Genomic DNA, 144,179 nt, shown 5'->3' with positions numbered 1-144,179 from the left:
CCTATAGCTGCCCTAGAGTGCTATAGGGCTTAATTTTCCTACTTTACTTGGTAGATATATTTTTTATGAGTAATGTTTTATATAAGCCAAATTCTCTCAGACTGATTCATTAATTTACCCCCAATTTCCACTAAAATGCTCAGAATATTAGGTATCATTGTACTTATTCAAGATTTCATTTTACAATTGAAAGACATTGGGCCACTTTTGACATCTCTGCCTTTATCTTAGTAGGTATAGAAAGTTAAGATGCTTGAAAGAAGTCACACTGTGCCTGGGCTGAATCTTAGCTCTGGTAGTTAGTCATGAGAGGTTTGGGGTAAGTTCTTTATTCTTCAAAGCCTTGATGTTCTCATCTGTAAATAGGACCAATACTAACATCTCTTTTATAAAGTGGTGGTGAGCCTTATGTGATATTAGGTATATAAAAAGGTCCTTAGGAGAGAAGTTATTGCAGGACAAAATCAATAAATTGCTGAGATAATGGTGATGCTGATGATGGTGGTGATGACAAAAGTTAAGAGAGTAAGAGAACTGACGGGAACTGGGAGGAAAACTCCATAGAGTACCTAGGAATTTAGAAAGAAGTAGAATCTCAGATACATTAAAAAAAGGGCTTTGCAACTTATTCACAGTTTGAACTAAACTCCCTTGAAATCCCACTGAGTCAGTACAATGTAGAATGATATCTCATTCTGGTGAATAGCCACGCTGTAAAATCTTTCACAAATGTAAATACAGTAGAATGAAGGAAACAGATCAGAAAAGAGAGTAACAACAGTTGCAACAGCAGGGGAGGCAAACACACATTGAGGTCTGTGTATAATTCTGACACAATATGGGTCAACATCTAATAATATTCCAAAGAGGAGGAGAGGTAACCTTGACAACCCAGATGATGCAGGCATGGAAGGAATAAGAGACTCATAGATGGAAACAGGAGAAAATCAGGGCCATTTTCTTGGTTCACCTGTTTTATAGATTTTGCTTGTAACTTGTAACCCTGAGTCTTCTCTTACTTAATCAATGAACATTAATACCTGCAGTATGTCAAGACAGTGGGAATATAAAGATATTCCCAACCCACAGGAAGCCTCTCGGGGGGGACATCTCCACTGCAGCCAACTAGGGGACAGCTCAAACAATGCAGCCATCCCATCAGCTCTGTTCTCACTGGCAGCAATGAATGGAGAGTGATCAATTTTGATTGGGATAATGTTAACAGGAACAATGGCAATAATGATAATAATAAATAGGCTAGGTTTTGCTGCAGTAGTAATCCATCTCTGAATCTTGGTGTTTCCATATAATAAAATTTTATATCTCGATCATGTGTCATGTCTACGTAGGTTTGTAGGGAAACCAGCCTCACAGACCACTGAACACCAGCATCTAGAAGATGCCACCTCTTGGCTGCTGGGGCAGAAAAGAGCACATGGAGGATTGAGTGCTGCCTTTTAAGTGTCACAGCTGTAGCTCACTAGCCAAACATTGTCACATGGCCTGACTTCATTTTGGGACTAGCATGAGGGGAGTCAAGTGCCCAGAGTATGAAATCTTAGGAGGCCCTCACTCTTGAGGAAGTGCAGTTTTAGGGTTGGTCTTTGAATGACTCCTTTTAAGAACAAGTGGCTTCTATATTATTCACTTAGGCACCTCACAGGTCTCACCCCCTACCCTACTAAAAGAGAGTGAGGAAATGCAGTGTTTCTTGTGCTTAGGAAAAAGAAGTCAGTTGGATATTGGACAGCAGTAGAAATGTCTACGAACTCAGGCTGGAAACCTCAACCTCACCTGTGTCTCTTCTATTCCTTTTCTCCCCACCTTTTTGACCTAGGTAGTCACCAAAGGAATTTAGCCAAACAACGAACATGAGAACACATTGGAGGCTGTTTTAGTCAGCATTTTTATTGTTGTGACTTCAAGACTTGACAAGAACAATTTTAGAGGAGGAAAAGTTTGTTTTGGGGCTCATTGCTTCAAGGTGTTGGTCCATAGACAATAGGCAATAGGCTCTATTCTTCGAGGCTTGAGGCAGAACATCATGGCAGAAGAGTGTGGTGGAGGACAGTTGCTCAGGAATGACCCCAGGAAGCAGAGAGAGAGAGAGAGAGAGAGAGAGAGAGAGAGAGACAGAGAGAGAGCTCTGCTCAACAAGGACAAAATATACACCCCAAAGACATATCCCCGGGAACCCACCTCCTCCAGCCACATACTACCTGCCTGCAGTTACCACCTAGTTAGTCCCTACCAAGGGATTAAGGCACTGATTAGGTCCAACCTCTTATAACACAGTCATTTCACCTCTAAGCCTTCTGACATTGTCTCACATCAGATGTTCTGGTGGACATCTGATCTAAACAGAAGAGGGGCTGACTGCCAAGTCTTGCCCTGAACATGCTTATGCTCATCAACTCCCTCATTTATTCCTCACAGCGGCCCTGTGAGGCAACACCCATTACTATTCCAAGTTTTAAAAGGAGAAAAATCAAGTAACTTGCCCAAGGTAATTGTTTATAGAGGCAAAGTTGGGATTTGAACTCTTGTCTGTTTATAGTGCCACTCACCTTTGTGGGAACTCACACTCATTTTATATTCCAAATTTAATAAATCAGCCCAACCTATGAGATAGTTGGGACAAAGTATTCTGGCTTGGAACTTGGAGTAAGTATATATAAGAATCATTGTTAGTGATTTCAAGTCTACATCACTGATAAGAGGTGATTTTTGTTGTTGTTGTTGTTGTTTTGGGTTTTCACATTAGAGGAAGATACCACCTGTAATTAGTAGATATGTAGGATATAGAATAGAGGTCAAGAAGTTTCCACTACTCAGAATATAAACAGACAATAACTGTCTGCTAATACTAATGCAAATTTATTGTAAAGTTACCAATACTGAGCCATAAAATCATCCTTTAATCAGACAAAAGTGCAAGGTTAGTTGGAGAATTTAGCAAGAGTGTCACATATAAATTTGGCAGTGATTGAATTTTCTTTGGTCAAAATTTCAAAGTGCTTATTTTGGGTTTATTGTGCAGAAAATATTGAATGGTGTGAATAAACCCAAAAGTGACCCCTACTGAGGCCATAAAGGGCTGCAATACTGAGAGACTGTGAAGACTCAGACCTAGATGCTTCTCACAAAGGAACTGGGGAAAAAATGGATCAATTTAATGAAGGAGGAGGAGGAGCATTTTTGAAGCAGTCATTAAAGATGAGGTCATGTTAACCAGTACACACAAAAAACTTTGCCTTTACATTTTTTTGTGGAAACATCTGGAAAAAACATGTTGAGAAAAGAAAACTTTTTCTGTTTTGTGCAGTGGGATCTTGCTGTGAAAAGATGAAAACTTGGGCTAATTACAGGATGTCTGCAAAAAGAAAGGGCTAGCTTTATATTTTAGATCCATTTTTCTCCCTACAGCATAGAATGTCTAATATAAAAGCAATGGTATGCTGTGGGAAATAAGTATGGGGTAGGGAACAATGAATTGTATCTAATATATAATACTGTACCATAAGGGTTATTAAAATAGAATTCAATTTATACTTGCTTTTATAAATGTGCCAAGAGAAAAACAGACAACTCTGAAATTTGTATGATAAAGACCACAAAGCTGTACTTTTTCTTGTGTGTAAAATGTTGCAGAAATTTTTTATTAAAAAAAAAAGTCCCAGGGCTGGGGTTGTGGCTCAGTGGTAGAGGACTCGCCTAGCAAGTGTGAGGTATGGATTCAATCTTTAGCACCACATAAATATAAATAAATAGGGCTGGAGTTGTAACTCAATGGTAGAGCACTTGCCTTGCAAGTGTGAGGCACTGGGTTCAATCCTAGCATCACATAAAAACAAATAAAGGCATTGAGTAAAAAAAATTAAATAAATACATAAATAAAATAAAGGTATTGTGTCCATCTGCAATGAAATATATATATATATATATATATATGTATATATATATAAATGTCCCAGCTATTCTTGAAGAAAATAATGCTCATTTTGGAATTTTGATTTACATTTATGGTCTTAGACTGCAATATCCCCAAACTCTCAAATTTTCCTTTCTTAGTGTTCCTTCAGCCCCTTTGACCTTTCCCTACAATCCTATATTTCTTCCATCCCTTTCCCAGGGTTCTATAGATTCTTCTGCTCCAAAAAAGCTGAAGAACAGAAAAGCAAAAACAAAAAAAATTTGGGTGCACTCTGGCCTTAACCTCTTTTGGAGCATCACATGTGACCCTTCTGCTAATGGCACCAGATGTTAAAAGACAGGCCGATAGGCATCTATAGGTTAAGACCATCCCCATCCAGTTAGCAAGTCCTCCAGACAGTGAAGCATTCTAAAAGTACTCGAATTCAACGGAGGCAGAGTTGTGCATAATCCCAGTGGCTTCTTCTTAGAGGAACAAAATGCTTAAAATAACTTGGGAGAATCTTTGGTCTTTTGGAGCTGATTAGATGAATTTAATCTTTAGAATTCATGTGACCATTTTATAATTTTTTCAAAAAATAAAGAGCTAGGCCAGTCACATCTACTTCCTACTTTTGTGACATCTCTTACATTGTCATGTATCCAATTGGATGAACCTCATGGGTTCAGGGACTAGGAGAATCTGGTTCCTATAGCCTGGTCTCCTTAGGACCATATGCTGTCTCCCTTGCAAGAGCCCACCATCCTTGTCCATCGCAAGTACAGCACTGTCAGAAATCAGTTCTCTGACAGAGTTAGGAATTGCAAAATTATTTGGAGAATGTCTCCTTTATTGTTCAATAGTGGCACTTTCCCTAGCTCTCCACACTTCCCATCCTCTCTCCAAAACTAAACCCATCTCATCTGTTATTTACTACCATTCTGACAATGATTATTTTCTTAAAGTTGAGAACTATTGCTCTATCACCATGTGTCTACCATTAGTGAAAAAATTAAAAAGACTGAAAACGTTGTGTGGATTTTCTGACATTTGCCTGTTTCCTGTGAGTTTCTAATTTACATGATTTGCAATAGAACTATAAGTTTCTCAAAGCCATGACTGTCTGTTTTTGCTCACCAATGCTTCTGCCACCAGAGCCAAAAACTGTTTCTGGCACAGAGTATATACTTAATAATTTTACCTGTCATTTATAGGAATAAGTGTCCCTACTTTGGCCATGCACTGTGCTAGGTGCTTTGAATATAAATGTGAATGAGACAGAGTTCTTGCTGTTGAAGCCTGGAGGAAGGGCTGATCTTACATTAGGGCTGCCAGTGCTGTTGCCTTTAAGCAAAGCAATAGAAGTGGAAGCTCCCATTAAGGATCTGGCTTAGGGATCCTAAAGGAAACTCTGCTCCCAAATGTCCTCCCATTAACCTGACAATACAAGGCATTTATTAACAATGATAACAGCAACAACAAGCATAATTATGGGTACTTACTCTATGTTGGAGACTGTACAGAGTGCCTTGCATATATTTTATAATATCTTAATAATTATATATATCATACAAAATTCTATAATCTCATATATAAGATTATATAGGAGTATAATCTTAGATCCCTATATAAGAGGTAGTATATAATTTTATTCATGAACAGAGAGAAACCCAGAGATTATGTACCCTCATTGGTTTACTCCTTTCATGGCTGGTAAGAGGAGATAATTGCTTTGAGCCCAGTCTATCAGAGTTCAAAAACCAGACCTCTAGCTATGCTGCTGTTTTTTCTTCTACTTCTTCCTTAAGGATCAGGTCATTTTGTCAAGAAAAGGCAGCATATTAATTTAGTATCCCTGATCTGATTCTGTCCTTTATGAGAAACAAAATTTGGTACATTTTGATTTATTTTTTCCAACTATTCACTGTCATAACAGGTCAAGTATTATATCCCTATTGTAAAAATGAGGAGCTTGGGACACCTGGCAGGTCACAGAGGTGATGAGGAACAAACTGCTGGTGTGACTGGATCTCAAACCGTACTCTCTCCACTGCATGGGGAGTGAAGCCTCTAAGGATTAAAGAAAGACATTTTTCTGGTTCTATGTTTTCACCAAGGGATGGGAATCCATATAGTGTCCATACCCTCCCTCCCCAAAATCTGATCCAAAGTGGTTTAAGGAGACCACACTGGTGACCGGAAAAATGTATGACCAAGAAGACCAATGATGGTCTTGCCTCATCTAGGTCTACTTTTCCTGAGGGGGGAGGAGATGATCTCTGCCTTCTAGCCTCTGCTTCCCTTAAAACCACGGTTCTCAACAACAGGTGGTCTCTCCACCAGAGATATTTAGCAATGGCTTGAGACACTTTTTATGGTTATATCTGGGGCTGGGTGGCTGCTTTTGGCATCAAGAGAGAGGCCAGGGATGCTTCTCACCATCTTAGCATGCACTTGACAGCTGACTGCAATGAAGTTGCTGGTCCATGAAACTGCTTTAAGCAATGTTCTGTCAATCTCATGAAAAAAGTTGTTATTTCTCCAAAAAGTATAGAAACACTACATGGTTCAGCAGACAGGATGTCTTAATTGACCACATATAGAAGATGTGTAGGACCATTCAAGAGAAAGGAGATGTTCTGTTCATCTTATTGAACACTATGTTATTAAAAAAACTATTTCTCCCACTTGCAAAGGTGGAGTATCCTGAGTAAAAAAAAAATCTCTTAAGTATTTTGAAAATAAATTATACCATCAGTAACAAAATATCAATTGGAGTTCTTCCACACAAATAACCAGAATGATACAGTGAGACTTTAAGACAATCAGTGAAGTAGGCATCACACAGATGGGCATGGAAAATTAAAATAATTTCCTATAAACAAAAAGAAATAGGAAGTGGGATTAATATAAACTTTTAATTCACTGTTACCTTTCTGAGGCTTCGAGAAGCTTTGCATACAGAATTCTGCTTACATGGTACATAGTTTGTGCCTCTTTCTCTTTGCTATTTGTTTTGGAGATGCAGGCAGGTAACCAAGAATTCATCAGTTTTGTTCTTTAGTATCCTGCAACACACTTGGGGACAGCAGAGACATGCCACTGCTCAGAGCTTTGGGCCTAATTGAGTGTGGGGTTCTTCACACAGAAATGGAGTGTTACTCTAGGGCCATTGGTGCCAGCAGACTCCCTTCTTTACCTCAGTATTCTCCCCAAGCCCATGTTCTCATCAGAATAAAGGCTTCTTCTAATTAAACCATTCAAGAATCACTTATCTATTTTTTCAACAGGACCAGGGACTAGGAGTATGTACAGTCATGAATGGGGTAGGCAGTCTCTGTCTTTGAGGAGCTTACAGTATGGCAGGGGGCAGAGAGGCAATACTCTTATAATTGAGTATTTAATTATCACAGTGGTAATTATGATAGAGGAAATAACTGAGGATCTGATGAGGGCACATGACAGGGGACACTGCCTGACCACCTGAAGTGCCGGTGAGGGTGAGGCTGGCCAGGGATGTGACCTGTAAATGGATGTGTAGGATCAATGAGCTGTTCAAGGAAAGTGTTTTCCAGGCATCACAGGCCACCTCGTGGCTTCTGCAGCTCAAGTGTAAATGTACTTTATATGGTGGCCTTTGTGCCTTTTGGCTCCTTCTACTTCTGGTTACAGTCTTATTCTCTGATATTTCCTCCTTCTCATTTGTAAGGGAAGGAAGGTGATTAGGTCAGTTTATTTTTCACCTTTGGCTTGTATGACTTTTGAGTTATTCCTGTTTCTGGAACTAGAGTCAAATGCATTCTTGGGCAGGAGCCAGAGCCCTCAGATGGCCTTGCCATGCATGCTCTGGAAGGCTTCCTGACCATCACCATGTGGTGATCCCTGTTTCTTACGGGAAAATATGGAGTCTTGGACTGCATGGTAATGCAACACTTGGGCTATTCCACTAGCCTGAATCATTTTGGCCTAGTTACTATAAGAGGAGGAAAGAAAAGCATGAGACATTCTCATCATTTTATATTGCCCTATCTCAGTCACTTTGGGCGTACAAGAGAGGCACACTACTCTTCCTTGTGCTGTCTGCCTGCCACCTCCACTGAGCAGAGCTGTAGATGGGTCTCTCTTTCTGTGCTTCCTGAAATCAGGTGGTCTTGTTTGGATATCTGAAAAATTTAAGGAATGAAATCTTCTAAGTAGAAGGTTGAGAAATGGTGTGGATACCATACTATTATTTCTTAATATTATCCTGAGTAGAAAATAAAAGGGATTTTAGGACTGGGGTCGTGGCTCAGTGGTAGGATGCTTGCATTGCACATGTGTGGCATTGTGTTTGATCCGCAGTACCACATAAAACAAACAAGCAAATAAATGAAGGTATTGTGTCCATCTACCACTAAAAAAAGTATTCTCAAAGGGATTTTATTGAAAAACACTTTTGTGCAATTCCTACCTTTTCAGAATTTTATACACACATTTTTAAAAAAGAACTAGTTACTTAATTTAGCATTAGCAAAGAAAAGGGTATCTTTTACTTCAGATCACAGGTCACTCTTAAACCCACAGGGATGGCGCTGGGCTTCCTTTGTGTTCACCACAGTGTGCAACGGAGGCTGAGCAAGAGGTGGTGCCTAAGAAGTCTGTGCCACCAGTGTTGTTGAGGAAAACCAGGAATTCTTAACTGTAGCTCTTTGAATTCCCACTGCCTTCCTCCCTGGCACTTTTTTTTTTTTAACACATCTGTTGTGACACTTATCACATTACCTGTCATCAATATTATTGTCATTTTCATCATCATCATCATCATCATCATCATCACTGACTGATGAGCTGTTATCAAAGGTGGCTTTGGCAAACTTTTAGAAGCTTGATGGTATGGGTAAATCACTTGTCTCTCCATCCATCTACCCATCCAATCATCCATCCATCCCACTGAATAAGAGTGACTATAGTAGCACCATTGTAACCACAGCCAACTTTTTGGTGACTTGAGTTCTCAAACGACATACAAATGGAATAATGATGGTGGAATGAGAATGGTGGGGGAAAGGTAAGGGAGAGGAATGGAGGAGAGGGAGAATGCACAGATGTGAGAACACATAGTAGCAAGGAGGTACAGATTGATTTAGCAGCTATTAAACTATTTTAGAAAGCCCAAGATCTTGAATAAGGATCTTTTGTGAGAAGTCACAAATAAAACCCACCCATTTAATGAGAGCATGCCTGAAGTGGAGAAACAAATTCAAGCGAAAAACAGAAATAAGAAAGACCCTTCATGAAGAGGAAGGAGGGTGGTAAAGGGACAGCAAGCAAGACCTGTCTTTCCTGAACAGATCAACAGGAATTTCTCACCTCTCTGCCAAGCATAGTCTCAGGCACTGAAGCAGAAAGTGAGAGTCCGGGAGGAGGACGGACCCTGACACGTATTCTAAAGGATTCTTTGCAGTTCTCCAGGCTTCCCACCCCTACCCCACCCACCACGGACAGCACTGACTGTTCTCACTGCTCTGTGAAGCCCTCCTCGATTTCCCAAGGCAGTGCAAGGCGAAATCTCATTTCTGTACAGACACCTTTCCCCCACTGGTCCTTCTACTAAGAATTGTCTTATTATGAGCTATTTATCTATGTGGGTTCCTAACTTGACTGTTGTTACAGTTTGGATGTTAGGTGTCCCCCAAAAGCTCATGCATGAGACAATGCAAGGTTTAGAGGAAAACTCATTGGGTTATGAACCTTAACCCAATCAGTGAATTAAGTACCTGATGGGATTAATTGAGTGGCAACTGAAGGTAGGTGGGATGTGCCTGGAGGAGGTGGGGCATTGGGGGTGTGGCTTTGGGGTATATATTTGTATCTGGAGCATGGAATCTCTCTCAATCTGCTTCCTTATCATCATATGAGCTGCTTCTCTCCACCACACTCTTCCATGATGTTCTGCCTCACCTCAAGCCCTGAGGAATGGAGTTTCTGCTGTCTATGGACTGAGACCTCCGCAACCATGAGCATCCTAATACATACTTTTTCCTCTACAGTTGTTCTGGTTAGATCTTTTAGTCCCAGCAGTGAAAAAGCTAACTAATTCAGCTGTGGACTTGTGGGAAGCAGTTTTGTCTTGGTCCCCTTTCAACGTTTAAGGCATACCATAGATGCTTGCTTATATTTAATAACATTTGAGAAATGGAGGAGGAATAATAAAAGTGTAATTCAGTAACTCTACTAGATTCCCTAGATAGAAACATACATTCAGTGAGTGGAACTTTAGACATTTATTCATTCAACCAACATGTAAATCACTGTGATATTACAAAGTCCCAATCTTTGAGGTTTTAATCCCTTGAGACTGGTCAATAGACTAGTAAAATGAAGTGTGCTACAAAGAGGTTGACAGTGGTGATGGTTGCACAACAATGTGAATATAATTAATGTCCTTGAATTGTATATTTAATAATGGTCAAAATGGCATATTTTATGTTATGTATATTTTAACACATAAAGATTTCAAAACTAAGACCGCTGACTGCATGTTGCACTTACATGAAGTCCAGTGATGGGCAGACTGATCCATATGCTGGAGACTGAGACCTGTGCTTGAGACTGTATTGGAGAGGGGCTGGGAAACTTAATGGGAAAAGGAAATGTTTTATGTGTTGTTTGGGTTGCTGATTATCTGGGCATATACAACTGTCACTACTCATTGAACTGAATGTTTAAGATCTGTGTTTTTAACTGTATGTGAGTTATTTCTCAATAGAAAGTGAAATTTTTTAAAAAAGAGGTAGAAGAATTTATGTGAGCAACAGGAAGGGCACCAAATCTCATTTAGGGAAGCACAGGGAGGCTTCTCCCAGGACCTGAGCCTGTGCAATGTCAAGGATACACTGACACATTTGAAAGAGGGGAAAGGAGACCCACAGGCAGGAAGTGATGTGTCTACACCAACACTGCACTTGCCTCTTGAATGCCTTCTCTTATTCCACAATTTTCCACTTAAAAGAGACACATAAAGCAACCAGACTAGTCCTTTTGAAAAGTCAATCAGATAATTTCTCTTACTTGCTTAAAATTCTACTTTGGTTTCCTCCTGCAGTTGGAATGAAGTTCAAGACCTTACCATGACCTAAAAGGTCCAGAACTGTCTGATTACTGTGGGTGTTGTGCTCCGCTGCCCACTCTCCCCTCTAGGACCGAAGGACTTATTTCCCTACTGTAGTGAGTATTGCTGCCTGACAGCCAGTACCAGCCTGCACCGGCTGTTGGAGAGCAGCCCACGTCCAGTGAATGTTCCAGGTGTGATGAGGAAGGCTGTGCCCCTTGTCTCAACTTGGAACAAAGCTGAAGGCCAGCCTAGGTCAGCACTCCCTGCAGGACTAACCAAGGGTCTGCTGAGTCCATAGCACAGCTCAGCTTCTTCCTCTGCCCAATCTTACTCCTCTCTTCTCCCCATAGTTGGTCATCCCAAGAGCAGGGAACCCAGCTGGCATCAATCCCTATGTAATTTTATGCCACTGTCCTCCTGCAACCCGGGCACGTCACACTCCTTTACTTCCTATGCTGTCCTGTGCTCCTCGCAGCCTCAGGGTTGTTATTGTTCATTCCCTCTGTGAAGAAGGCTCTTTCTGCTCTCTGCCTGGCTAGTTCCTACCCATCCCTTAGAGTTTAGTTCAAAAGTAACTTCCTCAGGGAATTTGCCCCCGACCTGGGACTATGCCCAGGTCCCTGCTCTGCACTCATAACACCAAATACCTTTTCCTGGTACTCACCTGTAATCATTAATACCTTACTTACATAACTAGGTGTTTAAGGTCTGTGTTTCCTGTTAGAATATCTGTTTCAGGAAGCTAGTGGTTTTGTCAGCTTTTCTTTCACCATCTCTGCCTTATGTATACTAGATGCTTAATAAATACGCTTGTTGGATGAATCAATGAATGATTAAATTCATTCATCTTGTCCGCTAGTGATCAGCAGAAAAAGATAATTATAAGGGTCCCTAAGTAATTGTGGCTAACAGCAACTTGTTTTTTCTATTTGTAAGAAAATGAAACAAAACACCAACTAGGAAAGAAACAAAAATATCACCTTAAGGAAAAAAACGTATCTGAACAGTCTAGAGTCAGACACAGGCATACCTCCTGGGAGGCTCACTGGCTGAGACTCCTTGATAGACACTTGAGCCTGGGGATGGAGAGAGGAAAACAACCCTGGAGAGGCTAGAAAGACTCCTCTGTGTCCAGCTTGGAGTCCAGAGTTTTTCCAAGCACTCAAAATGTGTCAATTAAATTAGATTCAATTCTAGACACATCTGTCTTTTAATACTCCTGAGGTTTCAATTTTTATATTGAAATTTTCCATTCTTTTGGAATGTGACCTGCTCTGTAATGTAACAGACCACCTTTTTTTTTAAATCATAGGAAGCCCCTTTTAACTATGACCAAAATCTAGAAGCCATAAAAGATTATTAAAGTATATAAAATTCAAACAATTTTGCATACATGGCAAAAATACCACAAGTAGAGAGGAAGTACAAATGACACCTGGAAAATACTGTAATTCTTATTACAAAGTATTCATTTCTCTCATTTGTAAGTGTGTTGGTCAGCTTTTCATTGCTGTGACCAAAATATCTGATGAGAACAATTTAGGGGAAGAAAAGTGTATGTTGGGCTCACTATTTCAAAGGTTCAGTCCATAGTTGGCTGACTCCATTGTCCTGGGCCTGAGGTGAGGTAGAACATTATGGTGCAAGGACCTGGCTGAGGGAAGCTCATGGTGGCTGGGAAACAGAGAGAGATGGCAGAGGATGTGGGGGGGCACTCATACAAGGAGCCAAGGACAAGATATAATCCCCAAGGGCATGTCCCCTGTGACTTACTTCCTCTAGCCATGCCCACCTGCCTGTAGTTACCCCATAGTGGTTTATTCAAATTATTAATGCATCAAATAAATTAATCCATTGATGAGGTTCCAGCTCCAATAATCTAATCATTTCACCTCTGAACATTCTTTTTTTGTGTGTGGTGCTGGGGATTGAACCCAGGGCCTTGTGTATGTAAGGCATACACTCTACCAACTGAGCCATATCCCCAGCCTCTCACCTCTGAATGTTCTTAAATTGCCTAACACGTGAACTCTTTGAGGAATGTTTTCAGATCCAAACTATAACAATAAAGAATACCTTAGAACTGATAGGAAGAGACTAACACCTTAGTAGAAAACGGGTAACAAAGAGGTATAGACAATTCATAGTGGAAGCAAAACAGATGTCATCCAAGCATAAAATTCTCAGCCTAACTCTTCAAGAAAAAAAACTACACTGAGATGCTATTTTTAATGTTTTATGTCACTCATGCATTGGTGAGGATGTTAAGAAATAAGGAATATAATTCACTACATATGGATATATAAATTGGTAAACTCTTAGAAAGGATTCTTTGATCATTGCCAGCAATTTCACCTTTAAGATTTTATCCTACATTTTGCATTGGTACATGTGTGAAGAGCTTGTGTAAAAAATATTCATTATAGCATTGTTTATAACAGCAAAAGATTGAAAATCGCCTATAATCCATTAATCAATGGAAAATTCTGATTTCTAAGCAGTGATTTGCAAAGTTCGAGGTGTACTAATAGTTGATAAAATGCACAAGAGTATTTGGTAGCTACCTTTATGTAATAGACACAGGGAATACAGTTGTCTATAGGGGAGGGGCCAAGTGGGGGGTGACATGTGAGAGCCAGGTAGAACAAAGGGATATTGGGAGAAGACTCTCCCTTTTACAGTTTTTTCCTTCCTTCCTTCCTTCCTTCCTTCCTTCCTTCCTTCCTTCCTTCCTTCCTTTCTCTATCTTTCTTTCTTTCTTGCTTTTGAGCAATGTCTGACTTATAATTGAATAAGGAATATTCAGTTATAATTTTGTATCACCTGTCTGCAAATTAAATAATACTGCAGAGAAGCATCTATGAATACTACCTGGGGCTCCCATTTTCCTGGACCTTGGAAAAGGTAAAAACAGCTTTTATCTCCAGGAACTTGCAATCTACTGCAGACATATTAAAAACGGGGGTGGGGGTGGGGTGGGGAAGAAAGTGCTAGAAATATAATGACTGTATCAAAATGTGAGGTGAAGGATTCAAGTGCTGAGAAAGAAAGGATTAGGAACAAACCAGTAAGGACTAGAGGTAAGAAGTGTAGTTCATGGAAAAGATACAGAGAACTAGGTAGGTCAAGAGCTAGTCAATTTGGGAAGAGATACCTTGTAGGGGGCAGGTTCCTAATTCTCCTAACAAGCATAATGAAATGGATATTATTATCATCTCCTTTTAGAGCTGGGTATAGACTCTGGGAGTAAGGTGAACCACCATGCTCATCCCATCATGTCTAGAGGACATGCTGTCAGCTTGGCTATCACTGTTGGTGTCAGCCTTGACCATCTAACTGAATAAGTATTTACCAGGTTTCCATTGTCAAGTTCCTCTTCTTCTTCTAAATATTGTTTTTAATGTAGGTGAACACAATACCTTTATTTTACTTTTATGTGGTGCTGAGGATCGAACCCAGTGCCTCACGCACACCAGGTAAGTGCTCTATCACTGAGCTACAGCCTCAAGTTCCTCTTCTTTCTCTTTTCTGTACTGTAGTCTTTGGAAGGAAGTCACAGCCCACATTTAGATGGTGGGAGTTAGGCTCCTGTTGAGTATCTAATTTTTTTTCTTCTGTAGAGGGACCCAACACCTTTATTTTATTTATTTTTATGTGGTGCTGAGGATTAAATCCAGTGCCTTGCATGTGCTAGGCAAGCACTCTACCACTGAGCTCCAATCCCAACCTTTTAAATTATTTTTAATTCCTTTGTACAAAAGATTTGTCTGTTGTCCTCCACTTATTTATTCATTTCATCATTTATTTACATCAATAGGGTCTATTGGGTAATTTATTTTATAATTTGCATCATAGTTCAGTAGTACTTTCTTTCCTATTATTTATGCCTTTTCTTTCTTTCTGTTGCTGGGTTGCACTGGCTAGCACCTCCAGTACAATGTTGAATAGAAGAGGAGGTAGAGGACATTGTTGCTTTGTTGCTGAACTTTGGGGAAAAAGAGTATGCATCTAGTTGTAAGTTTTGTAGGTCCCCTGTATCAGGCTGAGGAAATTCCTTCTTTTCCAAGCATCCTGAGAGTTTTTATTATAAGTACTGACTCTTGAAAACACCTTTTTTTCTGCATCTACTAAAATACACATATGATTCTTCTCTTTTGGTTTTTTAACATGGCAAGTTGCATTTATTGACTTTCAAACACTAAACCAATTTTAAATTCCTGCCATTTACATGCCACTTGATCATGATGTACAATATATTATAAAATGGCATCAAGTAATATCTTATTGTATACAACTTGCTAACATTTTCTAATTTTAACAACTCAGGATAATGGAGATTCATTATATACAGCAAAATTTGCTCTTTTTAAGGTAATATTTTAGACTGATGACAAACATACAGTTGCAGGACCATTACTTCATTAAGCTGTAGAATAAATCAATCACCCAAAAACATTCTTTCGAGACCTTTTGTAGACAATCCCCTATGGCCAAACCCAGCCTCTATAAATCACTAATTTGATTTCTATTCCATTATATTTTCCTTATGTCTTAAGAATGAAATAGGACTTTCTTTAACCTTACCCAGTAGCTGCCAGATTAGTTTATATTTTTTGTATGTATCAGTACTTTATTTCTTCTTATTATTTTTTCATTCTCCTCAATTTTATTCTCTGGAATTAATTCCAAGGAACATACATCTACAGAAAGTTTATCCTCCGTACCTGTACTGTTCAATACGGTGGCAGCCCCTGGACATACCAGGACTGCTTGAAATATTGTAACTGCAAAAAAATGTAGAATAATGTTTTAAATTTTACTTATTTTTTTCCTTTTTTCTATTTTTAAAAATTTATTCTAATTGGTTATATATGACAACAGAATGCATTACAATTTATACTAGAACACAATTTTTCATATTTCTGGTTGTACACAAAGTAGAGTCACACAATTCATGACTTCATATATGTACTTAGGGTAATGATGTCCATATCATTTTACTGAATTTTATGAATCTAAATTTTAAATGGAAATGGTGTAAAACATGCTTTTGTTAGTTACAACCATATTGTTTGGGCAAATACTGCATTTTCTTTTAACTTTTGTGTTGTATGTAAGATTTTTTAAGTTAAATTTTATTTTTTTTTTTTTTACTTTTTTAGTGTAGCTACTAGGCAATTTGAAATGATATGCAGTTTATGGGACACATTTTGTTTCTATTGGACAATGCTATTCCAGAGAAAGTAGAGCGAAGATCCCATGTCAGACAGCATAGGATCAAAGCTGTACTTGAGATGCTGATGAACTCAGTGAGACCCCATCTCTAAATAAAATACAAAATAGGGCTGGGGATGTGACTCAGTAGTTGAGTGCCCCTGAGTTCAACCCCTGGTACCAAAAACAAACAAACACACAAACAAACAAACAAAGTTGTACTTGTTTGGCCATGGGAAATTTACTGTACTGTTCCTTGGCTTTCTTGTCTGTAAAATGGGCATGATAATACAAATACATACCTCATAGGGTTATGAAGATTAAATGCATTCAGGTTTGCTAGGTGCTTAAAATAGTGTCTGTAGTAAGCATTGTAGGTGTACTTAGTCTTTAGTTGCATGGATATATCATAATTTGCTTATGCATTCACCAGTTGGTAGACATTTGGGTTGTTATGATTTTGGAGATTATGAATAATATCATTATGAACATTTGCATATAAGCTTTTACATGGACATATATTTTAATTTCTCTTGGCTAAATACCTAGGGGTGATAAATTTGGGTCATATATTTAAGTGTTAATAAGAAACATGTTGGAGGGTTCCAGCTGAGCCAAATTCTTGTTGACATCTGGATTGTTGGTTGAAAACTTTTTTCATTCTAACAGATAGTTATATCTCATTGTATTCATATTTGTATTCTATAGTGAATAATGGTATTATTTTTCATGTGATTGTTTACCATCCAATTTACTAATATTTTTGGGGGGGATTTTTGTTTTTTCAAAGATATTAGTACATAGTTTTCTTGAAAATGTTTTCAGATTTGGCCATCAGGATTTGCCTTGTGAAATAAATTCAGAAAGAGTTGATTTAGTGTTAGTATTACTTCTTCAATATTATATAGAATTTATCAAAGAAACCATCTGGCCTTGGAGTTTTCCTTGTACAAGTTTTGATAATGAATTTGATTCCTTTAAGTTATGGTAGGGTGTGTGTATTGTGTGTGTGTGTGTGTGTGTGTACACTTATAATATTTTGGTGTATTTTGATTATATCTGATTGATAGAATATATTCACAATAAGGTTTAGTCTGATTTTCTATTTCTTCCCATGTTAGTTTTCATAAGGTATATTTTTCAAAAAAATTGTGCAACTAACATAAGATGTTAAATTTCATTGGCAGAAGGTTGTTTATATTTCCTTATTGTCATTTTGATGGAAAGACCTGTAGTGGCATGTCCTCTTTCATACTTATTTTTTATTTTTAATAATTTGTGTAATTAGTTACATGTGACAGTAGAATGTATTTTGACATATATTACACAAATGGAGCATAACTTTTCATTCCTCTGGCTGTACATGGTGCTGAGTCACACAAGTAATCATACATGTTGATAGGTTAATAATGTCTTTCTCTAGATTCTACTGTCATTTCCATCCCTACCACCCCACCCCTCCCTTTACTCCCCTCTGCACAACCCAAAGTTTCTTCATTCTTCCCTACCACTCCCTCAACAATGGATCAGCATCCACTTATCAGAAAAAACATTTGACCTTTGGTGTTTTGGGATTGGCTTATTTCACTTAGCACAATATTCTCTAGCTCCATCTATTTACCTACAAATGCCATCATTTCATTATTCTTTAAGGCTGAGTAATATTTCATTGTGTGTATAAACCACAGTTTCTTTTTCCATTCATCTGTTGAAGAGCATCTAGATGGCTCCCATAGTTTAGCTATTGTAAATTGAGCTGCTATAAACATTGATGTGGCTGCATTACTATAGTATGCTGATTTTAAGTCTTTTGGGTATGAACTGAGGAGTGGGATAGCTAGGTCAAGTGGTGGTTTCATTCCAAGTTTTCTAAGGAATCTCCATACTGCTTTCCATAGTGGTTGCACCAATTTGTAGTCCCACCAGCAATGTATGAGTGTGCCTTTTTCCCTACATCCTCATCAACACTTATTATTGCTTATAATCTTGATGATTGTCTTTCTAACTGGAGTTGATGAAATCTTAGAGTAGCTTTGATTTGCATTTCTATGATTGCTAGAGACAATGAACATTATTAATATGTATGTTGATTTATTGTATTTCTTTCATGAAGTTTCTCTTAAGTTCCTTAGCCCATTTGTTGATTGGGCTATTATTATTATTATTATTATTATTATTATTATTATTATTATTTGTTAAGTTGTGTGAATTCTTTATGTATCCTGGAGATTAGTGCTCTATCTGAGGTGTATTTGGTTAAGATTTTCTCCCATTTTGCAGGCTCTCTCTTCATGTTATTGTTTCCTTTGCTGAGAAAAGGCTTTTTAGTTTGAGTCCATCCCATTTATTGATTCTTAATGTTACTTCTTGCACTTTAAGAGTCTTGTTAAGAAAGTCAGGTGCTAAACCGACACGATGAAGATTTGAATTACTTTTTCTTCTAGGCACAGGGTCTCTGTTCTAGTGCTTATATCTTTGATCCACTTTGAGTTGAGTTTTGTGCAGGGTAAGAGACAGAAGTTTAATTTCATTTTGTTACATATGGATTTCCAGTTTTCCCAGCACCATTTGTTGAACAGGCTCCTCTTTCATTCTTAATATTGGTAATTTGTGTTCTTTTCATTTCTTCCTTAACTGGTCTTTACAAAGGTTATCAATTTTGTGAATTTTTTCAAAGAAGCCTTTGCTTTGTTAAAATTTCCTATTGCTTATTTTCCATTTCATTTAATTAAATTGTGTTCTAACATTCATCATTTTCTTCCTTCTATTTACTTTGGTATTAATATGCTGTCCATGTTTTGTATTCTTTTTAAAAAATAAATAATTAATTTTAATTAGGTATATATGACAACAGAATGCATTTTGATTCATTGTACACAATTGCAGCACAACTTTACATTCCTATGGTTTTACCCAATGTAGTTTCACACCAGATGTGCAGTCACATGTGTAATGATATCCATATCATTCTACCATCTTTTCTGCCCCCATGAACCCTCTCTCCTTTCCCTCCCCTTTGCCCAAACAAAGTTGCTCCATTTTCCCCATGCCTCCCTCCTCCCATTATGAAGCAGCATCCACTTATCAGAGAGAACACTTGGCCTTTGGTTTTTTGGGGATTGGCTTACTTCGCTTAGCATGATATTCTCCAACTTCATCAATGTACCTGCAAATGCCACAATTTTCTTTGCTTTTAATGCTGAGTAATATTCCATTGCGTATATATACCACAGTTTCTTTATCCATTCATCTATTGAAGGGCATCTAGGTTGCTTCCATAGTTTAGCTATTGTGAATTGAGCTGCTATAAACATTGATGTGGCTGCATTACTATAGTATGCTGATTTTAAGTACTTTAGGTATATACTGAGGAGTGGGATAGCTGGGTCAAATGGTGGTTCCATTCCAAGTTTTCTAAGGAATCTCCATACTGCTTTTCAGAGTGGTTGTAACAATTTGCAGTGCCACCAGCAATGTATGAGTGTACCTTTTCCCCCACATTCTCACCAACATTTATTGTTGTCTGTATTCTTAATAATTGCCATTCTGACTGGTGTAAGATGAAATCTTAGAGTAGTTTTGATTTGCATTTTTCTACTACTAGAGATGTTGAACATTTTTTCATATACTTGTTGATTGATTATGTATCTTCTTCTGAGAAGTGTCTGTTCAGCTCCTTAGCCCATTTATTGATTTTTTTTTGATATTAAGGTTTTTGAGTTCTTTATATGTCCTGAAGGTTAGTGCTGTATCTGACATGTGTGTGGCAAAAATTTGCTCCCAAAATGTAGGATCTCTGTTCACTTCATTGATTGTTTCTTTTGCTGAGAAGAAGCTTTTTAGTTTGAATCTATCCCATTTATTAATTCTTGGTTTTATTTCTTGTGCTTTAGGAGTCTTGTTGAGGAAGTCGGAGCCTAATTCAACATGACAAAGATTTGGGCCTACTTTTCCTCTATTAAGTGCAGGGTCTCTGTACTAATTCCTAGGTCCTTGATCCACTTTGAGTTGAGTTTTATGCATGGTGAGACATAGGGGTTTATTTTCATTTTGCTGCATATGGATAATCCAGTTCTCCCAAAACAATTTGTTGAAGAGGCTATCTTTTCTCCACTGTATGTTTTTGGCATCTTTGTCTAGAATGAGATTACTGTATTTATGCATCTTTCTGTTTCTTCCATTCTGTACCATTTGTCTACATGTCTATTTTGGAGTCAATACCATGCTGTTTTTGTTTCTATAGCTTTATAGGATAGTTTAAGGTCTGGTATTGTGATGCCTCCTGCTTCACTCTTCTTGCTAAGGATTTCTTTGGCTATTCTGGATATCTTATTTTTGAACTGAATTTCATGATTGCTTTTCCTATTTCTACAATAAATGACATTGGGATTTAATTGGAATTGCATTGAATCTGTAAAGCACTTTGGGTAGTATGGCCCTTTTGACAATATTAATTTTGCCTATCCAAGAGCATGGGAGATCGTTCCATCTTCTAAGGTCTTCTTCAATTTTTTTCTTTAGTTTTCTGTAGTTTTCATTGGAGAGGTCTTTCACCTCTTTTGTTAAGTTGATTCCCAAGTATTTTATTTATTTATTTATTTTTGAGGTTACTGTGAATGGGGTAGTTTTCCTAATTTCTCTTTCAGAGGATTCATCACTGATGTATAGAAATGCATTGATTTGTAGGTATTGATTTTATATTCTGCTACTTTGCTGACTTTCTTTATTAATTCTAGAAATTTTCTTGTGGATTTTTTTTTAACTCCTCTAAGTGTAGAATCAAGTCATCAGCAAATAATGATAGTTGGAGTTCTTCTTTTCCTATTTGTATTTTTTTAATTTCTTTCGTCTGTCTAATTGCTCTGGCTAGAGTTTCAAGGACTATGTTGAATAGAAGTGGAGAAAGAGGGCATCCCTGTCTTGTTCCCGTTTTAAGGGACATGCTTCCAATTTTTCTCCATTTAGAATGGTGTTGGCCTTGGGTTTAGCATAGATGGCTTCTATAATATTGAGATGTGTTTCTACTATCCCTAGTTTTTCTAGTGTTTTGAACATGAACGGGTGCTGTATTTTGTCAAACGCCTTCTCTGCGTCAATTGATATAATCATATCATTCTTTAAGTCTATTTAATATAATTATATTTATATGAATTATATTTATTGATTTCCATATGTTGAACCAACCTTGCATCCCTGGAATGAACCCCTCTAGATCATGGTGTACTATTTTTTAAATATGTTTTTAATGCAATTTTCCAGAATTTTATTGAGAATTTTTGCATCAATGCTCATTAGTTATATAGGTCTGAAATTTTCTTTCCTTGCTGTGTCTCTGTCTGGTTTTGGTTATCAGGATGACACTAGCTTTGTAGAATGAGTTCAGAAAGGCTCCTTCTTTTTCTATTTCACGGAAAAACTTGAGGAGTATTCATATTAATTCTTCTTTGTAGATTTTGTAGAACTCAGCTGTGAATCCATCTGGTCTCGGGCATTTCTGGATTCTTAAGGTGGAGATACAGATCTGTGATCTACCACAGAGCCACAACCCCAGCTCCTCCTCTTGGCTTTTTGTCTTTTTTCTGATTATTTAAATATGCACTATTTATTAATAGCAGTCTGTTTAGAATTAATATTTCACAATTTTATATAAAATACATAGAGTACTAAGTATTACCTCTATGTCTTTGATGCTATTCTTGTCACATATTTTTCCTCTGGCACATAATGGGAACATGACAAAATTTATTCAATGTATGGATGACAGGTCGAGGTGAAATAGATTATCTAAGAGAAGGGAAGTGCCACATTATAACTGTGACTGCAGTTAGTCTTGCTGTGTTCCCTAACTCCAAGGTTAGTGATATTTCCATGGCTTTGTTAAGGTTGTCATTGTAATTAAGTGTTTACTCAATATCTAGGAGGTACAGTTGTGGCAGAGTACAAAGGACAGTGAACTGAGAGTCAGGACTCTGTTGCAAGATACAGAAACACAAGTCAAACTGGGTTAAGCTAAAAATAAAGGATAAGGACTGAAGTTCAGGCATTTTGTATTCAAGGGCCCAAATAACCTTTGTTCTTTCACTTTCCTCCCACCTGTTTGTCTGTGTTGGTTTCATTCTCTTTTCCAGGGTCAGACTTTCCCCACATAGCAGGAGAGAAGTTTTCTGAAAACTCCAGGCTTCTATTTTTTTAAGCTCAGCAAAACCACAGGATTCAGATTGGTTTAACATGATCTTTCTGAGCTAATCATTATATACCAGGGAATGTTGTACTGTGATTGACAAAGCCTGAGTCATGGGTTCTCTTGCTGGCTCTTGAGGGAGTCACTGACATTCCCAACAGGATCTTGTGGAACAAGAGGAGTTCCTCCAAGGAGTCTGAGAAAAGATAAGGGACAACTGGCCCCTCCCAGCTACCATAATGTCTTTCAAAGTCCCAGCTCCACTATATTTTATATGACTTTAGTCAATTCAATTTCCATCTTCAGCTTGACCTTCTCATCTGCATGATGATCTCTGATTTTTCCAACACTGGAATCAACAAAAATCTTTCTCAAAAATAAAATGATTAATTAGAGAATATTTATAAAATATAAATATAACAGAGTAGTTATAATGGACTAACTGAAGCTACCTATTTTAAAATAAATCTCAAAAACATAGTGTTGACCAAAAACACATTTTGAAAAGAGCTATTATGCACAGTATTATTTTAGAACACAAAATAAAAAATATAAAAGCATGGTCACACAAAATTTGGAACTGTAGCCCCCTGCTAGGTAGGACTGGAATGTGGGGAGGGTACACAGGACTTCAATTACCTAAAATATTTTGCTTCTTAAAAATATGCAAAATATGGTGTATCTGTCAACTTTGCCTCACTGTGACTAAAATACCTAACAAGAGCAACTTAGAGGAAGGAAAGTTTATTTTGGCTGATGTTTTCATAGGCACAGTCCATGGTGGGCAGACTTCATTGCTCTGAGCCCAAGGTGAGGCAGAACATCATGGTGGAAGTGTATGCCAGAGGAAAGCTGCTCAGGACATGGCAGCCAGGAAGCAGAAAGAGAGAGAGGAGGAGGAAGGCACCACAGGGAGAGTGAACCCTTTCAGGACATGCCTTAGTGACCCACCCACTCCAGCCATGACCCACCTGCCTATAGTCACCACTTAGTCCATTCAAAATAAGGTGAACTGATCAGGTTATAGCTCTCATAATCTAATCCCTGCACCTCTTACAATTCCTACATTAACATAGGAGCTTTTGGGGAACATCTCATATCCAAACCATGACAGATGGCTATATGTTTTTATTTGACACTCACTGTCAGTGTTTTGGCTATTTGTTACTTTATATGCTAAATGTTTCCATATGAATAATATATTTCAAAATAACAACTGCTATAGCTATTACAATAATACTATTTACCACATTCTAGGGGCATATCTAATAACTATCCACGCTGAAATCAGCTCACTTAATCTGTACTAATTATCTCTTGGGCTTAGTTCCTTGCCATGTGGGCCTGACCATAGGGTTGCATGGGTGTTCTCAAACAGGGAGCTGACCGAATGGAATAATTGATCCAAGAGAAGGAGGAAGTGGAAGGCACACACTGTCATTTCAGTTACAGCCAGTGAGCACAGCCCACTCTCAAAGGGAGGAGAAAAGAATTCATGTACTTATTTTAAAATAAGTACAGGTGTGTGGCCAGGTGTGGTGGCAAACATTTGTAGTCCCAGTGGCTTGGAAGGCTGAGACAGGAGGATAGCAAGTTCAAAGGCAGCCTCAGCAAAAGTGAGGTGCTAAGCCACTGAGTGAGACCCTGTCTCTAAATCAAATACAAAATAGGACTATGGTTGTGTCTCAGAGGTTAAGTGCCCCTGAGCTCAATCCCTCTGGTCCCCCTTTCCACGCCACCAAAAAAATTATCACAATGTGCATTTTGTTTAAGATCTTATTTTTTAGAGCATTGTTAGATTTATAGGTCAAATGAGAGGAAGGTACAGAAATATCCTATATACCACTGGGTCCTACACATGTCTAAACCCACCTGTAGGCATCTGTTATCAAAGTGGTATATTTGTTACAAGTGATGAACCAACAGAGGTATTCTATATACCACTGGGTCCTACACATGTCCAAACCCACCTGTAAGCATCTGTTATAAAGTGGTATATTTGTAACAATTGATGAACCAAATTGACACTTCATAATCACCCAGAGTCCACAGCATATATTAGAGTTCACTCTTGCTGTTGTGAATTCTATGTGTTTGGAAAAACATATAATGATATGGAGTCACAATTATAGTACCATGCAGAGTATTTTTATAGCCCTATAAATCCTCTGTGCTCTGCTTATTTATCCCTCCCTACCCCAACCCCTGGCAGCCACTGATGTTTTGACTGTCTCTGTAGTTTTATTTTTTCCAGAATGTCCTATATCTGAAAACATACAGAAAGCAGCCTCTTCAGGTTGGCTTCTTTTGATGAGTAATATTCACGCAAGTTTCCTTCCTTGTGCATTTTCAGGTTGCATTATCTGTATTTTAGTAATGAAGAAATTAAAGACAGAGGTAACTTGCTCAAGTTCAGAGCTAGGAAGTGGCAGGGCTTGGATTCAACCCCAGATAATCTGATTTTGGAATCTTTGTTCTTAACCACCATTTTACTGCCTCTCTACTATATAATAAATTGAAGATATAATTGGATAACTACGGAATCAGATGCTAGGAAAGTATGCAGAGAGCTATTATAGGATTTAAGACCAAGAAGACTTCCCTTCACAGTGAAGTGATATGGTCGAGTTCAGTGGAGGAGAAACAGGGATCTAAATAGAAGGTGGAGAATGGCAGGGAGTCCTGTGAGGCCAGGAGAAGGAATATATGAGCAAAAGGGAATAGACCTAGAACCCAGGATGTGGTGTAACAATAGAGGCCAAGAATGCCAGCCCATGCTGAGGAAGCCCAGAATGTCTCAAGGAAGAGAGTGACACATCAAAGTTGAGACTTAGGAAGAACAAGAGCAAACTGGCAGATCAGAGGAAGGAGACTGATTAGAACAAGAACAAGAGCAAACTGGCAGATCAGAGGAAGGGAACTAGCCCTGAGACTGTCCGCAGGAGAGAGGGAATGAGTGCCCTGCTGAGAGGCAGACAGGTGCAGAGGGTCCGAAGGTGTAGTAGCACTGGGCAGAGAGCTTTGATGCTTGCCATCTTTTGTGCTCCTCACCATGGCACTACAGGGCACTGCAATGCCCATTTTGCAGCTGAAGAACCAGTCCCTCTTGTCTCCTCTCTGGGACCCTGTTCCTGGTGGTGAATCTCTTTGCTTTGAAAGGAAAAAAAAAATTCATGACAGACACCTTCTCTTGATTCTCCCAACCTGTACAATTTTGAGAACTTCCCTGCAATGACCTAAAAAAAAAAAACCAAAAAACCCAGAAACCTTCTTTGCTTCTAAATATAGACCAGTGAAATTACTCATTATTAGATAGTTCTTGCCTTTAAAAAAAATCTCCAGATTCCTGGAATGGTGGAGTAGGGGAGAAAATATCTTCATTTCTTTTAAAAATAAATGAAGCTGTTAGAGGTGCCTATTGCATTCAAGTTTTCCACAGAGAGTTAACTCCAGGTGAAGCTGTGGAGCCAATAGCTTGGCCTGGTTGTGCTATGCCTCTACTCAGGGGCTCCTAGGAAAATGGGTGGTGCTTCCTAGAGGTGTTTCCTGTAGTGATTACCACCAACAACCTCTAGTGAGGACCAGCTGGAGGCCAAGCCTGAGAGCAGGTGTGTGGACTGGAGCCTGCACTCAAGCTGCCCACAGCCTAGGATGAAATCCGCAGGGCACAGAAAACCTTCATGATTTATGCCCACAATGTTAAATTATTGCCAATTTGCCTGTCAATGTATCACAGGAAATAGCTGCATAGAAGTTGATGAAATGTGGAGGCTATATTTGGGATAATTTGACATAAAAGTAGGAGTGCCCAGAAATTAACTTTGGAAGATGTTTCAAATAGATGGGTAATGGCCCTCCAGTGCAGCTGAATCAAGTAGAACCAGTCCAGGGGATTGCCAACTGGGAGAAACTGTCAGAATATCATTAAAAGTGCCTAATGCTCACTGAGTATTTTCTGTATACTAAGATGAAGTAAATGGAGAACAGAAACAGTGGTTTTATACATGAGCTGCTGGAGAAAAGTCACTGTGGGTAGATGTTTCCAACTGTCGACATTTAACCAGCAAAGATCTAGTGTTTTTCATCTGAGCACATATGTGGAGTGCTCTAGGGTGAGTAGCAGCAGAAATTCATCCATTTCACTATGCTTAATAATTCTCCCAGGCCATGTCAAGAAGCTTCATTATCTCTAGTACCACCTTTTAACAAATAGCTACCATTTGCCATCTGCTTCTGTGTGCTAGGCAGTGAGCTCTGTGCTCTTGTACTAATGATCATGTTTGTTCTTCAAAACAACCTAATGATACCTAATATATATAGAAGGAAACTGAGGCTGGACAATTACCCACTAACTTGTGCTAGGCTGCTATGACAAAGATAAAAACCTGCTCAAACTCAAAGTAGGTGAGTTTGGGGATGACAGAAGACTTCTGTGTGACTTGTGTGTCTGTAAGATATTTAATGAGGTATAAAAATTTACGAATAGTCAATTAATGAATATCTTCATTGAAAGTATTAAAATGATATCAAATTTGCATTGTCTCAGAACATCTGGGTTGCAGAGTTACAGGTCTCAGGTAGAAGGGGAAAAATTCTTATTAGCAGGTTTTGTCACTTGATCCCTCCCTGTACCCCCTTGCCCTTCTGGGGCATCTCCTTCCTTTCTATACCATCTTCCTTGGAAGGAAGTCGCATGCACAGCCCACACTGAAGAGTGGGGATTGCTGCTCCGCTTCCTTGATAGCATCTGCATAAATTCTTTGGAACTCTTCTGCATGAAGCATTGTCTCTTTTTCCCTATTTGTTTATTTATGTCATGGAGATTAAATTTATGCCTTGGGCTATAATTGAGTACTTCTCAAACTGTTCCAGCTTTGGCCATTGGGAGATCTTTCATTTGGTTTGTGTTCTTTTGACAGGCTCATCTTGAATATCCTCTGTCCCAGTCGTAGGGTCAGTCGTAGGTCATTGCTTCTTTTGTTGGAGAACAGCATTGGCCACCTAAGTCTAGGCACTGAATGGTATCATTACTGGGATGTGATTGCCCCAAGTCCTCTCCACTAAAAAACTGATTATTCCTATTTTGTGTTGAGAATAGTGAGGTTCCTGGAGATCTTTTACCACTTTTGTGAAGATGATGAAAGCTTCCAAAAGTCTCATTATCTTTGAACACCCCTTCCTCAATCCTCTGTGTGGTGAAGGAGCTTCTGTGTTTCCTCCTGTGAGTTTGCTCTTCTGAAATATCCTCTCCTCACTCCCATCAAAATTAATATTTCCTCCCCCTCTTCCCCCTGCACTTTGTGATGCCGCCAGGAAACCCGCATCACAGCAGGGCAGGTTAGACTTGGTTAACATCTTGGCAAGGATGTTGGACCAAAGGTACACTAATACACTGCTGGTAGGACTGCAGATTGGTGCATCTAATATGGAAAGCAGTATGGAGATTCCTCAGAAAACCTGGAATAGTTCCACCGTGTGACCCAGTTATCCCGCTCCTCAGCATATATCCAAAGAACTTAAAATCAATATACTATAGTGATGAGGCCACATCAATGTTTATAGCAGGTCAGGTCACAATAGCAAAACTACGAAACCAACCTAGGTGCCTTTCAACAGATAAATGGATAAAGAAAATGTGGCATATACACAATGGGTTAATAGTCAGCCATAAGGAAGATGAAATAATGGAATTTTCTGGTAAATGGATGGAACTGGAGAATATTATGCTAAGTAAGAATATCATGCTAAATAAGCCAATCCTCAAAAACCAAGGGCAGAATGTTCTCTCTGATATGTGGATGCTAAACCACAACAAGAAATTCATTGGATTAGACAAAATGGAATGTAGGAAAGTAAGGAGGGATGGGACTAGGAAAGACAGTAGAATAAATTGTATATAACTTTCCTATGTTTATATATGAATGTATGACCAGTGTAACTTGACATCATGTACAACCACAGTGTAAGTTGACATCATGAGTTCTAATTAGAATAAGTTATACTACATGTATGTATAATATGTCAAAATACAAGAAAAATCTAAAAAGATACTAAATCATCTAAAATTACACTCTACTCTCATCTAAAAAAGATACTCTACTGTCATCTACTATATATCTAAAAAGAACAAATAAAAATTAAAGAAAAAAAAGACTTGTTAACATCTGACTGTTCTTCTGCCTTAGGTTGCTCATTTAGCACATCTAGTAGGAACTCAATGCATATTGGCTGAACTGTTATCACATGTACAGACAATGTTTGAGCTGGAATGTGAAGAATGAATGGAGATAGGAAAGGGATGCTTGTAGTACCTGGCATCTCCCCACATCTACCCCCCTTGCCTCTCCTGTGGAGTCCTTCCTCTTGGTTAGGATTCATGGCATTGGGCACAGAAGACAGAGATGTGGGGTCCTGGAGGTCATCTAGGAAAGGGTTCCTAAACATGACTGTATAGTAGTCTCACTAGAGTCTTATTAGAGAAACTTTCAGAGATTTCTCAGTGCTATACCTTAAAACCCTCTATACAAGATTAAACTGGGCCAAGCCAAGTTTAAAAGTGACAGTGTAGAGTTTGATAACCAGGCAGTCCATCTGGTCTTAATGCTCAAGATTTATTTGAAGCTCCCTCATCCTGTGCTGAGGTTTGAGAAACACACTGAGATCAAAGGGTTCAGTTAACAGGGTATGAACCAACAGCCAGTCATTGCGGTAGTTCCAAATTTGCTTAGTAATGCTGCCTGGTTCATCTTCCATAAGCAAGGTTCTTCTACAGGAAACCTGTTTTCCAGTAACCATCTCTCCATATTTGTGAAAGACTTTTCTTCTTTTTTTCTGCCTTTTTTCTCTTCCCCCTCCTTTTCCTTTCATCCTTTTTTTCTGCCTCTTTCCCTTCCTCCCTTTCTTGTTCCTTTTCCTTCCTTTATTTCCACTGGATTCAATCTGCAACACTGAAAAAAAAAAGTTTTTCCCTTCTCTTCTATAGTCATAAAACTCATTTATTGGAAATAAGTGCATTGGTTGAACAGACTAAAACTTGAATTTTAGATTGTATTAAAAAGAATTGTAGGCTGGGCATGGAGGTATTTGTCTATAATCCCAGCAGTTCTAGAGGCTGAGGCAGGAGGTTCAAAGCCAGTCTCAGCAAATTGGCAACACTGTAAGCAACTTAGTGAGACTCTGTTTCAAAATAGAAAATAAAAAGGGCTGGGAATGTGGCTCAGTGGTTAAATTCCCCTGAGCTTAATCCCTGGTACAAAAAAAATGTAGTTTATGGCTTATTGACACACATAAAGCTAAAACCATGTTGACATAAATGTTGATAGGATGAGGTCATTCAAAGTTAAGGACTGGAGAAGACAAACTTTCAATCACTTTGAGTGCCTTGCTTGTGTCTATTGCCAATATCTTTTAAATTCTTTTTCATTATAAAAATATACCCTCCCCCACATCCTTATTTATTTGATTATTTTACTTACCAGGGTGAACTATTTTTTTTTTCCCATAGGAAAGGTAAACGTGTTCATCTTGCCCCCAAAATGCCCACATAGCATATTAATATCTGTGATGATGGTGATGACAATAAAATGTCAATGTTTTTGAGTGCTTGCCAAATGCCAATCACTTTACATGCATTATCTTATCCCACCCTCACATCAACCACTTTACATGCACTATGTATCCAACCCTCACATCAACCCTAGGAAATTCATAGATATCATTATTATTCTCAGAGAGGCTACATTAACTTGCCTAAAGTCAACTGATAATAAGTGAAGACTTGTTTTAACTCTAAGGAACAACAGACTGTGCTTTGACGGTTACTCTATTGCATCTCCAAAGACTCCTGCAGGTGCTGGGTACATGCTGTCGCTGCCGCTGTGATGATAATAGAAAAACATTTCTAGGAGGAAGAGGAAATACAAACTGTCTAAGGTTATTCCAGTCTTCAATACTACTTTTGTGAATTGAAAAAAGTCTTTATAGTTTTGGTGACTCTTTTTTTTTTTTTTTTGTGTACAGGGGCAGGATTGAACTCAGGGTCACTCAACCACTGAGCCACATCCCCAACTCTGTTTTGTATTCTATGTAGAGACAAGGTCTCACAGAGTGCTTAGTGCCTCACTTTGGCTGAGGCTGGCTTTGAACTCAGAGATCCTTTAACAAAACTGTTTATCCTCTTATTTTTTCTTCCATATTAGGCTAACTTAGAGTCACATCAGCAAGGATATAACTAATTTTGAAGAAAACTATTGTTCCTCACAAACCTACTATTTTTAACCAATCAGAATTCTGGCACCAATTTCCCTTAAGTATGAAACTTTCCATTCTGTGAAACATTTTTTCTTCCCAAGTTCTAGTTTCAACATACTTTTGAGGGTTCAAAAAATTTGGAACTCCAGAAATGGCATGACCTTTTGTGGAACCCTGATGACTCAATGGGAAGAGAGACAGGAATGAGCCACACCTAGAACTCCTATGCATTACTGTCTCATCTCCACACCACGTTCTTCTCTAAGGGACACTTTGGAGCATCCCCTCACTGGGGTCACTTTGCAGAAGGTTGTTTTACCATGGTTGGTTTTTGATGTTTCCAATGAAAACTATTTCTATCATTCATTTGCCTTCTTGATATAAGTACATTTGTCTTAATTTTACACTCAAGAATCATGTGGGGAAAAAGCTATAGTCTAATAACACCATTTCATCAATCTTCTTTTGTAGGTGAGAGAGCATGTTTACCAGTAAGGAGCTATTCTGAACACCACCTGGTTATGGGACTATTTTGAGAACATTCCTTTTTCTACCTCTCCTATCACCACCACCTAGGCTTTTATCTAGTTGGCCAGCTTATATTTCTGGTATAATTACTATCAGGTGAATGAAATAGTCAATATCCTTGCCTATATGAAGTTTATTTTCTATCACAGAAGGTTTAAAAACAAAGCAATTTTATTTCATTTCCTTCACTGACACATGTCATGAGTTTTTCTATATAAAGTAAGTGGTTAGATGAATATTGTGGGGCTCTTGTAAGGAGGAAAGCCGTGGTCCCCATATCAGTCTGGGATAGTTGATTTCACTGTTTTTCCCTGGTTATGGAAATAGATTTCTCATTTACCAAACCTTCTGCAAAATACATTTTATTGATCACAAGGGGTCTGAGTAGCAGAATATAGATGGATGAATCCACACTTCTCCTGACTCTGAGACCAAGAAGTCAAAGTATGTGTCATAAGAGAGATGGATAAAGCATCCAAGATGACACATCCATCATCAGCTGCTACTGGATTGCCTCTTTATCATGCCTCCTCAACACTTGCTAATAAAACAGAATTAAGCATAAATTAAACATGGAGAAATACATCATCTCTCTATGTCTTTGGAATTAAGTCCCATGCAGAGCTCAAAGTGAAAAGTCTATTTTCACATTAGAGAATGAAAAGTCTTAGTTTGGTTATTAACATAATTCCAGTCCTATAATGTAACTAGAGAGACTAAATATTCATTTACTCATTCATTCCATACACAAGCATTTGTTACCTGCCTTTGGTAAGCCAAGAACATAACTTCAGGATCTTGCAAAGGAGGAGACGGAGGCAATCACTGAAGACAGGGTGCAATTCACATGTTACAGGGTGTGATTTGCATGTTACATGCACAGGGCTGGGAGCCTGTCCAGGGGCCTGATGTTTAGACAAGGCCTCGCTATAACTGAGTTTTGAAAGAGGAGTATACTTTTTCCAGGCAGAGTGAGGGGATTAGGGGAAAGCCTTTCAGACTCAGGGAACAGCAGCAGCATGTTCTGGAGAGATTGTGAGCAGCTCAGCAGGGCTGCTGCATGTGTGAGGGTGATTAGTAGGAAGGGTGGCCAGGGAGGAGCTGGAGTCCAGAGGGCCTCAGATCACATATCAGAATGGAGGGTTTTGTGAGCTGCTGTCTAAAGGAACATTGCTTGTTGGAGAGGAGGAAGTTTGTAAAAGGAAACTCCTATTATTTTTTCTGTTTGCATTAATGTCAGGCTGCTTGGTTCGTTTTGTTTTCACTTGCACAAACTTTCTCCTACATCACGTTGCAATCTCATTGCAGTAGGTTTAAGTTCTTGATTGTAACCTTTCCAAACAGGTCAGAAGTACTATAGCAGGAAGGAAAACTTACGCAGTCCAGGAACTTTGTACCTCAGATCAGAGAGAAAATTCAGAACAGAACTGCCAAACTGGCTGTGTTCCTGGTGCTGAAATCAGTGTGAATTTGTCAAACTTAAAAAAAAAAAAAAAAATTATGTAACTTGTCTTAGAGAAATACTTTTCTCCTTTTGGTGTTAGGCTTTTCTCTGCCCAGTGTCCTGGAAATGTGACCACCTAAAATCAGACCAGGATAGGCCTCACCTGGTAGAATTTTGTCATTGATCACCACCCTCTTCCTTGAGGAATCCAGATATACCAATGAAAGATTCAGGCAGCTTTTACCACCCAGTAGTAGAAGAAACCTCTATGTCTCTGGTCTTAGCATGATTTACATATGTAATTAAAAATTTTCTAGTAGCCACTGTAAAAACTAAGAAGGGACAATGAAATTACTTTTAATGACATGTTTTATTTAACCAAATAGAAATAAAAATTAAAATGTTGCCATTGCAACATGGAATCAATATAAAAATCAGTGAGATATTATGTGTTTTCATACTTTGAAATTTGGTGTGCATTTATACACTTATAGTACATCTTAATTCTCACTAATTACATATCGGGTGTGTCAGAGCCACATGGGGACAGGTTGGGTTTAGACTTTACCTCAGGTTTCACTGGTGCAGCTTAAGGAATGGGCTCAGAAAATCCTCTTCTTCCTTTGGCAGCCAAGTCCGTCGCCCTGTGTGCACACTTACTATGGAGGCAAGTTGGGTGAGACTGAAGAAAGTCCACTGTCAGGCTGCTTCACCATGCAGCATGTGCTGGGGCTGCAGATCTCTACTCTCTGAAGTACAGACATCTTCAAACTGGCACTTGACAGAATCCACAGGTGTTATCACATATTTCCTATGGATATTGTAGCGTAAACATGTGCTATCAATGTGAAAAAAATTTCTCTTAATGCACCTTTTGCTTTAAGAGTAATTTAAAGTTAGATACCACAAAAAGATGAAAAACAGAATATTGGGATTTAGAGAAGATATTTAGTAGAGATCAAAGACTCCAAAATGTTTGAGCTGGAAAAGACTTACAGGTAAATTTTATGCATTTGGAAACCGAGACTCACAAAATTTAAGGACCTTTACCAGCCACAGAGCTGAGAAGAGGCAATGTCAGTTCTAAAACTTTGTTCTCCCAAATCCTAATCCAGATTCCTTGGTCTTATGTCACCAGGCCAAACAACACTATCAGAGGAATGTACACACTTAAGTTTAAGGCTGCAACTGCATATTTAGAGTAGAGACCTAGATACCATGGTCCTAATGTCATCTACGGGGAAAAAATAGATTGTTAACATAATTCTGCTTTTGGAGAGTGGGGTGGAGGAGGGGATAGTCTCCCTTCCTCAAATATGCTTGTCTATCCTGTTCAATCACCAGGCCACACTGATTTTACTTATTTATTTATTTTTTATGGGGGAGAGAAAAAGGGACAGAAAGAGAAACGAGGATGAATATTTGGATAGATCAGGCCAAATAAAATTGTCATGTGAGAGTGGGGTTGAATCATTGTAGCCAGATAGCAGCCCCTGTTACCGCCTCCAATTTGGTAGACTTTACAACTTGAGGGTTCCCTTTGACCTTAGGAGCCCAAGGGTCTAAGATTTCTTTGACATTGCCTAAAAGAACTACAGAGAAAAAGGTTTCTGGCTCTGAGTGATTTTTAAATGAGAACAAATATAAGCAGATGATTTAATTACCAGCCCTTGAACTGAATTATTTTCAGCAGCAACAACAAAATCACACCAACCAGTGACACAAGTCAAGTGATTACTCTTAAATGTGAGAGATGAAGAGGAGAGAAAGAAAAATGCTCTGATTTTGTATTATGGCTTTAAGCCCAACAACAAAGAAGGAATCTGCGAAATTCAAGGTCTTTGAGTCTATTATTCTTCTTTGCAATTATTTCTGAAATAAGACCTGGACAAAATCAATTCAGGTTCAGAAAGAATATTACTTTAATTTTCTACATAAAATTGTTAGGAAGTCTGAGTTAGAAGAGGGGACAAGACAGATGACTATCACCCAAGCAGAAATTAAATGAAGCAAAATACATTTATATTATCAAAACTCTCATCATGAGACAAAACACATCTTTTGGCACAAATGCACAGGGGTTGGAAAAAACAAAACTGGCAACACAAGAGATGAGGTAATGCCCCTGAAATAAACTCCCCTGCAAGTCTTAGGAAATCAATGCTGGATCGATCACAGAGAATTAATTTATTTGGATGTAAATGCATCCTGAAAACTCTTAATTAGACTTCATCCTAAAATATGTGATTTTCATAAAAACTTAATTTGTATTCCTCACTCCTCAAGTAACTGACATACAATTTTTGAAAAATGGGGATGCTCTTGGGAAAGTCAATCTGCCTGAGTGTGATAAAATACTGATGTTTTTGTCCTACTTGCTGTGTGTGATTTCCACTAACCATCAATTCAATCTGTCTGTGACGCAATCTCTAGCAGATGTTAGAAGAGCAGCAAAAGAGTCCAAAGAAGTTGGTGATAACAATTACAGGAGTGAGTCTCCCCTGCAGATATTCTAGAGGTTCCCAGGCTGGTAGGACTATTTCTCTGCTAATAGGTTTTTGCCAATTTATTCATCATGTGTTTGCTCTTCCCTCTTGGTTATTAAAAGTTCTTTCAGAGGCTTTTCAATGCTGAATTGTTAATGGGGAGAATTGGTCAGCATAGTCTATGGCTCTTTGGTTGATTTTTGACAGAGGTTTTCTTGACTCTCCCCTTTCCAGGTAAATGCCAGTGGAGAAGCAGATGAAGTGGGTTTGGGGCATTTGATTCAACACCACTGGTATGTCCTTATTGAATGGTCAGTGTATACTAGACATTGTGTCTGTTTCTCACCACCTTTTTTTTTTTTAAATTTTTATTGTTGGTTGTTCAAAACATTACATAGTTCTTGATATATCATATTTCACACTTTGATTCAAGTGGGTTATGAATTCCCATTTTTACCCTGTATACAGATTGCAGAATCACATCGGTTACACATCCATTGATTTACATATTGCCATACTAGTGTCTGTTGTATTCTGCTGCCTTTCCTATCCTCTACTATCACCCCTCCCCTCCCCTTCCCTCCCCTCCCCTCTTCTCTCTCTACCCCATCTACTGTAATTCATTTCTCCCCCTTGTTTTTTTTCCCTTTCCCCTCACTTCCTCTTGTATGTAATTTTGTATACCCCTGAGGGTCTCCTTCCATTTCCATGCAATTTCCCTTCTCTCTCCCTTTCCCTCCCACCTCTCATCCCTGTTTAATGTTAATCTTCTTCTCATGCTCTTCGTCCCTACTCTGTTCTTAGTTACTCTCCTTATATCAAAGAAGACATTTGGCATTTGTTTTTAAGGGATTTCACCACCTTTTTTGACATATGCTAACCTTACTCCATCCTGAGTATAAAGTATTTATGGGTTGGTCCAGATTGGCCTTGGATATCTTCCCTTGCCAGGGATTATTCTGAATTTCTACTCCCAAATCAAAATTTCCTTTCTCCTGTTTAATTCCCTCTTGACATTGCTCTCTAGTGACTAGAGTGGGTTTGATCCATGACTTTCTAGAACTGGAAGAAATCTCATAGCTCATGTAGTTTGGTGGTTTCATTTTAAATACGGGGAACTGAGTCCTAAGATATTTTAGTTCTATAAACATTTAATGAAAATCTACTTGGGACCAGGGTGTGTGCCAGCAGCTATCATTTGAGACCATATCATTAAGACACAATATCATTAAGACATGAATCGCCATGGTTATTTTGTGGGAATGTAATTACACAGAGCTAATTAGGATATTTTAAGTGCAGACACAGAGGTATGCTTAGGGTATTATAGAGCTCATGGAGGTTTACAACCCAGGCAAGGGTGGGGCTGGGACAAAGAAAGGGGCTTCTTGGAGATTATATCTTGCCATGCTGTAAAGGATGAAATGGAATTAGCAAGTTAAAAAAGTGGGTGTGGAATGGAAATGGGCTCTCCAAGGAAAGGCAAGAGCAAAGACCTGAAGAATGTGCTCAGCTTGGTGCATGTGTTCTAGGGGGAATTATGGCCAGCCCAGTAGCTCAGAGTTGTTGGGATGACAGTTGTGAGGCAGGAAAGCATGCAGAGGGCCTTGCATGCCACGTAGGGGCCTTGGATTTGGTCCTGCAGGTCCTGGGTGTGGGTGGAAAGGCAGCTGGGTGCAATGAAGAATTCCAATATGAGACATGGTTAGTTCTGCGTGTTGGCTGGATCACTATGGGAACACTGTGGAAAACAGATATGAGAATAGACCAAAGGTAGAAGAACTAAAGACTCTAGAACCCTGGTCTTTCCTTATGAGCCCAGTATCCTACTTACTATGTCATATGGTTTCCATAGACCCAACTGGAAGCAAATGCCCTGAGAAGACCCTAAAGAAATTCCCTTACTTTGTGGATATCTGCGATCTCTGCCTGGTGGGCATCTGTGCCTTTATCTCATGGTAATACCACTTCTATTTCCTTTTTGGGAACCATTCCTATTCTACCTTTAATCTGAACTTTCAGGGAAGGCTAATCCCTTTTTCAGTTTCAAGGCATGGTGCCTGACCCAGACCTAGATAATTTAAACATTCTGTCCTTTTAGGAAAATGGCTATTCAGTGATGAACATGTGACCCAGTCCAGGCCAATGAGACCCAGTCCTGCCCTGGATTTTTCAGTTATGTGAATATTTCTTTTTTTCTCTTAAGCTGGTTTCATCAGCTATGGAAAGATTCTTAACAAACATATCAAGAAACATTTCTGAGTGCTTCCTAAGCCATAGTCATGGTTTTAGGTTATGCTTTACATGGAGATTTCAAATGCTACAGTGGGTATGTGAACCAGGATATTTGGAGACATGTATTTAAAGGATGATTGTTTTCTTCTTTGGTTAACCACCAAACTCAGCCCTGATCTTCAGATCCAATAGACTTTGGTAATATAAACTTATCAGATGGTTAGCCTTGCAAAATGACACGATTTTTTTTTTTTTTTTTAGAGAGAGAGAGAGAGAGAATTTTTTTAATATTTATTTATTTTTTTAGTTCTTGGCAGACACAACATCTTTGTTTGTATGTGGTGCTGAGAATCGAACTCAGGCCGCACGCAAGCTAGGCGAGCACGCTACCACTTGAGCCACATCCCCAGCCCCAAATGACACAATTTTTAAGCCAGACTGCAAAACATGAGAGTAAGGTTTAGGGAACCTCAGTGACTTCTGTGGATGGTGACCCATTTCTCTCTTCTTACCTGAACCACAACACTTAGTCTGTAAGAGCCATGTGATAATTACTGGTTGACAGAAGGGATGACTGAATAAGCTCCTCCGGGGTCCCTCTATGCTCTACTTTGGGATCCCATGGAGCAGAGCAGTTGTCCAAGAAGAAACAAGTCCGTAGGGGCTGAATTTTTTTTGTTCAGATCTCCCCAGGCAGAATTTATGCTGAGCAAGGGTGTATGGAAATGGAGAAAGGAGGTTGGGAAAGACCAGTACTGGGCCAGATCTGGAGGAAGGTGACTGAAGCTATCTTCTTTCCCACTCACCAACTGTTTACTAGAGAAAAAAAAAAATGAAAACCCAGCAAGGCAGAAAGAAGAAAAAAACTGTTAGCAGTTTTTTTTTGTATCAGCCTCATGCACACACACTCATGCCTACCTACCAGTGCACAAACACGTAGAGAACCTGGGCACTAGAATCCATCTCTCCTGCTCTGTCCTGTGCTTTTCCCACTGAAGAGTGGATCTTGGGCATTTCCCCCATAAGCATATCATCCTCAAGTAAGCTAGTTTAACCTCCAAATAGCTCCACGATGCCCTCATCTGACTCCTATATTTCTAAGCGTGTGCCAGCTGCCTGAGAGCAGTTTTCTCTTGGCCACTGTTGCAGGGAACATCTGCGGGCTGCTTCTTTCTCCTCCTTTGGCAGTGGCCAAGTAATCCATTGACCCCAGAGAAAAAGCAGAGCCAGGGTCACAGACCAACCCTAGGGCTGAGAGGATGGAGCATGTTTTTTCTGACTCTTAACACACAGATGATGTTAGCCTCTATACTATTTGTACCGTTGTTGAGGATGATTCAAATAGAAATTTGATCTCACTGTCTACTGCAGTTTGTCCCCTGGAGACATCCCTCATGTCATCTCCCCTGTCTGCCTTTCTTCTTTGCTCCTAGCACTGGTGGACTAAGCTTTAGAGTCTCTCTTTTGTTGTTTTCTGTCTTCCCAACCTTCCCTGACTATCAAGTTCCTACGCATCCTATAGCCCCGTGTCTTTGTATACTCCTCTGAGAAGTCACCCTTGGTTCTAGACAGAGTCCCCTGGGTTTTGTCCCTTGCTCTTGCCCTTGATTGCACTCTTCATACTTGCAAAGGTACATCCCTGTGAGTGATTGCTCACTCTCTCCCACTGGACTTCAAGCTTCGTGAGGGTGGGGATAGATTTGGGCCTGTTCATTGGGTTGGTGATGAATCTGTTGTTAAGGTCTCGGTAAATAAATGAAGGAAATAATGATGTCATAACTGTTATTCAGGTTTGATGGGAGAGGAAAGGAAGAACAGAGAGATAAATCAACTCCTTTTCTTGTCCTTTTTGCTTCTTGTCCTTTTCCTACTACCAACTTGGTTGACCTTTCCAGCAGTCCCAGTCCCCCCCGCCCCTACAGCAAAACCCCAGAAGGAATCCCAAACCTCTTTATTTTGCTTTCCTCCTCTATTTGTCTGATAAAGACTGAGTAGGAGAAAGAGGGATCAGGGCCGTAGCACTTCTAAAACACACAGATGTGAATCCTTGGCCCAATGCCTGGAGAGGCATGAGTCTGCCAGAGCAAGCAGAGACTTTGCCTTTATACAATTAACCCGGGTTGTGGAGACAGAAAAAGACCATGGCTCCGCTGTGGGAATACTGTGGCTGAACTCCTTGGACCTGGTGTGGCTCATCCTTATGTAACTCACTGAGGCAGAAGTTACAGGAGAAGAGCAGACACTGTTTTCCCACTTTCTGCCTGGAGGCTCTGCTTTTCTCCTCTTCCTCTTGGATGGCTATTACTATGACAATAACAACTCCAAGTAGCGCCTCCCCCAAGGCTCTCCCATTCATGAGCTCACAGGATGGTGTGACCCATCTGCCTGCTCAAAAGTGTGTTTTTGTCCTTTGCTGCTAAATCTCGGCTGGAATTTGTGTTTCTGCAGTGTGTCCCCACCTAGTTACCAAGAGGGATCACCTCTCCCATAACTACCAAGTGTCTCTCGTGGGTTTACACAGTCACTTAGTCTCGGGAAGCCACAGATGACTCTTTTGTTGGAGTGGAAAATCCAGGTTCTTTGCCAGACATGCAAAGCCCTTCTGGCCTGGGCTTCCTCTCCTATGTCCCCTTCCAAAAGGTGACTGTGTAGGAAATTTCTGCTCTGACACACATGGTTCCCTGGCCATTGCTGTGTGGTATGGGCTTTAGGTAGTGCTGCCCTGCTCCCAGCAGCCCTAACCCGCTTCACATCTCAACCCATCCTCCACCCCTTTCCTCTGGGTCCGCTTGAGGCCTAACTTCCCCAAGTCTTTTTCAGCCACCTTGAGCAAAGGCCAGCAGCCTGTCCCCATCTGTGTGGCCTCTGGGTTTGCTCAACCCTGTTGTTGACTTCTCTCCCTTTTCTCAGCAGAACCCACCTGCCCCTTTCTACCTCCTTTGTGGATATATCTTTTCCTACCCAGTCATTCAAGGCTGACATTTCTGAAGCACTCTTGGCTCTCTCTCTCTCTCTCATTTCTCACCTATGTGCGAAGAACTCACAGATTTGTATCTCCATCCTAGCCATCTCCTCTAAAGTCTGTTGTCCAACTCTTGGATTGTCAGTAGTGTCTCATTCCAAGTATGCCCAAGACAAATTCATGCTCTTTCCCTGTGTTCCCCTCCTTCCATCTTGCCCTCTGCAGTGTTTCTAGGTACATGGCCTTGCCATCCAGCTAAGCATGCAAACCAGAAGGCTTGCTGGGAGTTGCCCTAGGCCCTCTTGTTGCAGAGATACTTTTGGATGCCTACTATGTGCCAAACTCTGGATTTCAGACATGTGTGTCAAATTGTCTCAGTTCTTTAAATACACATGACCTCTCTCTTCAATAAGATTGCAAGTTCCTAGAAAGCAGAGGCCCCATCTCTTGCACAGCACGCCAGGCCCTCACTTTGGCATAGTGTCACATTCCTAGCAGGCACTCAATACATGTTTGCTGACTGATTAAGTAGCCATAGAGCAACCTGCGATGTACAAACAAGATAGATACCCAGAAGGTAAAAGAGGACTGCTCTTCAATTCTTTAGTGCTGCGTGATTTAGATCACTGTAAAGGATTTTAAGGTGTCTTCATACTTTTAAATATATGATCCTAGGAGAATGCATACATTTTAAAAAAAACAACAACAATAACAGAGAACCCAATTCCAAACACGAAGCTTTTAAGTTTTCAAATGCACATTTGATAATGAAAGGACTGGGCTCAGAATAATGATTTCATTCCTCACAGAGAGCGTTGGGAGAGGAAGCAACATTTTCTTTGTTTTTTCCAAGTATTATGGAGCAACACATGAGGTCATCTGCACAAAGTCAGGTTGCGTCCACTCTGTCATAATGTGAAGGGCTGTGTGAGGTTGCAGGCCAAAGGGGAAATGACTTACGAAACTAACCACAGAATAAGAAAGGGTCAGATTTATGGCATTTGGTGAGATATTACAAGCATTTTGAATGTGAAAATTATTAGATGGACAGATGTGACTTTTATAGCAAATTATGAGGGACTTTTAAACAGTGGGAACTTAAGTTATATTAAACAACACTTTCCATTTTATTAGAGTCCAGAAACAGAGGAGGACTTCATTAGTCCAACCCTTTATTTAATGCTCTGTTCCCAACAGCAGACCTGTGGGGAAGTCAGGATGGCTGTTCTGGATACCCCCAGCAAAGAGGTGCCCACCATTCCCTCTCTGAACACATCTGCAGCAGGGAAGCTTTTGCTGTGTTTGAGCCTAAGTCTTTCCATGTAGCTTCTACTTGTTTATTTTCACTTTGCATCCTAGAGCGATCAGAATAAGTTGGAGAACTTGCTCATGCAAAGATTGCAGAGGACAGATCTCAGGTCTCTCAGAATTGTGTTTATTTCTGTTCATTCATTCAACAGATCTCTTTAGGTGCTAGACATAGTTAAAAAAAAAAAACCTTAAAGACATAATAACTTCTCCAAGACCCTTGCTTTGTATGTCTAGCCTTGCCACACTGTCTGGCAAATACCAGACATTCAATAAATATTAATTGAATGAATGGTGAAGGCTTTGATTCTTGGTTAGAGATGTCTGCATTCTGGTTGGGGGAATCAGACATAGAAAGATAGGAATGATAAGGAAAAGATAATAAATCCATTAGAAAATGGGCAAAGGATATCAGCAGGATATTAATGAAAGAAAAAAGTCAAATGGCCAAAAACACCTGACACAGTGCTCAATCTCACTAGTCGTGAAGGAAATGTGAATTAAGATGACAATGAGATATCTCTTTATACTTATGAAATTGGCAGAAACTGAAAGGTCTGAAGTAATTAGAACAAAAACACACTGAGATGGTTGGGAAATTGATAAACCAGTTTGAAGAGGCATTTGGCAAAGTTTTGGAAAATTGAAAAGTACAGAATGTTTGATTTAACCATTTCATCTCTGGGTATATGCTTTAAGAAATGATTTCACATATACAGAAAAGGATATATACAAAAAACTCATTGCAACATTATTTTTTTTTATTGTTGGTTGTTCAAAACATTACATAGTTCTTGATATATCATATTTCACACTTTGATTCAAGTGGGTTATGAACTCCCATTTTTACCCCGTATACAAATTGCAGAATCACATCAGTTACACTTCCATTGATTTATATATTGCCATACTAGGGTCTGTTGTATTCTGCTGCCTTTCCTATCCTTTACTATCCCCCTCCCCTCCCCTCCCCTCCCCTCTTCTCTCTCTACCCCCTCTACTGCAGTTCATATCTCCCCCTTGTATTATTTTTCCCTTTCCCCTCGCTACCTCTTGTATGTAATTTTGTATAACCCTGAGGGTCTCCTTCCATTTCCATGCAATTTCCCTTCTCCCTCCCTTTCCCTCCCACCTCTCGTCCCTGTTTAATGTTAATCTTCTTCTCATGCTCTTCGTCCCTACTCTGTTCTTAGTTACTCTCCTTATATCAAAGAAGACATTTGGCATTTGTTTTTTAGGGATTGGCTGGCTTCGCTTAGCATAATCTGCTCTAATGCCATCCATTTTCCTCCAAATTCTATGATTTTGTCATTTCTTAATGCAGAGTAATACTCCATTGTGTATAAATGCCACATTTTTTTTATCCATTCGTCTATTGAAGGGCATCTAGGTTGGTTCCACAGTCTATTGCAACATTATTTTAATAACAAAGAACTACAGAGCTCATGTAAAAAAATAAATTAAAAAAAAGAACTATAGAAAATCCAAATTCTCATCCGTTAAAGAATGGATAAGCAAACTGTTGTAACTATCAAGGCAATATTCACACAACAGAGAAATGGAATGAATTATATCAAACATGAATCTTTCTAAAAAATCACAATTTGATTACAAAAGCAAATTGAAGAAGGCTAAGGAGGATACTATTTAGACAAAATTTTAAAATCACATAAGCAATATTATGAAAACAATAATATATAATAAAAATATGTGTGGGAAGAAGAGATGTCAAATTCAGGATAGTAATTGGCTATGGGGTCATGGTAAGCAAGTAAAAGACCGAGATGTCGGCTGGATTTGCAATGTTTTAGCTTTTAGATGCGTGTGTCAGACGGGTGCACATTATAAAAACTTTTGATAGTAATGAGTCTTTTGAGCCATGTTTGTATCTGATTGGTTTGGGGTGAGTGGACATCTGATTAAGCTAAACCAATCAGATTCTCTCACATATCTGAAATGTTCCCTTTTCAAAAAAGGGAAGGAAAATAACAATAGTTGTGGTAGACCCTTTGGCTGAAATGTAACAATTAAAAATCTTCTTCCTTGCCACCTTCTGCTCAATATCCATCTTCCTAGTCTCAGTGGCAGTTAAAGATGACCATGAAATAGAGGTCTAATGAATGAGATGTAAGCAAAAGTCTCCTTGGAGATTTTTCAGAGACACTTTTCTTTCCTCTGATAATAAAGACAGATCAAGCTAGTACCACCCCTCCTCCTTTTCCTGCTTTGATTATGAATGACATGTCTAGAGCTTTGATGGCCATCAAAGACTTCTGTGACTTGTATGGCTTTGGTGAAAGTAATTTAAGCCTTCATGAGCCCCTGCTTATCTGTAATGAATTATACTCCCTACTTACTATAAGGAACATCAATTTATAAACTCAAAACTGGAAAAGGTCATAGCTGGATGCAGTTGCCTGTAATCCCATTCACACAGGAGGCTGAGGCAAGAGGATAGAAAGTGTGACGCCAGTCTCAGCAACTTAGCAGGATCCTGTCTCAAAATAAAGGGGATTGGGTTTGTAACTTAGTGGTACAGTACCCTAGGTTCAATTTCTAGAAAAGGAAGGAAGGAAGGAAGGAAGGAAGGAAGGAAGGGAGAAAGGGAGGAAGAAAAGGAAGGAAGGAAGGAAAGGTTAATAAGAATCACAGAGATGCCAACCTTGACATCACTGGGCCCAATATCAGAAACTACTTGCCTCTAGATGCCTCGCTCTGTAAAAACAAACAAACAAACAAACAAACAAACAAATAAATAAATTTCCAACCACTTAAAATCCTGTGGATTAGAGTTTTAAAAGCTATTCTAATTGTTCTGATGATATGTTGTAAAGAGGTATTATTTCCATTTGTTTCAGTTTGCCACAGCCTCTTTTGGTGAGGTAACTTGAATTGAAGGCTCTACTCCAGGAGAGCCAGATTTTGATTCAACAGAATAAGGTTGTCACCTTCCTATTTTAATGCATGTATTTTATATTATTATGACCCAAGATAAAATTTGCCTTTATGAGAGCCTCCTCACACTGGTGATTCATTTTAAATTTTCTGTAAACTCAGGTGTCAGCAACATTGACCAACAGTTTTGGGTTTATAAATTAATGCTCCTTATAGTAAGTAGGGAGTATAATTCATTACAGATAAGCAGGAGCTCATCGAGGCTTAAATTACTTTCACCAAAGCCATACAAGTCACAGAATTCTTTGACTGATCTTTCCTCTGCAAACTTCCCTTCAGGCTGCCCCAGGGTGGTTCACATACCCACACTTGCATTCTTGATTCTGATTGGCTCTGGTGTGGAAACCTGTCTGCAGCTGGGTTAATCAAATTAAGTCTCTGTAGTGCTTTTAGGGTTGTAAACTACTCTGATTTTTAAAGAATTCATTGCAATGGATATAGAATGAGACAGTCTAAATATTATTTCAGGGATCCCTTAGTCTTGTAGAGCTGGTATGCATAGATCATTAGAGGGTGAGAGTGGAAAATGCCTCTTGCAGAAATGGGTGTCCCCTGCCCACTGTGCAGCCACTTCACCTGACCTCTCCTGGCTCAGCACCTCTGTGGATTCAGTGCTCCACGCATTGAAGTATCTTCTCAGTTTTTGTTTATCTACATTCAACTTAACATTCTTTTTTCTTTTTTCATTGGAGGGATTGTGTACTACTATATCTCTTATCACAGGGCAAGAAATTAGACACATTTTTGTTATGTATCTGCTTCTCTATAGTAAGATTTACAAAAAGAAAGCAACGGGAAGAAAACACTGTTAATCCTAAGGCAGGGAAAAATTTAACAAATTGACTAAAAATTGACTCTATTTTTCTTTCTGTGGCTCTCAGGGGTTTTAAGGCAGCAGTCATGAATGCTACCATCTACGTCAGAGAGAAAGAACTTAGGACAAGGTCTTCTCTGGTGACACAGGAATGGTATCTAGGGGTTGGCTCTCTCTGTGTTTGCATGGGGTTAGCCTTGAGCATTTGATTTATGCAATAACCTGGGAAAATTTTGTACTTTCATTCCTGAAGAGTGCAAACCTGTTTTCTTCTGAGAAAGCCTACAGTTGAGTGACATGTTTTAGATCTCAAGAGCCCTCAAATTACAATTTTAATTAGTAAAAATGATCTGACATTTTGTTTTTTGGTATAGAAGCTTTAAAGAGTAATGGTCATTCTTCGTTGCTGGAAAAGTCTTCAAGAAAAACAAAACAGGTAATGCAATTTCCATAAAGACTCCAGTTCATGTCAATAATCCCTGTTGATAATTAATCCCATTTAGAGAGATGGGTATGGAATTTAACTAACATCTTGTTTCTCTGCAGGAAATATTTAAATATAACCCATGTTGCACACTGTCACTTGGGACTAGGAAAATTTTAGAATGTTAAGGGAAGACAGGACAGACTTCTCAGAAGCCTATAAAACAACCTATTAGGTCAAAATGATCATACAGGGAGTCCCTGTGGGCTTTGCATTAAGCATGACCCTATAGCAAATACAGATTGAGGCAATTAGCCACTTCAACTTTATGCAAGCAGTAGCAATGGGAAGCGCGCCAAGAGGGATGATTAAGGATTAAACAACAGCATGGGAACTTGATCAGAAGCTCCCAAACTTTATTGCCAGCACCTGACATTTCCACATCACCACCTCCTTGATTGTGAAAGGCGGGGGCCCTTCTCCTAGACCCCACCCCTTAGTCTTGCACAGCTAAAGGGAAAGTTGAGGAAGAGAAGGATTCTGTCTCCACCAGCTTCTAATAGGGAACACCGCCAAGAAAGGCAGGAAGAAGCATGCTCATTTCCAACCTTTTTGGCAAGCTTAAGCAGGAGCAAAAGCCATTGCCAATTCTATTTTTTAATACAGATCTTAAAAAGGTTGTGTCTATACATGCAAAGGGAAGTGCGCGGTGCACTGTGTTAATTTAAGTAGCAGAACATTATTTTGTTTCATTAAGGAAAAAATAAAAGCCTCAAACTTTGCCTGGTTAACCAGGTACTTGTTTTACATGTGGTAGGTCCAAAGTAGGACAGGAGAATGAAAGTGCAGCACCCACTTCTGTAGTTATGTGTGTGCTCTGCAGCCCAGCTCTCATGAGACAAGCCATGAGAGTCTGTTTGCAGGGATTCCTAGATTATTTGAGAACAGGGACCATGACTATTTTGTTTAGCCTATGTAATTTCCCTATAGGTAGGTATTATTATTACTACTATCTTTTTTTAAGACCGTGAGAGCATAAAACTTGCCTAAGGTTGTCAGATAGTTGGTGGTAAAACTGGGATTGAAATACAGGCCCATGTGACTGCAAAGCTGGTCAGTTCTGCTATTACCATAGTATCTAGCCAGAAGAGATGGGACTAGTGTTCTGTATCCATGCAAGAGAAAAAAGAGAGAACAAAGGAAGAGTCTTTGCATCTTGCAGAACCTTTTAGCAATACCCATCTACCCACCTACTTATCCATGTACACAGCTGTGTGCATTTACTGAATGTTCACTCTGTGCTAAGATTTTTATCTCATTTGATCTTCACTTCAACCTACATAATGAATAACATTACCCCATTTCATGGATAAGGAAACATTTTCAAAGATCACACCGTGCATTATTGATTGACCCAGGATTTGACCATGGGTTTGTTGGACTCCAGAGTCATTACTGCACTGTTCCCTGCCCTTCTGTTCTGAGATGGATTTCTAAAAGAACCCCAATTCTTGCTCCCATAGCCAGTGAATATTTCCCACAGCCCAATTCCCCCAAATTAATTAAAAAGTGAAATTTCCCATAAAACTTGTACTGAAACAATCATATAGAAACTGTCATTTATTTAGTGTTAAATCTAACAACTTTTTGTATACAAGTTTTTTTTTTTTTGTGTGTGTGTGTGTGTGAAAAAGTAATTAAATCATTCAAACTAAAATAGTCAAAAAAGACAATTAGCAACACAAATCTCTCCTGTGCAGGGTACCTAGTACCCCTCTTCTGAGCCCACTGCTGTTAAGTTTCTTGTAATTCTTCCTGAGATCACACATGTATGTATAACTCTGGTTTTGGTGCCTTATTTTTATTATTGTTCCAGAATTGGGGATCTCATATATATCAGCACATATTGCTCTTGTTTACCAGCAGGATGTTTAACAGAAACTTTGGTGTGATCCACTCTACCTTATTTACAGAGTCCCTAGTTGATGGGCATTTTGGTTTCTTACACTGCATGTTGCAATGAGCATTCTTATACCTATGTCTTTATATGTTTGTTGAGGTCAAGTTCTTGGAGATGAAACTCTTGGTTCCAAGGGCATTTTTGTCTATGTTGAGGATTCCACAAAGCTCAGCATTGCTCAGCTGAGCAAGGAACCTATAGAACGTGCTAAACAAAAGGCAGTTTTCATGGTGGCTGGAGTATCAACTCTGTGATCAGCCAGTCCCAGATCTGTAACTCATGGCCTGTGCAACCTGGGGGTGTTATTTAACTTTTCCAATTCAGAATTTACCATAGATTTAGTGCAGCAATACTTTAGAACTATTTTATTGAACTAGCCATGTCCTAGGTACTACTGTCTTCAATGATAAACTCTTGACAATTTTATGATGTAGGTTCTATTAGTGTAGACCCTCTTATGTAAGAGGAAACTAGGCATAGAGTGGTTATATACTTGGCCATAGGCCACCCAGCTGGCAAGTGGTAGGGCCAGGATTTCCTATCTGTCCCCCTCTCAACCCCAGTCTGGTTGTAGTGCCCACTTTGGATCACTTCCTCATGGAGATGTTACATGGATAAAATGAGAAGAGAGGTAGATGGGGAGAGAGGTAGGGGGGCTGGGAGGGAGGAAAAAAGGGAAAGTAGAGAGAGGGAGAATGAAAATGTACGTGGGGTGTGGCCCTCAGTTCACATGTGTGGCCACAGCTGAGCTGTGATCCCATCAATTGTTCCTCCCATGCACATCTGTCAAGCTGGCCTGATGGACTTCCTTAAGATTTCATTTCTGTGAAGAGGAAGGCTGAGGACAGAGGGTCATGTGACTGCAGATCTGTTACATTTCTCAATCCAGAAATCAAGAGAACCATGGGAAGATGTATCTTTCTGATTCAGGAAGCAGTGATGAGTCTGAAAAATTAGCCTTATCTGAGGAAAACGAAACAGGGGGTGGAGCTAGTTGTGGAACATGACCTTGGCTATGAACAAGGGACTCAGGCCAGACCCTCGGGGATTCTTCCCATAAAGGGTGATATTCCAGAGGGGTAGGCTGATTATCCCTGGTTCAGTGCTTTGCATGCCTGGCCTCATTTAATCCCCTCAACAGCTGTGTATGAGGGGATTATTGTCCATGCTTAACCAGTGGGGAAACTGAGGCACAAAGGGGTAAGGTTGCTTGCCCAGGAGTCTGTATTCTCATCCATTGCATTTAGCATGAAGACGCGGTGGACGTTTCTCCTAGAGAGAGCACAGTCAAGATGACAGAGACTTGGGGCTGTGTCCTGTGACTACCACGAGGAAGGGAAAACTTGAGCAGCAGACCTCATTGCTCCAAGCCTCTTTGTTCTCATCTGTATGATAGGTTAGAAGTGGTATTGAACTTACAGATGGAGGGTGAGATAAGAGTTCATATAAAACACTGAGCACAGAGACGGGCACATGGTCAGCACTCAAGAATTACAATAAGGGGGCTGAGGTTGTGGCTCAGTGGTAGTGCACTTGCCTAGCATGTTTGAGGCACTGGGTTCGATTCTCAGCACCACATACACATAAATAAAATAAAATAAAAAAATTTTTTTTAAAAAGGATTTCACTAAGAACTAGAAAACACACATATGCACACATTTTAAACTGGCATCAAAAATCACAATGTGTAAGATTAGTCCCCTTATGTCTAGATCATAAATATTTTATAGAGTAATGAATATCAAAGTGCCTCTGGCCCAGGAAGTGGAATAAATATAGCTTAGACCATATATCATTTGCTCCAGTGAAACCAAGATGACTATAAGGCATGGGTTACTTTTCACTGACAATTGCTTGACTCCTTGTGACTTCTGACTCGTCCTCTGTGGGACTAAACCGTGCTGTCAGTGAAGGAAGGATCCAGTGGTGAAATGTACATCATTAATACATAACATTAATCTGAGAAATACGAGGGAAAAATGTAAAAATCACCCTAGCACATAAAATAAATCCTTGGTTGGTCCTAATTGATAGAAGAGTTTTGTCCTAGTGGTAAAAAATCTGAGTTACAGATTTTTTTTTTTTTTTTAAAAAAAAGAGAAACAGTGTCTCATCATAAAGTGATGACAATAGTTACTATTTATGAGCCCTAGCTATGACTCAGGCAAAGCCATCCACCACACACACTTTTACTTCTTTCAGCAGTCCTGGGAGGTTGATAATGTTACCATTTGGGGAGTGGGGGTTGGGTACTGGGGATTGAACCCAGGGGTGCTTTACCACTGAGCTGCACAGAAAGAAATCTTCAGAGAGAAGAATGACTGGGATATATTAGTTTATCTGTCATCCTCTTTTCCCAAACTGTGGCAATAACATAAATAAATATTATACAGTCCCTGTAAATAGCTGGATTAAACAGCCAAGAAAGTCTTAAAATTGATTAGTTAAAATTATTCTACATATAGCTATAGTTTTTATTGTATGACATGATGACATGTGGTAAGTAGTTTCCTGGCTTAGTTCAAATCACAGACTTTCTCAATTATGTGCTATAATGAGCTTTAAAAATGTGATCCTTTTGAAATCCTGAAGCAACAAGGACGAGAAAATGAATTTGATGATTTCCTGGCCCTACCAGGCAAGGTTCCCTCCAGGGAGAAGCTGGCCCAGGGCCATTCTCCCCTCCAGCAGCCTCAGCAAGACTCTGTCCATAGGGCCCCTTTGCTGCAGTAAGGCTGGCAAGACAGTGTTCAGCTTCCTGCCTGTGGGAGTGGGGAGGAGCCCAAGGAAACTGCTGTGCTTGAGCAGTTAGTAGAGGAAGCACTTGGGAAAAGACTAGCTTGCAACTCTTAGAACCTTAGAGTGATTCCCAAGTCAAATTCAGCAGGTTTCAGAGAAGCAGACTTGGCCAGAGACTTGAAGCATGAGCTGCACTCAGGACAGGCCTGATATAAATAGAAAACGGAAGGGGGTGGAGCCAGGCTCTCTGTGGGGCTGTCCCTGGTGGACCCTCTCCAATCTGAGGTGGCAGACTGTGGAGCCAAAGCTAGCCTCACCGGGGCAAAAGGCCACCTCTGGAAGTCACATCAGTCACTTTGGCCTTAAATGGGTCTCACTTATGTACAAGTAGACACACAATTTCCAGTTTCCTCCCTCACATGTCCTTCAGTACTCCAGGCTCTTCCTGTCCAAAAGCTCCTTGGCAGGCTTGTTGGGAGGATCCCTTTCCCCTCAGCTCCTTGTATCCAGGTCTTGCCTCCTCAGAGTTCCTCCTTGGCCATCTCCCCTGAGCACATTCTTTCCTGGTTCTCCCTCCCCTCACCTGATCTGCTCCCTTCAGCACATGCAGTGTGAGTTTAACTACAAGTCCTTTTGTTTGTGTACCTGTTGACTCTCTGTTGCTGTTATCAGTCTGTAATGCCCAGATGCAAGTGTTTGACTCTCAGCGGCTAGAACACAGTTGAGGACAGAATAAGTGTTCAATAAATGTTCACCAACTCAACGAAAGAAGGACTATAACTCCCAACCAAGCCTTGGGTGATGTCATTGGAATTGAGCTTGGGCTGTGACAGTGATAGCACAGAGTTCTAGCCTCTGGACCACCAGGGCTGTCTCTAGGCAATGCATTTGGAAAAACATTTCAATACACCCATGGAATGAGAAATTATTAAAGGCCTTTGAAAAGAGGTTAATTCAATTTTTAAAACATCCTTGGAGAAGAATCCCAGGAGAAAAAGAAACATAAATAGGTTGGTTTGCGGTATTTCCTGGAAATGTCTAATGAGATCGCCCATCTGACATCCACAAACTGTGGGAATATTGTCCTTTTTATATTCTGTCCTTTCCCAGTTGCATTTCAAACAGGATTATGATGATAAAAGCATGAAGAAACATCAGAAGAAGTAGATTTTCAATTATCATAAGATTACACTTGTGGATTTTAAAGAGCAGTCATGGCAGTGCTGACGTCTTGGCCACCTTATTACTCTTCAATGTGGAAAAATCAGTATGAATATTTATTAACAGCTCTGATAAAGATGTGGGAAGAGGGGATATAAAAGTTATTGATTGGCCAGACTGAAGTTTAAAGTATAATAAATTTTATTTACTTAAGGGATTCCTATACTCCATGATGATAGTCTAAGATTGGGAGTATCTGAATCATAAACACAAATCCAGATTGGGACAGTAGTGATGATCATGACCAGCTGGGGCTGGGCCTGAGTTGGGTGGAACCAATTGTAAGTGGCCACATCAACTTGCTGGCTGAGGAGCTTAGGGCTGTGGAATGATTCTGAGCACAGAGCAGGTCTATTCCTTGGGATATGGGCCAGGCAGGCATCCAAGGGGGAGAGACTGTGGCAAATTGCAGTAGTCAGGGAGAAAGAAAATACCCCGCTTTAGTTAGGATATTTAATATAGGTGAAACCCACTTAGAATTCATTCCTTCATTCACTCACTCGCCTAAACCTGAAATCATACCCTTGTGAGTACATGTAGCACCCAACTGCAATGTAGCAGGCATATGCTTGATGCTTAATATATAGGCAGTCTTCACTTTTCATAGTGGTTTGGGACCTTAAAAAATTACTGTGCAAGCTGCAACTGTGCGAAGTGATCATTGTAGTCTATGAGAAAATCACAAATGCGCCGTGATTTTTTTAAAGCTCTCTTACTGTCAACTATAAAGTATTGGGAAATGAAAAATAGAGTAAAACTATTGTTTATTTAGTATATGGTAATTTAAGACATTAAAAATACTGAGCATTAATATAGAACACTTATGTAGAGTGGTTTGAACAGTGTTTGCCTTTTCATCTTAAACTGTCAACACAGAGCAAATGTCTTTTCTATCTCGGCAAATGGGCCCACTCCTAAATTTGGATCAGCTTCTGACATTTTTTTCCTTAGCTCCCTGTCAATGTCAGTTATCTCTGAGAGTTCCCTTAATGTGAAATGGTTTGCTAGCTTACTTCCTATGGGACATCTTTATCCTTTTTGATCATGATCACTTTGCTCATTTATGCCACCAAGTTTGCCCTCACTAACTGTGCCTGGTTGCATATCTACAGAGTACTCAATGGTGAAAGATGTCCTCATTCTATGGTCAGCTATTTCACCACTAACTCCATTTACATTTGACTTTATTTATTTATTTTTGTAGTGGGGATTGAACCCAGGGGTGCTTAACCACTGAGCTCCATCCCCAGCCTTTTTTTTAATATACTATTTAGAGAAAGGGCCTTGCTAAGTTGGTGAAGCTGGCTTCGAACTCGAAATCCTCCTGTCTCAACCTCCTGAGCCTCTGGGATTACAGGTGCTTGTCAGCGCACCGAGCCCTGACTTTAATTTTACTTCCAGGCTAATCACTTTTCATTCTTTTGCTGCACTTTTATATTTTGGGGCAGATTTTTTCTTTTGATTATCTATATTGGTAAAATGTCACTCTGGGAGACTCTCTCTCCTTGTCTGTGTCTCTGTGTGTGAAATGAATAACAAAGGCACAGTGACAAATCACCAATAGACTTTGGAAGAAGTAATGAGATGGGTTACAGATCATGATGTCTATCTATTATTTATGAAGTGATTTTTAGGCCCCCAAAGCAAGAAGCTCATGGCTTTTGCAATTACTCAAAGTTCATATATTATGGCAATTGAAACTTGAACTGCCTTGTTGGAGGAGGGGTGTTATTATTTATTTATTTTGTGGTAGTAGGGATTGAACTCAGGGCCTTGTGCATGGTAGGCAAGGCTGGCCTGAAACGGATTCTCCTGCTTCTGCCTCCTGAGTAGCTGGAATTACAGGCATGAGCCACTATGCCCAGCAGGACTGGTATTATATAGCCAAATAATGGCAACTGAAGTTCACTCATACTGAAGCTGTAAAGCAAGGACGGCCCACCTTTGATAGGGATAATTTGAGAACACATAGGAATATACAACAGAGATTCTGACCCAGTTGTGGGGTCAGAGATTTCTTGGAGCAGGTGACACAAAAGCTGATATTGATGGGTAGGGATTAATTTGTGAAGTGGGAGGGTGAGTGTAGGGAAGAGTGTATATATAAAGCCCCAAATGCAAAAGAGAACACGGATGAGGTTTGGGTAGGGGCCAGCTATTCCAGATTGATGGTGGGTAACCTTCCATTAACTTGACTTCCCCAGTCACACAGGCTGTTGCTTGTGGTTACCACGCAGCTCTGGCTGCTGTGGTTGGAAACCTCACATGCTCTGCTTTGGGATATTCACCTGAAGTGGGTATTGAAGGACAGCCTACTGCCTCCTCCAGACCAAGTGCCCACTCACTCCTGTCTGCTAGGAAAATTTACCAAGAAAAATGAAACCAAATCAAACAAAATGGGTTTTGATGCCAGTTTGTATACATAACATAGGAGATACTAATGATTCAGATGTGAACATTCTTAGTATAAGTGGCATAAGGCACAAAGAAAATCCCTTTCACAGTTCCAGTTCAGAAGGTTGGTGCAAATTTTTAAATGATAAAACATTATTTCTAATCAAGGTATACAGGGTATAGTACTTTCTTTGTCTAAAATCTGAATGGTTACTATGATCCACCCAATCTCAACTGAGATTGAAAATAATTTCTGTTCAACCTCATAACACCCTATGGTGTAACTATTACTACCCCCCATTTTACTGATGAAGAAGTTAAGGTTAAGTCACCATAGGGTCACAGGACTTGGATTCAAACCTAGGATTTATTCCAAAGCCTGTGTCTTTACCTACTATATCACCAGTACATTTAATCATAGTGAATAAAGATAAATGTTAAATGCAAGTGATTACTTTTATGCTGTTGATAAGATAAACAGACTAAAAATAGGGTTTAGTGAAGAATAAAGAATAGGGCAAGAATGTTCCATCCTTATGCAAACACTGGGACACAGGGACTGGTCGAAAAATAGCAGTTTTAAGAAAAGTTTGGTGAAGCCAAATGGAATTCCAGTCATGAGCAATCAATTCAAGATTCTATTAAGAAAGCAAAACAATGAGATTATCTCAATTACTGAGTTAACAATGAGATTTTGCCATCCACATTCGAGCCATGAGTAAGACATTTATTTGAATTAGATAAGAAGATATAATGTCATTGAATGAGGCCCAGTAAATTTAATAACAGAGATAAATGAAACCGACAATGATCTCACACTTTATAAATCTAAACATGGGACCAAGGTTAGACACAGGTCCTTGTGGTTGACAAATGAGCTTGAATGCTGCCTTTTACACTATTGGAGACTGAACATAATTCTTGTGTTTACATCTTCTAAACATGGAGATTGAGAAATAATTAATCCAATTCTATTTGAACCAAAGTGCAGAAGCAAGAAACAACCTTGAACCTTCCCTTCTCAAATAGTAGCTATGCTGGTAATTTAATCACTAACTGAGTTGCGTAACTTGCCTATGACAAATAGTAAAATACCTACAAAGTGGAAATCTGCCCAAGTCATTCCTTCATAGGAATGGAGGTGAAGCCTTAGCTGGCTCATGCACGCTCTATCTTCCTGCCCTCAATTGCTGAAGTTACTTCTGTGTTAGGATAGAACATGGGGCTAATTCTGCTCTTGAAGTGTGAAGTCACTGGAAGGTTTTAGGAAACTCTGCTGCCTCCACTCTCCTCCCCACCCCTCCTGGTACTGGCCAGCATGTAGCAGCACACTTCCACGTAAGGTGCTCAATCAGATCAAAACCACAGTGTGTAATGAATAGCAGATCCTGTATCAATCTGGCTCCTCTCCTTGTGTCTTTCTCCCTTGCTTGCTCCAGTGTGCAGTTTTAGATATGGGAATTCTGGCTAAGGTCAGTCTGGCTGTTCTTTCCTGATGACCTCAACTTTTCATTCTTTAGTGTCAGCTAAAAGGGCATTTTTCTCTTGGAAGCTTTCCTAGGTCATCTGAATGACGCAAGGTTCCCTTATCCCATGCTTTCACAGCTCCTGTGCTTCCTGACATGAAACGTCTTCTTCATCTTCTCTGCTAGCTCAGAGTGTCTGTGAGGACAGGTACAGAGTGCCGTCTTCACCACTATATTCCAATACCTGGCACAGTACTGGGTCCTTTGTGTTTGCAGAATGAATAGTTGCCTTTTTCATTTTCTTTTGTAAAAAAAGTTATTGTAAATTATTTAATGTATACACAGAGCTGAAGATGTAGCTCAGTGATAGAGTGCTTGCCTAGCAGGTGCAAGGCCCTGGGTTTAATCTCCAATATTGCAAAAATAAAAAATAATCTTTAAGCATATACACACATGTGTAAAGAAAAAATTACAAACCCCCATGTATCAACTACAGGATAAGAAATGAAAACAATACCAACACAAGTTTAGGTTCCTGCTTACCACTCTGTTCGCATTTTGTTCTCTGGAGGCAACTAGTTTAGTAGTCCCTTTTTACAGGCACTTTCAGCTACCTATGGCCAGCCACAGTCCAAAAATGTTAATATCTGTCTTAACTCTTTTTCAAGAGGCAGAGAGACCATATTCACATATCTTTTATTACAGCAAGTTGCTATAATTGTTCTTATTAGTTATTGTTAATCTCTTACTGTGCCCAATTCATAATTTATCATCAATGTACATGGATAGAAAAAAGCAGAGTGTTACAAGTGCTTGGTACTAGTCCTGGTTTTAGGGGATCCACTGGAGATATTAGAATGTACCTGCCATGAATAAGGAGAGATATTATAGTTTGAACTTAGTGACTACTACTTCCATTCGTTTCTTAATATTTTTGTTATCCTATGTGCAAACTTAGAGTAGTTTTGCTTATTTTTATAATTTATATACAACACTTATAAAAATATTATACAAATTATACCTTTTTGTAATTGTCTTATTTTTTTCAACCTTCCTGTGATTCATTCATGCTATTGTGTTTAGCAAGAGACCATTTTCACTGCTTTATAGTATTTCATTGTATGGTTACTTTACTACTACTAAGTTTACTTATAAATGTGTTATTTCATAAATTTTTGGTGTTACAAAATACCATAAATGTCCTTGTACCCAAAAAGCATTTCTTCTGGTAGATTCTGTCATGGTATCCATTATACTGGCACTTCCCACTGATTTGGTTGTCAAACCAATGGACTCTAGGAGCCACTCATCTACTCAGAAGTCTTACAGTGGGAACACAAAGCCTCAGTTTTCATTCTGTAAAATTGGAATAGTCGTCTCCCATCTGTCTACCTCGGAAGGTTGTTCCAACCATCAAAGGAAATGATGTTGCTGAAAAGATTTTGAAACCTGATGTATTAAGCAACATCCGAACATCAACAACCAAAATGTATTACCCAAGTGTAATACTGCAAAAGAGTCAAACAAAACATCAATATAATTAATATCTTTTGTTATCACCTCCCCCACTAAACGTGTTAGTGCCTATAACTTGGTGTGCTTTATCTACATTTAATTGGAGATATTCTAGAAATACCTTACTCCTATCAGCTAGATTAGGGGAAGATCAGGTTCTTGAGAGATATGCGTTTGGACCTGTGGGTTTCTACCACTTGTAAAATCCTGAGATTGTTGAAATGAGCTGAATTGGTTTTGAAAACATATTTGCTGCACAGGTTTTGTCTTTATGCTGAGATGTAAAGGTGAGAGCATTGTCATAGCTAAAATGGGGATTTTATGGAGTCAAAGACCTGGTCCACATCTTGGCTCTACTTTCCTGTCTTTACCAGGCATAAGCAGAATCTCTAAGAGGACTGTTGGGAAATTTGAATGAGCCAATGTAAATAAAGAGGCATACTTGCCCCTTTGAGTATGTGGCTAAAAACCAGGCTTCGTGGAGATTTCTCAGCAGGAAAGGTAAGTTGGCTAGGCTTTTGTTCCTCTCACCTGATCTCAGTCACCTCAGTTTATTTAACTCTTCCTCACTTTTTTGAAGCATTGGTGTAGCCATTATGTGGGGACCTGCAGCTGCCACATATCTATGGACACTTTGGAATAAATGACCCTGGCAGCTATGTCATTGAACAAAGTATGCCATCACTACTGAAAAGTTTTGTGCCAAATTCTTTGGATCTGCAAGTATTGACTTCTGGTTTGGAAACTAAGAAAGAGAAGCCTGGATAATCCATCTAATCAGTTAGCAAGGAACCAAAGAGAGGGTTTTAAAGTAGCTAGTTAATTCCAATTTTAATCATGTGATCTTGGTCTCAAGTAAGAGCTAACAACAGATAAGATTAAAACCTAGTGTCAGAGCTATAGGTTCCAAAATAGTTCTTCCTGCAGAATGTTTGCTGTCCATATATGCTTTATCAGAATCCTCCAGTTTTATTCTTATGGTCACAATGAGTCAAAAGCTAGATTTACCTTGTACATTTGCACATGGATGTCTGGGTTCCTGGGAACTGGCTTGCTTTACACGTTTCTCTCCATAAACATATTCTAGAGAAAGGTCCCTCTGCATCTAGGAGGTGAAAAAAAGCAGGGAGGAGGGAGGACAGAACAATGTCCTTTCTATTCTCATAATCTTGGAAGGCTTCCTAGAGGGCAAATGGCTGGAAAAGATGGGTGGAGATGAGTACATGGAATTTTGCTGTCATGGATTTCTTTCATTGTTCTATATCCTCAACTTGTTCATTCAAAGAGGTTATTAAGCTCCTGCTACCAGGAATCATAACAGGTTGGCTTGGGAACCAGACTCCAGTTCTGCCATCTTGGACAAATTTCTTAAGTTCTCATTATCTCAATGTCTTCATCTATAAAATAGGGATAATAACAATACATGTTTCACAGGGTCATTGTGGGGACTAAGTAAGTTATCTATCTCTATCTCTATCTATATATTTTGAAACAGTGACTGGCCCATTATATGTGTTCAATAAACATTAGTTATTATTATTCCTAGCTAGAAATTACTAAAAACTAGTAGTCCAAATAGGAAAAACGCTGATGAATAGAGCTTTCTGGATAAGTTTATCCATCTTCTGGGTTAAGAAGAGTCTTAAAAACAAAACAAAAACATTGAAGCTATAATGTCAGCCACGACATACAGTTCAAACTTGCTAGGTTGATGCCTAGAACTGGTTTGGGGGGGCAAACACACCACACTCCTTCTGATGGTAAAGAAAATAAATGCTATTATGTACCTGCTAAATAAGCCACCCTTTCCAAATGGAAAACATCACAGTCATTTCAGTTTGCCACAGAGTTCATCCAATGTTGTTGGAGCAGCACAAATTGAACATAATATAAAAGTATACACATAATGTACTGTTCTAAATTCGAAAAGTGCATTTCTCTTACATGGCTATTCCCCGAAATTTTCAGAGAGATGATGCATAGAATGAGGTGGTTATTAAGCTGAAAATGAACCACAGTAAAACAGAGGAGGAATTGCAAGGGCTGACAGAACTGAAGGGAAACCATTAAATATTATAGGTAATAGGAAAGGAGGGGGATTATAAGAAATCTCGTTAGCCCTCTTGCTTTATGGGAAGACTAAGTCTATCATAGTTAGGAGTTCACAGATAAGAATCTTTAGAGACACTTAAAAAAAAAGAAAAAAGATGTTCACAGATGGAAAAGTTACATGTTTGCTCAATAGTCCATTGTTCAGTGCTGCTCCTAAGAAAATGACTTTTGTGTAACATAAATTCCTCACACTGCAGCTAAATCCTGCCTCAATGATGGGGCTGCAACTACAGGGAAAACTACATAACTGGGATTCTTGGGGGATGGGTTGCTTTTACCATTGCTGCCTTTGTTGCTCTACTGAGCTTGGAGTAAGAAGAAATTTTATTTCCAACTTTCTGTCCATAGACCTGTTTTTTAGGGGGACGGTGGGTATAGTGGGAGGACTTGGAAATGCCATAGAAGGAAAATATTTGAGTCTTGGAATGATTCAGGACCATTAAGGGCTTCAAGGCTCATTAGGAGGAAAATGATTACGACTGGACAGGCCTGTAGATATAGAGTTGAGAAGATGTGGCTTCAGCTTTGTTCACACTACGCGCAACTTGTGAATAGTGCTTTTAATGGGATGAGGGTGGAAAGACATTCAGTATCAAATGCCTTAGCTTAGGAGAATGAAAACTGAAAAAAAAAAAAAAGCCCTACCAAAAACCAGTGCAGTTCCAGAAAATGTGAGAGTTGGGGCACTAGTTCTAGTTCTTATATATATTTTTAATACCTTTATTGTGTTACATACTATAAAAGTCACTCTTTTTAAGGGTACAATTTGATTAAGATTTTCAGTGTATTCACAGGACTGGGCAACCATCACCGTAATTTATCTTAAAACATTTTCATTACCCCATTAAGAAGCCCTGGCCTGGGTAGAGGCCACTCCCATTGCTGGCCTCCCTCCCACTCTAACCTGAGAGAACTACCAATCTACTTTCTACACCTTTGGATCTGCCTACTCTGGACAGTTCATGAAAGCAGAATCATACCAAATGTGCTCTTCTGTGACTGGCCTTTGATAGTAAAATGTTTGTAAGTTTCGTCAGTAGTTGAAGGGGTATCAGGACTTCATTTCTGTTATCTACGAGTAATATTTCTTCAGATGAATATACCACATCTTGCTCACCCACTTATCTGTTGATGACATTTAGTTTTGTTCCCCCAGTTTTTGGCTATTATAAATAATACTGCTATGAACATTCATGTGCAAGTTTTTGTGTGGATGTGTTTTTATTTGGTAAGTAGGCACTGAGGAGTGGATCAGTGCACCATGTGGCACCTCTGCATTCACTGTTGTGAGGAATTGTCTATTGCTCCCCAAGATGGTGGCACCCATCTTATGTGCCAGAGCCTTCAAATGTGCTGCTCCCCTCTATCTGCAACACCTTTCCCTTTTCCTCTCCTCCAGTTCACTCTTACACACTTGGTCCATCACTTCTAAGGAAAGATATCCTAATTCCAGGTGGTCATTCAATTAAACATACGCAGAGGGCCCTTGACTTCAACTGTGAAAGGTTGGTTTTCCATCGAGGTAACAAAACACACGAATGGGGTGGTTAGTAGCTTAATGTAACCTCCACTGATGGTGTGATGGTATCTTCAGAGCAGGTACAATGCCTAACTTTTCCTGCTCACTATTGCTTATTCTTGAGAGAGCAGCCTCCAGAGTCAATAGATAAGCCTGATGAGAGTCCCTGCCAACCCTATCTACTTTGAATCTGTCCCCATCTATAAAGTGTCTCTCAAGGCTTCGTGAGCACAGCCTGGTGCTCGTCATGTGGCAGTCAGCTGATTAAAAGCTATAGAGTGAACAAATGCATCAGTCCTGTGGGACGATCTACCACACCCCATGGAAGTGGCCAATGTACATTCTCATGGAGGCCAGGAGAGAAGGTTGAGTGATGAGGGAGCACAATGACTCCTACTGACATTCCTGAATCTCAGGCATTCATCCAACATGCTGGGTGGAGTCAAGATAAGGGAGGGATGATGTTTTGGGGGGCATTGTCTATGAAACCTCTGAAACCAATAAGCCAAACTACCCTTTTTCATTTCCACACCAAGCAGCTGTTTTGGTTGATTTAAAGGAAGAGATTCTTGTGCCCAGATCTATAGCTTAGTGTTGAACACAGTGTTTAAGAGAAGACCTGCTGAAGTACAGTTTCCTGGGTTCCAATTCTAGCTTCGCTGGTTGTGACCAAAATACCTGACACAAGCAACATAATGAGGGAAGGCTTACTTTGGCTCATGGTTTCAGTCCATAGTTGATTGACTCCAAGGGAGAAGCATCATGGTGGAGGACAGTTGCTCAGGTCGACAGCTGGGAAGGAGAGAGAGATGAGGAGAGATTGAGAGGGAGATTGAGTGAGAGATTCAGAGAGAGAGGTTTAGAGAGAGGGGGGAGGGGAAAAGAGAGGAAGGAAGGTGGGGGGGTGGAGAAGAAGAGGCTGGGGGCCACGATATAGTTTTCCAGTGACCTACTTCCTCCAACCATGTCTCACCTGCCTAGACTTTCTGCCTCTTAGCACTCCATTCAAATTATTAATCCACTAATGAGGTCAAAGCTCTCAAGATCCAATCACTTCCCAAAGTCTCACCTCTGGAGATTGCTGCATTGGGGGCCAAATTATCATCTTGTAAGTTTTGGAGGGACATTCAAGATCCAAACCATAATATTTTCCTACCGTTTAGGCAAGTTCCATAACCAGTTAAGTCTCAGTTCAATAGAAATACTAATCATCCCTTTAGTGTAGGGTTGCTGAGAGGATTCCAGGGGGCAATGCACATACAACACAGCCTCGTGCATAGCACATCCCACTGGCTCAAAGATCCTGAGTGACTCAGCTGTTAGCTTTGGGGAGGCTTTGGTTTCTAGTTATGAGAGATCTAAATCCCAAAGTATTAGTTTCATTAAACTCTTGACAGTCTTCCAAGGATAATGAGAAACAAAGGGCATGTAAAACACCCACTTAGTGCTATTTTATTGTAAGCTACAGTTAATCAGATTTCTGAATTTTCCATTCACTCCCAAGAAGCCATAATTGAGAAAACAAGCACTGTGTGTGTGTGTATGTGTGTATATGTATGTGTGTGTGTGTGTGTGTGTGTGTGTGTGTGTGTGTGTTGTTTGGGGGTGATTAAAATTCAACCAACTTCTTTTTGTCTGAGTTTGTAGAACACAAAACAAATCAACCTCTTGAGTATTTCTATGGTTTCAAATGAAAGTTAAAAAGTCAGTTTCCATTCACAATATTCCTGATCTTCAGAGAAATTTCTTGTTTTAGGTCTTCCACAGTCATTCTATCTTCTATGGCATAAGAAGGCTGGGTTCTGGAGTTCTGCCCTTTTCTTTCCTTCTTCCCATTTTTTGCTCACTCTTTCTCTCTCCCTTCACCTTCTTTCCTCTCTTCCTCCCTCCCTTCCCCTCTTTCTCTGTAAAGTGACAGCCTTATATATCTGTGTCAAATGGGATAGTTAGGATATTTACTTTTTAGGGCCAATGGGTAAATGAAATGAGACATTGATTTCTAATGCAGAACAGGCATGTGGTAAACACTCAGGATGTGTTCGTTATGATTATTACCACTATTAGGAAAAGGGAAGATTCTTTATCTCACTCCTTTCCTCTGATTCTTCTGATTTTGGCTTTGCAGATTAAAAATCTCAGGAACCATTTGCCTGTATTTCTTTCTTGAGCCTGGCTCACAGCTGTCAGTCATGGGAGAGTGTCTGAGTTGCTAATAAATGATTTACATATGAGACTCCTTAGGAGCCAGGCGTCAGTTACTTAGGTGAGGATGGATTCTGGGCTGGGATGTGCTCACAGGTTTGGCTAGTATCTGGTTAGGTCTTGGCTGCTGTTTTCCAGCTGTAACCATCCCAAGGGTGCATGGGGGGTGGCCTTCACCATGCTGCAGACGTGTAAAGCCAGACTTAGAAGCAAGAAGCTGTTTCCATAGGGACAAATCAGTACTCCCAGGGTCAATCATGAGTGCCTGCAGCCTTGTGTCCTCTATTAAGTGGCATCGTAGGATCTCTGAGGTTCAGTGTTCTAAATCAATATGTAGATTGTCAGTTGGCCTGCATGCTGGGGTGGGGGTTTCCCTGTGGTCCACCTCTCTGGCCTTGAGAAAAGTAGGAAAGATATTTGTTACGGTTTGGATAGGAAGTGTTCCCAGAAAAGCTCAGAGGTGAAATGTTCAGAGATGAAATGATGATATTATGAGAGCTGTAACCTTATCAGTAGATTAACCCATTTGATGGATTAATAATTTGAATGGACTACTGGGTGATAACTACCAGCAGGTGGGGTGAGGCTGGGGAAAGTAGGGCACTGGAGGTGTGGCCTCAGACTATATCTTGACCCTGGCTCCTTGCTTTCTCTGCTTCCTAGCTGACCTGGGATGAACAGTTTTCCTCTACCACACCCTCCCACCATGATATTCTGCCTACCTTAAGCTCAGAATGATGGCGCTGGTGGGCCATGGATTGAATCTCTGAAACCATGAACTTAAAATAAACTTTTCCTCTTCTAAATTGTTTTTGTCGGGTCTTTGGTCACAGCAACATAAAATTGACTAACACAACAATGATGTTCTCCTTTTCCGATTCTTCCTCTGTGTCCTACCAGAGAGAGCAGTAGCTTCACTGCAGAGGGCATGTGGTTTGCCTTGTGAAATGCAGATGCTCAGTAGAGACTCAGACTCAGTAAGTCGAGGGTAGAGATTAGCAAATGTATGTTTAGAAGCACCTCAAGTCTAGACTTTAATTCTAATAATTTCCTTATTTGTGGCCTGTTTTCCTCCTCTCTACCAGCATGAAGGTGGGGGCCTTGCCATATCTGTTCACCACTTCAGACTTGTGGCCTTGCCTTTAAAGGCAGGGAAATGCAGCATCTTTCAAACGTCATTATGCCCTTTAATCACCCAGGGTCTTGTTAAAATGCAGTTTCTCATTCTCTGTGTCTAGAGCAGGGTCCAAGAATCTATGTTTCTAACCGTCTTCCAAGGAATGCTGCTGAAGTTTGCCTCTTGGTGTAGTAAGGGTAGAGTCTTCGAGGATGCCACTTTGAATCATGCCACCTTTGCTAGTGGGGAGCCCTGGGCATGCATCTTCCCCTATAAATGGGGTCCTACACAAAGGTTCCTTCTGAGGCACCCATAAGATAAGTATTTAGCCTAGAATATGATGAGTACTCAGTAAATGGTCATTATTTTAATTATTATGACTAATGTTAGAAGTTAATTCTCAGATACCATTTAAGCAATGCTAGCATGGTCAATGTACAGTTTTTTATCAGACTGCCTGGGCTTATCTCCTGTGTCTACCACTTACTTATTTTATGGATGTGGGCAAATTTCTCAACTTCTTCGTGCCACAGTTTCATCATCCATAAAATGGGAATATGACTGCAACCTCCCTCCTATTGTCATTGAGAAGATTGAACAAGATAATACATCCAAAGTTCTCATTCCAATATCTGGAGTCTTGGGGCTCTGTTTATGTTATAACCATTATTGATCAACTATTGTGTGAGATTGTATGTGATGGGACCTCTGGTCTTCCTAATCCAAACTACCAGTCAGTTCTACTAAATAGCCTTGACAGGTCATAGGGCCTCAATGTGGCCACCACCCTTTAGTTATTCCATTAGGATAATAACAGCTTCCTTTTTTAGCATTGTACCTTTGAAGAGTTATTTAATATATCTGTGTACAACACTTTGCTGATTCATAAGCAGGAGAAAATAATAGCTGCTTCATAGCGCTCTTATAGGCATATAAAGCATAAGTAATTAGAACAGAGTTTGAAATGTGGTAAGTGCTTTGTAGACATTAGCTATAACAGCAATTATTGTTATAATGTCATTTCACTATAATATATACATAAAATAGATGTTAGCAATGATTATCATCATAGCATGGTACAGTATAATTATGTATTATAAAAAGTATGGATTATAATCATTAATATCATGTACCAGTTGTCATGATTTGTATCTTATATGTTCTCCCCAAACTCATGTGTTGAAGGCTTGATGTCCAGCTGATGCTGCTAATGGGGGGAAGGTGTGGAAACTTCAGGAGTGGGACTGAATTGGAGAGAGTTAAGTCACTGGGGGCTATTGGGACCCTGTCCCCATTCTCTTTGGTCTTTATCACTTCTTGGCCACCGGGATGTGAGTGGCTTTGTTTCACCATGTTCTCCTAACATGATGTTCAGTCTCATTATGGAGCCAAGTAGCCATGGACTGAAACCTTTTCTCTTGTTGTGTATCTTGGGTATTCTGTCACAGTGCCAGAAAGCTAACACATCAATATTAAAATCATACTATAATAATCTGTGCTTTGTCTGAAAATGCCTTTATTTTACATTTGTTTAAAATTTTTAAAAAATTATGTAAAAAACACATGAAATTTACCATCTTAACCATCTTTTAAGTATACAGGTCAATAGTCTTTAGTATATTCATATTGTTCTGTCACTATTACCACCATCCATCTCCAGAATTATTTGTGAAACTGAAACGCTGAATCCATTAAACAATAACTCCCCATTATTTTCTACCTCCATCCCCTAGCAACCATCATTCTGCTTTCTGCCTATCTGAATTTATCTACTCTAGCTATCTTATATTAGTGGAATCATGCAGTATTTGTCTCGGGACTGGCTTATTTCACTTAGTATAATGTCTTTAGGGTTCAATCTGTATTGCCTAGCATATGTTGGAATTTCCTTGAGTTTTGAAGGCTGAACATTATTTCATTTTATGTATATTCATCTATCAATGGACACTTGAATCACTCCTACCTTTGGTCACTGTGGATAATGCTGCAGTGAACACAGATGTTCAAATATGTGTGTCTCTGTCTCTGTCTCTGTCTCTCTCTGTCTCTGTCTCTCTCTATCTCTATCTCTCTCTCTCTCTTTTGGTGCCGAAACCTAGGATCAAACCAACAAATATGTCTTTGAGATCATATTATTTTTTTGGGCATAGAAGTTGTATAATCCTCATGACTTCTGACTGTAGTCAGAGACATCTCTCCTTATACTGTCATATCCCACCTTGACGAGAAAACCAAGAAACAAATGACAGAAACTTCTCAAGCTCTTAAATGTGTATCTGTTTATAATATTTCTGTGGTCACCTATACATGCAGGACACCCTGCCAGGTGCTGTGGGACAGCAGCTGTGGTCAATGTTCTAGCTGGCTATTTGTGTATAGAAAAGTCATGTACATGTAGTGGCTTCTTTTCTTTCTTTAGTGGTCTCATAAAAGCTGTGTTCCTTCCCCTGATATTTGGATAGAATACCAGCCTCCGGCACATCAGTAACTTTGCCCAAGTCCAAGAAGGAATAGTTCTTGTAGATGAGGTGGTTTTTCTAGCCACAGGATTTCAAAATGTTCTCAAGACTTTGCCAGAAGAGGGAGTCTGTACAGGTACACACCTGCATTAAAAAAACTGTGTAGAAGTAAAAACCTGTGGTCATATCATCTACCACTCAGAAACATATTTGCTAGGATTTTTTTGGCCTTTTTTTCGGTGAAAAGATGATCTCAATTTCATTTTAAGCAAACCATGAATATAAAGTTTGACACAAAAGCACTTTCCAATGCCCTGTGTCTTCAAACTTGTAGGCCATGGTGTGGCAGCAGGCAGGACCTGTGCCTCTGGGGAGGTGCCAGTGAGGAGCGTGAGCTCTGCAGACAGGCGGCTGGTAGGATCCCCGCTCACACACAAGCTGTCAGACTAGGCTCAGTGCTTAATATCTTGACTCCTAACCTCTCTAATGCTCAATTTCCCCATTAGCAAAATGAGGTGTACAATAGTCCCCAGCTTATAGGATTGCTGTGCAGATTTCATGAGCTAATACCCCTAATGGGCCTGCTTGTCACAGGCCTGGCACAGAGGAAGTGCAAATTAATTGGCGATCCCTCATGAAAACAAAAGTGCTCCATGCTCCTGCCCTGGTGCCACAGTCTATCTTGTAATCCCTCAAACATGCCACTTTCAGTCTTCTGCTGGCCCCACGCCCACTTTTTCTTCTGACGGGACCTTCTAGCCACAGCTCTCCCTGTTGTCTTTCTAACCCTACTTACTTTTCGTGTCCCATCATTGATATTTTCTCCAAGAAGCCTCTTTGTCAAAATTGACAACATTTTTTTTTTTCACAAGTCCACAAATGCCCTGCCAAGCACCCATCACTCTGTATTGTCACCCCTTCTCTGAGCTGGGAGTCCCATGAGGCCATGTCCACATGGTTTCTACGGATCTCAAATGAAAGGAATATATGAAAGGTAGACCTGCATGTGGCATGGGCTGGAAGGATGTCTGCTTTGGAGAGTCAATCTCAGGAAGCTCTGGTGCAGTGCCCCAGGTGATCCTTCCTCATAGAGTGCCCTGGAAAGGGCTATGGTCGGTTTTCATGTGGAATGTCTATTCCTCCAAGCACCACTTTATTGACTACCAAAGGGTAGCCAATTCTTTGGCTTCTCGGGGTTCTGGTTCAGCTTTCAGATGGGGCTATAAAAATTTTCAAAAGATGTTCTTGCCTGGGCCCAGGGACCAAGTTTTCTCCTCAGCACACTGGATTTTTTCCCCCTCTGTTCTTTCTCAGACCCCTGTCTTAATCCCCATTAGCAATTCTTTATCCTGGTTCTTGCAATGGTATATTTGTCTCCCTTTGATTCCAAATGAAATGTAATTAGCTATTGGGGTTGCTGGTTGGCTAGTTTCTCAGAAAGGCTATGTGCTTGGTGATAAGACACTTCTGTGCTATTTCTATCCAATCCATCAACCTTCCTGCCAAATTATTTCTTCTTGGATTAGTGTAAGAATCATGGCTATAATAGCAAACATTTATTAAGTACCTTCCTGTGCCAGACACTGTGTGAGTATTCTCTAGGAGTTATCTCATTTAATTTTGACAACAATCCCATGAAACAGAAATTGCCTGTATTCTCTTTTACAGCAGAGAAAATTGAGGCATGGAGAAAGTCAGTAATTTGCTCAAGGTATCAGAAAGAAGTGACAAAACAGAAACTTAGGTTCAGGTCTGCATAACTTCAAAGGCTGTGCTCTTCACCATGAGTCTCCAACACTGCCCTATAATTTTCAGTTATTATAATGTCTCTATTTGAAAGCTCAGGTACACTCAAAAAAATACACTTTGTACCCAGAGTGCACAGTGATCATGTCGCTACCATGATCTTACTAAACCCATGCTTTCCATATTAAGTCATAGCTTACATTTTATCTTTTGTTTGAAGATAAATAGGAAAGAAATATTTCATTTTGTGCTCTTCTTCCTTTTGTAATCAGGCACTGTTTTGTTTGTTTGTTTTGGGTGTGTGGTAGAAGGTTATGAGATTGTCAATGGTTATATAGCTGGACTGGTAACAAAATTAATCTGATGATTTTATTTGTATAGTAACTGCTTTTCTCCTCCTTGATTTCAGAGCTGACTGGCAGGCCTCACCCATCAAAAAATTTTATATTTTTGGATATAAGAAGTATTGAAGGAGTAATGTAGATAGCTTTGCATGTAAATCATTCTTGTTATTGAGCAAAATAATATGTTCTCTGCACTACCTTCATTGTTCCTGTGTGCGTGTGTTATTGTGTTATAAAATTTACAGTGAAGAGATAAAGGAGAAAGGTTCAAAATCAGCAACTCCCACTTTCAAAGTAAGTCCTTGTGTTTCACCAAATTTAAAGAATCCAAATTCATACATCTAGCATTTTGCTCATTTTCCCCCCAAATTAATTCTATGTAAAATCTAGAGATAGGAGGAATACCTTAATATTTCCTAGGAGCAAACAGTGGGAAATACTTAATAGTTCCAATCTCGTATTCATTCATTTATCATATACTCAAAGAGTGTCTGATGATACCTAGATCCTTCCTTATAGAGTGCCCTAGAAAGGGCTATGGTCGGTTTTCATGTGGAATATCTATTCCTCCAAGCACCACTTTATTGACTACCAAAGGGTAGACACATGCTCAGCACTGGGAGTATGCAGGTCCAAGCCCAGGCCCCCACTAGATCTACAGTGTTTATACAGATACTTAGAGGCAATAAACAAAATCAATTTGGCATGGGAACATGAGATGGCAGGGACTGACTCACGGGTGTTGCTAATATATGGCTGAGTGAGACTCACCTGGAATATGGAAGAAGCAATATTCTCTTTCTTCAGATCCACAAAATCTGTTCTTAGGAAAACATTTTCCATGTTTTCCACCTAGCCTACCACCAATAGCAATAGCAGTTAATGTTCCATTACCTTTTTCTTTTTTCTAAATAGCTTGATACATTTTTTATTTGCTTTTTGTCAGTCAGAACGTGGAAGAAACCTCAAGAGTTTATTACTGTTTTTCCTGTGATCAAGAGGCCACTGATGGGCCATGAGGAAAGATAGCATTTGGGAGAAAGTGACCCCACAAATGCAAGGGGGTTCTAGGCGGTCACTCAGGTTTAGGAAGATAGCTCTCAGATGACTTGGGCAGATTGCAATGGGGTAGAAATTCTAAAGCTGATCTAACTCAAGAGGAATTTAGGAATCAAAGGTGGTGATTCTGATCATACATTTGTGAATGATTCTTATAAAGAGAAAGTGAAATGTCTAAAGTATTTTGGTGAATAGATTTAATCTCAAATACCAACTCTGCATGGTAGCAGAAGCTAAAATAAATCCTCCTAAGTAGAAAGGATTCTGATATTTACCTGGAATACCACTATTAACAGATTAAATACAGAATTGGACCCAAATCTTCTTATTTGACACATCTCTCCAAGCTCCAAGTGTTTGAATTAGGATCCAAATTTTTTTTTTTTTTTTTTTTTTTGGTATTAGGGAATGAACCCAGGGGCTCTTAACCTCTGAGCCACATCTCCAGCCCTTTTTATATACTTATTTTTTATTTTGAGACAGTGTCTTGCTAAATTGCTTATGGCCTCACTAATTTGCTGAGTCTGGCTTTGAACTTGTGATCCTCCTGACTCAGTCTCCCAAATCACTGGGATTGCAGTCATGCATCATCATGCTCAACCAAAATAATCGTAATATACTAAGCCAGTGAATCAAAACCAGGAAGACGAAGACTAATGAGAATGACTGTATATTCCTGCATTTAAATTCAAAACTCAATGATGGGTTACATTTTGGGATTGGGGAAATTTGGATAGATGTCAATTCATGAAAAAGAAAGACTTGACCTCAAGCCCCGTATGAATCCATAAGATGCTGTGGCTGCAAAATGTCCTAGAACAATGGTGGGCTGCTGGAATAAACAGGGCAGGCCAACCTCAGGCTCTCCACTGGAACAGAGCCTTGCAAGTGTCTCTTCTTCTTTTTTTTATATTTATTTTTAAATTTTCTTCCTGTGGATACAACATCTTTATTTTATTTTTATGTGGTGCTGAGGATCAAACCCAGCGCCCCACACATACCAGGCGAGCGTGTTACCTCTTGAGCCACATCCCCAGCCTGTGTCTCTTCTTTCTAGCCTGCTGCTATGTTGAAGACTTGAGTGTCTGCATCAGTTCCCAATTTCTGGTGTTTCATCAAAAGATTTTGCAAATGTATGGGTTTTGGAAAAAGCTTGAAATGTGCTTTGTCCCACGTGTTCTGTCCTTAAACACCCACGTGCACTTCAGGAGGAGTTTTGTCCATATGGTATGCTCATTGGCAGTTAACTCATCAAAATCACCATCGTGTCAGAACCATTTGATTTCCAACTTGCCATTTAAGTTGTTCCAAAAAGGCTCCTGAAAGGTTTTTTTTTTTTTTTTTTTTTTTAACTAGGATATGATATGATTTTGGTAAAAGAAATAAAGAGAATGTGGATTTTTTTTAGTTCAAATTTAACACAGAGGGAACTCAAGAATTTTAAGCTTGCTAGAATCCATTCTTTTAAAACCAAGTTGACCTTTGCCACTCTCTTTTGAGGATAATGATAATGATGGTGATGATTGATGATGGTAATGATGATGATTGTGGTTATTCAACCGATGGGTTTGGGTTATTTTCTGATTGTTCCTGGAACAAACTTTTTCCTAATAATTATGATGGCGAAAGTAGAGCAAGTATAAGAACTGGAAGGGACTGTTAGAAAATAATAAGGAATACTTGTACTAAAAGCATTGGCACATGTGAAGGATAGTAAAATTGCAGGCAGAAAACATAGTCTGTGAATATACTTTCTAAGTAGAAAGCCCATAATGATCTCCCACTTAGTTTTCCTCTTGCAGGAAAGTAAGTTCTAGGATTAGGACTTCAACAATTAGTTTAGTACCATCTTTTTCTTCCCCCTGTACTTGGCATTGAAACCAGGGGCACTCAACCATATCTTTTTGACATCCAACTCACAAGAGGAAATGAGACCTGACCTAATCTAAGATAGTGAATGCAGGCTGGAACATGCTTCTGATGTCTGTGGGGTGTCCTATTGTTTTGCTATTGTTTTGACTAATTTCATATTCTTCTCATTTAATTCATTTCCAAGCACAAACATGAGGCAAAAATAAAGGAATATTCTCTTGTACAATTCTTAAAATTGACTCGCAGGTAGATTTGAAATCACAAGTTTGGTCTTATCTAGACATGGCCTGTGATGAGTTCTGGTCCTGTGTTCAGGTCACTGTCCCATCCTCTCCTGAATGAACAGGTTATGACTGATATTTGATGTGGTAAACAATTGTACTTTTATAGTCTTTGTCTATATGCTTTTTTTTCAACCCATATTTGAGGAGAGGGACATAAAGAATTCTAGCTAGATTGAGATTCATAATAGAAGTTACAAAATGGGTACCAAATCAGAAAGGAAGGTGTGGGTGACGGCAGATAATCTCACTGTGGGTATTTAGTGAGTACAATAAATAATCATGGAGTAATATTTACACATTGAATGGTAAGGAGGATTTAGCATCTCTTATTTTAAACCTACAACCTCTGGAAACTATGATTTGTTCTGCACCAAATTATTATTCAGGAGGAACAGTTAGCTTCCAACAGGCCATGCCTCATCTCCTATGCTTTTTCTAGCTGAAGAACTTTGAACATTTTTTGTGATGAGAAAGCATTGCTGTAAGCTATCAGTTATGACAGGCTTGAGCAAGCTGCAAGCTCATGGCTGTTAGGGGTTTATTTTCCCCAAGGATATTGTAAAAAATGAATATTAACCCAAACAGTTCTTTATAATTCTAGGTCTGTGTTCCTTTCTGTGATTCCAATACTTTCTCTAAGGCCAATAGAACAGTTAGGCTGTTTCCAATATTTTACAAAATAGAAGGATGGTTTTGATTTAGAAAACAAACATGTAAGTGGTGCTGTCCATGGGAGAAGAGGGGACATGCATTTTAAGGTGTCCTTGAACTCTCTGTCTCAGGAAGAAACTTCCCAGGGAGCTTGTGGAACCTGATTCATCTTCATGAACCATTTCTAAGAGCAATTAGGTTCAAACTTTTTAAAAGAAGTCCTATTGACACATGTGAGTTCTCTTATTCTTCCATGGGTTTGGTTATTCATTCCAACCCCTTTCGGACGAAGAATGGTAAATACATAGGGAAAAGGGAAGGTTTTCCTGTTTAACTTTCTACCCAAATGTAAAGAAATATAAAGAAGCATATTTCAAAGAGCTCTTTTTTCTCATATTATCTCATTCATTTTCTGATTGACATGGTGGTATTTGAATAGATAGAGAATTATACAGTTTTTAAAGAAATTACAAATTGTTTTCTGTGGTAGAATTCACTCAATGTGATTGAAATCATCACTGCTTTTGGCAAGCTCCTTTTCTTCTTTTTAATATTTTAAAGGATTGCCTTTATTTCTTTTATTTTCCCCATTTGCGTCATCGCTAAGCTCAATTTAAAAAAATCTCATCATATGCATCTCCTGGTTATTACTCATTTTTACTTCAATTTGCATTATATCACTCTGAAGTACACATATAACTAGAGAATAGGAAATTATTATACTTCCTCTAAGAAGAGAATAAGTTTTAAAGTTTGCTACATTAAGTAGCAAAAATAAAGACTAATGGGAGAATTTCATTGCATGGACACACTTAATTTCAGCAAGTATTTGTTGATCACCTACTATGTGCCAGGGGCTGTTGTAAGTACTGAATACTGAGGACTTTGAGGTGGACAAGACAGAAAGGGTCCTTGTATAATGGAGTTCACTCTCTAGTGGAGGAGGACAGACAATAAGCAAACCAGAAAAACAGATGAGGAAACTATTGCAGAGTGTTGTGCAGAGAACTAAAATTTAAAATGTGATAAAATAATATCCAGATGCCAACTTTAAATTGAGTGATGTGGTAAAATCTCTCCAAGGACATTTAAGCTGGGGTCTCATTCTACTTCTTGTGGCTGAATGCCCCTTGTACTTAGAGGCATAAAGCAATTTATGTTCAGGGATCCTCCATGTCAGTAATCTGCAGGGTGTGGTGGAGCTAGGCTTGTCTCTGCCTCGCAGTGCCTGGGGCCTGGCTGGAAGGCTTAAAGGCTGGGGCTGGGACCATTCGAGCATTTGCCCACTCACACGTGTCTTGCAGTTGATGCTGCTGTCAGTTGAGTGGCAGCACACCTACATGGGGCTCTCCATGCAGCCTGATCTCCTTCCTTTATGGTGGCTGGGTTCCAAGAGTAAGTATCCCCAAAGAGAAAGTGAGCCAGGTGCAAGCTCTATTGTCATTTGTGACCTAGCCTTAGAAAACACACCATGTTGCTGCTGCTAGACTCTTATTGCTTACAATGATTGCCAAGATCCACCTAGTTGAACCCAAGGAAACAAAGACCACTTCTTGAAGGGGTGTCAACATCACATTGTAAGAAGAGCACATAAGATAGGATATGTATCAGTGTGACCATCTTTGGAAAATTCCATCTGACACAGTCTGAATATCAAGATGGAGTTAGGAACTTAAAAACCAAGGGGAAGAACATTCCAGGCAAAGGCCTAGGTAAACACCAACTTGGCACATATTTGAACCACAGATAGAAGGCAGGCAGCAGGATATAAAGAGCAAGGAGAAGAGTGGTCGCAGGTAAAGTTGCACAGTGGCAGGGGCAAGATGAAGACATGGCAGAACCAATTCCACTTTAGATAATAGGTAAGGAAGACTGGGTTTGTCCTGGGACTCATCAAGCCTTCTCTGGGGGATCGCTCCTTTGGGTCAGTTTGTCGATTTTGGCCTGTCTCTAGATTCTCACATACAGTCTTCCTAGTTCTCTTCTCAGCAGTGCTTCCTTTTGAAGGAAGCACTCCCCCAGCCTACACTCTTCCACTACTGGATATTGGACCCTGCAGGGAGTAAACAGAAACCTTAGGTTCCTTCAATCTTTCAAGGGCCTTTAATTTAGTTGGAGAGATTAATACACATGCATGTGTGCACACAGGGATATTAAATATAAGTCAGCAACATTTATGTGCATCAAGAATCAAATATGAAAATACGCAGTGTGAATCATAGGACTTAGAAGTCATATAAAGAAGACAGTATAAAATGTCTAATAAATTGGGTGTATGTCAATAGTTATAAGGAAAAATATTGTACATTTTTTATACAAATGCTTAAAACTTTTGGATTGTAAGAAGTGACACAAAGTGAAAACATAAATGATAAACTAGGAAAAATATTCATTCTATATAAAGACTATCTTTATATAGAGATAGCTTTTACCATTCATTGCACAAATAGAAAAATATGAGCAAAGATACGAAGGAGAAGTTCACAGAAAAGAACACATAAATGACCAATAGCCATGAAGAAATGTTCAACCTCATCATAATAAAAGAAATACATAGAAAAGTAAATACTTTACTAAATTGACAAAGAAGCTATCAAAATAAGCTATTTTTTTTACCAAATTGACAATTATCACAATGTTTGATAAAAGTCAGTGTTGGTTAAGATGTGGGGGATATCAGCCTTCTGTATACTGTTGGCTGGTATACACCTTTTCAATGAAGATTTGGCAATATTTATCAGAGTTTAACATGAATATTTTATTTGCTTTGGTATTTTGCTATCTGAAAATAATCTTATGGATGTACTTATTCCAATATGCAACGATATATATTTAAAAGTATTTATTTCTGTATTATTTATTTTATTAAAAAATGTAGTTGTAAATGGACACAATATCTTTATTTTGTTTATTTATTTTTATGTGGTGCAGAGGATTGAACCCAGTGCCTCACATGTGCTAGGCAAGTGCTTTACCACTGAGCCACAACTCCAGCCCTAGTTTTGTATTATTTATAATAGAAAAAAATAAAGTTACTCAGATACACATCATTAGGAACCAGATTTATAAATTATAGCACATGCAGAGGCATATAGACCCTGAAATGCCATTCAGCTATGTAGAAGGTGAAATATTAGGGGCTGGGGTTGTAGCTCAGAGGTAGAGCACTTGCCTAACATGTGTGAGGCACTGGGTTTGATCCTCAGCACCACATAAAAAAATAAAATAAAGATATTGTTTCCATCACTACTAAAAAATATATATATTAAAGAAAAATAAGGTGAAATATTAAAAGTGCTGAGAAAGAGGCGGATAAATGACCACTCATTCATTGATTGTTAAGTAGAGGAAAAAGAGGAAGAATGAACAGAGATCGTGTGATGAAGTTTGTCAAAGAGTGATAGATTTATACTAAAGAGCAATTGGATATCTATAAGATATCATCTTAGTGACTCATTTGTATCCAATTAAGTTTTCAAACCTTAAGAACTTTTGAAACCTCATATGTAAATTTTATATCTAAATATACCTATTGTAAGCACAACACTTAGGATATTTGTTCTCTTAAAAATCTAGGCATGGAACTCATGTGGCGAATGTGTTCTACCATGGAACTTTATAAAGAATGGGAAGGCAAAAGATAGGTGTCTACGAGTGGTGAAGATCCAGTAGACACCAAACAGGGACGAGACTGTCTTTTCTCACATAACCCAACTCTTCCAGTCCACGCCATGCCTAGCCCAGGACATTGCCAACACCCCACAGCCCTGCTAGAGCAGGGACCATGTTAGAGCAGGGACCTTCTGCAGTTGATCACTGGGGTATGATTTCCTCAAGAGTGGAGAGTGGATCTTCGAAGAGATATCAGAGGAGTCTCAGAGGAGGAAAGTCCTGGTTTGCAACTTTTTACCTTTGACTCGAGATCTACAGACTATGCTTTGGCACACAGAGCCAGTGAGGATGACAAATGGTATAATTTGAGAGGCACCAAAGGGCCTCAAATGTGAAAACATATCGGGGCCTGAAATTCCCACCATTAACTATCACTGAAGGGCCTCGCAGAGATGGGCTTATGATGTCTTTAGTATTATTATTTAATTTTAAAATTAACACATGTCCAAGATTTTAAAGGAAAAACATCAAACATTACAGAGGCATACAATGAAAACCAAAATTCTCCTTTCACCCCCTTCAATCTAAAATTCCCTGCTTCAAAAGTCTATCATTACAGTTTTATAAATTGTATATACTTCCAGAAATTGGAGCATGTACATGGATAGGCTGTCATTTACCTGCCTCTTTCTTACTAAGTAGAAGAGATCTTTAGTTATGAGAAATGAAGAAAAATTTGATGGCAAATTTTCAATGGTAACATATCTGCCTTCCACTCCACATGTGTCACTAGGCACCTTCTATGGCAGTGAAGATCAGAATACCAACATAGACAGGACATCATTAGACAGTTGGGAAGGAAAAAAGAAAGCACAGACAGGCAGAGGTAGCACTTGCATTGAAAAAACAAAACAACAACAACAACAACAACAACAACAACAAAAACAAATGGAGGTGAACCTATGGTTTTTGTGTCACAGTGAACAGATTCTGGGACTGTAGGCCTGAAAATGAACAATGACTTTCCAGATCAGCTTATGTGCCCACCTCACCATCCCCTTTGATGGCCTTGAATCATGGTGGAGATTCCTCCCTGGGCTCTCCTGCAGGTGGGAGGTATTTGCTTACTGCCAGGCAGCACCTACTGAAAATAAAAACTCACCTTCTGTGAGTGACTGGGTATGCATTAACAAGATTGATGTCCCCAAAATATTTTTCTCTGAAAAAACAAGTTGCAGAATGTTATGATATCATTAATGACAAAAATCCAAACCCATGTTAACTATTTCATATGAATTCTGAATATGTGTGTTATGTGTATGTAAAGGTGAGTGTGTGGTGGGGGGCAGGGAGCAAAACAATCTCATCACCTCTGAGAAGAGAGGGAAGAGACTGGGATTGAGGGGGCCTATTAGTAAAAGGGGGCCTTAGCTTTATGTACAGTGTGCTAATTTTTAAAAGAATTGAGCCATGTTCATTACCTGTGACCATGGTTTGGATGAGTGTCCACCAAAGGTCCTTGTTTAAAGGCTTGGTTCTCAGGGTGGAAACATACTGTGTTCTTTAACTTGGGAGGGGTGGGGGTTGTGCTTATTGAGCTTCTTAGGTCCTAGGGGGCATGTCCTTGAAAGGGACTGGAGGACTTTAGTCTTTTATCCTCTTTCTCTGCTTCCTGACTCAAGAAGTGGGTACTGTCTCCCACAAGTGCTCCTCTTAAGAGTCCCAGACCACAGGAACCACCTGATCTTATTTGGACTTGAGTCTCCAGAACTAGGGAGCCAAAATAAACCTTTCTTTACTTCGTAAATAGCCTTCCTAAGTGTCAGGCATTTCATTATAGTGACACAAAGATGACTAATATAGATATCTAAAAAATTCTTAAAGAAGGTCTGGATAAGGTGAAATAACTGTCCCCAAATTGGATTCTGTGGAACACCAGTGCTCTGTCAGATCATGGTGGTAATTTGTCACAGAGTGTCCAGGGAATGAAACAGAAAAAGCAGTGAACTCAGAAGGATCAGAGCACTCCTAACCCTCTCCCATCCCCAGGGTGCTCTGAATGGCCCTGCAGCAGGTTTCCTGTTTTTAGTTGTATAATATTTTGCTAAAAAGATATTGTCTTTAGACTTTAGGATTTTGTTTCTGGTCATTGCAAAAAAGGGACGAGGAAAGGTAAAGAGTGTGTACTTTCTGCCCTCTGTATATAAATTCAGGAGTTTTGAAATCTAGCAAAAGTTCAAAGGAGCTTGGCCACAAAAGGAGAAGAAGAAACGGAGCAAGACAAAGGTGGTTGTTTCCTTGATCAGCTCTGCTCCTTTCTCCCCAGCTCCCTGGTGAGTGTTAGGAATGGGTTGGAATGGGGAGGAGAGATCTTGGAGCTTTCATTTTGGAACTTTGCACATTCTCTGTGAAAACTTGTCTAGGCCAGGTTGTTCCGGGACTATAATGAGGAGGGGTGGCTGCCATCAAGGCAATGAAGTCTCTTAGGGTTCTGCTGGCCTCAGCACACTGTATTCTTAATCTTTCTTTTCCCAGAAACCAGGGTCCATGACTACTTGAGAGAATGTGGCTTTCGAGCATAATGGTACCCCAGTCTTCAGAGGTTGGCACAAAGGTAAAACAAAGTTAACGTGTATACATTGCACTCTTAAGGGCCTTTGTCATGCTAGTCTATACTGTGAACTTTCCAAGAAGGGGAAAGCCTATGTCGTAGGTTTCTGCTTGTATTTGGCATTTTCTCTCCTCCCTCTTTACCAATCCCTGCAGCCTGTCAGGAAGGCAAGATTCACCTCAATGAAAGTGAGATTCTCAAACTGTTTTGATGGTTAATTTTATATGTCAACTTTACTGTACTATGGGATGGCCAGATGTCTGACTAAACATTATTTCTGAGTGTGTTTGTGTGCTTCTAGATGATAGGAATGTCTGAGCCAATAGACTGAGAAGAGTCCACTTCCCTCCCCAGTATGGGGAGCGGGCATCATCCAGTCTGTTGGGACAAAAAGATGGAGGAAGGGAGAATTTTTTCTCTCTATCTGACTGGGCTGGGATATAGGTCTTCTCCTACCTTCAGAATGGGTCTGATAACATTGGCATCCCTAATTCTCAGGTCTTTGAACTTGACTGTACCTCATACCTCAGTTCTTGGTTCTCAGGCCTTCAGACCTGGACTTGACTTATATAATTTGTTCTCCTGGCTCTTCGGCCTTTGGGACTTGGATTGGAAATACATCACTGGCTTTTCTGGGTCTCTAGCTTGCAGATGTCAGATTGTGGGACTTCTTAGCGCCCAGAATCTCATGAGCCAATTTCTTGTAATCCTATATATATGCTATTGGTTTTGTTTCTCTGGAGGACCCTGCTTATTACAAGTGATGCTTACTGGATCAATAGTGTGTTCTCATACAACTATAGCAAGAAAAAGAGTTGAGATGGTTTATAGCTTTGCTAATAAGAACCTACTGCTCCCCTTATATAAAGCCTGCTGTCAATTCCAGAAGAAATACCAGGCTGTGGTATGTGTTGCTACAGCCAGCCTGGCTCACCTGGGGACAGGTACACAGCAGACCCACATCACCATAACAATGACCTTTGATAGTGAGCTCAGGACTCCCATAACTAGGCAGACAGTCCTGCTCTAGTTTGGAGAAGTAATTTGGGGGTAAAGTTCAAAAATTCAGGCTTGGGGAGTCTGTGGGCCTTGTGTAGAATTCAGTTCAGTTCTTTCTCAATTTGTTGGAGGACACAGTGTCATCTTAGCCATAACAAATGTCTGTCTGAACCGCAAGGGAATTCATGATGATGAATTACTGAAAAGACTGAGGCCATTATCCAGTTAATTTAGGTCAAGCACCTATATAGTCTTCAACTCCACAAAAATGCCCTTCTCCTAGGAAGAGAGCTCATCTATTAATATTATGGCTGCATAATAATAAAAAAAATGTGATGTGAAGCAGAGGGCAAATGGGTCCTGATGTCTACATGTGCTTGCTGACAAGAAACAGCCCAGATAAATTGTGACAGGTAGTGATTAACTTAAAGTGTCTACATATTTCTGGGCCTTGCAGAATAAAATGTGTAAATCTAAGAATGGCTGTGAGTGCAGTGGAGGCCTGTGGAGTGTCCCAGCATCTGTTTTCTTTTACCAGTTTTTTCTTCATCTGTGTTAGATGAAGCTATGAATTCAAGATTTCACCATCGAAGTAGCACAGGGACACTGTTATAGAAGCACAGGATTTGGAGTCAGGGTCCTGAGGCCAAATCTCAGGCGTGCTGTCTCCTAGATGTGCACATCTGGACACTTGGCAGGATTCTTGTAAAAATGAAAGGGGTCAATGCGAGAATGTAAAGTGCTAAGCCAAGAGCTTGGCACAGGGCTTGTGCTCAATAGAGGAAAGTATTGTCATCACCATCTTTGTCACCACATCACCAGTACTGTCACATTTACAACCAACTGCTTGGATAGGTACATAAAACATAATTTGGCTTCTAGTTAGATAGAACTGTGAAATAGGATCAGCCCACATCCTAGTAAAGTATGGAAAATTTGAATTTTTTTCTTATAATGTGTCAGAAAAAGTTGTTCAACTATGTTGGGCTTTGGTGTTTTACGTGTTCAGCTGTGGGGAGAGGAGGAAGAAAAAAGACACAGCATGTGAACTCCGGTTGGAATTTCAGATTTACTTCTGCCTAGTTAAGTGACATTGAGGGATTTGCTTCAGTGGCTTTATCTGCAAAATGGGGTTAACAGTGCCTAGATTCATGGAGGATTAGGTATGGGATTGCATTTGGACAGTTTCAGGCACATATAAGTTCAATAACTGACAGTTCCCAGATCCAGCAGGAATTGGATAAGCTCATGCAAATCTCAAGGGAACATTTCAATACCTTTATAATACTGAGCACCTAGTTAAAGGCAGTTGGCCCTAGAAGTTAATCCAAACAGCATAGCTAAGTCACTGCTCAGATGATCTGAGCCATAGTGTCACTTAGCACAAAACCCCATAACAATATAATAGAGCAAAGAGAATCTCTAAGAATGTATAGGCCACTCTGCTAACAGAAACTATCATATCAGTGGCTAATTCCTAAAACAGGCCAAATCTGTCCCTGCCCACATTGCTCTCAGGGTGGTGGATAAAATAACTGGGGTCCACATCAAACTGATTGCCTATGTAGAATTTGTCTCCTTGTCACAGTCAAAGTGGCTTTGTAGCTTGTTTCTGTCAGTCACCTTAATTCCTACACCAGGAGTCATGACTATAGCAATCCTTCTGGATGGTAGGGCTCAAGAGCTTTGGCTTCAACATCTCAGCCACCAGCCAGTCCTCCGTGGGGCATGGGGTGGCATCTGCTCTGGCTTGGCCAGCCTGACAGAAGAAGCACTGAGGAAGAGAGTGGGGTGAGGTAGGTGGCCTGCAGGGGAAGCCCCTTTCTATGGGAGGATCTGGGGAGATGGGCAGTTTCTCAGTAAAAGCAGGAGGCAGAACTGACTGCCTGGAAGTTCTGAGAGGAACAGGAGGCTGCCGCAGCACTTACAGTAGTGAAGATCTGGAATCAACCAGAATGCCCGTCAACAGGAGAAGGGCAACTAAACAGGGTGCATCCTTGCTGTTGTAGAATATTAACTTGTCATTAAACAGTTAGATACAGCCCAGTCCTTACATGCAGGGGAGCATTGGTGCTGCAAGGAAAACATGGTGTGCAGAAGTATGTGTGAAAACCACCTCTATAAGTGTGCAAAGAATAGAGGCTTACATTTTATGATTATCTGTTGTGCCAGGGGCTGTGCCAAGTCCTTCTACTAGGGTGTTAGTGAATTTGAATCTCACAACCTGACGCATGTGTTAGGTATTTCCCTGGAGAACCAAAGACATTTAGTAGAAAGGGGAGGAAGGTAAAACCCTCTCCTCCACTCTCCCTATGTCTTTCATTTGTTTTAAAATGCATGTGAACTAGCTGAACTTGTTTGGCTATGTCTGTCCAATTACTGGATTTAATTTGTGTTGTCTGACAGCTTTTCAAAAGAAAACAGCTCCATTGAATCCTCGGGGCCCACACACAACTCACACTAAAAACTAAACAGAAACGAGGCACCGCTCACTACAAATACCAAGAAAAGCCTTTTTCTCAAAAAGTACTTTTTTGAAGCTTTAAGTGAAACATACACTGCTTAATAAAACCCATACTCGAGTGGATAATAAAGGCAGAAAAAAGACAAGCAGAACAAACAACTCATGTTCCAAGAGTTCAATTTCAAATAAAAAAAAATGTACCCATAGCTGGCTATATTAAAATGTCCTTTTATAGAAAATAAATCAGTATAAATCCCAGATAGTGCCTGATAATTCTTATTATGTATAAAATATTGAAAGTGCACAGGAGCTTCAGGGCCATGTACAGGTTGTGATTTCCCTCCTTGAAAAGCTCTGCTTGTTTACAGATGAATCTGTACCCAAGACATTAGGTCTGCTGTGGATTCACCAAATGCCACATTTCAATGGAGCATTGGTTTGAAAATAACCTGTGAAATTAGGTAAGTTTTATAGATTAATTTCGGTACAAAACAGACATAGTTTGAGTTGTTCCTGATTATATAAAAGCAATTTCTTGTCAGTGTAAAACAGACTATTATAAAAAGGACATAGGACACATTAGACATAGAAATTACCCTTAGTTCTACTCTTGGAACAAGTTCTAATATTTTGGTATTTTCCTGTCTATCAGATAGTGCCCATTTATTATAATTACTTAGAAAATATTGGCAGTGCACAGGGAACTTAGGGCCTTGTGCAGTAAAGATCATGACCCCGCTCCACTTGAAAGGCTTCAAGCAGCTATAGAGTAGCAAATTCAAAGGCACCTTTAGATGGATAAGTGCCTTCAACAAAAATGCCAAAACTGGGATAAAGAAGAAACAGATAATTCGAATACACCCATGTGTATTAAACACAACACAAATTCATGAGCAGAACTCTTAGAGAACTAGAAATATGGGAAATTTCCTTAAATGGATAAAGATTATTTCAACTAAAAATCGATAATAAGCATTATACTTTAGAGTCATTTCCTGTAAGACAGAAGCAAGACCAACATGTTTATTGTTACCAGAATAAGCTAAATGAAAGACAAAGGAAGAAGGATGGAGGTTAGAAGGAATGGTAGATTATATTCTTATTTCCAATTATTTCTTACACCTTCTCTGAAGGAGGGCTGCCCTTGCCTGCCCAGTGCCATGGGCATTGCAGAACCGTCCTCTGGGAAGAGGACACTTTTTACTCTATTAACCATGGGCTTGGTTAATGGATAGGAAGAGATTTGTCAGTATCAGTTCTGAGTGGAAGCTTTAACAGCCCTGGTGTTGTGATTTTCCTCTGCTGTGAGATCGGTGTGTCCCTCAGTTGGCTGCTTCCTCAGCCTGATTCCAAAAGAAAACACACAGAGCAGAGCTGTGGAGACATTCATTTTTGTTGTTGTAAGTCAGAGTTGTGGCAGTCATTTGTTATCAAAGCTTAACTTAGTGAAAGCTGACTAATACAGAAAGTTAGAGAGAAAACTGTCTTCATTTGCAAATGATATGATCATTAATCCAGAAAACCCAACAAATTCCAAAGACAAAGTCTTAGAACCAGTAAGAAAACTAAGTAAAATTGTTGGGTACACAATTTTCAATATTGCACTAGCAACAGCCAATCAGAAAACGTAACAAATAACAACTCATCATTTCCACTACCAAGAAGTCTATTTTAAATATATAGGAATTAATTACGTTGATAAGACAATGTAAAAGACATCTATGATGAAAACAGGCATGGTGGCACAAACCTGTAATCCCAGTGACTTGGGAGGCTAAAGCAGGAGGATTGTGAGTTCAAAGCTCCTCAGCAATTTAGCAAGGCCTTAAGCAACTTAGCAAGACTCCATCTCAAAGTAAAAAATCAAAAGGTCTGGGGATGTGTCTCAGTGGTAAAGTGCCCCTGGGTTCAATTCCTAGTCCCAAAAACCAAAACCAAAAACACAAACCCAGAACCCTTTAAAATAATGATAAAGAACACTAAAAAAGGATATGAATAAGTGTAGGAAAATCCTATGCTTTTGGATAATAATGTACTAGAAAGACATAAATTCTCCCATTTAATCTATAAACTTAATACAATGCCATAAAAATACTACTCAGATTTCTTTTTCCTTTTGAGGAATATAATCGACTTCTTTAAAATTTATCTGGAGAAATAAATGTTTATAAATGTCTGAGTTGAGCTTAAAAACATCAATAGAAGGGGAGCTTTCCCTACTAAATATTAAAACACCCGTCCAATACAATCAATCAACAAGTATATGAAAAAATGCTCACCATCTCTAGCAGTCAGAGAAATGCAAATCAAAACCACCCTAAGATACCATCTCACTCCAGTAAGATTGGCAGCCATTAGGAAGTCAAACAACAACAAGTGCTGGCGAGGATGTGGGGAAAAGGGTACTCTTGTACATTGCTGGTGGGACTGCAAATTGGTGTGGCCAATTTGAAAAGCAGTATGGAGATTTCTTGGAAAGCTGGGAATGGAACCACCATTTGATCCAGCTATTCCCCTACTCGGTCTATTCCCTAAAGACCTAAAAAGAGCACACTATAGGGACACTGCTACATCCATGTTCATAGCAGCACAATTCACAATAGCAAGACTGTGGAACCAACCTAGATGCCCTTCAATAGACGAATGGATAAAAAAAATGTGGCATTTATACACAATGGAGTATTACTCTGCATTAAGAAATGACAAAATCATAGAATTTGGAGGGAAATGGATGGCATTAGAGCAGATTATGCTAAGTGAAGCTAGCCAATCCCTTAAAAACAAATGCCAAATGTCTTCTTTGATATAAGGAGAGTAAGAACAGAGTAGGGACGAAGAGCATGAGAAGAAGATTAATATTAAACAGGGATGAGAGGTGGGAGGGAAAGGGAGAGAGAAGGGAAATTGCATGTAAATGGAAGGAGACCCTCAGGGGTATACAAAATTACATACAAGAGGAAGTGAGGGGAAAGGAGGAAAAATATAAGGGGGAGAAATGAATTACAGTAGAGGGGGTAGAGAGAGAAGAGGAGAGGGGAGTGGGGAGGGGGGATAGTAGAGGATAGGAAAGGCAGCAGAATACAACAGACACCAGAATGGCAATATGTAAATCAATGGTTGTGCAACTGATGTGATTCTGCAATCTGTATACGGGGTAAAAACGGGAGTTCATATCCCACTTGAATCAAAGTGTGAAATATGATATATCAAGAACTATGTAATGTTTTGAACAACCTACAATAAAAATTAATTAAAAAAAAAAAGAAAGAAAGAATTGGCTATAAAAAAAAAAAAGAAGTGCCTCTGGCACAAGGACTATGTCTAAATCATTTTTGTTTCTCCTGTTCCAGTGCCTGACATACAACAGTCACCCAATAAATAGGGACTGACCAAAGGACTGAATGAATCTCTTAGCCAAGGAACTTTTCCTGATGTCCTCAGAAACAGAACAAGTCACCCAAAATATCCATCAGAGTGTATCCATCAGCTTCCCATTGAGAGCTGTCTACTGAAAGGACGTGTCCTGTGCAGGCCATGGCAAGTGGCCTGGCCTTTGGGGTGCTGCCTTCTGACATGGAATTCTGCATCCTATACCAGTCTCTCATGTGCTTTCCTCAGCGTGCCACAGGGTTTAAGACTGAAAGGTAAACGGCAAAATGGGGACAGCATTCAACACACCACCACTCTGCACCGTGAGGCCATTCGGAGTCCAGGCTTTGTCCCTGGGTGGAGATTCTTTCCCAGTACTGGGACCACCAGGGGTTTACACTGAATTCCTTTACGGTACAATGGCCTTTTACTGAATCTTAATCATATCTAATGTTAATAAAAGCTAATTTAAGATAAAAAAAATAAAATTAAAAAAAAAAAAAAACACCCGTCCAAGGAATAGCACTAACAACAGGAGCACATTGGTGGAAAAAAACAAAACAAGACACCCCAGGTAAATGGACCAAAAAAAAAAAAAAAAAAAAATAGGTCAGAGGTCTCAGATACAGATCTATATGTTGGGTGGAAACTTAAATGTTGTAAGGAGGGACAGTATCACAAGTCAACATCAGCAGTGCTCAAGGGGTTAATAACGCAGAGACTAAACTGCTTGCTCATCCACAGGTAGACTCCTCCTGGATTAAAGACTCAAAGGGCAAAGGTCTGACCCTGCAGGGAGAGGAGCAGGAAGTAGAAGAATATCTTGGTGATCTAGGGGCAGGGAAAATCTTTTCAAACAAAATTTCAAAAAGCACAAATCATAAGGCAATGCACTGATGGCTTGAGTCCCTAAGTAATAAGACTTTTCATTTAAGGAAGACATTATGGACAGATTTATCACACAGATAGCAATGTGGGGAAAATGTTAGAAATGTCTAAAACCCACAAGAGCTAAGCAAAGAATACTAGTAACTGTTACCATTCAACAAGATAAAGGCAGCAAGCCCAACAGAAAAACAGGCAAGGATACAAACGGGAAATTCACAGAAGAGGAAACTCAAAATTACTACTGTACATATGCAGAGAAGTGATGGCCCAAGTCATCAGTAATCTGACACATGCAAATTTTAAAAAACATTGTCTTGTTATACTTATTAGGCTGCCAAAAGCTAGAAAGATGGAAGAGGCCAAGTGTTGGTGGAGATGTGGGGATGCAGGAACTCCACCACTGCTGGTGAACAATAGCATCCTTTCTGGAAAGCATCTAGCACTACTTAGTGAAGTTGAGAATATACATATTCTATGACCCTGCAATTCTACCCCTAGGGTTGTATTGAATAGAAAAACTTGCATGGATACTTAAGGGGATATTTATTGCAATTTTGCTTGTAGTTGTGTAGACTTGGGAGCAACCTATGAATTCACTTAGGGAGCAGATAGATGAGTGTTGAGGATATACACTTTGGACTGCCCAGCAGCATTTAGAAGGAACAGTCAGAGGTACACATGGCACTGTGGGGCAGATGGTGGACCTTCAGAACTGCCTAGGGAAAAAAGTAACATCAATGAAATGCAGGGTAGTTTCACATAGTTTTAAACACATATTACAAAATAATACCTATTTTGCAATATGTATCTACAAAAACAACAACAACAAAAACCTACACAAGAACATAGTAACACTTCAGAAGATTGACTAAGGTGGGGATGGAGTCCAAAGAAGCACTGTAGAAAAACCATTCTTTTTTAAAAAATTTTTTTTTATTATTAGTTGTTCAAAACATTACAAAGCTCTTGACATATCATATTTCATACATTTGATTCAAGCAGATTATGAACTCCCATTTTTACCCCGTATACATATTGCAGATTCACATCGGTTCCACATCCACTTTTTTACATACTGCCATACTAGTGTATGTTAGATAGGAAAGGCAGCAGAATACAACATACACTAGTAAAGAAAAAACCCATTCTTGAGCCCATACCCAGAGGTGATAGCAACTAACCTTTGTCTCTTGTCATATTCCATGATAATAATAACTATCATCATAGATCAGGTACTGGGGACCAGGTGCTGTGCTAAGTGCTTAATGCACTGTCAATTTAATCCCCATAACAACTTCAGGGAACAGTCCATCATTATTTCTTTTAAATACAAACAAAGTGAGACTGATGAAGATTGAATAACCTGCCCAAGGTTGTCCAGCCAGGCAGAGGATGAATTTGAATCCATGTCAATCTGGTACAAAAGTCTAGGCACTTAATTGCCTCTCTGAGTTGCTTCTATCTAGATTTTAAGCTGTGTGATAATTCAAGCAAACACTTCCTACTACAAGACTGAAATCACACCACATCACTGCTTCATAAAATGCAATTTTTAAAATTTAACATTTAACCATCTAATTAATGTCTTCATATTAGTAAATTCAGGTCCTCAATCATATTCTAAAATGCCATATAGTATTTCAATGTCTGAGTTATAGAGAAATATAATAGTGGGGAATGATTTCTATCTCCAAAGGTCAATAATAAACAATGAAAAAAAATAAAAGCATCTCCACATACATTTACTGAAGAGGATTTTTTAAAAGAGGATTTTTTTTTTTTTTTTTTGTACTAGGGATTGAACCCAGGGCACTTTGCCACTGAGCTATATCCCCAGCCATCTTGTGATAGGATCTCGTGAAGTTGCTTAGGGCCTCGCTAAGTTGCTGAGTCTAGCCTGGAACTTGCAGTCCTCTGCCTGTGGAGTCCCTGGGATCATAGGCATGCACCCCTGAGCCAGGCTGAACTACTAAGAACCAAGAGATACTGCACAAGTTTTTAACTTAACCGACCCTGGAAATGTGCAGAGGATGCTTTTTGGTGATCCTGAGAACAGAATTGCCAGATGTTGTAACCAACACAGATACAATTATTTTTATTTAAGGGCAGTGGTTATCTTTTAAGAAGATAGACTTTTGGATGATGTTAAAAGGTGCTGGAGGAAGGTGATAAATTTCACTAATGGATTAATCTTAACTGTCTAAAACCAACAGTGTCCTCAATGAACTTTCTGGGCATGGCACAGGCACTAACTCTTCTCGGGTAGATGACAGCAGGTTTGAAGGATTGAAGCATGAGAGAAGGGAGATGTTTATCAGCTTGTGTTGGTTTCTCTTAGTAAGAAACATGGCTTGGAACAGAGCTTTATGCTTCTCCAGTGGGTAGCACAGCTGTTGGCCCATCGGATCCTTCCTAGAGCAAATGAGATAGAGTGGGTGAATGACATTATCACCTCCTTGAAGATGAGAAAACTGAGGCTCTAAAAATGGAGGAGATTTCCCCAAGTTCACAGCAGTTTACTTCCTGGGAACTCCAAGTCCAGTGCTCTTTCTACCACTCCATACTTCCTTTAAGCCAGGAGGGGAACAGCATTACTTACTCTAAATTGTACAAAATTATTCATTTTTCTGATGTAGATGTAGCAGGGGATATGAGAACTGATTTCCATGCACATGCAGATGAACTTGCTCCGTGTTACACAAGCTAATGTGCAAACTGATGTTTTAATAGCAGAAGGGCAGCCCAGTGGTCAATAACTCCTCTTCACGCCTACACAGGCAAAATTTTCTAGAGAGGAAAGATGTGGGAGAGGGTGGGATATCCATACTAGTTTTAAAAATTATTTTTAATTGGTGAATTATAATTATACATAATAGTAGGCTTATTATGATATATTCACACCTGCACACAGCACACAATTTGGTCAATTTCATTCCCCTATACCCCTTCTTTCCCTCACCTCCTCTCTCCCTCTAATCCTTATCTGTTACTCTATAGGTCTCCTTTCTATTCACATGAACACTCCTTCCCCCTTATCTCTAGCCTCCACACATGAGGGAAAACACTTGACCCTTTGACTTTCTGAGTCTGGCTTATTTCACTTAGCATGATGTTGTCCAGTTCCATGTATTTTGTTTTGAAGCACATGGGGTGGGGTTTATCCCAAAGGCCAAGTTTTAAAGATTTTGTATTTTGATTTCTCTGTTGGTTCAACAATGGCCATTCACTTCACTGTGATGTCATGGAATAAAATAAAACCAACAACAATGCAGGTTTCCTTCAGATCACAATCCGAAAGCAGTTCTAGAGAAGCCCGTGATGCCAGCAATGACAGTCCATTCAAAACAATTTGTTCAGTAACCCTGCACCTTTCAGTTAGTTATCTTGCAAACTGAAATACCTGAATTATTATTTGGTAAACAGAAGATTGTAGCTGGTATATCAGATTAGAGGTGCAAAGTACTTTCACAACAGAGGGGACAGAAGGGTCGCAGTGGGCTGGGTGTGGGAGGGAGAGCAATCTGAATTGGATCTTCAGGCCTGGAAAGAGCTTCTTAGACAGAGATGGGGGGAGGGGCAGGATGGGTTATGACAGCACAGAGGTCAGAGGTGAGGTGATTGATAGTTTCTTCAGCCCATCCCTGTTGGGTCCCCATGGTAAGAGGAGAGCTCTTTGAATGCCTCACACCCTGTCCCCACCTGTTCCCTCTGCTTGGCAATCATGGTTTACTCCCTTCCTGAATGTTGATGGAATTCATCTGTAAAAGTGAACCTGCGTAATCCTTAAGGGATATTTAAACTGCCAGTTCATTTTCCTTAATAGTAATAGTGTAATGTTCTGTTTTCCCAGGATTGGTTTTTGCAATTTTGACACCCCATTTTACCTATATTTTCAAATTTAACATAATTCTGTTTATACTATTCTCATCTTGTTGTATTTTTAGAATGTTTAAAACTTTATTATGTAATTTAAAGAAAACAACATTTAACCATTTTAAGTGTTAGGTTCAGTGAGTTTTGATAACTACGCTCAAGCAAACAACACTATACTAGGCTGGAAAATACTCTGATTGCCTCAAAAAAATTGCTCATGTTCTTTTGTGTTTAATTCTTGTATCTAGACAGCCACATATCTGTTTACTACAGTTTTACCTTTTCCAGAATTTAATATAGTTAGAATCATGATATTTGTTTTTTGTTTCAGGATTCTTTTAACTAGTGCTATGGTTTGAATGTGTTCACAAAAAGTTCATGTGTTAGAAACTGGATCCCAAATTCATATGCAATGTTTTTGAAGGTCGAACCTTTGAGAGATAATTAGGATTAGATGAGGCCATGAAGGTGTGGTTCCCATTATGGCATTAGCAGTTTCATAAGAAGAGGCAAGTGTGTCCTGCCCTCTGCCTTATACGATGCAGTATGAAGGCCCTCGCCAGCTTTTGACGTCCTTGTTTGATACTGATGTGGTGGTGTATGGCACCAGCTGGGCAGAAGCTGGTGCCATGCTCTTGGACTTCCCAGTCTCTAAAACTGTGGGCCATATGAACTTCTGTTCTTTATAAATCACTTGATCTAAAGTATTTTGTTATATAACAACAGCAACAACAAAATACAGACTAAGAAGTTAGTATGATGTTTTCATCCACGTTGCTGTGAATATCAGTAGTTTATGTTTCTTTATGGTGTAGAAGTATTCCATTAAATGGATATATCACTTTGTTTCATCCATTCTCTAGTTGATGGGAACTTGGGTTGTTTCCAAATATTTGGCTGTTATATATAAAGACTGCTGTGAACACTGTGTCTTTGTGTGAATATGCCTTTCATTTTTCTTGGGTAGATAATGAGGAGTGGAATTTCTGGCTTACGTAGAAAGTACACATTTAACATTTTGAAAAATTGCCAAACTGTTCTCCAAAGTGGCAGTATCATTTTAATTTCCATCAGTAATACATGAGAGTCCGAATTCCTTTACATCCTTGTCACCACTTGATATTATCAGATTTTCTCCTATTATATTAAGAATTGAAGGTGGTCTAATACATCTTTAGGCAAATCTCGTTGTGGTTTTACTGATCACTGATATTGGGTATTGCTCCTGTATCTTCTTTGTGAGGAATATGTCCAAATCATTTGTCCATTGTTTATACATATGCCCATTTTTATTTTTATTGGATTGTTTTCTTATTGAATTATAGAGTTCTTCATATGTTCTGGATGTGAATCTTTTTTCAGACTCTTATCTTTTTTAACGTCTGCACAATATGTTAATTATGCTCCCTTTTGTATTTCTAATATTATTTATTTGTACTCATCAACTTGTCATTACATGTATTATGGTTTGTGTATACACACATACACACACACATATAGTTTGTATTCCACCTTTGTGGAATGTACAGATGGATTTCACCATCATTTTGATAATAATAACAGAAAAAGGAGTCATTCCTTCTTATTAAGGGAGCTATTTTCTCAGGCATGTGGCTTTGAAACTAACAATAATATATACTTACATATATATATATATATATATATATATATAGAGAGAGAGAGAGAGAGAGAGAGAGAGAGAAAATATTTTTGTTTGCTTAATTGGGTTTCTAGAAGAACTCTTGACCCCATACCCTTTAAATTTCTTTTTATTCTTTTTTTGTCCCAAAAGTTTTATGACTATGTCCCCAAATTTGTGTGATTGCATGCCTGTATACATAGATATTCTTAGAGAGTCTCTCTCCCTCTTTAAATATACCATCTGAGGCCTTAACCCATCAGGCATTTCTTCCCAATCTCCCTCTATTGGATAGTTCTTTTCAATTAAGTGTCATGACTGTGTAAGTACTCACTCATCTGTTGGCCTACTTGGCTCAGATCTCATGATTTACCCTCATCTCCTAGAGGAAAGGACTTTTAAAATCCAGATTCTAAGACAGCAGGAATTTGCAGACAATCCCATGGCAAACACTTCTTCACTGCTTGCTTACCCTGCTGGACTTACATTTTCAGCCTCTAAGGAATTCCTTAATATTTCTGCCAGTTGAATGTGCATACATTTAAATCTGAGTCCAGCACTTATAGGTATGCTGAACCAGTTTGGGGTTCTCTGAGCATCCAGTCCACCTTTGACTCAGAACAGAAGTCTCCGATGTTGTTTGGGGTATCTAAAGTTTCATGAGGTCTTGCCTTACTCAAAAGCTAATAGTAATTTTCCGTCGCATTCAGAATGACACCCAAAGTTCTCATCGTGGCTTATCAAGCCTGGCAAAATCTGACTTCCTGTTACCGCTCCAACATCCTTTCACACTTTCCTTCTCATTCATCCAAACACACTGGCCTCCTTGCCAATGTTCCTTGCCTGTGGCCAAACATACATGCTCAATCCTCAGGGCCTTTGTGCTTACTTTCCCAACTACCTGGAACTCCCTCTGATTATTCATATAACCATATTGCATATTGTATATTCATTTTGCCGTTTCAATTAATTCATTTTGGTCTTGAGTCTCACCTCTTCTGGGATGTCATATATTACTTATAAAAACACATTCTTCATCCTTCTTCACCCTCTTCTCTACTTTCTTCTTTATGGCATCTGACACATATTTATTTATTTGTGTTTGTACTTTTGCTTTCCAAAATGCAATCACCATGAAAGTTCATCTACTTCATTCATTGCTACCATCTCAGTGCTCACAACAGTACTGAGCATATGAAAGGTACTCAGACCTTTGTGGAATGTACAGATGGATTTCACTATCATTTTAATAAAAAAAAATGGAGTCATTCTGTCTTATTAAGGGAGCTATTTTCTCAGGCATGCGGCTTTGAAAGTAACACTAAAAGAATATCATGTAACACATGGAATCGTTTATTTTTATTAACGAGTCCATTTAGCTTTTGCAAAATGCACAATTCTCAAGCAGCTGCTTAAAAATGAGGCAACTCATTTCCAAGCTGTTTCCTGAAAGTACATTTGATAGTGCTAAATATTTATTAAGTGCTGGGATGCTACATTAGGTGCTGGTGAAGAGACCACATTTCAGTCTAGCTAGTGTGGGTCCAGAGCACACATGGAGGAGATGTGGGTTTGGCCTGATCCCCTTTCTGAGAGCCCTGAGGTGATTTTAGAGACAGGAGAATTATTGTGGTTTGAGTGTTACAGTGGTGCCAAATGTTCTGCCCATTTCATTGTTTTCTTGTTGCAAAGGTAATTTGGATAAGAAGGTAGCAGGGAAACCTTTCCAGGGTTGTCTTGCTGTTCCTGGAACAGGATACTTAGATGCTTCTAAGTTGTAAGAAATCTAAGAACTTCATATGACAAGCAAGCCAGATATTCCCGAAAATTCTGACTGAACTGGCTCACCAAGGAGCAGCTGAAGTGTTTCTGGGACGTGCCTTCATGATTGCTCTCCTGGGTCCTTCGATTCCTCTGAGTCCTGCATTATTTTGGGACCCAGTTGCTTCCAACTACAGGTCATCCTCCCAGGCCACAGTGACATTTCATACACTCTTAATAGTGTTGCATAGCTTCCATCGATCTCCAGTTACCTGCTCATCTTAGTCCTCTGTCTTGTCAACCACTTTCTTGAAAACCCTCTGAGGCTTCATAAAGCTGGTGTTTCAGCCTCATGATTTACCCTCCATTTGCTTCTTTGTGTAAGTCCAGCTTTTCAACATGTTACTCTGGTCAGCCCTTGTTGACCTGAATTATCTACCACGCGTAAAGTGAGTAGTAGGAAAAAGCCATACAGGTGGGGTAACAGCCTGCAGTGGAGAGCTACACTCAGCTCAGCATGGAGCAGTAGAGGCCCCCTGGGCTGAGTGGGTGGGATATATGGAAGAGTGAAACTTCCTGGCCAAGGCTGAGTGATACTGGCTCCAGACTTGGCTTGAGCATAAAATTGACACTAGCTGCAAACCATAGTGGATCATTTTATTTGTGCATTTAGGAAAATATCTCAGAGACAGTATTCAAAAAAATCGGTACTATACAGGGTGCTTTAACCAGAGTAGGAACATGCCAGGTAAGTGCTCTACCACTGAGTTACTCTGCCCAGCCCCCTACCAGATGGAATTCTATAAACCAACCGAGTAGCTGTGATCTCACAGAAATGAGGAGTATGGGCTCTTTACAGTTTGCATATGAGAAGATATGAGATACAGCTTATATTTTAGCATATCTACCTACCCAGTATATTTATACAATATGTACACATATAGATATATATTACAGATATGTACAAATTTTGCAAAAATCTAATTTAATTTAATAAAAACTTACTGAGCATTCACTATGTGCCAGACAATCCTCTAGAATACAATATGGATCAGAAATAGATCTTACCCTCAAGGAATTTAGTGCAGTTAAATGAAATACAGACTCATTTCTTTACTCCTTCTTGGCAACGGTGGGTCCAATTTCTAAGACACAAGAAGAGCTAAGCCATTCATTTATTGCTTTTGTAACCACATTGCTTTCCAAAGTGTTATTTGGCTTGGGTTAGTTGGTAAGTTACAGTTTGGCTTTTTCTTCTTTTTTTTTTTTTCTTTTTTCTCAATAAGCTTTTAGCTGAAAAAAAATTCAAACTCTGTAACTAATTTAAATAATTAAATTATTGGTTAAGTTTCTTCTATTTTGGCATATAAGATGGAAATTTTTTTCATTTTGTGGAGTGAAAGGCTGCTTAGTGTTAGATGTTTAAACTAGATTCAATTAATCTTGGTTTTACTTATCACATATCAGTTTAAAAAGTGTGTGTGTGTGTGTGTGTGTGTGTGTGCGCGCGCGCGCGCATGCACGCGCACATGTGCCCGAAGGATGAGTGGGGATTACAGGAGAAACAAAGAGTAACATGTCAAAGAACTGATTCATGTCTCAGAGATAATCTTTGAAGGTAGAACATGAACTGAGAAACACACTTAGTGGAAGCTAATCTCTATAATCTCTTTCTCCGTATAATGAACTTTTATTCACCCAAGAATCATTGAGTGCCGACTATGTACCAGGCCCTTTGCTAAGCACTGAGGAATATGTAATATAACAAGAAAACTCATTGTATAAATATATATGGGGGAAGAAGTAATGGGGGCAGGGAGAAAGAAGATCTAAAAAAACATCCATATGGAAAACTTCATGAATTTGATAGAACTTTTCATCTCTGTTTGATGGGTTGTGGTCAGGGTCTTGTCAGCATTTAGCTGAGTGGCCTTGGGCCAGCCATGCTGCCTCTCTGAGCTTAATGTCTCATCTGACAAAAATGGACTATGTTTGCTACAGGAAAATGTCTACATGAGAAAACAAGTCAAGCAGAAGACCATATGGCAGGACTGCACTCCTCCTGAGTGGAGAATCCTCTAATTCTTCTTGTTGCCCATTTTGCACTTGTAATAGTAAGTCTAAAACTAGGTTCATGGATGAAGAGTTTTATTTTCCAAATTTGGGGGTACTCTTAAGATCATTGGTAAAGTTTTTGGTGTATATGTGCAAACATATTTCTTTAGTTTCACAGTTTTTATTAAATTCCCAAAGGGGTCCATGGCTAAGGCCTGCTGGTCTAGGCAGAGCTTTTTTTGGGAGGTGCAGGAGTTGTCTTATTTATCTTATAACCCAGTACTTATGGCACAGTGCCCTTCACATAGTCAGGGCTCCTAAATTTATCACATTAATAAATGTAAAAATGGATATGTTATTATAGTGACAGAAATTAATATTCAAAACAAGTCTGGCTTCATCCTAAGGGTGAAACATCAAATTCTGATGAAACCTGTCACTGGTCATCAAATAGGAAGAGGTGCCAAATTTAGAAGGCCTGCCTACTGCACAGTTTTAAGCAATTGTTTTTAGAAGTTCATTATTTCTTTGCTTATGTTTTCATCTAGCTTGGGGAAGCTCCTTCTCTCCTCTTTGTTGAACTTGCAGATGATTTTGTTTGTTTGATTGTGTCAGGGTTGAAGGCTGCTCAGTCATGTGAGCCTCCTAAACACTTTTCTGAACACATGGAAAGGATCTGATGAGCACGTGCATCTGCCGGGTGCGGGCGTGGCTGGACAGCAGAGGCAGCTTTGGAGGAACAGACACAAACCCTTCAGTAAGTTGCTTATGTCTGCTCTGACTTGATGTTTCTTACCCAAATGTAAATGTGCTAATTCTAAAACTTTCCTCACACAATTGCCTGAGGTTGTAAATTTTAGACATTTACCTGACAGTAAGGATGATGGAAACAGGAGGAGCTCAGCCTGTCAAATTACATCACAACTGGAGGCAAAAGTATAAGATTGTCCATGGTATCATTACTGTAATAATTAAAAACAAAAACAAAACAACTAGCTGTCCTTCAATAGGAGACTGGTTCAAAGAATTATTACATATTCTAACAATAAATTCAATAGAATGAGGTAGTTGTAAAGTATTAAAGTTGTATAGACTAAGATACATTTTCAAGTGAAAAGTTTATTGTTTTTAGAAAAGCATTTTATTTTAAAATATTTATGAACTCACTAGACATAGAAAAAAGTTTGCAGTAAATCTCATATACTTCACCCAGTTTTCTCAATGGTATTTGAAATATATATTATGCAACCTACCAAAGTAGGTTGCAGAACTGTATACATAGTAGAATCCTATTGTGTAAAAGTAAAAATAAATACATCAAATTATCAATGCTGAATATCTCTGGAGAATGGGAAATAATATGCAGCAAGGGAAGGAGAAATGAGGGACTTAACATTTTAATTTATAAATATCTGTACTACTTAAAGTAGCTATTTCAATGTGTATTTATATAGATACATATTGATATGTAGATAAAGATATATACATCAATATATATATATGTACACACACATATACATACATATATACATATATATATATAACTTTTGTTTTTTAAAATATCTCAAATAATGAATTTAAGAGAATAATTCCTATGATGGCAAATACATGCAAATTAATTCATATTTTAAATAATGAGTTATTCCAAGATTGACAGATTTTAAAATAAAATGGAAGCTATAATGCAAGACTGTATTATGACTGCTTGATGCCTACTCTTCTAGAAGTCACTAACATAGTCCTCAGAGAATGTGTCCTGTGAGATGGCTTTGCTCATGAACCACAGAGTGTAATTCCTGTGATTTCATGGATGGCTGGACCCTGTAGGCAAGTCTCGAAGTACATTCTTGGAAGCCCAAATATAATTGTTAAGGCCCTTAGTTTCTATATTTCAACGTAAATTTATTGGTAGAATTATGCTTTGACCATTTCTCCCTAAGCCAACTTTTGGATGGGCAAGAACCACTGGTAGCTGGAACTGAAATCCGGCCTTGGTATGCAATCTTGACTATTTTAAGCTCTCTGATTCCCCATGTGCTTTTTATCAACCTTTCTCCATTCTGCAACTATTTGAATTATCTGGTACATGATCAAAAATGCATTCCCAGCTGTATTGTACCAGTCAGTCGTGGGTGACGGGGCCTTCCCATATCATTTCTCCTTAAGCTTCAGTGTACGTATTTGTGCTCTTCATCCTATCTATTTGGAATGGTCCCAAATTCCACAGGCTGTTTCATGGTGGGGGAGGTAGAGTGGAAAAGGGAAAGTGAAGGAAGGCCACTGCTACTGGACAACCAGGGTGTATAATGTAACCCTCAATTGGTCACTTTTAGTGTATTAAATATTTGTTTATTGAGTAATTTCTCTCTGGCATATTAGGAGGTTGTTAATGGTGTTAGAGAGGAGTAATTGCTGTTTCTGTGATTAAGTTGAAATGAACACAGGCACATAGTTAACAAGACATGGTATTTATATGATATTTCTAAGTTGTATAAATAAATTTTCTTCCTTGAATGTTAACCAGAGGCATATGAATCATTCATAGTGTTTATGTGACTGAATGAATGCTGATTTCTTAGGCAAAATTAGCAAACAAATTGATTCATATGAAGAATACTGTCATTTCTACTTTCCCTGTTGCAGAACAGTCACAATTAAAGGAAACTGAAAATATCTTCTTCAAGTTCCATTAGCAACATTCCCATTCCCCGAAAGACACACATAGACATGCGCAGACACATATGCTCAGGTTTCTGTTATAACTTCATCCATGTGTTGCGTCAGTTCATCCATTAAGCCAATATTTACTGCATGCCGTCCATGTGCCAGACTCTGTGTACCAGGCTGAGGATACAGTGGTAAGCAAAAATAGACCCAGGCACTGTTCTCAGAGGGTTTACGCACTCTAGGGTGGAGGTTACCATTAATGAAGCATTATCCAAATAATTATATAATTTCTGATTAAGTTAAATGTTCTGAAGGAAAAGAATAGTTTCTGGAGAGTGTAAAAGCTAAAAGCCTGATCTAACCCAGGAGGCATAGGATAGGATTTCCTGCAAAACTGCTGCTTGAATTGGAATCAGAAGGATGACTAATGGTTAACTGGTAGAAGTGAGTGAGTGACTGACAAGTGAGTGTGTGGCTGGTGAGTGTGTATTTGTGGACAGGTATATGCATGGAGAGGATGTGGGGGGGGCATATATGTATGTGGTGTGTGTGCGTGCGTGAATATGCATATGTGGTGTGACTTTCCAGCACTGGTACTATATGTAAAGGCTCTGGAGTGGCAGGGAGGACAAAGTGTCAAGGAATTAAAAAATGACATTTAGGTAGACCACAGAGAAAGAGGGTCAAGTTGTTCAGGTTGAAACTGGAAAAAGGAAGGTCCAAATGTTCAGGGCTTTGGAAATCATGGCAAGAAATATATGTAAAGGGTCAACTTTGAAGAATTCTAAGCATGATTAGATATGATCCCCTTATCTTACCCCTGAAACACACTACAACAAACAAACAAACAAAAATGCCCAAAAGTCATTGAGGGAAATGTTTAAATATTTTAAAAACAAGTCCATTAAAATCATCCCACATTGGGGCTGGGGATGTGGCTCAAGCTGTAGCGCACTTTCCTGGCAGGCGTGCGGCCCGGGTTCGATTCTCAGCACTGCATACAAACAAAGATGTTGTGTCCGCCGAGAACTAAAAAATAAATATTAAAAATTCTCTCTCTCTCTCTCTCTCTCTCTCTCTCTCTCTCTCTCTCTCCTCTCTCACTCTCTCCTCTCTCACTCTCTCTTAAAAAAAAAATCATCCCACATTCTTGTTCAGGGTTCTATGTACAACCATGGCAAAACAACTTCCAAAGAGATCTTTCAAAAATGAAACATTCATTTATTTATGTGAACTATTTATCAAAGAGTTCCTTCACCGAGCTCTTTATGAAAATGAGACACTTAAATATATGTACATGTCCACCCTGCAGACATCAGGAAGGTGACTACAAAATTCCCAGCTGGACCCATAAGGCTGCCCAGCTTGGTGCCTGGTTTGGTCCTCTGTAGTGCTCTTAAAGTTGCTAGAAGTCCACTTCTATGGGGATGAATGGGAAAATCAATAGATACTGGATGGCACTGAGTTAGAACAATGACAATTCCTGTGGACATTTCTGGACCTCCAAAACATCGTTGGTATAAGAGAACCCCTTGCATGTTCACTCTGTTATCTGATTCACAAAGAGTCCCAATGATTAAGATGTGTTTTATGTGACTTCTGCCTTGCAGGAGTATTTGGCCTAAGAAGACACCACAGCCTGTCAATTGTTTTCATGAGTTGCACACTTTCTGCAGAGGCACCCACTTCAGAAAGCCGGTATGCTATAGTCAAGCCTGGTGCCTGGTGTGACTGAGAGCTTATGTTATTTATTCAATCACCATAGCTTTATGGTTTGAGAATGTTGACAGTGACACGCATCCACCAGTCACCATGGCAGGGATTCAATAGCCCACTGTGCCACAGAAGGGCACGTCTTGGATCTAGAGAATGAAGACTTTCCAAAACTTGTAAATGAACCCTTTGTGAGCTCAGCCCAAACATCCAAGTCACAGAAATGAACATCCCAAATAAGACCCATTGCAGGGGGCTGGCTGGCCAACAAATTTTGAACAGGGAGATTGAAGGAAAAAGGAAAACATGCTTCATATATATGTATGAAAACAGTCTCCTCTATTACAGCTTTTGAAATCAGGACAGTCAAATGACAGCAGGTCTTTGAGAACAGTCATATAAAAGGAATTTTATTCTTGATTCGTAAAACAATAGTGTCTGACTTTAGCAACAAATCTGAAGAGAATCACTTTGAGAGTCAAGAATGGAAGAACCCTTAACTCTGAAAGTGCTCTTTATGAATATTAATCAGATGGGCCACACAATTCTGTAAAATAGGAAAGCTGTTTCAACCAACTGGGCAAGTCAATTGACAGTTGTAAATACCTGTGTACCCAGATCAGTGTTAGGAGCAGAGGTGGTTTTGTGTGTGTGTGTGTTGGGGTGTGGAGAGTGGACACATTTGTTCACGAGCAGGAAAAGCATTCCCTCCACCACAACCAGTTATTTTTTTGACAGAATGGATGAAACAGACCGCTGTGATGTCATGGAAACCTGGCTGTGGAAACCTTACAGAAACACCAGGAGATGAAGGGACAGAGTGGTGAAGAAAGCATCACAGAGAGACTGCTACCAACTGTCGGAGAGATGCTAGAAAAATAGCCCTTTTATTCTCCTATTTGCAGTGATAGAATCTCATTATTTGGAAAGTCATGCTTGCAATTCTGCAGCTTTGCTATACCAATAACCAATAAGCAACCTGGAAAACAGTCACTCACTCACTCATCTTGAACTCATGTGTCCCCCAGAGGGCTGAGGGACCGAAGCTCACCTCGATACCAAATGCCTTCCTTCAGTGGCCATGTCCAGTAGGTCAGCAGGTCCCATTGGTGGATCTGCATCCACTTCTTGTCATGGCTACCTCTAGGCCCCACCCTTTACTGCCTCCAGCCCCAGAGGTACTTTCTCTGCACTGGGTGGTTTTTCCCCCTCAGACTCACCTTCATGCTCATTTGTGTGATTCCTGCCTCCCTCCTTCTGTTCTTTTCATTTTAATTCATTCACTCACTCATTCAACAAATATTTATTGGGCCTACTCTGGACCAGGCACTTTTCCAGCTACTAGTGACATGGCAGTGGCAAAATTAGATGAGATCCCTACTTCCACAGAGCTGGCACTCCAATGGGCATAGGCAGGTTTAAGTAAATAAATAGCAAATAAGAATGGTATCTCCTGCCTCCTGAGAAGACAGACAATCCATTATCCCCTCAGCTCCCAGTGTGAACTTCAAACACCAATCAGGCCGGGTCAGTCTCTGCCAAAAACCTTTCAATGACTTCCTGTTGCACTTAGGATAAAATACAACTTACAAACGTAACCTACCCACATCAGGCCATGAAAAGTGTTATTTTGGTTTAAAAATATCATTAGTTGAGCAAATAAGGTATCAGGTGTACTGTATGAAAAGCAAATGAGTTTTCCAAAGACTGGGTGCCCTCTCCAGTTTCTTAATTTTCAGTATTTTCAATGGAGAAGTTGAAGATGCATTTTATTTTCACCAATGTTTTTTTCCCTTAAGTTTAGTCCATTTTTTAAAAGGTGGGTTTCTTTTTGACTCTCAGGCCATATCCTTGAAAACTGCTATTTGATCTCTCCAAGCTTCAATTTTCTTATCTGTAAAATGGGAATAGTCATATTTTACCTCATATATTTGTTTGATGGAAAGACATAAAGGATACAATACCTGCCACAGAATGAATTGCTTAATTAGCTGTTCTTTCCTTTTTGAGTGAGTAAAATAGCACTCATCTTTTATTGCTGTAAATAAACTTACAGACATGGGAATAAGAGAACGTCACTGAAGTAAGAATAACATAATTGTCTACTCCACAGAACGGTAATGGTTGTTGAGGTCTCTACAGCCTGGGTCACTGGCAACCAGTCACAGCAACTGAGCTGACACGGAGCCTCTGCAGCAGGTATTTTTGTGCAGTTAACCTTCTCAGAGCTGGTGGTTATGCAACATGTTTGTTCCCTGGGCACACATTGTTCCCATGAGGCCAGCACGGTCACTAAAAATCCTACCTACTTTAGAATCTTCCTATTTGTGAATACCACACTATGTCATCAAAAGGCTTCTGGCTGGGCAAAGATGCTGAGCCACTCCTGGGTTGAAGACTCCCCTCTCGCTCATGTGGCGCTTCCTGAGGGAGAGATGTCTCTACCCAGGCTTAACCCTCAGTGGCCCTTTAGCTGGCTCACTCCTGCAAACCTACTCTGCACTTGCTTTCTTTACCCATTTTTTCTGATTATAAATGTAATATGGTGGTGGTGGGGGGAGAGAAAACGTGTGTGCACAAGAATATAGAATATATAATAAGAATAACTAATAAAGATCACTAATCATTCTACTCTCTTTCTACCTCCAAATAACAATCTGACTTTGATTGACATTGGTTTATAGAATTCCAGAGCTTCTTTCTACTCCTCTACCTAGGCATATTAAGCAGTTAAGAGCATGGACCATGAAATAGGACTTGCTGGCTTAAATCCTAGCTGAGTCACTTTCTAGTTATGGAGCCAAAGGGAAATTATCTTTAGCTTTTGTGCCTCAGTTTCTTGACCTATAAAAATTAGAAGTTTTCCTGCAGTATTGTCAGGATTAATAAGATAATACACGTAAAAGGGTTATGATAGTGCCCAGAACATAGCAGGCATTCAATAAATGCTATCTGGATGTAATTACATTTAGAAATTGAATTAGGAACACTTAACTGTGTGACCTGGGGAAGAGAAGATGAATGTCTCTTGTTCACAGGGAATTTCTAAGAGCACACAGGAGATACCAAAAAGCCTTTGTTAAATGAATGCGAGTGAACCAAAGAATGGTGAACAAACAATAAAATGCACCTGAGTAGGTAAGTGACAAGAATGGGTCATGGTGGTGTGAACGCAGAGGAACCCAATGGAAAATTTCTGGATGAGGCAAATCTTTGGGTCTTGGTGATTTTTCTAGAGATGTTAGTAGGCTGTGCACTAGGAACTTGAGTCCTTCTTGGTGGGAAGAGTCAGAACACAAAGCCAGGAACTGTTTAGCCTGATCAGTAACTGACCAGGGAGCTCCAGGCCTCCTTCTTTGTTACACTATGTCTCCTGCTGCTCAAATCCCACACTTACCTTTCTGAGGGAGCTGAAGGCTTCTTCCTGAGTCTGGCCCCTCCTTTGCTATGTGAGTAGAAGAGGCTCCTAATCTGCCAACATGAGAATGCTCTCCTGTTTCTTGGACCTCACTGCCTCCTGCTTACTTGGATTTACTTACAGTCTTGAAGAAATGGCAGGAACCAGTCACTCCCCATGAGGTCTCTGAAAAATCTCTGCAGGACTTCCAACAAAATGTCCCTTCTCATTTTCCAACTCACACCAGGAGACATTAGTAGCTGATAGGCTGCCCTCTGTTTTCAGGGAAAGGCAGTGTTCTAGAATGAACCAAACGTTAATGTTTCCCCTCCTGGAGTTCTTAGAAGAGAGTCTTGGGGGCTTGGAGAGGAGTGTGAAGAGGTGTGTGCGCCAGAGGTGCATGGCGGAACGGGCCAGCCGAGGGCTTGTCTGAGGCAGCCATGACACACTGCTCGCGGTGAGGGCTGTTTTCCACACTTGTCAATGCCATTACATCACTCTTTTCCAGTTACAGGAAATCCAGTGTGTGCTGGCCACAGTATTTCCCTGAGATCCAAGGCAAACAAACCGTCTCCTCCTCAGCCCTAGAGGCTGATGGGTGGAGGAAAAGGTAATTCACAGCATCCCTCTGTTAGGCTGAGAGGCTAAGAGGAACTGGCTGGGCAGGTGGACAATGCGTAGCTTTCTGAGTGCATATGTGACCAGATGTCAGAGACAATTTGACAGACTACAAGCCCTGGAATCCCAGATTTATAACTTACTAGCTGTTTAAGCTTGGTTAAGACCCTTGAACTTGGCAGGGCTCAGATCCTTCATCTGTAAAATTGGGGAGGGGGAGGGTCATAGACCAATTTTCTTTTCTTTTTTTTCCCCCCTTCTGTTACAATTTATAAAATCCAGGGGTTCTTAACCATTGAGTCACTTCCCTAGCCCCTTTAATTTTTTTTTTTTTCCATTTACGGACAGGGTCTTTCTAAGTTGCTGAGACTGGTTTTGAATTTGGGATCCTCCTGCCTCAGCCTCTCAAGTCTCTAGGATTATAAACATATATACCACTGTGCCTAACAGTAAGAACAATTTTCATAGGACATTTGAGAATTAAACGAGAGCACCCACTGAAGTGCTTTTTTTTTTTTTTGAGCAAAAGATTTTTGAAATAAAAAAATAAATAAATCCATACCCAAAGGGGCAGAAACCCTTAGTGAGCAGCTTGATGAATGTACAGAGGGAATGTGCCCAAGTCCCCGCTACCTATATCAAGACCACTAGCAGCTCACAAAACCACCTGTGCTCCTTCACAGTCACCACTCCCATGATTCTGACTTCTACCACTAAAGATCAATTTTTTAAAAATAAGCGAAATCATTGTCGTAAACCACCATCCACATGAAAATACAGAACATTTTTTGAGGAACCCAGATGGCTGTCCATTCTACCCAAAGACAGCTGCTCTTTTGACTTACTACAATGAATTTTGATTTTGAATTTTTATAAATGGAATTGTGCAGATTATCATATAGTATATGCTCTTCTGTATCTATTTGTTTTTACTCAGTCATGTGCTTGGGAGATTCATCCACATTGCTGTGTGGAGCAGACACTCATTTCTTCTCCATTGCATTGTGTAGATATTCTGTATTTGTATATTTTCTTGTTAATGAGTATGTGTGCATATCCAGTTTTTTGCTATTATGTAATGCAGCTGTGAACATCATTGTACATGTCTTTGGTACATCACATATACACAGTTATGTTTATTATGTATTTGAGTGAAACTGGCTGCATCATAGGGTTCATATGTGTTCAGTTTTAGCAGATAATGCCCAAAAGTATCAACATGATACAAATTTTCCTACTAGGAGAGTCTGTGAGAGTTCCAGTTATTCCACAACCTCACCAGTGTTTGAGATTACAAGTTTTTTTTAAATCAGCTAATCTGATGAGAATATAGTATTATATCTAGTTTTAATTTGCATTCCCCTGATGAGAAAGATGTTTAGCTCTTACATTGGCCATTTTCATATCCTCCTTTGTGAGGTGCCTGCTAGTCTTTTTTGCCCAGTTTTCTATTAGATTACCCTTTTCTTATTGATTTATATGAGTTAAACAAATATATTCTGGATACAGATCCTATATTAGATATGTGCATTCAAATATCTTCCCCACTCTGGAGTTTGCTTTTCATTCCCTTAACATCTTCCAATGATCAGAAGTTTTAATTTTTAATATTTTCTGATTTTTTGATATTTTTCTCACAGCTAGTGCTTTTAACATCCTGTTGAACAAATCATTCTTGTCCCAATAGGATGAAAATATTTTCCTAGGTTAGCTTCTAAACAAGTACTGCTTTTCTTTCCACAGCTGAAGTTAATTTTTGTGAGTGGTGTACAGGAGGGGAGCCCATATGGGAACCTGACTGACTTAGCACTGTTGTTGTAAAGGCCATCTTTTCTCACTGCAGAATAATGTCACTATTGTCAGAAGTCTGGTCACTGTGTATCTGATCTTCTCTGGATTTCAACCAATCAGTTTATTTGTTTTCATGCCATCACTGCACTTTTTAAGTTACTCTAACCTTATAATAAATCTCAAGTCTTCCAGCTTTCTTTTTCTCCAGGTTTGCCCTCCCTAACACCCCGCCCCCTGAACCTTGCTAAAATTTTGATTCACATTGCATTGAACCTGTGGACCAATTTGGGAGGAAAAATATTCCTTTGATCAATAAATATGGTAGAGCCCTTCATTTATTTATATCTTCTTTAAATTATTTTAGTAATGTTCTGTGGTTTTCAGTATAGACATGTTATGCATCTTTCTTTAGATTTATTCTTGCATATTTTATGCTTGTTTGATGCTATTACATTTAAAAATTTCATTTCCTAATTGTTGCTAGCATAGAGAAATGCATTTTGGATTTTTTTCTTTTTTATACTGAAATCAAATCTACCAACCTCATTAAATTGTTATTGATTTTAGTAGCCTATTTATAAATTATTTAAAATTTTGTATACATTATACTATACAAATAATGACAGCTCAATTGCAGTTTGGGGGGATTTATAGTACTTACATTTTTAATTTCAGAAGTAGATATATTTATGTAAAATAAAACCTAAGTTTTTCATCCTTTTTAATATTCACCTTATGATTTTGTGATTATGTTTAGTAAACAGACCTATGTCTCAAAAGCAACACCTACATCTATTAACAGAAAATTCAGTTTTCAAATATACCTCCAAAATTTCTTACATGGAAAATAATTTTTTCTTTCTTTCTTTTTTCTCTTTTTAAATCAAGGTGGAAACTAATCTTCAAGGACAAAAGTACTAAAAAAAAGAATTGCAAATTTGCACATTTAGCAGTAGGAATCCTATCATAGTGCAATGATTTCATGTAATTTATGATTGGTAAATATTTTTCAGAAGCTATTTTCTACCCAAATGTATTTAGACACTTCATTCAATATAATTGTCAATGTCAACTGAGAATCTAGCATGTAGAGAAGGAATGGTAAGTATATGATATATGGCCTTCATACCCACCTTTTGTAATCAAGGCAGACATTGCTAATCAATCATGACATTCTTCTAGTATGAAACCCAGAAGTGGCCTCAGAATCCTTCTCCATGCGGGGTCCCAGCAATCACTACCACCAACTGATAAGATTGGCCATCCTTAACTTAGAATTTCTGGCTACATTCACCTTCATGATATTCTTAAACCTCCTAGAATCCCATTCATTTCAATGTAATCATCCTAATTTTTCCTCTGAATTGTCTGGAATTCTGTGAGCTGTGATTGAATCATGCCACATTTAAAGTTGCATCAAAGAAGGCAAGTGGCTGGTTGCCTGGCTCTATCCAGCAGGCCTGCTTGAATTGTCAGTTCCTTAGTGAGGTAAGCTCAGGACAGGTCCTACATCTCACCTTAGCAGTTTTAAAAACTTATTTAATCATTTGACCCTGAGTTGCTCAAGCTTCAGGCACTAACTTATAAAGAAACTAACATGAGACAGATTTATAAATCAGAATGCCAATCGGCTGATTTGTAGTGGGAACATAAAACTTTCCAAAAGGGTAGAACATTGGTTTCCACTGCTCTGGAGATTTCTTCCCTTGTACAGAAACACCTGGGAAACTAAATTAGGAATTAGAAGTTTGGTGGTTGTAGGCACAGACTCTGGAGGACCTCAGAATGTAGGGCTTGGTGATCTTAGGCAAATTGTATTTAGCTTCTAAACCTCAACTTATAAGGAGCAGTTAATAACAATTACCTCTGAGGATTGGTGCATTAGTGCATACAGGTCATTTACTAGCTGGGGATCCGGGACACTATAAGTAGTCAATAAATGTTAAATAGTTGGTATAGACTCAGTACAAAGGGCATAGATTGTTTTTAGAGGACTGTGTTGTCTATACCATAGAAAATCTTTGAACTTCTACTCCTTTCTAGAGGCCAAAGTCATGGAGTTCATCTAATAAAGTAGCTGTTACTTTCTGTTGGATAGTTTTGAATGAATGCTAATAAATTCTGAAACACTGAATCTCTATTCCTTAGATTTCATGTCCACTTTCACCCTATTCCAATAGCAGTCACCATAAGGTTAGATAAAATAAAAGAACTAGGTTATTTATTTTTATACCAACTTATTTATATTGGTCATGTTCTAACCCTGAGGATATAGGCTGACCATCTTGTTTAGACAACAGACTGAGAATACTTGATCTTTTGAGTGGATTGAGGAAACTCCTTTGATAAAACTTTGGAGGAGTTAAGGAAGAGCACCAAGGTGCAGGAGTGAACATTTTAATTGTGTTTTTACTGGAGATGAATGAAGAGGGAGATGTGAATGTTTCCTGAGTGGTCACCGTGTGTCCCAGGTACTTCACATGTGCCTTCTCACTTCTCCTTCATGACAATTCTTTAACATGGGTCTTTTCTTCCACACTTTATGAACAATGTCTACAAGGTGTGAATAACTATCCTGAGACCCCACAACTAGCAGGTGGTGGGTTTAAACTGCTGGTGGACTTGAACCCAGAGCAGTCTGATCTCAGAGTCTGTGCTCCCTCTGAGACACCTTACGAGCCATGTTTGGCTGAGTTCTTGGAGAACGAGAGTGCTTCTTACCTATCTTCAAGATCATAGTTTGAAGACCTGTACCTAGTAGTGTGATTGCAAAATCATGGGCCATTAAAATAAGTATGAGAAATTAGTTCAGGAGTTGCAGAATGATATCCAGAGGGGGAAGGAAAGTGTTTAAACCAATGGTTTTCAGACGAGTGTGCCAGATTCTCCAGGAAGGTGGGATCTTCCCTGAAGTGACTCATTCTGTCTAAGGTGGCCTAAGAATCTACACTTCCGACAGTGTCACAAATGGCACTGATGCTGCTAGTCCAGAGATCCCACTGTGAGAATGGAGTAGACAATGGGACAGAGAGTGAAATACAAAACAGAAGCTTTATGCTCCTGATAACTCCATGTCCTGTGCTTTATAGGATCATGATCTTGCTGTTACTTTTTTTTTCACAGGCTAATGTGTCCTTTGATTCTGGGAGTGGGGGAGCTATGATTGAACCGAGGAAAGGCAGGAAGACCAAGAGGAGAAGAAGAACCTGGTGATACACACAGCATCTTGGCAGGTACCTGCCAGCATCCAGGTTGCCCTTTCCAGAAGGAGAACTGACTCTGGCCTGACCTTATTCAGGGAAGGGGAAGCAGATTAGAGGAGTAGAGGATTGGCTAATCCTCTTGGATCATTTAAAGTAAGGGGAGTGGACAGCTGAACCTCCAATGTAGCAGGACCTTCAATGTAGCCAATCACAGAACTGGCTCTTGAAACACTCACTGATAAGATTGTTTCTGTACTGATATTCGAACCAAGACAAGCCAAAGCTTTCCTATTACACTGCTTCCCATGAAACCCACAGATTGCAAATCTGTACTCCAATGAATTGCAAAATAGAAGTAAAACTGAAGAAGAGACTCTTTGGACCCATGGTAGACTTGGAAATTTACCTGGGGAAAAGGAACATGAGAAGGTGAAGCAATTTACTATTTTTTATTCAATATTCAGATTTCAGGACTGGAATTTGGTTTGAAGTAGATAGGGAAAAATATCTCCTTCTTAACAGATTGTCCTTGGGCAAAGAATAATGTCAACAAACCCAAGTAAAAAGCTTATCTTCCTTAGCAGAGGTGTTTGTTTTGTATCTCTGTAGCCTCATATATTGCTTTAGGTATAAATAATGACGAGAAGCCTTCTTTTCTGGGCCCCAAAGGAGAAATGTTGGTTTTAGGTGTTTTTAGTCATTCTGAGAGGCAATGTGATGTTAGTTTATAGTTACCAAGCATTCTTGAGCACCTATTATGTGCCAGAAAATAGCACCTTTGCTATTAGGTGCCAGTAGTACCAGAAGTGAAAGAATCATTGGACCCAAATATTAAGACCTGGGCTTAAGTCTGTTCTCTGTGACTTGCTGGCTTTGTCTCTTCCCTTTCTAGAGCTTGAGTTCTGTCTGTCAGATGGGCATACACACAGAGCCTGGGATTATTGTGAAATGGCTTTGAAAATTCCAAAGAGTCCTATAAATACAAGGTGGCACTATCATAGCATTTGAGTTTCCTTCTTTAGGCATTGTTCTCTTGGACGTTGTTGGGTAGCATGGGGTTAGCATAGGGCCTGGCACCATGGTGGCTCACTAGCCATTTTTGGAAGTGAAGAAGGGAGGAAGAGCAGTCTAATGAGAAGATCTTTGATGCCTGCATTTCAGTTTCAGTTCTCCAAGAACAAAGGTCTGTGATAAAGTAGTGAACTACCTGTGGTTGGGCTAGAGCTGAACTGTGCTCATGGTAATTCATTCCAGGTCAGGCTGCTCACTAACCTAAATTCTCTTACCCACTGGCCATTGAACCTTGAAAAGTACCTCACTTCTGAGCTGAAGTCTGCTGAGAAATGAACATGTTCATCATCCTCTGTCTACCTCACTGAGCTGTTTGGAGGGTCAAATAAGTAGTAGAGGTAATGATACCATGAAAATTGTGAAGTACAGGACCAACAAGTTTTTTCTCCTTCTCTATTTTATTTCTGCCTTTAACTCTAGCCATTTCAATAAAAGGCTTAAAGGGATGGCTTCTGTTGATTTTGTTGGCTTGGATTCTTCTAGCAAGGATTCTTCTAGGGATTCTGCTCCCTTGTGAACTTCGGAACCTACTTGTAGAATGTTGAAAATAAGATATTTTTAACAAGGACAAAAAAATAACCTTCCTAAACATCTTTAACAGGAAACCCACTGGAAAATCAATGGGTGGCAAGAGAGGCAACTAAGAATATTATTGTAAAAGGGAAAGAATAGAACTAAGGATCAGTAGCCAGTGAGCAGGACAGGAAGGAGAATGGGCAGTGGATGGGTCAATGGTGAAGGCCATGGTTGATGGTGTAGTGATTCCTGTCAACACAGCAGCAGGATAACCTCCAGTGGAGATGGCCCAGCTCCCAAGAAGTCTGGGTCCTCCCACTTTCTTCAGTGTGGGCATATTTTGGGTAGGACCCTGTGCTCTGCTAACTGCATCCTGAACTGTGCCCTTGTTCTGTGCCTGAGCCTCAACAGGTGGTCTCTCTTCAAATATCTACAAGGATCAAGCAATGAACATAGGCATGTGATATGTGCTGGCAAAAGAAGTAGGGAGTTCTGGGAACTGGAATAATCCAAGAACACACAGCTGAGTTAAAGGCAACAACTGCTTCAATTCATTGAGTCCATCTGGAATATAATCCAGAATTTCCAGATCATCAAGTTTTTAAGAAAAGAAAGAAGTCTGGAGTTTTGAGGTGAAACTTCCTAATATTTAATGTTAGAAATATGATAGGAAAACAAAGAAATATCTTTGATTTGCTTGTTTGCCATCTCTGGCTTACACTTTTATGCGTATCTCATATAGACTTTTATCAATTTGTGTGAATTTATCATAAAAACCATAAGCACAAGCCTGTGAAGTTGCCTACTATCTCAGAGCACCTTGAGTACCTCCCTCTTAGAAGAGCCTCTAACATCTGATCGGGAAACAGGCAATGCCACGTGATGGTTATGAGCTGGGACTCTGGTGGCAGAGTGCCCTGGACTTCAGTCCTTGCTTCGTATTTTTCCCAGCTATATGATCCTGAATTAGACTCTTAGTCTGTCTTAGCCTTGGGTTTCTAATTTCATGTGGAGCTAATTATACTTTGTTCTTCAAAGAGGTACTGTGAGGATTAAGTGAAATACATATAAACTACTGTACCCATGCCTGGCACATAACAAGCACTGAATAAATAAATATTCTTATTGTTAATAACAAACAGTTGAGTAGTGAGTTTTTAAACATTTGAGTTTAATCATACTAAATTTTTTCTTTAAAGCAGCAACCCTTTCTCAGATGTCTAATTTATATTCTATAGAATCCTGGGCTCGGCACAGGTCCTCAACCACTGGATAATGATATTGGTCACCACCAGCATCACTGTCATTGTAATTGCCAGACTTATCACCAGGCCTGTTACCATCACCACTGTCTTCCCTACAAGAGCTGTTATTTACAGAGTACCTTTAAGTTCCATTTCCTATGTTGGTTCATGATATCTTCTCTCCCTACTTTATAAATGAGGATGATGAGGCTCTAAGGAATGAAACACTGAGACCACCAATGAAGAGCATCAGAGATAAAATTTGACTCAGGCCTGCCTGACCATGAAGACCGAGCACTTTTCCTTACCCAGTGCTCCTCATCAATTTGGGAAATGGAAATAGTGGAAGTTACAGATTATGTAACTGGTCTTGGATAGCTTGGCATTCTGAGGTGTATGTCCCTTTGCATTTTGGTACATTGCTCTCATTTTGCCTTTTTTAGATGGCTGATAGAAGTTTATTTATAACTGAGAACTGACAGTCTGTTTATCCAAATAGCTCTTTGAAAGGTTCCAATTATGGTTCCGCCAAATCTCTGAAGGCTAGTGGTAGAAAGCCAAAGGGATGCTGACTGTGTTGCTTGCTTAGGTACACATCACACACACACACACACACACACACACATTCTTTGGGAGGAGGTCCTGATTGGGGCAGAGGCAGGCATTCTCTAAGAGAGGCCAATACTAAACTGACTTCCAGAATGGAGACTGGCCACCCTCCAGTTCATGTCCTTAATTGTGTTTAATTTCCCTAGACAAGTCAATGTGTCACAGATATAACTAGGTAGCCCTCTGTCATGTGGGACTTCCAAAAGGTGAGTTACTTCTTAGCCTAATCTATAATCTCAGCCATGAGGTTGTGGTCTCTCTTCTCATGCTCTGCCACGCCCAGGTAACCCAGTGAAGCACAGTGGTCTTTTATCCAGTCAGTTCACCATGCTGGAGCAGCTACTGTGACCAAGGCCCTATGACAAACACCAGAGACGCACAAAAGATAGAGGATTTAGAATCTTGGCTTTTGAGAGGGGGAAGCACTTCAGAACGTTGGAGGAAGAGATGAAATCAAGTTTGTCAACTGGGGGCAGGTACTGGGGAGTGCTTGATATCTGAACGTTCTTTGTCCCAGTGTGATTCTGTACTTTTGAGTGACTCTGCATCTGAGTGAAAGAACCTAATTAGCAGAGGCAGCGTAGCAGAGTGGGAAGCTTATCAGACATCTTCTGCCACAAACTTGCTCTGAGCTTAGGTTTGCTACTTCATCTGAAGTCAGATCATCTGGTCCCCAGGTTTGCTGCGTACTAGCTGTGTGGTTTGAGCAGTCTGAATAATTCCTCTGAGCCTTGGTTTTATTATCTGAAAAATGGGAACATAGTAAATTTCTCACTGAGGAGTTATGAGAATTAAATAATGCAATATTATACATATAAAGTGATTAACACTATGCCTGGCACATTTTTAGTGCTGAAGAAGTGTCAAGCCATAATGATAATAAAAAAGTTAATAAAAGTCAATAATATTATTAGTGTGTTCCAGGGTTCGGCACTAAATTTCATTCTCGGCAACACTCACTCTGAAGATGACCTCATTCTCACATGATTTTAAATACCATCTCTAAATTTGAGTTTCAGCTCCTCTCCCTGAGCTTCACATTCACACACACAAACACACATGGATGTATATATGTGGGTATGTATTTATGTATTTTTTTTTTACATAGACACTTAGTAGATCTTGAAAATTCTACGGGTCCCTCATTTAACTCTTGTTTTAAGGAAAAATTCCTTATTCCACCAAACCTAGATCCATCTTTCTTAATGCTGTAGCCCAAAACCTTGAGTCCTGTCTTACCACACTGTCTCCTCAATCAGCAAATCTTATACTTCTGACCACATCAGCCACCTCCACTCCTCCAGCTCTTGTTCTCCCTCCCTGCAGGACTTTATTGGCCTCCTCACCATGCTCCCAGTCTCCTTTGCCCTCCTTTGGCTTATTCTCATACTGCAGCCAAAAGGATCTTTGCTTTGCTCAAACAGATGGTTTCCCATCACCTTGAGAGGGAAACATAAAGTTCCCCCGAGATTTCAAGGCTCCCCCTGCCTGGCTTGCAGCTGGGTGCCCAGCTCACCTCCCAGCTCCCCGGCCCTGTCTCAGAGTTCAACACCCAGCCTGTGCCCCCTCCAGCCCTTCCCTCCCTGTCCCTGGAATGCTCTTGCCCTGGAGGGATAGGTGGCTCATCCTCTACTCCTTTAGGTCCACATTGTGTGGTGCCCACAGAGAAGTCTCCCATGTCTACCACCTAAAGGATTAACCCCACCCCCTGTCCTCCTTTACTCTCTCACCTGTTGTCTCTTTTCTTTCATGTCCATATTGATATTGCCTTCTGTCCATTCATGTATTTTTGTTATTGTTTATTGTCTCTTTCCATCTACTAGAGCATAAACTCCAGGAAAGAGGAATTCATCGTTCCCTACTGCATTCTCATCAGGAGAACAGAGCCTAGTACATAGGAGGAAATTTCAAATGCATATCATCTTGTTAAGGGAGAAAGGGAGTGAGGGAAGAAGGAATAAAAATTCATCCTGGTCCTCATTTTTCCTGTCATTACATGTCAGTGGTGGAGTTAGATGCTCTCTGAAGGGTCCCTTCCAGTCCCCAAATTCTGTTTCTCCATCCATCAGATCATAGAATTCCCACGCATGGATCTCAGTTGTGTCTCACAGATGACTCAAGACCAGAGTGCAAACTCAACCATTCGCCCCTCCCTGCCAACACCCAAGTGTAATGAACTGAATCTGATCATCTGTAAAGATGGTCGTGAACAAATCTCAATGGCACTCTCCTGACCCCAGTGCTGTTTTTTTTTTTTTTTTTTTTAACTGAAGCCATCCATTCCCCAGGCTTCTTGGCACCTCTGAAGGCTCCATGAGCTGCTTCCCTGGCTTCCCTGCCTGCTAGCTTTGCTGGCTGGATTTTGCCAACAGAAGTGAGGAATAGAGGCTAGAAGATGTGGGGGTGGGGGACTGCCATATTTCACTCCTCTCCCATTCTGTATCCCCTTTGCCCTCGGATCCTTGCTCCTCCCAGACCCAGCTCCAACAACACCCTTCCCTCTCCTTTCTTTTCAGCTCTGAGAGTGGAAATGTGTCCTTGTCATTGCTGTCTCTGAAGTGTCAACCTCCCTCACTGGCTCTACTTATCAATAAATCATTCCTTCATTAAACCTTACGAGTGGCATTCTGTTTTCTAGCCGTCAGGACATTTACAGTAGTGAATGAGTTTATTTCCTTTGTGTGGGGAAAGGTGTGCATATAAGGCATAATACATAGGTCTTCTGAGTGAATGCCTGAGTCGATGTGTAAAAACCATGCAGGTGTTTGGAGATAGATGCAGAGACCTTTTGTCGGGGAGACACCACTGAATTATTTTCACATGGTTCACTAACCAAACCCTTGGGACAAAGACTTACTTCTTGGGGAAACTTCTACAGATTGACACACAGTGAAAGTTACATTGATACCTGCTCTGGGGACAGCAGAAGAAAGACCTGGTTGAGCATTATATTCTTACTGCCCAGAGGAAATGCTTTGCTCATCCTCTGTACTGTACAGGTATGAAAAATTACTCTGCATGCCTTTCTTGGGAGAAGAGTTCTGAATTCTTTATCTCTATTCAGAACAGTTCTGCACATTCTTGAAGAAACAAGCTTTAAATCCAGAGCTGGGTGATGGGGCTGTGGCAGAGGGCCAGGAAACATATTATCATGTGAGTAGCCCTGGATAAGAAAACAGATCTTTTTAAGCTTAAGCAAGTTTCATGAAAAATGAAGTGAAGCCCAAGCAGAGAGAATGTACATGGAGATTATAATATAAACCAGAAAAAGGAAAAGGAAAAAAAAAAGAGAGAAAAAAACACAAAAATGTGGGAAGCAGTAAAAGAGCTAGAAGAAAAGCCAAATTAATATTAGAACAATGTGTTTTATTTCTTTACCTTTGTACTTTAGCAAAGGATAGGGAGCTCTCTCTGAAGATATATGTGTTTCAGAACAAACCATCCTAGCTAATCTGGCCTATGAAGGCATCATCACAACAAAGAATGAACTAGATTTCTTCTTACTGTGAAAGGCACTGAATTCACAAATATGGCATTGTAGAAGGGAAAGGTTTTACAAGCTTGAAGGTTTAGAGATTCACATATGTTTATTTCACCTTTGTAGGATGTGGAATTGTGCAACCTTCAAACTATCGAGGGTTTGAGTTCACTAAGTAGTAAGCCCTCCTGCTCCTATAGGAGGTAAGAGGAGTGGGCGCGGAGGTGCAGGGGCAGGAGGAGGGCAGAGTTGAACACCAGGATGCACCCGGAGGAGCCAGACAGGCTCCCCCAGCCAGATGCTTTGATTTAGCAGATGCCACCAAGTGCCAGAGCTCCCCTAAGCAACTCATCTCCCTTTGGAGAGGCCAGAGCATACACACTTTCTCATCTCTGTAGTGCCCTAAAGGGACCCTGAATTCTGAGATGAACTTCTTACCTACTAGCTCCATAAGGAAGGCCAAGTGAGGATCTTTCTGATCCTTCTAAAACCTGCTATTTCTCACTGTCCCTCCTTTACCTGAGTCTCTGTGCCTGGGAATTAGCATGGAGGGTTTTCCTTTTCCAGCAGACTGTGGGTCTTTCTTTTTTTGTCTATTTTTTGTTGTTGTTGGTGGTAGATACAATACCTTTATTTTATTTATGTGGTGCAGAAGATTGAAGCCAGGGCCCCACACATGACAGACGAGTGTTCCACCGCTGAGCCCCAGCCCCAGCCCTCATTTAATTTATTTTAACATATACATAAACCATAAAATTGCATGAATTAATTCATGTTTCAATACATGCATACATTGTGCAATGTTTGAATCAGGTAAACATACCTTCCTCCTCAAACACTTATCATTTCTTTATGGTGAAACCATTCAAGCTCCTTTCTTTTAGTTTTTAAAAATACGCAGTACATTATCATTAACTACAGTCACCCTAACTGTGCAAGAGCACATCAGAACCACTTGTTCCTATTTAACTATAGCTTAGTATCATTGAAAAAGCTCCCCATCCCCTCTCTCCGCAGCCTGAGGTCACCACCATTCTACTGTCAACGTCTACAGAATCACCTTTTTTAGATTCCACAGAAGAATGAGATCATGCAGTACTTGTGTACTTGTTCTTCTGTGTGGTCATCTTTCTTTTACCAGCAAACAAAAGCTATGTGACACATTATGTTTATTCTTTATTTTCTCTTTGGAATTAATGTTATTCATTATGTTTTTCTTTTTGTCTTGGTGGGCAGGGATCTCAGGAAAAATTCAATAATATCTAGATTTTTTTAAACATCAAAGCTTTTTATTTAATGCAACACCTCTGCAGGAGTCCAATATGCATAACAGGCATGTGAGCTGCTGTTGAGTGGGGAGGCCTACAGGTCTGGTCCCTTTGTGCTGCCTGCCTTAGTGGGCTCAAAGTGACCTCTAGAATCTTCTCAAGGTGGGGAAGGTTTCCTAACAAGGTCCAGAAAGCACACACCACAAAAGAAAGATCAATGCAATTGACTGTGTTAAATCAGTTCCTGTGACTTTGCATGAGGGTTCCTTTTTTAAAAAGTCACCCTACATGAAATTAAATAAATAAGCCATTAGTTGGGAGAAGATATTTGCAATTCTTGTAATAAAGGTATGTGTTTCTAAATCATATGATGAATTGCAAATGAATTAGAAAAAAATTTCCAATTCAAAAATGGATGAAATACATAAATGAACAACTTTCAGGAGAGGGAAACTGATGTTAAGATACAGTTAAGAAACAGAGAGTTGGTCAATCTTACTAATAATTAGGAAGTTATAATTAACTACCTGTTCAGACATATCAGATAGGCAAATGTTTTGAAAGTATGCCAATAACTATCCCTACTGAGAATGTGGGGGAAACTCTGCTAGGTTCCTGGTGGGTGTGCGAACTGGGGCAAGTGCTTTGGAGAGCAACAGGCAATGTCAAAAGAAGAGAAGCTGCACAGATGTACATAGCCTGTGCAGCAGTGTTTTCCTAGATATGCTAGAGAAATTCTTCTTGAGCCTATGATGATGCATGTAAAAGATTTCTTTACAGCAGTTTTTGTAAGAGCAAAAATTTAGAAACATATTTTGTTCACTTTGTGTTGCTATAACATAGTACCTGAGACTGCGTAATTTATTAAGAAAAGAGAGTTGTGGAGGCTGGAAGTCCAAGAATGAGGAACCATTCTGCATGATGGAGGAACCATGGTGCATCATTTGGGGTTGGAAGGTGGAGGAAGAGATCCCTAGAGGGTGAGAGGGGGCTGAACTTTTGCTTTTATAATGAACCTACTCTTGCAACAATGAAAGTACTCCTGTGATACTGACATTAGTCCATTTAGGAAGGCAGAGCCCGCATAACCCCTAATAACCTCTTTAAAGTCCCAAGACTCAACACTGCTGCCTTGGGGATTAAATTTCCAACACACAAACTTTGTTGATTCATTCAAACCCCTGCACCTGCTGAAATGCCTATTGACATATAAAGGACTAAGTACGTAAACTAGTTTATTCATTCAATGGAATGCTACTAAACAGTTAAAACAAGTTATATCTACATATAGCAAGGCAGATAAATACTGAAAAACAGTGTAGAGTGGAAAAGGCAGGTTGAAAAATGAATGGTACCATAAGACATTTGTGTAAGATCAAAGCAGCAATAATATGGAAGGTTATATTTTTTCAAGGAAAGATTTGAGCTGAAGATGGGAGACAATCTACATTTATTAAATCTGGATGGTAGACAAATGGGTATTTGGCTTATTCTCTGTTGTATATCTTTGAGATTTTTTATAATAAAAACATATATTTCAATGAAAATTATTATTATAATGAAATGGAATACCCTCAGCTATGATTTCTGGCACAATTTTCTTTCCCTTTCATCATCCAACTCTTGATTTTATAACCTCATTTTATTTTTTAAAAAAAATTTTAATTGTTGATAGATCTTTATTTATTTATTTATATGTGGTGCTGAATATCGAACTCAGTACCTCACACATGCCAGGCAAGTGTGCTACCGCTGAGCCCAAGCCCCAGCCCCTAACCTCATTTTAAAGGTATTGCTACATATATGTGCCCTAAATTGTTTTCATGTGAGGCGACATATGTTACAGGTCCTAGCATGGTGTCCAACACAAGGTCACTTTGTCAGTTCCTGTGCACACCATTCCACTTGAAAGCCTTTCTGTGGAGTCTCTGTGTACATAAATACCAGCCATCTGGTAGCCCTCCACGTTCCTAGTCATCAGCATTCAAATATCTCACAGTTCTGAGGCTCAGACACCCCACAAGTGTGTGCAATCGAACCCTGCCAATAACCTGAATGAATCTGGAAGTTGATTCTCTCCTCCATTCCAGGAAATTGACACCTTGATTTCAACCTTGTGAGACTCAGAGTGGAGAAAAATTCTAGGGCTTTGGTCCTGTTTCCTTGCTAGTTTTCTGGTCCAGGTTGATTTTTTTGTTCTAGAGGTCTCTCCTATTCTTCTACTCATTGACTCTTGCACTTACCAAGCCAGCAACAGTGAGCTGAGTCCCTTTCACACTTTTCTTTGTGTCTCCTCTGCCTGTTCTGACTGGTTCTTCCTCCTCTTCCTACCTGTGGGCCTATGTGATCACTTTGGGTCCACTCAGATAATCCGGGATGATCTCTCCATTTCAAGGGCTCATCTTGAAGTTAACATGAGATGGAAGTCATGAGACAGTCTAGGGAGGGAGTGTAAAATGAGAACTGATGGGAAACCCTGGGATACTCCAACTTTGTAGAGGAGAAGTGTAGGAACAAACAAAAGAGACTGAGGAAGGGCACTGGGGATGTAGGAGGAAACCAAGAGAGAACCATGTCCCATGAGCCACTATTGAAGCTGAGCACTAACCATTGGGCATAGTAAGGTGGAAGGTTACAGGGACCTCGATGAGACCATTTCTCATTGAGAGGGAAAGCTTGGCCAGACTGTGGTTAAGACATCATGGAAGGGGAGGCACTGGAGACTCTGAGTACAATTCTGAGTACTGTGAAGAAGAGCAGGGAAAATGGGAATAGCTGTAGGGGAATTGGAGGTTATTATTATTATTACTATTATTATTTAGGATAAGGAGAAATAGCATATTTCCTGATGGAAATAATCTGGTAAAGAGAGAAAAGTTCTGATGATGTTGGGTTGGGTAGAGAGAGGGTAGAATTGCTGAAGTATTGTCTTTAATTGGCTAGAGGGATCCGGTCAAGGGCAATTCAAGAAAGGATTGGCTTGGATAGCTGAGCTGTTCATCAGTAAAGAGGAGGGACATGCGTTCCTGAGTAGTAGCCCTTTTAATTTTTGGCCAAAGGGAAGGCACTTCTCTCATCATGTGGTTGCTGTACCAGTTGGAGCATTCAGTCTTTACTTCAACATTGCTTTGCTCACACCAAGCTGCCCTAAAGCTTGCTTTTTTTTTGAAAAGGAGAAGCTTACTCAGCAGGTTAGAATAGTGATACCCTGAGAAAAGATAGCTGTTTGAGTCCCTTATAGACCAGGACTGGGTTATTCAAAAGATAGACTAAATATCCACTTAAAGTCCCACCAGCAAAGCAGGGACACCAAAAGAGAGGTTCAGGAGGGAGAGGAGAGGAGAGGTCAGAATAATTGAATACACTTGGGATTTTGCCATCTGTACAGGCACGGCGAAGTTATCCTGATCTCCTCATGCATACACACTTTGTGTTTTGCAGTTAAGCCTTGTTTTGTTTTCAATTACAGAAGGAAGAGCATCATAATATGTCAATGCTTATGGTTTCTAAATATTCCAGTCCAGCCCTGTTTAAGATTATTTTTCTTTGACTAAAAGAAATCCTGATCCATGACCAGAGGTTATATCTAGACACCAGAAATAGATCTCTTACAAGGGCCTGTCCCAGGGGAACTGAGAAAGAACACCTGCAACTGAGCTCCCAGAGCCAGCCTCTGAGTGAACGATGCAGGATTCACACATCCTCAATAGTGGACCAGAGGATCATCTCTCCATGGGACAAATGGAATGTCTTCAGTCTAAATAAAGCTTCTTTACTTTATCAAATAAAATTGCATCAATTATCTATACAGCTCCAGGATTGCCCCATGTGGAGCCACATGCAAATGACATTTAAGTCCATGGACAGATGCCTTTATTTGCTGTTTCCATAGGAGATACATCATTCTATTTGACTCTCTCAGTGAAGTTACTTTACTTGATCTCATGCTCAAGCATTTATGATCCTTTTTCTAAATCATATTCTCCACAAAAGTGTTGGGGAGAATGGGTGGTGGGCTTGCCTTTTCTTTATGGGAGATATTTAAGGAAATGGAAACCAGGTCTGGGAGAGAGGAAGGATACAGGACATCTATAGAAGGAGAGAATATGAAGCAGGTAGTTGGTGGTAAGGAAGATTGGGAGAAAACTCAGTTCATACTTGCCACAAGCCACACAGCAAATATAAATAGCACATAGTCCCTCTTTTGAGTAGCTGATTGTTTAGAGCAGAAGTTCTCAACTGGGTAGATAATATTTCATATGAACAGTGCACTCACATTAATAGTAAGGATACTTTGGACTGTGATGCTCACTGATAGGATACTTTGCAGGTAATGGACAATTCTGAGCTCAGTAGCCACAGGGCTCCCATTTCTCTGCTTTTTGGTGTTGTGAATGTTGCTACTAAGCTCCATGTCACCATGTCTCACCTTTCTCATGAATAGAAGTCATGGGATCAGGGACGATAGTGACCCATCCTAGTGGAGGACGGGGAGGGTCTGAGTAAACCTGTTTTTCATTCCTTTTTGGTTTGGGAGGAGGCACGTGACTTGCTTCTCTGGATAGGACCCCAGCGTGACAGTTTGGGTGGTAGAAAAGCACCCTAGATGCAGTGCACTGTGGATGTGAAACTTAGAACTCTTGCTGCCTTGAATGAAGTCAGCTTGAGATAAAGCCAACAGAGCCCAGGGAACTGTAGATCCAAGGAGCTGGAGTCCAGTAAAAGTAGACCCAGGTCCACGTAACACACACAGCACCTTTATTGATGTATATATTTTACACATTTTGGTTATGGAAACTAATATACTTTCCCCCCACTTTTATATTGGTGTATTATAGTTGTACACGAGATGGGATGTGTGGTTACTTATTCGTATCTGTCAATGTCACTCTCCAGCACTTCCCCCCTCCCACGCCTTCGTCCCTTTCCTCTACTGATCTCCTTTTGATTTTCAAACTTTCTTTTCCTTTTTCCTTTCTAGATTCCACACATGAAAGACAACATATGACCCTTAACTTTCTGTTTTTGGTATATTTCACTTAAACATAATGGTCTCTAGTTCCATCCATTTTCCTATAAATGAAAAATTTCATTTTTCTTTATGATTGAATAAAACTCTTTGTGTATATTTACCACATTTTCTTTATCCCCTTAGGCTGGTTCCATGGCTTGGCTATTGTGAATTGTGCTGCTATAAACATGGGTGTGCATGTATCCCGTAGTATGATGACTTTATTTCTTTAGGAGAAGTACTGAGAAGCAGTATAGCTGTGTCACATGGTGGTTTCATGTCTAGCCTTTTGAAATATTTCCATACTGATTTTCATAGTAATTGTATTAATTTACAATCCCACCAACAGTATAAAACTGTTCCTTTTTTTTTGTATCCTTTCTTTCATTTATTATTTGTATTCTTGATGGATGCCATTCTAACTGGTGTGAGATGAAATCTCAGTGTAGTTTTGATTTGCATTTCTCTAATTGTTAATGATGGTGAACATTTTTTCATATGTTTGTTGGCCATTTGTATTTCTTCTTTTGATAAGTGTCTGGTTAATTCATTTTCCCATTTATTGATTGGGTTATTTGATTTTTTTTGGTATAAGTTTTTTGAGATTTTTAAAAAATATATATTCTAGTTATTAATCCTCTGTTGGAAGAGTAACTAGCAAAGATTTTCTCCCATTCTGTAGGTTTTCTCTTCACATTCCTAATTGCTTCCTTTGCTGTGCAGAAGCTTTTACATTTGATGCCATCTCATTTATTAATTCTTGGCATTATTTCCTGAGCTGTGGGATCCTACTGAGAAAGTCGTTGCTTGTGCCTAAAAGCTCGAGTGTTGACTTTATATTTTCTTCTAGGAGTTGCATAGAAACTAATAGACTCTTAATTGTTGAATGCAGTTTGGGTTGAGTGTTGAGAACTGGTCACCAATAGCACTGATCTGTATAAACAACCCTTCAGTGCTGTGGCTGAGAGCTTCTGGTTTGAAGAAGTTCAAATAAATGACTAGTTTGGCAAATGCATTGAATAATGATGATAACATTAAAATCAGAAAGCAAGTGGTAGCATTTAAAAAGATGTCCTTGGATCAGGGTGATGGTAGTAGTAGTGAGATATAACAGAGGAGAGAGGAGAGAGAAAACTCCACATAAGGAAATACCTGCATTTTTTTTTGATTGGTTCTAAAATATGTAGTGCTATTAGACAGGGCTTCCAATTATAAATTTAGAAATTCAGAAATAGCATGGTAGAGGTATTGTTAGAAGAGGCCTCTGTGGGTATTATTTGGTAGGTTTGGATACAAAATGCTAAAATGCTTTCTGGACTAAACAATGATCCTCAGGTCCAATGTTGCTAATGCGTTACAATAATCTCAGAAGCCTGAGGTATTAAAGCAGCTGATGAGTGCAATAAATATCTGATAATTAACAGAAAAACAAGTTCTAGGCACAAAGACTGCTAGTTTGTGTGAATGTGGCATAATTAAAACAGAATGTTGGAGAGGCCTCCAGAGAAGGCAGGACTTACAGATCCCACATTTTTGTTGATTCAAATCAAATATACCAAGTCCCTCAACTAGTGTTTGTATCTGTCTTTTAAGAATGTATTCCTCACTGGGCATGGTGGTGCACACTCATAAGCCCAGTGACTCTGGAGGCTGAGGCAGGAGGATTGCAAGTTCATGGCCAGCCTAAGCAACCTAGTGAGACTTTGACTCAAAATAAAAAATAAAAAGGGCTGAGGATGTGGCTTAGTGTGTTCCTGGGATCAATCCCTGGTACCAAAAAAAGAAAAAAATTGTTTTCCCTCCCTCCCTGCTTTCCTTCTTTCATTTCCCCCTTCCTTTCCTTTGTGTATAGAGGCTGGCATTTATGTACAGTTCTTCCTCATATACGCAGATCATTAATGCTGCTGGCTTTAAATACAGTCAATGCAAGTTCAGACGGAGTCGTTCTAGCCAGTTACTTGAACTTAACTGCATTCAGAAAACTATTAATATTTCCTGGAAATGGCCTGAGTCAGCTGAAGAATCCATGATAAAACATCCGGTAAGTCCTGTGTGCAACACGTGGGCAGAGAAAAGACAGTCACTTTCCAGCTGTTTAAATAACGAGCACAGGGTTTCCTTCAGGAGGTTTCTTTGCATAGGAAAGAAAGTCAAGGCAGGATGGAGTGGGCAGGCAGCCTGCAGGATGACTGGAAAATTCTGTGGGGAAGAAGTCAGTGTGGTGGTAAGAAGGCCTCTGAGCACTGAGAGGACAGGTCCTGGGAGAGAGTTAAGGGTGGAGACAGACCAGAAACATTCTGATCTTCATTATTCTGAACACAGCTTTGCTAGAATCTAAGACATGTGATGGGTGTTGGCTCAGTTGACTAAGGCACGGTTTCTGCCTTAGACAAAGTTGGTCCCTAGTTGAAGAACCAGAATATGAGTAGGTAACTTATACTGCGGAAGATGAGTGCTAACAAGAACTAGGGACTGTGAGGGTCTGCCCCAGATGGAGCTCACTGGGAGGGGTATGGGTGCCTTTCCAGTAACAGTGGGGCAGGGGGAGTCATCAAGAGCCTCCATAGAGCCACTGCCAGAGTTTTATCAACCACTAGGAAGCTCTAATACCAAGAATAACATTTTAGATGGCAAAGAAATACTCTCATGTAGTGGTTTGAAAAGCTGGTATTACAAAATTTTCACATTTTCTTTCATATGCTGTTAGTTGGAGGAAAAAAAATTTTTTTCCAAGAATGGGTAGACTTTTTTTTTTTTTTGAATCAGCAATTCTATATTGCCCTCAATATATTCTGAAGAATATACAAGGATAAATGTATAAGTAAGTTCATTGTAACATTATTTGTAAAATTAGAAATAACCTAAATGACTAGTTAGAAGGGAATGACTAAATAAATTATGTTCTATAAGAGACTGTGCAGCAATTTGAAAGAATAGTATAAATATTTATAGACTGAGTGGTACTGGATTGTTAAGAAAAAAAATGTTGCAGAATAATTAATATAATTGGATATTCATTATTATTTAAAAATTACACATGCATACACATACCACATTTGTTTGTCTATCTGTATACCCATCGATAGAAAAAAATGGAAAGATGTGCATCAAGTTGATTGTAGAGGAATAGAAGAGAGGAAAAGTGACTTGTATTTTTTAAGTTGTATCACTGGAGTTTTTTCTGAACACTGAGTGTATATATATTCATGTATAACTCTTGCTAAACTACATTTAAATTTTAAATAAAATTACTTTAAAAATTCCTATGGCATCTGAAATGCCACCTTGAGGGGAAGGTGGGAAGATAATCTCTAGTGAGGTGCTGGATTTCAGGTGCATAGAAATGGCCTTTGACACTCTGAACATTCCCATAAGGCAGGAGGCCTTCAACTTGACTGTTTCCATGTTGAGCCTGGAATTCTAGGGAGTGAGTTGGCCACAAGGCAATGTGTATGTGATCATGGGACACCTCCATGCTGAGCCCCTTGGCTCTGCCAATATGACGCCATGGTGACAGCTCCAAAGTTAAAATCTCAGTCAATTTAACTAGTTTCTGCAACTCCAAACTAGTCCTGTCTCTCCCTGGTGTAGCTCATTGACAACATCAGTCAAACCAGTTATACTTGTTGTCATGCAGATGATAAGTTCAATTATCAGACTGAAATGTTTTCTTTTCCATGAGTAGCTATCCCTTCCTATGTAGACACAATTGGAAACGTACATGGCAGTCTCTTGCTATTACTTAACTTGTTGGCTTCTCCTTTGTTCAGACTCTTGAAGCTTACTCTTGGCAGGAATACGGAGGGGCCTTAGGCCTGTTCAGACCAAGAGGCAAAATGAATCCTGTTTTGGGAGGCATGCAAGACTTTGGGGTCTGGCAGGCCTAGATCTGAGTCCCATCTCTGTTCCTTCCACACAGGCTCTGTGACTGTGGGGCAGTTCCTTACCCTCTCTAGCTCTTACTTTCCTTAGATGAGGAGAATACTCCGTGCATGACTCAGTTGCTGGCTGTAAGGATTAAATGTGACTTGTGTAGCACCTAGGGCTGTGCCTGACACAGATCCTGTATTATTATAAGCATGCTGAAGAAAAACATTTTTGTGTTTGTCTTTGAAGCAAATTCATCCTGAAGTGATCATTTGTTCCAGAGCTTTCCTTCTGGTTTGCCTTTTTAAATTCAGCAAAGTCCTCTCTTTTGGATTGAGGAGGGCCCATGGTTTTAGATTAAAGGGGAGTTTGGTTTTCAGGTGGGGTGGAGTCAGTGTACCTTGGGGTGCCCTAGTGGGATTCTGTTTCTTGTGGCATATCCATGGCTTCAATAAATCTGGTAAATACTGAAAGCAAATGTCTACAAGCTGGAAATTCCAAGGGAAGTAGGATTCTGACTGTTTACTGAGAAGACACTGGGCAGGTATTCACTATTTGGTCTGATTTTTAGAGGCAGTTTTACTCTATAGTTCTCCCAATTCTACCACAGAGGCAGAGCCTTTCTGGGGAGAGAGACTGTGGCAGTTTTGCAGCTTTTGCAACTGGCTTCTTGGTCCTCTTTAGAAGGACAGAATGACAAGGGCAGTGTAAAGAATAGACTGAGCTCTTGTGTCTGGGTGATCCCTCTGAGCACAGCAACAGAGAACCCTATTAAAAGTCCAATTTAGAACACCTCCTTCGTGTTTCCTGCAGAGAGGAGTGAAAGTTTAATGCCTGTGGCTGCAGTCCCCATGGACTGGGCCCCCCATGAATTGCTAATGAGTCACTAGGCTGGGGTGGTAGTCAAAATGTGTAGAAGGCCTCTTAGATGATCATTTTCGCAGAACTGCTTGGCCAGACTGACCAATGAGGAACATGTAGAAAAAAGGTCACACAGTTAGAATACTACGGAATCTTTATTTTAAACCATACCACTTGACCCGAGAATCCAAGCTCCAAACCTCCAGGGTGATGGAAAGTCACATGAATACTGTTCCAAAGTGTCAGAGAGGTGACTTTCAGCATAAAACATGGAAGGATGGATTAACTCTAGAACTAGGTGGCAGCCTCAGTTTCCTCATCTATACAAATGGGAATAAGAGCTAGGGGCAATGGTGCATGCCTATAAACCCAGCAGCATGGGAGGCTGAGGCAGGAATATCGTGAGTTCAAAGCCTACTTCAGCAATTTACTGAGGCTCTAAGTAACTCAGTAAGACCTTGTTTATAAATAAAATATTTTAAAAAGGGATGGAAGGGTATTGCTCAGTGGTTAAGTGCCCCTGGGTTCAATCCCCAACCGGTCCCACCCCCCGCCAAAAATAAAAGAGAGAATAAGAGGCTGTCCCTGAGAAGTGAGTTGTTAGGATTAATTACAGAGTTCCTTATCATTGGTTTTGCTTTCCAAAGTTTTAGTCACCAGTGATCAACCAAAATCTGAAAATATTAAATAGGAAATTTTAGAAGTAAATGTGCATTTTGTGTGCTGCTCTGAGTGGTGTGATGAAATCTCTCACTCTTTCACTGTTTTTTTTTTTTTCCCCTGCCTGGGATGTTAATCATCCCTTCATCTAGCATGTCCACACTGTATATGCTACCTTCCCTTTAGTCACTTAATAGCCATCTTGGTTATCAGATTAGCAGTTGTGGTATTGCAGTACCCTGTTCAAGTAACCCTTATTTTGCTTAAAAGCTCAAGAGTAGTGATACAAAAGAGGTATGCAGGCATAAAATATGGAAGGATGGATTAACTCTAGTACTAGGTGTCAATGCTGCGTAGCATATATGTTAAGGGTTAAGTCCTATGTATTCCTGCAGATATCCACTGGGGATATTGCAATGGATCCTCATGGATAATGAGGATGCACTACTGTGCATCTAGAGTTTATCCCACAATGCCTGGTGCACAATAACTGCTCACATATTGTTATTTATTATTGTTCTTTATGAACCTGGATCCCTACAATGGCACCAACAGAAAGGCATTCTTGCCATTTCACAGTTAGGAAACATAGGCGCAGAGCCATTAAGGGAATTATCTAGATGAGTAGTAGGTTAGTAAGCGTCAGAGCTAGGGCCCTATGGCTTGGTGTGATTAGACTGGCTCCTAAATACCAATGATACAGTTTACCCATCCCCTGGGTGAAGGGCTGACACTGGCCTGGTGAAGGAAGTATGAATGGAAATAGGAGATGCTCCTTCTGTTTTCACCCAGGGACGGGCTCTCAACCAGCACTCAGGGCCTCTGTACCAGGTTCCCACATCCAAAGTTCTCTTGTCTCTCCATTAAGGTTTTCCTTCTTTACCCCATTCCCAGTATCTGGCATGTGGAGAATTAGATGGCCTCATTCCCATAGCAGGAGAGAGCACCTGGACAGCCAGGGAGGAACCCCCAGAGGCAGCAGCATTGAAGAGTGTAGTTTAGGATCCACCTGCGGATCAGCAAGGTGGATCAGCGAACAGAGCAAGTCGGCTGTGCAGAAAACTCACTCTGGGGTCCCCCATGTGACAGGAAGCAGTCTCTCTGAATAAGTGTGTGCTCAGCGTGCAGCTGTGTGGACGCTCAGGGTGTGAGGGAGCAGAAAGCTCCGTCAGGCAGTCCAGCAAAAATATGAAAAGGTCAGGAAGAAAAGCCCCTGAGAGAGATTTACAAAGATTTTGGTATTTCATGCACAATGAGGACGTAGGCTACTCTCTGGACTGGGTCTCTCTACAGAGACCCAGTCCAGAGAACATTCTAGATAAAATCTTTGTTGCCAAGTAGCCTTTCTTGTGCATTTTATGTTATTTATTGAGTGTCTGAGGCCTGGCATTTTCTGGGTTTTAGGCAGGGCAGGGGGCACAGCAGATCCCAACCTTGCCTTCTGAGAGCTTGTGTTCTAGAAGGGAGACAGGCACTAAACAAGTACTTAAAATAATCATATGAATCATAATGGGGATTGGCATCATGAAGGAAAAAGCAAAGAACAGAGGAATCGGATCTAATTTGGTGGTGTTGAGGCAGTCAGAGTCAAGCAAAGGGCAAAGACAGATGAGGTAGAAGGAAGGGCCTTTTCATTCATTTATTCAAAAATTATTTACCAAATACCTTTTATTGTTAGTCACTGTTCTGGAATGTTAATAAATACTAGTGAGTCAATCAGACAAAAATTTCTATGCTCACAGAGTTAAATTCTCAATTTTTCTATATTTTTTGTTTATAAATTGCTGCATGACCAACAACCTAAAAACTTAGGGGCTTAAAACAACCATTTTTCTCTGCTTACTATTTTGCATGTCAGGAAATCAGAAAGGGGTTTCCTGTTGGGTTCATCCCCACTCCAGAGAGTGTCACCCAAGGCAGTAGAGGCTGGAGGACCCGAGGGGACTTCTTCACTCATATGCATGGCTCTTGTGACAGGGCAATCAGTGTTGGCCAATGGCTGGGAGCACAGCTAGGGCAATATTAAGAAGGTGTCCAGGGGACTGGGATTGTGGCTCATGGTAGAGCGCTTGCCTAGCATGTGTGAAGCATTGTGTTTGATTCTCAGCACCACATATAAATAAATAAAATAAAGGTCCATTGACAACAAAAGAAGAAGAAGAAGAAGAAGGAGGAGGAGGAGGAGGAGGAGGAGGAGGAGGAGAAGGTGTCCAGGGTCAGTCATGTGGGGTTAGGGGCTCTGACTGCGAGTTCAAAGCCAAGTGCAGAACTAAGGAAGAATTTTTATCAATTATATTTGTTTAATTCACTCTGACATTAAAGGGCACCTCTGATATGTAGTAATATAGTAGAAGTCAGAAAACTGGCCAATAGACAAAATCTTGCCTTCTTTGAAGTATATATGGTATTTCATACACAATGAGGATGTAGGCTACTCTCTGGACTGGGTCTCTAATGATGCCTATTTATTTTTGTCTACAACTATTTTCACACTACAATGGCAGAGCTGAATATTTACAACATAGATTGCATGGTCCACAAAGCCTAAATTATTCACTATATAGTCTTTTACAGGAAATGTTTGCTAAAGTCTACTAAATACTTTCATTAATTAAATAGTTATGATATGCTAATTTGATATGCTCATTACTGGGCGAGAGTGTTATGTGCATTAAGTTGTTTGATCCTTTGGGCAGCCCCTTGAGAATGGATTACCCCAGTTTTATAGATGGAACATAGAGATGAGAGGAGGTTAAATAACATTTCCAAGGTCTCCTAATTAATAAGTTGTAGAACTGAGATTTGAATCTAAGTTGTTGGATTAAGGACATGGCTCTTTAAGAATTTTATGACTTACTTTCAGAATACTAGCCATGTAAACTCACTATTGCTATAATGTCAAGTGCTGCAGACAAGGTGTCCAGGTGGTCAGCCAAACAAGTAAGTCCTTTTAGGCAAGCATGAAGTGCTCACCTTTGGGTCAGAGAGCAGGTGGAGACCACAAGCAGGTGTGAGAAGAAAAGGATGATGGGTAGGTAGGACCAGGGAATTCTGGTGCCGATACCCAGGGACAGGGTTTAAGATCTTTGACCCATGGTCTGCGTGCCTGATCTGCTCCTTGAGGAATCCCTCTTGGGCCCTTCATACTGGGACTGCTTCCAGGTGGAGACTAGAGGCAGAGTTAGAGAGGAAATAATAGGAATGCAAAGATGGAGACAGAGGAGAGAATCCTAAGGGGAGTTGTGACAGTCAGCATAGTGTTCTCCCAAAGATGTTCATTTCCCCAGAATCTGTTGGTGAGTCAGGTTACATAGAAAAGGGAAATCGAGATCGAAGGAAGGTTACTTGCATGTAGGAAGATATTGCAATGAATCCTACTATTATATGTAATTATAATTACACCTGTATTCTTTTTATTGTAAAGTCTTTTATGGCATGTTTAATAGTGCCATAAAAGTGTTATTGACTGCTTAGTGAGGAAGAGAATTACACTTTGGTTTACATAAGGGTATAGTGTTGGTCAAATGAGTGACCAGAAAGATCATTCATAGGGATTACAGGATACACAGTCAAATGACTCTTCAAAAATGAACAAAATTCCTGGTGAAGAGACTGCTTCATTATTGGTTCACCTATCTGCCTCCCCAGCTGGACGGATGCCTCCTTAACTACTGGGCTCATGCCATCTCCATCCTGGGAAAAGGCCAGAATCCCATAGAAAACCAAAGATTCAGCCTTGGGAACAACTACCTGTCCTCCCAAGGTTCTTTCCCCTTTAAGCAAATCCTCCCAACTAAAGAAAAATATAATTACAACTGACATCAAAATAATGAGATAAAAGTTTGGATTATTCAAGCAGGCCCTATGAAATCACCAGGGTCCTTCAAAGTGGAGGATGGAGAAAAAAATAGGAGTCAGAGTTAAATATTTGAAGATAGGAGAAAAAATATAAGGGGGAGAAATGAACTACAGTAGAGGGGGTAGAGAGAGAAGAGGGGAGGGGGGGAGGGGGGATAGTAGAGGATAGGAAAGGCAGCAGAATACAACAGATACCAGAATGGCAATATGTAAATCAATGGTTCTGCAACTGATGTGATTCTGCAATCTGTATATGGGGTAAAAATGGGAGCTCATATCCCACTTGAATCAAAGTGTGAAATATGATGTATCAAGAACTATGTAATGTTTTGAACAACCTACAATAAAAATTAATTAAAAAAAAGAAAATAAATAAATATTTGAAGATGCTAAACAAAGATGCTTCAAAGATGGCTTTGAAGATGGAGGAAGAGGCTAAAAGTCACAATGCAGATGGCCTTTTGGAGCTGAAAAGGTGAGGTAAGAGATACTCCCTGGAACCTGCAGAAGGAACATAGCCCGAATGATACCTTGATTTTACCCAGTGAAACCCATTTCAGACTTTTGGCCTATAGAATTGTGAGATAACACATTTGTGTTGTTTTAAATGACTAAACTTGTGGAAATTTGTTATGGCAGCAATAGAAAAACAAATGCAGAACTATCTCCCCATGTACTTCAACAAGGGCTGTGGATCAGGAACATTTTAATTATATTAAGGTTTATGTCTTATAAGGCACAAATCTCATTAATTATAAAAGGAGAGCAGCTCAAAGGGAACATGTTTGGTACATGAATTGTTCTCACTATTTGTGATAACAACAATATCATCTACCATTATTGTTCTTACTGTCTGTGATAATAACAATATAATCGACCATTATTATTATTATGTCTGAACATTTCCCTTCCTGTATGCTAGGAACTCTACACATCTCTATTCTTTATAACAACTGCATGATATAGATTTTGGTCTCCCATTTTTCTAGATAAAGGAAGGCTCAAAGGACTTACACAAGGTTGTACATATAAGAAGTGTATTTGAATTCAGGTTTCACATTGTTTTACTATGTTGTAAAATGGGCTTTTATTCCACGTTTAAATTAGAGGGAGAGAAAAGGTTAAAAGCCCTATGGGGACAGGGAAGTTATTTGTCCTGGTTATTATTTATTCCCTCTGCCTAGAACAGTACCTAGCACATAGTAGGCATGTGCATTTTTCCTAATTAATAAAGGGATAGATGAGTGGATGGATGGGTGGGTGGGTGGAAACACTAGTATAGGACGAAGGAGACCTACAGTGGAATGAGAGGGCTCCAGAGTGGAAAGTGCCCTCAGAAATGATAAGATGGATCCCAGTGAGAGTGCCATGAGTGATTAAAAAACAAAATGCTCTGCTGAGGACAGATGGCATTGGATGAGTGTTCATTTAAGAAGAGTGGGTGATGGGAATGCAAAGTAGAAGTTCATATTCAACTGATTCTATGCCAGATATTCTAAGTTGAGCTTTATATAATAAAGGTTAATTGGGTCATTCTACTATCTCACTTTCAGGACTAGTCATCATCTACAGACAGTGGGAGAACAGGGGATGCCCAACCAGGCAATGGACAAAAAAAAAAAAAAAGGTGTCTATCTTTAAAAGATGATCCTTTTGTTTAAGGTTTGGTGAAGTTCTAGGCACGATCTGATCTGGGAAACAGTGGAATTGTCACTGTAGTTTTAATAGCATTTCACTTGAAGCCTCCAACTTGAGAAGCAAGTGATTATAGGATGGGTGGATGGAGGAGGTAGTTGAAATTTGTTTTTGTTAAAAGAAAAGACGAAGCAGAAATGGCTTTTCCCATCAGGGAAGTGACGACACCTGAGACAGGTGAGAATAGACCCAGTAAACATTGGCTCAGTGCTTGGTGTGAGTAGAGCTGTGTGAGCACCCAAGAACTTGTGGGCTTTATATTGGGACGGTCCTTTAAAGGCTGGAGGTGCCACAGTGGAAAGAGGACTGAGTGTATAAAATCGTCTGTGAAGTGAGGCAACATGTGCAGGTCACTGCTTCACCTGCATGAAGAAAAGGTTCTGTTTCCTCTTTGTTCATTGTGAAGAAAATGCAGATGACAACTCAAAGGTGTTCTCTGTGGATTGTGGATGTGGGATGGTATAGGTCCTCTGCAAAATGGAAAGGATTTGATATAATAATATCAGTTGGATAAAGAACCTGCTGTGGACACTGGAAAAGTTATGTCTCATTTGCTTCATCTGTGAAATGGGTCTAACAATGATAATCCTTCATGGGGTTGTTCTGAGGGTTGATTAACATAGGCAACATGTGGTCCATGCTCACTAAATACATGTTTCTGTATCTAGTTCTAAGCTCCCTGGTGATGTTTTCAACTATTCTGGATAATTTAGTGAAGTTATTGTGTGTGTATGGATACCTGTCTTTAGTCAATTTTTTAAAATGTTAATTAAAAATGTACCCAGAATCACAGATGAAAAGAGCACTTATCCTCTAGCTTTGTGACCAAATGAGTTTTGAGTAGAAAAGGACAAATGAGTGTGTGTATGTGTGTATGGATGGATGCGCAGACCCAGCCACTTTTGGTGTATTTGGGGATCTCCCATCTGCTTCCCCAGATGCATAACCAGAGATCTCACGCTGAGGACTGATGCTTCTCTCTGCACATTGTAAACGTGTGAGTTTGCTCAGTTTTCCTATGGTCTTCCACTCCACTCTAGCTTTTTATTTACAAAAGACAAATGTGTACACACCTTTGACACAGGCACCCCATGGAGCAAGCTCAAGGTCTTTCCTTACATGGACTTTTTGCAAGTGTGGTTTAGTTTCTTGACCAAATATCAGTGTTTCTCTGTTTACAAGTGTCTGATGAGCCAAACCAGCAGAGGTGCTCCAGGGAGGCTGGCTGTGCCTATCCCCAGGGGGTAAAACACCAAAAAAACCCCAGCCTCCCTGTCAGTACAGTCCTGGTGTGCTGACTGATCTGTTTGCTGATTAAATTCTTAGCCCATACCTATTTGGAACTTACGTCAGTTTTGCGTCTTTGATCCTTAATTTTGCAAGTGCTTTAGTTCTCAATTTATTTTTTTTTTTTCAGTAAACTGCATAAATGACTCATCAGCAGGAAATGTGGATAAATAGTCAACTGAAAATACAAATAAACATATCTTTCTTTTCTGGGGGAGGATTTGCTTAAAGGGGAAAGAACCTTGGGAGGACAGGTAGTTGTTCCCAAGGCTGAATCTTTGGTTTTCTATGGGATTCTGGCCTTTTCCCAGGATGGGGATGGCATGAGCCCAGCAGTTAAGGAGGCATCTGTCCAGCTGGGGAGGCAGATAGGTGAACCAATAATGAAGCAGTCTCTTCACCAGGAATTTTGTTCATTTTTGAAGAGTCATTTGACTGTGTATCCTGTAATCCCTATGAATGATCAATCTGGTCACTCATTTGACCAACACTATGCCCTTCTGTAAACAGAAGTGTAATTCTCCTCCTCACTAAGCAGTCAATAACACTGAGCACTATGAAACATACCATAAGAGAATGGAATCAGAATTAGCATCTAGATGGAATCATTACCATATGGGTACAGTCTTGTGGATATAAAAATATTTTCTTGATTACAGTGTCCACATGCCCTTTGATTCTGAAATCTTCCTAATTTCCATATAAACAGTTTTGTTAGCATGGCAATCACAGGGAGCGGTTACAAGAACCTGTCCTGTATCTCTTAATCCAGATGAAAGAGAGGCGAAACGGTGGTGGTGATGAAAGCATTGCATAAAGACCGCCTTTCCATATTTCATGTCTGGACTCAATCCAAGTTGCAAAGTTCAGGGGCCCCCTCAGCATGCTGGAGACTTTACTTGATGACTCATGAGAGGTATAAATATTTATCTGCCTTTGTTCAGGCCCAGAGACCAACTGCCTCTGCTCTCCCATCTTTTCTCCCTTGCAAATGCCTCAGGTGGTCTTTCCCCATCTTTCCCAACCTGCCATCTGCCTGAGAACTTGTTGAGACACTGTGCAGGTAGGAAGTGTGACTCTCCCAGGAAGTTTCATTCCATTACGACTTTTTCTAATTAGTCTAGAAAATATGATCCTCTGATTAACTTTCTATTATTGGAAATCCAAGAAACCTGGCAAATTAAAAATAAAATTCAAGGCAACATATTATGAAGCTGCAATGGAACTGAAATAATATGGCTATGTTTCAATGTGGTTTTGGTGTTTTTTTAAAGTAATGCTAAATATGGAAATTTTTAAAAAATTAAATGTACTCAAAAGGATATAGAATTATCATTATAATCAGCATCTCTTAATAATGCATCAAGGATTGCCAAAAAGCAGGATGGGGGATCTAAAACCCTCCCTACAAACTCTAAATAGTTTAATTAAGTCTTCGAATATCAGGATGCAATGTTTCGAATGCCAGTGACAATTAAGTTTTAGGGAAAATTTTGAATGGACTCTCTGACTCTGGGAATTCTGACTCAGGATGAGCTTGAGCTTGAAGAGACAGGAAGACAATTTCAGGAAAGCCCTTTTGGCAGATTCTGTATGTGGTTCAGCAAATACCTTAGTAATGTGGTATGAAAATTCATCTTGTTTATATCTTTGAAATGTTCCCCTTTACCCATACCCTCTTTATTATCTTTCCAATGTTATAAGATTCAGAAGATTCAGATCTCAGTTTTCTTTTTTTTCTTGGTACCAGGGATTGAACCCAGGAGTACTTAATTCCTGAGACACATGCCCAACCCTTATTTTTTTATTTCAATGCAGTCTCACTAAGTTGCTAAGGGCCTCGCTAAGTTGCAAGGTTGGTTTTGAACTTGTGATCCTCCTGTCTCAGCCTCACAAGTTGCTGGGATTATAGGAATATGCTGAGATCACATGGCTGGTGTCGCCCTGCAGGATTTATCACAAGTATCATCTGTAGCCAGTGGGGCAACTCAGCTAGGGGCAGAGACTAAGTCTCCAGAGCTCCCTTAGGCCCTGGGAGCCAGTCCTCAGAGGGGACCAGGGGCACTTTCCCTTCCTCATGTGGCTGCCTCTCTCTGCTCACACTACACTGATGCTTTTCCCCAGCAATAATGAATGAGGAGTCCTCTGTCTATCACTCTCTCTTCCCACCTGTGAAGCTCCTTGAGGCTAGGAACAGGGCTTATTTGGATCATGCTGAATCCCCAGGTCTTGGCAGGGCCTCATAACTGGTAGGTAGAATTTGCTGAGTCAACAAATCTCTTTCCCTAAAGATTTTGATGTTTGTATGGCATTTATCCCCACACTCTTGGAAAGTTAGGACACTCATTCCTTTTCAAGACACCTCCATAAAGACTGAAGCTGTTTATGTTGTGTGGGGGGCGGTACCTGGGATTGAACCCAGAGATACTTAACCACTAGGCCACATCCCCAGGCTTTTTTTATATTAAAAAAATAGTTGCTTAGGGCGTCACCAAGTTACTGAGGCTGGCTTTGAACTCACCATCCTCCTGGCTCAGCCTCCCAAGCCACTGGGAATACAGGCATGTGCCACTGGCTAAAGCCCTTTCTTGATACGGTAAAAATTAAAATTTGGAATAAAACACCTTATAGGTTATGGATGAGGATGAATTTGTTTTCTGGAACAACAGATGCCACATATCTGTCTATATTTTCATTTGATTAAATGCAGTAGGTCGGCACAGAGGTTAAGACTTCAGTGGCTGGAGCCAGGCACCATGGTCTGGAATTCTGTCTGTCTCCAGCTGTGAGATGGTGGGTATGCGGAGAATTCAGTGTGCCTTGGTTTCCTTGTTATATAAACGGGGATAATAGTAGAATCTATTTTAGAAGGGTGGCTACAAGAATGAAATGAGTCAATATATGTGAAGTTTCTGAAGTGGTAGCTGGCATGAATTAACATATAAATGTCAACTATGATTATACTTCTAATGCATTCATATTTCATGGTTTCACTTTTATTTTCCTACTATTTTTAAAAAATATTTTTTTTTAGTTGTAGTTGGACACCATACCTTTATTTTATTTATTTTTATGTGATGCTAAAGATCAAACCCAGGGCCTCGCATGTGCTAGGTGAGCGCTGTACCACTGAGCCACAACCCCAGCCCATTTTTCTACTATTTTTATTTAGCTGTTTATCATCACTGAACATTTTTTTTCCTGCTAACTATTTTATTTAGTAGATTTTTTTTTAAAAGAGCAGTGTTAGGTTCATAGCAAAATTGAGAAGAAGGTTTCCAGATGCCCGCTTCCCCATTATCAGCATACCCCATCGGAGTGGTCCATTTGTTACAACTCACAACCCTCTACTGAGACATTTTAATCAGCCAGACTCCACGTTTATATTAGAGTTCACTCTTGGTGTTGTATGTTCTATAGGTTTGGACAAGTGTGTAATGACAGGTATCCACCATTAGTGTCACTGCCCTCAGAACCCTCTGTGCTCCACCAATCCATGCCTGCTTTCCTAGCCCCTGGCAACCTCTGGCTGATCTTTTCACTGTCTGCAGTTTTACCTCTCTCAGAATGCCGTGTGGCTGGAATCATGCACCACACAGGGCCTTTTCAGATCAGCTTCTTTCACTTAGAAATATGCATTTATGTTTCCTTCATGTCTTTTTATGACATGATAGTTCATATTTTCTGGCTTCTCATGTACTTTGGTTTAATCACTTTTTCATTCATTTCAGTCTTTCAATAAATATTTTAAAATTACTTATCATGAGACAGGAATATAAAAATACTTGAACTGCTTCTTTTGAATACTTAAAAAATATTGCTTACCTACCTCAGTTCACTAATGTATTTTTTCTTTGTAATTACAGACATTTTTAGTGGTCTGTCTCACTGACAGGTATTCTTAGGGAGCTTCACTAACATTTTTTGCCATAATCTATTTCCTGGGATATTTCTCTCTCTTCCTTAGTACTCTGAAAATATATATATATATATGTATGTGCTTGTATATCTATAGAGGGATCAATTTTGTCCTTCCTTCCCTTCCCTTCTTTCTTATACATCTTTATTGAGTGGATGCTGACTGTCATCTGCTTGGGGGGCCATGGAACAGAGCAGCAACAATTCCTCCAAATACCCCCTCTTCCTAGAGTTAAGTTTATTGGTGAGACAGATATGACAACAGAAAGCATATAGATTTGTGACTCTAAATTGTTTTTTTAAATTAATTTTTATTGTTGGTTCTTCAAAACATTACATAGTTCTTGATATGTCATATTTCACACTTTGATTCAAGTGGGTTATAAACTCCCATTTTTACCCCGTATACAGATTGCAGAATCACATCAGTTGCACATCCATTGATTTACATATTGCCATACTAGTGTCTGTTGTATTCTGCTGCCTTTCCTATCCTCTACTATCCCCCCTCCCCTCCCCTCTTCTCTCTCTACCCCCTCTACTGTAATTCATTTCTCCCCCTTATATTTTTCCCCCTTTCCCCTCACTTCCTCTTGTATGTAATTTTGTATACCCCTGAGGGTCTCCTTCCATTTCCATGCAATTTCCCTTCTCTCTCCCTTTCCCTCCCACCTCTCATCCCTGTTTAATGTTAATCTTCTTCTCATGCTCTTCGTCCCTACTCTGTTCTTAGTTACTCTCCTTATATCAAAGAAGACATTTGGCATTTGTTTTTAAGGGATTGGCTGGCTTCACTTAGCATAATATGCTCTAATGCCATCCATTTCCCTCCAAATTCTATGATTTTGTCATTTTTTAATGCAGAGTAATACTCCATTGTGTATAAATGCCACATTTTTTTTATCCATTCGTCTATTGAAGGGCATCTAGGTTGGTTCCACAGTCTTGCTATTGTGAATTGTGCTGCTATGAACATGGATGTAGCAGTGTCCCTATACTGTGCTCTTTTTAGGTCTTTAGGGAATAGACCGAGTAGGGGAATAGCTGGATCAAATGGTGGTTCCATTCCGAGCTTTCCCAGGAATCTCCATACTGCTTTCCAAATTGGCCGCACCAATTTGCAGTCCCACCAGCAATGTACAAGAGTACCCTTTTCCCCACATCCTCGCCAGCACTTGTTGTTATTTGACTTCATAATGGCTGCCAATCTTACTGGAGTGAGATGGTATCTTAGGGTGGTTTTGATTTGCATTTCTCTGACTGCTAGAGATGGTGAGCATTTTTTCATGTACTTGTTGATTGATTGTATTGTGACTCTAAATTGTAATAAGTGCTATAAAGGAAAAATCAAAAAGATGATGAGAGAGTATTAATGGAGGGTTGAGTTTAGAATGGGTGGGTGAGGACAGAAAGGTCCTGGGGAAGTGGCCTGGAAGGTGGTACCTGGAGAGGCCCATTCAGCTGGAGTACCTGAAGGAAGTCTGGGGTAGAGAGAGGGAATGGGTGCCTGAGGTGGTTTGGCTGGAGATCGGCAGGGTCAAAGCCTTGGAGGACACCTCTGGGGTTCTGTGCTTCCCGATCACTTGTAAGGACAGCCTCTGAAAGCAGTGCAGTTCCACAAGCAGGCTGGCGTTTTTGGAAAGATGGCGGTGCCCTGTGTCAGTGAAGTGGGCTAGAAGATCACTTGGGACCTTGGCAGACTTGGGGAGGTCCTGAGCCAGCAATCCCTCATCTACTTAATTGGGTCCATGAATACCATCCAAATTCCCGTTGATGCTAACATCAGGTACTGTCTCTACAGAGTCCTGCAACCATTTTAGGAGCTGGTGGCCTAATCCAGTGGTCTCCACTGTCAGTGACACATCTCAGAAAGTACACAAAATAATTCTTTGTAGGGTAGAGGAGAAATATCAGGACTTCTGTTGCTTTTAAAAGCATTTTTCGTTGTAGATGGACACAATACCTTTATTTTATTTATCTATTTTTATGTGGTGCTGAGGATGGAACCCAGTGCCTCATGCATGGGGGACAAGTGCTCTACCTCTGAGCCCCAATCCCAGCTCAAGACTTCTGTTTTGGATTTTTATTCTTTATTTTTGTTGGACTGGGGATTGAACCCAGAGGCACTCTACCACTGAGCTACATGCCTGTCCCTTTTCATTTTTTATTTTGAGACAGGGTCTCAATAAGTTGTCCTGGCTGAACTGAAATTTGTGGTCTTCTTGTCTCAGCCTCCTGAGCCGCTGAGATTACAGGTGTATGCCACCACATCTAGCCTATCTCTTAAAATAATAAATGCAAGTAAATAAAAACTCATTCTTCCCACATTATCCATTTTTTTTATCTTTTAGAATGAACCCAATAAATTAATATAGGTATATGATTTATAAACAATTATGTATCTATCTGTGTGTAGTTATGGGGATGCTAAAAACTTTTTCAGAATCAAGTCCCTTTTCTTTTCATGCAATGTCTTTATCTGGGTCAAAGGCTACTCTGACTTAACTCCTGAAATTATTATTCTAGGTTTTTATTTTCATATAACAAAGATTCAGGGAACATTTAGGCCAAAATTTATATCAATAAATTAAAACAAATAAACATAATGCAGTAACTTCAATGTCTGCTTGTCTCTCATGCATGGACTTTCCAAAACTGTAAGCCCGACACACAGGAGGAGTTCCACAGATGTCTGTTGAATACATAAATGAAAGAAGAAGTCATATGATGAAAAGAAATAAATTTTGTGATCTAAAATTTACCTATTAACTGCCTAAAAGGCTTAAATGTACTACTAAGTTGACTGGCTACATCCTCGCTTGACTGACCACAGACTTTTCAGATATGGATCTTCTGATTTTCAGAATTATTCGCTGGTTTCTATGTGAGACTCACTCTTTGCACCAGCACCCTTCCTTCCCCCTTGCCCTCCCTGGGCTTTGACAGTCTCCAGAAGCTGGCTGGGTCCCTGCCTGGCAGATCGTCAGCAGGGTGCAGGTCGTTTTATCCCACCCAGCTCTCACTGTCTCACCTTTCTTCAAGCCATGCATTTTAAACCCCCATTTCTGACAGCAGGAGCCTTGTGAAATATAAACCGCACTTTCATGGATCTCAGTATTAATTTAGGTTCTCCTCCTCAAAGCCAGGGACAATAAAAATGGTAAGATAAATAGTGTAGGTTCCTAGAACATTCTCAGGTACAGCTCAGTTTCCAGAGTAAGCGTGAAGGCTCAAGAAAATGTCTACATTGGCTCCTAGAAGTGGCTGCTGTGCTGTTATAAAAGAACTATCTAGATCAAAGATTGCAAAATTCAGATGATGTCTTAGTCTATTTTGTGTTGCTATAACACAATACCTGAGACTGGGTAACTAATAAATAAAAGAGGCTTTTTTTTGGCTCATAATTCTGGTGACTAGAGGACCCAAATGGCATAGTGCCAGAATCCTGACAAAGGCCCTGTGACTCTGTACTACAATATGGTAAGAGAAGTAGAAAGGAAACTGACCTCATGCAGAGGGGATAGAAGTGAGACAAGAAGCAAAGACTGGGAAGGGGACCAAGCTCACCCTTTATAACAACCAGCACTCTTGGGGATTTCCACACCCAGGAGACCTGACCCAGTCCCTTGAGACAGCATTAATCAATTCATGAGGAGGTGGAGCCCTTCTTCAGGAGTCACATTCCTGTGGGCCCCAAACTTTTCGAGGTTGACCACGTCCACTCCACCATCCTGTGGGCCAAACGCCTAGCACAGGAACCTCTGCTAGACAAGCCACATCCCAAACAGCAGATGACGACAGGGCCTGGCAGTGAGGGACGCCTGCACTGTGCGAAAGGTGGAGGACAGCGACTTTTACAGCACCCAGAGGGAACCCTGTGTGTAAAAATTTAAACAATTTTTAAAATGTTGGCAGTTAATTCAGTGAAAAGGCCCTTTGTATTAGATGAATAAAATGTGACAAGGAGCTTAAATTAGTCCTTGGGCCACCTCTGCCATCTCTGGTTCAGAGTGACGCCCCTGTTATTTTCTCCCATCATCTCATTCCTTCTTGGTTTGTTTTCGTAACTTTCTTTCCTCACATCTAAATGTCTTTAAATTCATGCAGATTTTTTTTTCTTCATTCCTGAGCGGAGGAGAGGATATCAAAGATCCTTCTTATTAATGACTTGTGTGGCGAGTTGAGAGAGGAAAGAAAAGCAAAGCCGTGGGGCAGGGACCTGGAGCCTGGGAGGAGGAGTCGGAAGGAAATTTGGAACAAGAGCCAGGTGGCCTGGTTTCCCTCCTCAGAGCCTCAAAGGTCCTTGAACAACTTGCTCAAGTCCACAGGAATCCGTTGTTCCCTGGAATGCCTTTCTTGCCTTCCTGCTTAAAGGGGCTCTCCTCTTACTGTACCCAAGCCTGGGGCCTCCTCAGCCTGAGGTTGGAGAAAAATCAAGTGATTGAGCACCCTGGACACTGTCCACCTTGGTGGACCGGCCCCGTTGTTTGGGTTCATGACACCTTGGTTTCCCTCTGGAAAACCACTGATCCCCTTTGGGATGTGCCCTGTCCTCCCCTGGGTAGGGAGCTGTCAAGGGAGGGGTTTCTTCAATATCGACAAAGAGGCACCAAAAGAAAAGGGTACATTTGTTGGGCATGAAGAACTACCACCGAGCGAGACGGATTAGGGAGAAAGGCAGATTCCTCGAGAAGCCCTGGCCTAGGCCCCTCAGGCTCAGAGGAGGAAGCTGCAGCGTGGAGATGTTGGGTGCCCAAAAGATGGGAGTTGCAGTTTTTTTTTGTTTGCTTCTAACACAACTTATGACACTTGGGCCATATTGGTGTGTCAGTTCTATGCCTCAGTTGGCTTATCTGCAAAGTGGCCACAATGGTTTCTGATTCAAATAAAATTTCTGAGAACAAGTGAGGTCTTATCTTCAAAGTGCACTGTGCCTTGAAAGTACAAAATGTGACTGGTAAACAGATCACCCTAGAGGGTTCACATCCTGTAAAATCAAGCAACACAAAGCTCCGAGCATAAGCTGCTTTCAGCCTCAATAACATCAGACATCACAGGACCACACAGATGCCTCATGCAACCTCCCGAGCCATTGAGGCTGCAAATGGCCTCCCAGTTGTTCGTGGGTCTCTGCCACTGAGTGGTGGCACTGGGTGGTGGTTCAAAGTGGGTTTTGCCTCTGAGTTTGTCACTTTCCCTTGTGACCTTGACAAGTGACTTAAATGATCTGTCTATCAGTTTTCTCATCTTCACATGAATGGTTTTAACGACCACAGTGGTGGTGAACATGGAAGGAGATGGAAAAGGAAATGCTTAGGACGCTAGTGGGTACACGTAGAGCTCTAAGTCAAGGCTGAACAATGAGGAGGTATTGTTCTAAGTTGGAAAAGTTCTTGGCTATGTGCTGATTTTTAATGAGGAGGTGGCAAGAGAAAGGTGAGCATATCCCAGAGAATATGGCTCAAAGGGATCATCTTGCTGCCCCATACCAGTCCCATAAGACCACTTTTAGGTGCACTTTTTCAGTGTGCTGCTTGTGTGGAGAAATTCACCTCCTCTCTAGTGATGTGAGTGGCAGTAGAGGGAAGGGGAGACTGGAGTAAGGGTTAGCCTGGGGGTGGTGGGGCTTTTCTGTGGGTTTGTCTCAGTCCTGACCCAGTCTGGTAGTCTTGGGAAGTCCTCTGCCTCTCCAGGGCGGGTCTCCTGGTC

This window comes from Callospermophilus lateralis, chromosome 5 (genome assembly GCF_048772815.1).
Source record: "Callospermophilus lateralis isolate mCalLat2 chromosome 5, mCalLat2.hap1, whole genome shotgun sequence".
In the NCBI taxonomy this organism is placed as follows: Eukaryota; Metazoa; Chordata; class Mammalia; order Rodentia; family Sciuridae; genus Callospermophilus; species Callospermophilus lateralis.
This window is presented reverse-complemented; position numbering follows the sequence as displayed.